At 36.5% G+C, this 144,179-nt stretch overlaps 1 protein-coding gene across 3 annotated transcripts; it reads left to right on the top strand.

Annotated features, from left to right (window-relative positions):
* Positions 1 to 41,148: 41,148 nt before the first annotated feature.
* Positions 41,149 to 112,947, top strand: GABRG2 (gamma-aminobutyric acid type A receptor subunit gamma2). Of its 3 annotated transcripts, none has more exons than XM_029998191.2 (10): positions 41,154 to 41,990; positions 66,236 to 66,384; positions 68,035 to 68,102; positions 69,086 to 69,306; positions 73,693 to 73,775; positions 74,452 to 74,589; positions 105,203 to 105,355; positions 107,417 to 107,622; positions 109,454 to 109,477; positions 110,957 to 112,947. In XM_029998191.2, exons 1-10 carry the CDS (start codon positions 41,884 to 41,886, stop codon positions 111,230 to 111,232), a joined length of 1,425 nt encoding a protein of 474 aa, XP_029854051.1. In that variant the 5' UTR covers positions 41,154 to 41,883; the 3' UTR covers positions 111,233 to 112,947. The 3 variants fall into 3 exon arrangements, with proteins under 3 accessions (XP_029854052.1, XP_029854051.1, XP_029854054.1); XM_029998194.1 differs by lacking the exon at positions 41,154 to 41,990 and adding an exon at positions 42,107 to 42,200; XM_029998192.2 differs by lacking the exon at positions 109,454 to 109,477 and having other exon boundaries at positions 41,149 to 41,990.
* The last annotated feature ends 31,232 nt before the right edge of the window (positions 112,948 to 144,179 follow it).

Genomic DNA, 144,179 nt, shown 5'->3' with positions numbered 1-144,179 from the left:
TTTTACATTATGGACAAAAACAACCAATAAAACCAAGAAACCTGACAGGCTGACTCAAGCAACAAGTTCAGCAGCTTTCCAGTATGCTATATTTCTGGCACTGTCTATGGACAGAAACAAAAATATTCAGCTGACAGTTATGTCAAAAATTTGTCCTGTACATCTCATATTTAGACATTTTGGGTGAAGCCGGACTCCTTTAAAGGGGAGTGGGGTGTGAGGAGAAGTCACCTGCAAAAGTGACAAAAGGAGGACAAAAATGATATGAAAAAAAAGTGCAAATGTAATCACAGCAGGAGTACATGGTAAACTGCAGACTTGTGAAAAGAGTTGTTGATGCAGACTTGGAGTCTTTAAAAGGTTCACTGCTTTTGCCAAGCTAATGGCACAATTATTTTGAGTAAAAGTGTTTCTATAGATATGAAACTTGGAATTTCATTAATCAGCTTATGCTTTTTTGAGAATCAATCAGATAATATGATCTTTGTTCATATGTCTAAAACATAGTGTATTGCACTGCCCTTCACAAGCCAAGCCCAACTCATCTTATTCTTGCAGACATTTCTACTAAATTAAATGAGGAAGAAGAGAAGTTTGGTAGAAATCACACTGCACAAAACACTCTTTTGGCAAAAGGTCTTGTCTGAAATATTCAAAGTTCATAGCTTTATTTCTACCACATTGAAAACTGAAACAACAGCCAGTCTGATTCAGGCCACTATTTATAAAATGATACAGCAGTGACATTTAGACCTTAAATGTTGTTTATTGTCATGCAGGAAGTGATTATACAGCAAATACCTTGTCTTGACACTGCTTGTGGGAATTGGAAGATTTTGCTTGTCTCAGCTCCTTCCCAATTGAATTCTGTTCTTTATAGAAGAGAAAAGCCTAAAGCCAGTCTCTCTGCAGCCAGGATGCTAGTTGAGGAAAGACACCATTACCTACAGGGTATGCTGGAAAGGATAATATTTTATTTACAGAATGTTAACTGTTGTTGGAACGGTAATCAACAGCTATGTTTTCTCATGATTGTGCAGTTCTAAATGCAAAGTCTGGAGTGACATTTGTGGAAAATAAAACAGTTTTTTCCCCAAACTATGGTGCAAGGTTCTAAAAATCAGTTGTACAAGTGCTTTGAAAATGGGGAGAAATAATTGATACTTGTTGAAGAAGAAGGTAACAAAGGGGGAACCAAAGATAGACTATCAAGTCAAAAGGGCAGACTAGGAAAAGGTCCTTTGCCCAAATGGAGAATAGAATAGCACAAAGGAAACTGTCCTAATAAGTTATTAAAAAATACCCCTTACTTTTCATGCTGCTCAGTAGAAGATGCTAAGATTGTTGTAGGATGAACTGGCAAGTGAGAAGTACATGGTAATTAAGTATTGATGGAAGTTTGTAATTAGTAGATCCCACTCTATATGATTAGTTTGGAAATGAAAGTAAGTCATCTACTGCTTCATTCTAGAATTGAAGTGACCCATTTCAGTGCTAGAATTGGAGAAGTTAATTGTAGCAAATATTAGTTTAATTCGGTCTTTTAAATTAATTTAATAGATGAATTAATTGAACTTACATCTAAGCTATACAAATTTGCTCATTGTAAATTATTTAGCAAATGGTTTATGTACCATAATTACACTGAAGAAAAGGTAAATGTTTAAATTCATCATCTAGACACCTTGGACATATTGACTCTCTAAACAGAATGACACAAAAGTACCCTAATTCTGTTGGAAGTGGCCTTCTCCTAAAATGACTAGCAAGGTAGCTTATGTGCTTTTCAAATTAAGATGATTAAAATTAAACAAATGAATTCTGCTATAAGTCACTCCTTCCATGAACGGAGATTGAAGAATGGAGAGCCTTTCTCTTTGGGAGATCTAGCAACTTGTAAGGCCTAAAACTTGGTATGAATAAACATTAAGGAAGTGCATATTAGTTGTACCACACCCTTGTTCAATGCTAGAAAAATTATACTTCATGACTATCCTTTACTGCATTTCTGACTCAGATCATGAAGAATGTATTATCGCTACTTCTCAAAGACCCAGAGCTGTGGTTGCTGAAAAGCCACATGCTGATGGAATGGTGTAATCTGCCTGGTCTGGATTTAGTCCTTCCTTCACTTTGTCCTCTGATTTATTTATTTAAATATCAGACCATTAGACAGCCAACCAGACCCTCATACACTGTTGTAGCTCAGTCAGTTCTCCGGATTTCAAAGAAAAGTGAAAATAGAATTGGGCCTACTGTGTCTTAGCTGAAAATCACCAGCTGTCTTCAAACTCTGACATTAGCAACATATGCCATTTTTATTTATCACAGCCGCCCTTCTGGAATATGCAAGAACCAAACATTTTGGTACACATTTTGGCCAGGGAGTGAAAAACACCCATGGAAAAAGTTAGTGAACAGAACTGGCTTGTGTTAAATCTGCTTTTTACCTTGCACAGCTCTCTCACTATGCAAATTAGATAGTGATTATCTAAATAATAAGATGCATCACGGGATTCCAAAAGGGGTGGAGAATCTCAATATAAAGCCATACACACTTCTTTTGACAGCCTTCAGCACAGAGACATCAGGTATGACCAGCTTTGTGATGATGTCCATCTGTTAAAATAGCCCCTCGGAGATTATCACAGCTGGATGTGAAACAGCAGTCCCCAGGGAGCTCTTATTTACACCTGTGATTGAAGTGCCCAGCAGTAACATTGTGATGGAAAAATGCTTTTGCCATAACTGCCATCTGTTTCTTTGCCAAGGGTAGTTCCACTGATTCAAATGGCCCCTAAAACTTACCGTACTTCTTTTGTACAGAACATGCAAGTCTTTAGTCACAGCTTGTAGAAATCACTTAACGATAATTCATTAGATTCCAATAGCTATTTATTTTAATAAGCTGTGATTATTTCAAATTTGTTTCAAGGTGACTTTGCTCTATATTAAAAAGAAAGAAAACAAAGAAATACAATAGAAGCCTAACAGTCTCTGCCTATCAACCTGCTACAGGCTGCTGTACCCAGCCAGCCCATTCTTTTATTGGTGACAGCTCGAATTAAAACATGTTCATCTGTTTGTTGAGAACATTTTGTCAGCTTAGATTAAGATTCTGTTTTGTCATCCTTACCCAGGCCAGTAAGTATAGGCATGCATTCAGCTGAAGAGGTGAAATAGGACTGGGATCTGTAGGACTGGAATCCATAAGACTTTATTATAAGCCAAATATTTAATTTAGCCCAGCCATCTTTTCATTGTGTAAATACTCACTGCATACAGATTTGACCTTGCAAAAAAGAGTAGCTTTGCACTTAAATTACTGCATGATAATGTAGTCAGAAAGAGGATGCACTTGTGATCAGCTTCATACGTCACACACTCAAAGGAAAATTGTACCAGCCTTTGCACACACCTGAAGAGCATTAGAACACTTTTTTTCCAGGAATCCAAGTATGGATTTCACTCTGTAAAATCATTTGCAGCAGAAATTTGTACTTTTCTCCAAAACAGAACTTTCCAAACAAAGTTCTCTCAGATAAATATGTACCAAAGCCTTTCATTAACATGGTGAGATCATTCAAATTAGGAAACAAATGCAGAGAAAATTCTCTGTATCCCCTTACCACCTTTTTTTTTTTTTTTCCTTCGTTTATGTATTTTTTTTTTTTTTCTTTTCTCTCTTTCTGTTAGCTCCATTAGGAGGAGCTCTTGCAGTATTTGGCCTAGATGGGATTCTGGTTTATCTAGTAATATTCAAACTAATAATTACCTAGTAGAAAGGGACATACGCAGCTGTAAAAGTCGGAGTGAATACATTTCAAGAAGTGTGACTTCAAGCATACAGCTTTCATTAATATTAACCACAGACAATAGTTTGACCAATAAAAAGCAAACATCCACCATAACAGTACTGCTAATATTTTTGTGTTTCAGGGCATACGCACACCCTCAGACATTCCCACAACATACCAGCCTTAAAGAAGCACCATATATATATTCTGGGAATATAGAAGAATGCTAAATTATGAAATATAGGCAGAGTCACTCATAAGCCATACACTTTGTGTGACCACAGTGAAAAATGTATCTTCACAAAAAAAAAAGGTAATGACACATCCTGGCATTGCAACAAATACTATGATATTGCATCGTCCAGTTTCTGGTATGTTTGCTAACTCTATCGTATTCCTTGATGGCATTGAATTGGCGAAGTTCAATGGACAACAATATAAAGGTGGTTCTGAGAGTTGAAATGGAATTCATCCAACTCTTATCAAACAAAGCACAGGAACATATGCATAAAGACTAATTCCTGCACACACTAACCATAGCACATGGGATCACTACACACTGGATGTAGTGATGGGACAACATTCAGTACCAGAACAAATTATTTCAGTACTACTGACTTCAGCAAATTATTAAGTAATGGGTACTGCTACCCAGCATATCTTCTTATTTGACTTGACAAAATCTGACACTTCATGAAGACGCCCCCCTCCCCCCCCCACCAAAATATTAAGGTTCTGAGCACCTACTGCAAGTTGCTTCAGATGCATAACTGTGTGTAAAGCAAAGGACAAAAAGCTGGAAGCCTAAGTTGCTTTAACAGTCACCTGAGAGATATGTAAATGTCAGAGCACATACTTTAGTGCTATAAAATTACTTAAATTACCTAAGGAAGGAAACGTGAACCTCCTCTTGAGTCCAAACTACAAAATTTCTAGATGCAGCAGAAGTTATTTAAAGATAAATTTGATTTAATCCTTTTAAAATAATTTTCATAAACATTTCAGCTTTCGCAGTGGTGATGTTCAATGGCATACTTATCTCCATGGTGGTTCTTTTTATGTAAACTCTTTTAATGTAAACTTTTATGACTTGAGTCATGCACCATTAGCTTTTTCAGTAAAACAACATTTACTGTACTGTTTGGAGAAAAATAAGATACAACGTATCATAAGCCTGTCCAGTCTGATGAAAATGTCTGGTAAGGTGAACATTTCAGGTAGTACTCAACTTTTCAAAGCTTCTCATTTGAAGAAGCTTACACTTTAAGTTTGTCAGAATAAGGATCAACAGTAAGGAAGAATAGCGTGAAAAAACATTTTCAATGCTGGAAGCTGTTATATAAATCTAACTTCCTGAATTTTGGGGGTTTTTGGTTGTTGTTTTGGGGTTTTGTTTGTTTGGTTTTGTTTTGTTTTTAAGCTGGTACTGTATCCAAGTCTACAGAAAATTTTCAAGGCAATAGTTTAATTTCAGTCTCAGGAACAGGGTTCTCTTTCCACATCCAATACTGAAACAGACCTGAGCTAGATTAGCAGAATGCTAAATAAGTGTGGAAAATTGCAGGTGAAATTTGATTTAGCAGTTCAGTAGCCTTAATGTGTGTGCTTTCCCTAAATAATATCCAATTCATTCACACAACCTAAATTTTTTTCTTTGATAATTCTAGAGGAAGAATTTCTATTATTATTCTTACTTTTCCCTAATTGCAAAGGTATAATTTGAAAAAGAACGAACTCACAACTTATGAATGGACAAATACCTAAAAGCTACATGGTCTAGACATTTTCATCTTAGAAATTATTGGCTTGCACACTGTGCAATACCACCTTGGGACATTGAAATCCTTCTCAGTGTGCAAGGCAGCAAGGTCGGTCTGTTATTCTTGCCAACAGCCCTTCCACACCACCTCAAACGATGCCTCACACTGTTCCTGGGAAACATCTACAGGCTAAGACGGAAAAGGAAAAGTTAGATCAAGTATCTCTCAGCACTTTTCACCCTCTTCAGCTCCTGCCATCTGCTGTATTTTACTAAACCTCCACAGATTTCACAAATTTCAATGATTTCACTCTAAAAGGAATGTGATGGAGGGCAAAATTTGTGTCAACAGCTTGTGCCAATCTCTCATTTTGTTGTTCTTTTTTTCTGATAGATGTATGTGTACATGGTAAATAAGTTGTGGGACTTTTAAAAATATGTATACTTTTTAAAAAAGACATTTTAAACACATATCTTAATCTTCTACAGACTAAAGAAGTAGTGACTTTTACAGCAAGGAAATTCTAAAAAACAAAGTCTGCACTACTGAAGGTCTACTTTCAAAGGCAAGAATGTTCGTATTTTATCTGAAATATCTATAAACAATTCTGCAGAATACACATGAAAAGTTTTAAAAACAATAAAACTAAATCTTTTTTAAAGGGCTTCAGTTTTTAGGCTACCAAGGACAAATAAAGAATGAGTTAAATTATAGCTCTCCTACTGAATTAATTTACTCTTGTTGGTTCATAGCAAATTTTTAATGAAGTTTTAACATAAGTTTTGTTGTCTAGTATACATAAAAACCAACAATATTAATTACTTTCAGATGCCCCATTCATTTTAAAAACTCCAAATACATTGGCTAGACATAAATTATTCATGTAATTCAATAATCCGAACATCATTTCTTGCATGACAAGTTATGAAGAATGGGAATTGCCTAGGTGCTATTTCTCTCCTTGACTCAGTACTATTCCTTTGAAAATCCAGGGTAATTTTATGCTTGATAATATTTTTCAGAGCCACCATTTTCATTAATTAAATAAATGTTTCACAAAGACAAGTCTAATGAGAGATCATATCTTATGAGACAAGTTAAAAGAATAGCCCAGTCATTTCTGTAATCAGGACTCTTCCCTAATTAGATTTATATATAGTATATGTAGTGCCATTGTCAAACATCAAGTACTATGGAAGTAAAAGGTCCAGTTATAGGAGCATTAGAATAATTGTAATGTTTTATCAAAACCCCTCCAAAATGAAGAGGACAGTGTTACACTGCTGCTTCTTGACAATTAAAAGCTTTTCACAGAGAATGATAAAGAACAGTATCCTGAGAACCTCCACAGAGGCTTAGAAGAAAACAGTTTAGCAACTTACTAGAAATATTAGGACAATTCAATGACTGTCTCAAAGAGCAAAGGTGAAGACAGTTACACATGATCTTCCCAAACTTAATTCAAAATAAGTTTACATAACAATGCTTCATATTTCATAGGTTCTGAGTCAGAAATGCTTGAAGACAAACTAACAGTGGCATGATACTACCCTGCAAGTTCATCAGTAGTCATAGCATGTTAGGAAACCATCCTTGTGTAATTGTTAACCATTTTGTGAAGTAAATTAAGGATATTTAGCCATGACATTTTTCTCTACAATAGTTTTCATACCTCAGAGTTGATTTGGTAAAATTTAAAAATGAACATTTGACAGATAAATCTGCCTCCAAGTATGAAAGAATTTGAAAAAACATGCAAATATGAAAATATGAGTTTAGACAGAGGCATGAGATCCCCAAGCGGTCTGCCTGAAGAAGCAATTGTGCAAATAAGATCACACCCAACAAAATACCAGGAAGGTGACAGTAGAAAGGTAGGTGTCAGTGTTTTGTATTCAAATCATGATATTTATTGCTGAAAGATTCCCCCCCAAAGACATTGAGAGCCATATAATAGAGCATTTGTTTGTTCAAACATGCAGATTAGAGGCTGACATCACAGTGCAGGATGTGATGACTGATCTCTTGGTCCCAATTGACAGATTATGGAAAAGGTGACTGTAAAGTGGAAACAGAGACAAGTAGCTTGTATTTGGTGAAACAGGGAAGAAAAAGCAGATCAAGAAATGTACAAGGTAATGAAAGCAATTTGTGAGGCAAATTACTTTTTAGGGTGGTGGCCTGGATAACTCAACTGAGTGTTTTAGGTGAAAGAAAAAGTAGATTACAGCAACCAGATACCAGCAAAAGAGAGTGGAGAAGAGCCTTACCGATTGCATAGATAAGAAAAGCCTATGTCGCATATCTTTGTTCACAATAATCATCATGATAACCTAGATATGAAGGCCTAGATACAAGTCTGAGCAAAAAAAGTGATGCACAGGAGACAAATGAAAGAGCTGTAGTCTTTGAGAAAGGAGGTAGCAAAAGGGAAGGCATGTATGGTTTTGCCTAAAGAGGAGATGGATTCATCTGTGAGGACAAGTCAGAAAAACATGTCATGATTTTACATTGAGCAGGTGGAATCATGTCACACTGTCATTCTAGAGGTGGGTTGAAATGTTTGTGCTTGCAAATAAGAACCCCCAGAAATATGGCATGAAGCTAGAAAAATAAAATAGCAAAAGTTTGGGGAAATATGAAAAAGATCCTAAGGAAATGAGTGACAGCATGTTAAAAGTCAAGAAAACATGACAGTAACAAATAGCATGAAAAATTTTTATTACAAGGAAACATAGAAGTAAATAAAAGAAATGTTTTGCTCTGTCACACTCCTACACCAATCTAGTAGGATGCTTACTTATGCTGACTATAAGAGAAGTTGCTTCCTACTAATCGGCTTAATTTTTTCACGCTCTTTTTATTATTACTGAATGACATTAATTCCAAGCCAGATCATCTAACTTCTGCAAAAATCTAATCAAAGGATTTGACCTGAAGTTCTTTTATGATATCAAATGTTTTATGCTGTTGGTTTATGGTAAATAGCGATGTAAAATATATCATCAGCCCCTGTGTGTACATTGGCAGTATGAGAATTTACTCCAGTAGATGTACGTATGAGCTACTTACATCTATACAAGATGAGCAGACTTGCTCATGATAAACACACAGAAACCTTCAAACTAATTATTTTGAAACATTTCATTAATCCTAAACATTTATGAGAAATAAGTGCCTGATTATTCTATTGAGTGTTTTTCTTCAAGTGCAAGAGAAGGGACATTGCCTAAGGGACATTCATGGCAAATTAAATGGTAAGGGCTTGCAGTGATAGGCCAGGCTTTCAAGAAAAAAACCCAGATATGTTCACCCACATGGATATTCACAGAGGGTATTAATATATACTCATATTTTGTGATTTCACATTCCCGAAAAAACAGCAAAACCATCCTATATGACTACCTTAGCGTTTGATAGAAAGGTTTCCAGAATATTGTTAATGCTGTAGGTCAAACATATCCCTGATAAAATTTCCTTCATTATTTCAATGGGATATTCCAGAAGGCCAAACTGACATAAGTGGAAAGAGGTGATTAGTCGAATGAAATGAGAACTGAAAAACTGAGTTTCATGAATGTCTGTTTGAACACTTGATCCCTTGAAAAATATTTTGACATCCTGAGAGTTCTTTTTTTACTATAAAAATCATGTCGATAAATTCAATTGCCAGGCTAAGTTAAAATAAAAGAGAACCTGATAATACTCCAAGAAAAGTTTATGAACAGCTGAATCCCATTTCAGCAAAAATCTGGAAAGGCTTAGATACAAATATCTAAAACCATGCAGAAACTTGAAATCTCTTAGAAGTCCCATTTGTTATAACCTTAAAGCTAGCTTATTTGAACTGGATTCCAAATGCTGAACTCAGTCTTGAAAATGAATATAGACTTCAGACATTGAGATGTTTTTGTAAAAAGTGTTAACTGTTATAGTGACTAGACATAATACTTCATAAATCTAAAAGAGATGAATGGGATCAGATCGGATTCAGCTGGTGAGTTGCTTCTTCAATGGCCACTATGATCACTGGACATGAGTGATGGATCAGTATGAATACTCTGACCCTGGCTATATTACTTTTTATTTCCCCCATCCTAAACTTGACCCTGGTGGCAACATGTAAACTTTTAGAAAGTGTAATTCCATGACACTGGCCAGCTTGTACACACACTAGATTTAAAACAGCATGGTAGAAAATGGGTTGGTCTTTTATAAAAAAAATCTTACCGCAGAGTCTAGTAGTGACTATATGTATCCAGAAAAAGAAAGCAGTTACGGTACAGCCACAGGCAGAAAGTAGTCAAAAAGGAAAATAGGCACAGCTCTATGCATTTTGAAGACAATCATGATTAAAACACATATGGGATCCAAGTTTTCAATATTTATTTTTTCCAATCCTACATATAGGGACATAATTTACAAATTTCAAAAAAGATTATTCATCAAAAGGTAAATTCTCTAAGTTTTCTTTTTCTTTTCTCTCAGATTCTCTTTAGAAGGGTGGTCATTTTGTGCTGTACAGCAAATTATTTTTAGTTTTCTATTAAAGTTATGATACAGAAGATATCATGTACTTTATAGAAATTATTTAAAAACAGACATTTGAATCTAAAATAGTTACTAGAAATAAGCCAGTTTAACTATGTGAATGCATAAAAAGGCCTAATATTTAATCAAACATTCCTAAAACTGTTTATAATTGGAATATTCCTGTTCCAGTTGTTTTCAAATATCATTCCAATACATACATCATTAATTTTTGAAGTTTCTTCCTTCTACCTTGCACAGGTAAGCACTTGGCAAGCCACTTGGCTACAGAACTTCCTTCACGTTGAATCTACTTAATTATTGCAGCATTGCTGGGTAATGCTACTGTTTACAGCCTTATAACAATTTTAAAGATTTAAATATTCTCTTTCATGAGGCCTCAGAACACCCTGCTAAGATGGATACTATCAAGTCCACTTTACAGATGACTAAACTAAAGCAGAGAGAGTTCACTGTTTTATTAAATCTAACCAATGAGTTTAAGTTGGAGCTAAACCTGAACTCAGTGATCTTAATCCCACACCTCCACTGCCAACCACTCTTCCAGGAAATACATAACAGTAATGCAGCTCAACATTTCTTGTAGTGCTATTTCACATATTTGAATACAATCACATACATTTCCTTCAAATGTCCTACTTCAGAGCTTGTTGCAATGAAAAGCCTACTCCATTAAACATATCTTGGCGAGATACCTACTCTCAATTAAGTTATACTTGAAAGCAAGTGCAAAAATACGAATGGGAGCAGAAAGGGTGTTGATTTAAATGGAAGTTTCATGCATGGTGTTTACATCAAGAGTGACAGCAAAATTACTGAGCGACTTCGACGTTCATACATTTGGATAGCTTCAGGGTAGTCAGTATAACAGAAACAGTGCTTGTGATAGACAGTTTGTATGCAGACATTGGAGTTCAAGTGATTCTTAAATCAACAGCAGACCTGTTTTTTTCTGTAATTAATTTTTTTTTTTTTTGAGGAGAGTAAAATGGATTTATGATATAATACATTTTACAAAAGTCTGGAAAAATTGATAAAACTACAAATCACTATTCTTATGGTCAGATCATAATATATTTCAAACAAAACATGGTAAATCAATCACCTATGAAACTCAGAAGTAAAATTTCCTTTATTTTTTGTTAAATTGTGCTGCTAAATCCTTAAAGCAATATCACAAGTCTAATTTGCATTGATTTGCATGATATTTTTCCATTTCCCATGTCTTTAGCAAATATGTTTGGCTATTTTGTTTTCAAACCAGCAGCTACAGAATTCTCCAAGATTATTTTTCTTTTTAAGCATTCTTTGATTTACTATATTAATGCTAAAACTTGGCTATTTTACTTTTTAAAGATTTATAATCATAAGCTTAAAGAGAAAATTATTTAAAAAGAATTACAGAGGGAGTTGTTATCCATTGTTACCTAACTGGATATTCCTTGCTGAGCAAAGGACTTGGTATAAAAAAGTATCCTGAATTTAAGTATTGAGAATCACTTACCCTCTTGCCTGATCAAAAAAGGCTGCCTAATCTTCTTGTCTCGAGCTCACCTGCATTATTTTGAAACCACGCAGGTGTCCTGGGTGTAGATGTCAAGGGTTTGGCAGCAGGGGTGCCCTCTGGGAGAAGAGGCCAGGCCTGCCCTGTGCTGGACACAGCCAATTCCAGCCAGTTCCGCCCGGCTCCAGCAGACCCCGTGGGACACAGCTGAGCCAATCGGCAGAGCTCCAGCGGGCCCTCCAGGTACCAGAGCAGTGGCAGGAAGTCTTTTAATTTTTTTGTCTTTCTCACTATCTAAATCTACTTTAATTGGCAATAAATTAATTTTCCCCAAGTGGAGTCTGCTTTGCCTGTGGTAGTAACAGGTAAGCAGTCTCTCTGTCTTTATCTTGACCTATGAACTTCTCTGTCCTATTTCACAACCCCACCCCCCCCCCATCCAGTTGATGATGGGGAGCGCGTGAGCAGTTGGGTGGACACATGGCTGCTAGCCGAGGTCAACCCACCACAGCGAGTCAGACTTTCTACTGCTCGATTGCACGTAAAGGCTGTGGCTAGACATCCTAGCATGGCCACGCAATGTGTTGTTATTCAGTCATTGCATCATTTTTATTTGGTCTTTTTTAATTCTGTCAATGAGTGTAAACTACTGGTCACAATGAGGAATGCTTTAACTGTTACCGTAAGTTTAACAAACAATAAAGAATGAGACTTTTTAGGAGGTCTAAATAATTCTACTTGCTTGCTATGGATCAAAGGAGTAGCCTTCATTTGGCCCTCATCTCACAAGTGCAAGGAACACTAAGCATTCAGATATACTCTGAGTGCCTCCATATGAAGTCTGAGGAGCAAGAGAAGTCATAGTAGATTAGAAACAGTAGGAAAAACAAGGATGTTAGAGACATTCAAAAGAGAGTATTTGGGGAAATTTTTCATGGATCTTCAATAGATGAAACAAAGCTGTTCTAGCTTTCATATCAGATTAGGTTTCAACATAAAAAATACATACGACAAACCAAGATAACAAGCACAGAATTACCTCTGAAAATATGTAATGAAGATTTTTCATTTTTAAAATGTGAGAATGCACTTACGACTTCTACTAATTCAATCAGTTTTTTCCTGCAGTAGTAGCTTCAAGGAAACAATTTTGCCATAACATTGATCACACAGTCTTGCTTTTCAAAGTGGTAGGTATTAACTATTTTCTGCATACTACCTATATTTTTCCCCCAAAAAACCTTTTGCCACAAAGGATAGAGAGAAAGCAGTCATAAGACCTATCTCTTAGAGCTACAGTCAAACTTCTTATATAACACAGAACTGATTGATTTCAACCATCTGCATAAGGTTTTTCAACTAATACATGAACTATGATGTCCATATGTCTTCTGAATGCATGTGCTATCAGGCTTTTTAACATGCAAATCTACTGCTATGATAATGACCATGACTTCTGTTCAACAGGCTGGCTACTCCTCAAGTAGCCCTGGGTAGCCTCAGGTCCACAGAAAAACGTTACTTGCTCACACTGTGCTAGTTTCTCAGAATAACAGTTTTAAAAGCTACCAATACCATACTTTGCAAACTAATGCCAAAGAAACAGTAATTCTGCTACCAATTTTTTTCAGAGATACGCTACTACTGAACCTTCTTTCATCAAGTCACAGTAAACTAGGTGCTTATCTTTAGAAAGAAAATTAAAGAGATTTTTGAGATACTAGTGAAGGTTAAAACATCACTTTCTAAATAAACCAGTCCAGATCAAAAGTACTAGCTGCACTCTGTATGAAGGGAGAGAAGAGACCTGTATGCTACCTAAAAAGTAATAAACTACAAAGAAAACATGTCAAAAAACCCCTTTTTACTGTAGGCTCCTATAGTTTTTCCATCATACTACTACTAACAAACATCATAGAATGACAACTGAAATTTGAACACATGCTTCCTTTCAACAGCTTCTAGCCAAGTTCACCAGCGCCCCCCATTACATTCACAGCACTTACCCCCCTCTCTCTCTCTCCTTTTAGCAACTAAACCCACACGTGTGTTTACTAACCAGTTTGTTCTGGTTATAGACTCTGATGGTTCACCAAAGTGTCCACACCTGAGCACGCCCTATCTTTCACTGAGGATACAGTCAACAAATTGCAGACACGTTCTCCTGATTAGAGACTACTACTTAGAAGAGAGCCTCTGTGTTTCCCACAAGTATTTCTATAAATCAGAACTCTACAGAAATTGGTTTCATTGCAAATTACCAGAGGCTGCATTTCAAAGGTATTTAGGAGCCTGAACATAGATATATATTTAGTGCACTTTCTGAAGCACTTTCCCCACCTGCTGCATCATCAATTAAGTTATCAGCAAAATCAAGGACTGAAGAGTAGCTAACTGCAAACAAGTGATACTAATGAAAGGTCCTTTTCAAGACCTTAGAAGCAAAGAGCTCATATTTATTTTATATTGACCTTATAATTCAACAAGGTGGCACAGATCCTCCATGACCTGAGCAAATTTAATTTCTGAGACATTGAAAGGAAAGCAGTAGTTACAGCATAAGTGAAAAGATGTCAATTTCTCTACTTCTCCTTTTGGTCAATTCTATTCCTCTTCTTCATGTTTTGAATCTGAATATCCTATCCCCTCTAATGATAGTTTGCCTAAGGATCTTTCCTTATTTTTCTTCTTTAATCAAATCTACGTGCTAGAGATTAAAATGGATTTCAGTTGGTCAAATTCAAGATAGCCTTAAATGTAGAAAAAAGAACTCTACTGATTTCACCATAGTTTTCTTCGCTTATAGCACTTCGGCATTTGGCTCTCAGTAATTTTTCAGGGTAAAACACACATAGAGAAAGGCCATATTACCACACCAAACTCAAAATCTCTGTTGTCTCTGTTTTAAGAGAGAATAAGATGAAATGGCTGCTATTAGCTTTGATAGCATCAGCAGCCTCATGGCACATGGCTGGAAACTTCCAGAGATAATCTAAGAAGTTAAACTTTCCACTGGTGAGAGAACATAAGGAGCAATCTGAGGACAGAGTTCATTCTGGTATTTGGTGAATACCACTACTGCTGTTTCTTTACTGTTTCCACATTAGCACCAAATAAATAAATAAATAACTGTAAATAGAGTGAAACCTATGTACTTCTGAAGTAAATTAAGAAATGGCCTCCTGGGAAATGTGGTAAGGGCAAATCCTGATATAACTAAGAGCAAATATTCAAACTTGCCTTGGCATAGAATCTTCAATAAATTTTATTTCAGCAGGTAAGGGGCAAATTGAAAGTGGAAGGCTTAAAACTTATTTTCAGCACAGCGGATCCAGTGCTGTGTCTCCTCATTTGTGGTATTTTTATTACAAGCCTGTCAATGGACTCAGATGCAGAAAAAAGTCCACTCTAAGAAGAAAGTTATGCCCAATGTGTTTGTGTCCAGAATAACGTTTCTCTCTTCCATGTGACTAGCATAGCAACAACAACTAAACAATGAATTTATCCCATACTGTTCATGACTGGAACTGACCATGAACTGAAATTGTAGACTTTAAAGAATAACTTTTCAAGGCAAAATATATTCTTCCTCTAATACTTAATCATTTATCCCTCCTTGAAGTTCTTTATTATTAAACATTAATTCTTAAATCAAATCCTTAACCATAAAAATACATTTCTTGGATGTTTTTCAGTCTTACTGAACTTTTTCCTACCTTTGGATCATTTCCATGTTAAGTGGCAGGTAAAAGTATTTTTTCCCCCAAGTCTTTTGATTAAGTTCAGTGAATAATTTCATTCAAAGTATCCCAGAGGAGCACTTATGCAAGTTATCTTATAAACATGTACTATTTAGTTATTGATACTTGTAACTTTTAGTCTCTATATTATAAGAAATACCTAGAAAAGGTAAGAAAAATTCCAAAGCACAAGCAGTCACCGGACAAAAGCAATTCGTCAGGAAGTGACCTTTAATATTCAGCAATAATCCCCCCTCAAAGGAAGGTAAACTTCAATTTAAAAGTTAAAGAAAAATGGATTAAAATTCCAAGAATTGTCTCATTGCATGCATGGCTTTATTCTATCAAGAACAAGTTTTGCCAAAGGAGTGAATGAATCAGGCAGACACAGAAATCAAAATAATCTTTTGGATGTCTATTATTTAGTAGTGTGGAATGTTCTCTCGTCAAGGTCACCTAACTGTTGTATATTATTGCTGAAGGGGAACATTAATTAAAATCACTGATGATGAATACTGCATCTTTTGATGTTAATAACTGAAACTAAATGCTTGTTAGATTTTCCAGAAGTCAATCACAGCTTTAAATTAAATATCACACTAAATACCCCAAACTGGCACACAGTGCTTTACTAAGACCGGTACTAGAATACAAATTCAACAGAATGGTAGATTAATACATAATTCTGAGCAGAAATTTTTTACTTGTTTTTCTTTCTTCATTTGGATAACTATTTCTTTTTTCTTTTCTTTTATATGATAGATTCATCATCATTATCAAAATTTGCCATTAATCACATATCTAATGAATGGTATGTCCCTGTTACCCTTGGGCACAATACTGTCATGTGGGTTGTGATATTGCTGTGGAACACCATACAGTTTCCATTTATGCCCCCTGCCCTTAGAAAAATTAATTTTAGAGCCAGCACATTTTTTCCTCTTATCTCTTTTTATTAGAGTCAAAGTTGCAGGATTCTTCTTCTGGTTACTTGTATTTTTTTTGCTAAGATATGAGACATTCAGTGGAGTTCCTCTAAACTCAACTATTCCACTTTTCATTCAGTACTCTACTGTGATAAGTGCAGGATTTAATTTTCTGGAGCATAAGCAGGTTTCTTGCACTTACTGCCATATGTGGAAGCCCAACAACAGTACCAGGGAATGACAACCACACTGAACTAAGCAACATGCTCTAACATAACTAAAACCACAAGGCTTGAATACTACAAAGATTTAGAGGTTGCGTCTGTTCCCACTAGTAATATGTAGCGTCTTTCTCTCATGCTAAGACTGCTTCACTCCAGTTTTGCTGTTTAGACCTCAGACGAAAAGGCCAGCAGTTAGGTTATTAGTTTATGCCTTGAGGAGCCTGATTTCAATTACATTCTCTGCTGTTGACTTCCTGGTGACTGAAGGCAAGACACTGGCCCCAAATATCCAGTATTGGTCTGTTGACTAGCTCCTATTGATTTCAACAGATGAATATATTATTAGATGATAATATCTCTGTAAACATGGAGCTAAGCTTAAAAATGTCCTCTTTTTCCTCTGATAGACAGTACATCCCATCTGCACATACAATTTATTAGAGTAGTGGAGCCCCAGTGAATGTTGCAGGTAGTTACTTTCCCAGTTGGTTTTTTTTTCCATGTTATGTTAGTACCTGGGACCTAAAGTAAAATCTTAATCCCAAGTCCAAAGCAGTGAAAGAGCATAACAAAAGACAGATTCTGCTTTAACAGGGAGATATCATGCCCTGAAATGCTTTTACTAAGCTTTAAGAGCTTTATGCACCTCAAGTTCTTAGATTTCGTAAGTAACTTCCAGTGTATCACTTTGTTCATTGAGGTTATTATGCAGTGAAATAAAAGCAGGGTCTATTTCTAATTTCCTTTCCTCCCCAGTCCTAAATACTGGCTCTAAATCAGTCAGGCTCACCTTCTTCATTAATGTGCTTTATCTCTTAGCTATTCAGCCTCCCTTCTTATTTTGTTAGCTGCTATTTTTGTTTGGTTTATCCTGATAATACAATTTTAGTCTTTTACATTTTTTCCCTCTCCTTCCTCTCAATGAGAAAAAAGAAGTGTCATTTACCCAGTGGTATCAAAGAGCAAACAGTTAAGAGAAATTACCTGCAATTTAAAGAACAGAATAATTAATTACCTAACTCTACATTTGTCTTCCTTGTACATTCCCTCCCAAGTTCAAGCAAGATTGAAGATCATCTGAGTGCAGTACAGCTGGGAAACTACTCACGCAACAGGGGCATCGGTGAGAGAGAGAACAGCTATATAGGATATGACAAAATTACACTTTCTGTGGGCTGGACCTGCTTCAGAGCATTTTGAAAATAATTTCTATTTCTGTTTCAAAACCCCTCGTTAAAGAAAATCTCAGCTAGGAAACCTCACTAATGTTCATTATTGTACAGTGGGGGTTTTGAGAAAGTACTCAGGACTAAACTCTGAAGCAAAGTTAATGAGTTTTCCAATTCCTTCCATAGCTGTGCTCAATTCTTAAAAGTTTATCCCTAGTCCAGGATTTCAATTTTCAGCTACATAGAATTTCCAAACTGCCACCTTTTACTACACCACTGTATCAGACCTCTGGTGTCTGTGACAATTAATAGTGCCAGTCCAATTCTTAGAAGTTAAAAAAACCTTTTTCAACAACAAGAGTTGAGAAATTAAAGAAAACAGGGGGGAAGCTGAGGGGAGGCAAAAATAAAGTCAGTTGTCAGACAGAGACTCTTTGTTCCCTCCATCCTTCTCATAGTCACCTGGACCACTGTTTGGGATACTGTAATTGTCCCTGTACAGAAGCATGTTTTCCTTATTGAACTGCATACTGATCTTGTCAATGTCTGCTGAATGATATGCTATTGAATTTTGTACCAGCCAGGCCCAGCTCAACTGTTTTCCTTACTCTCAGCTAGAGGTCTCCTAATGACTCAGAAGACGTTGTGCATTCAACCTGTCCTGTCTTGCCATCTACCAGAACTCAAACTACCCCCATGAATTCCTGGCCAAGGACAGGACAAAGCAACAAGGACTTGTCAAATCTCGTCATTTACTCGCTCACTCATAGGAAGAAAGATAGTAAGACAGGACGACATCAAATTGTTCATAAACAGAAATTTGACAGAAACAAATGAGTATGATTTTCAATAAATTATCTAAGCCCTCAGATAAGTCACTGACCATCTGGGCACTTGGCAACTCATGAAACTATTTGGTGAAGCTGTAGATTGAAATATTACATTCTCTCTCTCTTTCGCTAACCAACAGCTTACAAATCCCGTCACAACAAATGTAATAATGACTCCTATCCTCTTCACCTTCTTAAATTCATTTTTTTAATAGTACTTTTCAGCAATCCACAGTGACACGTTGTAGGTGGGCTAGTAGCTCAGAATAACTTTTACATACCTTCTGATTTCATGAAGCATTTGAAATAGAAGCCTGTAGGAGGGAAAACCCTTTGCTGATACATTATTTGCAGGTCATGCTGTATATGCCCCTATATAACTGCAAGATGACAATGTTAACAGTGCTAAAATTAGGGATAACATTTAAAAAAAAAAATCTGCATAAGAGGTTTAGCAGTTTCAGTTTTCCAGAATATCATGTGCTTGACAGTTGATACTAAGAATAGAGCAGATAATTTTAAACATAATCTAAAATTGAATTTGAGCTACAAAAAGAACAATCAAGTAACATACTGCTGTAGACATTTGAACAATAATACTATATTAGCAGCCAACAGAACAGAATTTTTAATATCTATCTATTTCTCTAATTTTTAAAAGAACTGATGACGTTAGATATTGACTAGTCAGTTCTGAAGAGATAGACTTAATAAAGCACTTAGAATTGATAGAAATTTTCTTTGATGAGTATGACAGCACTTATCATTTTGGAAATTCCTTCCATCATTTTTGGAGTTTTCCAAAAGCTTGTGTTGAAACACATTATTAAAAATAAAATTAAATTGTCTTTAAGGAAAAAAGCAACAAAGGTTGAGTAAGCAACAGAAAAACAAATGTATTGTAACAGATGTATAAATGGGAGTAAAGATGTGCAGACTAATAGATAATTTAGGATTTTGTGATGTAAAAGAAAAATCTCATTAATAAGCAGAATACATCACTTGTTTTCTTAAATTCATGAAATTTTATGTATTTATAGCATTGTATACTTCTTTTCTTTCAATTCTTAATCAGGCTGGCTGAATTGCTCTCTTGTGTGCAAGCCTTTGACCTAGTAAAGCCGGAATTCCTTCCTACGGTACTTCTGGGCGAGGAGAGCTCCACCCACAGACCGCTAGTCCTCTGCTTGCCTGCTTGACAGTCTGACTACTGCCTCCTAACAGTGAAGCATTTCACTCATCTTCCCTGAAGCACTCACAGTCCGATATGTGGTCAACTCTTTGGCCACCACCTGCAGATATTGGGAGTTAGTACTGCTGTCATGACCACGATTGTCTTTGTAACATGTGACTGGTATGTTAGATATCAAGAAAAGGGGCAACAAATGACATTGAAGTCAAACTCCTGCTAGTGCAAACAAGGCCAGAATGTTACTCCACATGTTCCATTGTGGTTTGGGTTTTTTTAATAGGAAGTACCTCACATAAGCCTGACTACTATTTTAATACAAATACTGAATGACAGAAACAAACTTAAGTTTACGAATGTTGCAAATGTTATTGCTACAGGCATGAACATTTAGGATTTTGAATTCTGAAAATCTATTACAAACAGCTTCCAAGTATTTTTGTAGGTAGGTTATCCTCATATGATAGCAATCAGTTCTCAAATTGACTTGAGAATTTGAAATAACTTCCTTGTATAAAACCAGAAATTCCAGCCTTTCCAGCAAGGAACAAAATAGACATCTAGAAAACAGGAATATAGTGCTCAAAGTTCATAAAATGGATACAGATAAGGCTGTGAATATGGTTCCCTGCTAACAAAATATGTCTCTGGTTTCCTCCTCCATCTATGGTTAAGTCTCACCTGTCAAACTAATAAAGAGAATCTATCACTGTAGCAGCTAAAGCCCTTTATTTGCAGAAAGTAAAATTCAACACTTGTGCATCAAAGGAAAACGAATAAATCCGTGCTTGAAAAGTCCTTCATAAACTGAGTTGCTGCCATTTCTTACACATACCTATCACTAAGGGGATTAAGAGACCATATATTTTGTGTTTAATGAAAATTAGTTATATCATGATTTATTAAAGATGTCATGATATCAAATACCTCTTGTGTTTTCCCAGTATCTTCAATCCTATTGAACAAGAAGGGTAACAAGATAGACTTTCCTTACATTGAATGGCATTTAGATATAGTGTGAATAACAATTGAGTGGGAGGCCTGAGTGAAAAGAATGCTTCCACTTGCTGACATGAGGCTTATAGAATAATTTTTAAAAATTGAGATACTGCCTGATGTCACAGTGATGGTTGACAACTCCAAAAGAAACCGATAGTACCAATTGAATCAGCATATTCACCTTCCTTTCTTCCCATTTTACTAGCAAAAATAATTATTCACAGTTACTGTCAGGATTGCATCTGGGAGCAAAATAATTCCTCACTATCAAATAAAAACATGAAGAAAGATATACTACAAGTGATGGAAACATTTAAGAAGCAGGTAGAGAAGGAAGAAAACTCCAGACCAATTGTCTTACACCTGGCATAGATGCGCCAAGTACAGAACTTCTGTCATTACGTCTTGATTTGTATTCTTCACGGAAAACAGAAAATTATGTGCTTGTCGTGAAGAACAGCTCATTTAATCATCAAGATTACTTGTAAGTGTCACTTCATAATGCTACCAAACTGATAGAGGAAGTGATGATTTGATTATAAGTGGCAAATCTGCATACAGGATCTCCTGTTATGACATCATAGTTTTATTAAGAGGATCCAGCTTGATTTTGAGCTAAAGAGAGAACCACTGTGACCCTATGCACAAGAGGGAAACACAAATGGTTGACGTAAGATTTGTCTAGCACTTAGAAGCCTAATCTGATTTAAATTCTTGCTAGATAATTTATCTGTATTACAATAGTGCTCACAGCTGAGAGCAGAACTGACACACGTAGTTTGTGCATACAGTCTGTGGCAGAAGAGGTAGCACCCAAGTTATCTATCTACTTGTATATTATCTCCTTCATCTGTTAGTCTTGGATCAAGCCTAGAAGTAGAACATCTTTGTTCCTATTTGTTAATATAACAAACTGGTATTTACCAGATACTTTCACAGAAGGTAGGTATTCAAGTTCTATTAATTTTTCTATTTTTATCTGATTCAGGCTGGGAATTAGAAACAAAGAGACTGATGGCAACACTAAAGATCTGTTCTTCCTCAGTTTAGTAATTGTTTAAAAGAATACACAAAAATCAATAACATCAGACAGGGGAAATGGTGAGTGAGGACCTTACTCCATGTTACCCCAAAACACACTGGTTAGAAGGCTTTTGTAGGTTCTGTAGGTTGAGATTCTCTTATGTGGTAGAAGGAATTGAAGCCAGCTGTTACACAATGCTGGATAAATCACAGTTTTAAACATCTTTTTTTTTTTTTTTTTCCCTGAAGAGAGAGGAAGGGTCTTCTCTGGGCTTTTGGCAATTTGTGAATCTAACTCTTTGTTGCCTTTGCTATTGCTTCAAGTGTTTGATAATTTAAAAAAAAACAAAAACAAAAACAAAAAAAACCCCATTCAGGTTATATGAAGATGTTATTTGGACTAATTCAAATTTTCTTTTCTGTTAGATAGCTGAACTGAAACCATCACTGATTTATCTAGTTTTAGTAATAAAACCTGTATACAAAGCAGTTCTCCATTCATTGCTGAAAAAAAATGAACAAGTTTAAAAGAGTATAAGCATAATCTGAAAGTAGGATAGATGAACAGGAAAAAAAAATACTGTAAATGATTTAATAGATGAATGTTTTATATCGACTCCCATGTTCCTTTGTATTCGTTGTGAATGTTTCATGTTAATATTGATTTAAAGTTGGCTCATGAAGTATTCTGATGCCTATAATTCCTACCAATAGTTTGTTTTTCTTCTTGAAGCATATTACTTGTCATGAAAATTGCTGTAGCCTATTTCTATTCCCAATGCACATAAACTACAAGTTTATTTGTATTACCAAAATGTATTAGCTGTGATTCATCTAGGGTACTTTGAAATGTTTTGAAACTTTCTATTCTTACCCTCCTGCATAATATCAGCCATTTGCATTACAATTTTTAATGGTACTCATGCAAGAATGGTAAGTAATCATGGGGAAAAATCGCCTTATTGCTAGGATCCATTATACTAGCCCAAAATGAAAAATCCTTGTAGTTAATCCATGTCATCTTTGTTCTCATTATTGAACCTTATTTTCAAAATAGTGGAAAAGAACTTATTTCTAATGAAACTGAATTAATACCAAGGGAAAATAAAAAAGATGAGAGTGAAAATGAAGCTAAAAGGCAGGTAGGAATTTAAAAGTAAAATGTTACCAGTGTTATGCTAACAATATCCAAGAATATACAAAGTTTAAGTACATTACTCTCACTTTCCTTGCTCATAGTAGACAGCATAATCATCAACTAATACATACATAGCTATGCATACTTACTGTCATTGTGTTTACAAACCCTTTACCCTATCATAAATATATTTACCGCTGTATGATTTACCTTGAGTCAGTGCAAGCCTACAGGAAAAGAAAAAACTAGTTGATTTGGCACCACAGTGTCCTAGTTTCAGCTGGGATAGAGTTAACTGTCTTCCTAGTAGCTGGTACGGTGCTATGTTTTGAGTTCAGTATGAGAAGAATGTTGATAACACACTGATGTTTTCAGTTGTTGCTCAGTAGTGTTTAGTCTAAAGTCAAGGATTTTTCAGCTTCTCATGCCCAGCCAGCGAGAAAGCTGGAGGGGCACAAGAAGTTGGGAGGGGACACAGCCAGGGCAGCTGACCCAAACTGGCCAACGGGGTATTCCAGACCGTGTGACGTCCCGTCTAGTATAGGAACTGGGAGGTGGGGGCGGGGAATCGCCGCTCAGGGACTAGCTGGGTGTTGGTCAGCGGGTGGTGAGCAATTGCACTGTGCATCATTTGTACATTCCAATCCTTTCATTATTGCTGTTGTCATTTCATTAGTGTTATCATTATCATTATTAGTTTCTTCTTTTCTGTTCTATTAAACTGTTCTTATCTCAACCCGTGGGTTTTGCTTCTTTTTCCCGATTTTCTCCCCCATCCCACTGGGTGGGGGGGGGGAGTGAGTGAGTGGCTGTGTGGTGCTTAGTTGCTGGCTGGGGTTAAACCACGACACAGAGATATTCCTGATTCTAGCAGCTACTTGATGTATATGCACAGCAAAAAGTTTGAAAAGTTTCCAGAAACATAGGAACAGAAAATACTCAGTACAGAAAACCTTCATGGTGTCCTTTTACCTACTTTTATTTCACCAGTTTAGTTGTAATGTCCGCTCAATCAAGGGGAATAAACTTAATTAAAATTAAAGAATAGAGTGTATGGTTCCTAAATTATAAGACAGTTTATAAAAGATCATTGGCTATTATTTTTGTATCATGATATGAATGGTCTATTACAACAAAGCACTCTTCTCAAAAAGCAAGATACAACTACAATAGCTAACACAATTTAAGCAGTTACTGTATGGATGATAACTGACCATTTAAAGGCCTTTTTCTACGCAGATCCAATTCTAGGTTCAGTAATATAATGGTAGACTCTTCACCTTGCCTTGAGGCTTGTTTATTGTATTTCCACAAGAGTTTCTCTCCCTCTGATAGGATTAACATACATTGCCGGTTCAGCAGAGCCTGAAAGGAGTTTATTGGAACATTTCTATCAAAAGCAGTTATATTTAACAGATAGTGTTATTTACAGTTGGTTCAATTGCTATGGAAAAATTATCAGTTGACTCTTGACTTCGTTTTTTCCTCTCTACCACTACACTAAATGAGAATTATTTTGCAACAAAATAAAATTGTCCTCCCTGGAAATGAGCCATTTACATTGTTGTGGCCTTCTAGGAGGTAAGCATCTGTACATAAAAGAATAGTTGAATATATATATTTGTCTTGATCATGATATATTTCTCCTTCTAATGTTATAAAACTTCATCAAGAATAAAATAAAATAAATATGGCACGAAGACTAATAAATCAGGTCAGATGTGAAAATACATTTAAGCCCTATACTAATTCATTATGGACAGATGTATTTATAGATTCATCTGGAATTTGATGAAATTTGATCACTCATTTGGTGGACATACTTCTGGAATTGGTACAAGCATTTCTCAGCTAAGCTAAGACAAGTTAATAATCACATGGAAAAAAACCCATCACTTCCTTTAATCTACTCTGAGGCATCACTGATAAAGAGATATTTTGATGCTGAAGAGGCCAGTATTGTCCAAGAAATTGAGGGTGAGTACAGAAAGAAAAACTCCCAAAAAGCTGCAGAGAGAAAAAAACCCCTTTGGTTGAGTCTAGGCAGTGAATTGTGTACTTTTAAAGGTTCATTTCCTGAGGTCTTTCTTCCTATTATGCCTCTGATGCAATATAAATCCCCTCAAAATTAATGGTGTGCTTGATTTTATCTGGGTAGCTATTTTTTACAATTCTTATCTGGTCTTCAAACAACAGAATATTCACAGCAAGATTTAGGAAGAAATTCAGAATTTATTGCAGGAATATAATCCAAGGCTAGAAAAGTCATTGAATGCTTGTGAAAGTATAGCTCTTAAATTGAATTTACCAGCAGTACTCTGTCAGTGAGTAGGCAAGTAGGCCAACAAAATGTCTACAGAAAGGTTATGGAGACTGTGAAAGACGTCTAAAAACTGCTTGAAAATCTGAAAAATCCTGCCATTACTGTGTTAAAGCTTACAAACACTAGAGGTTCACCTGAAGTGAGGATCTGATGATAGTCTGGTCTTCTGATCTGAGTATAGCTCAGCTCTATTTTATAATGTACTTTATTTTAGTCCTTAATGTATCTATTAAGTGAACCAATGAACTATGCTTCATCTAGATAAACTCCTTTGTCTATGTTTTGTCTGAATCATGCTCTCATCAACATTTGCCTATGCTTTTAAACAAATATTGCTGGCATAAATGGAAGCAAATCCAGAGCTAACAATTTCTGATTTTTTTTTCCTGCTATAAACAAAGCTTCTAAAAGTAGAGAGACAGTTTCTTCAGGCAGCTAAATCTGTTAACGATAAGCCACATTCAGAGCACTCTTTAAAATTATGTTATCTTAGAGAAATTATGTAATTTAATTATCCATTATCTATTTGAAAAGAATTCTTTGAAGATATACAATAAGAACATGATATTAAACTTAATTACAAAAACAAAATATAAAATGACATAAACAAATCATTTACGCATTCATTCTCATTGCACAGATGAACATGACCAACCATAGTTGCTCACAGGAGAACTTTGATTCCCATGACATTTTGCCTAGCATTTGTAAATGACATATACTTTAAATGGCAAAGACATCAGAAGGTAAAGGAAAACAGCTGTCTATAATGTAGGGGAGCATTACTTTCTTCAAAGCTATGAATATAATGAAACTATCTGATTTTCCATATGAAATAGGCACAGTCAAAAAGAGGTTTATGGCTATATTCTGAACAGCTGCTCAGGTCTAATCTAATTGGAAAGATGCACTGTAGCCAAACTAAATGGCTCAATGAAATGTGTTTAATATTTGTATTAAAATTTGCTTTAGACAGGAATAGAGAGATAGCATGTCTTAAATGAATAAGTAAGAAAAGTTTCTTAGCTAATAAATTAGTGAAGAACATCTGACTTCAATATTAAATTTTACCATCTAAAGATGTAACTCCTACTGTGCTTTGGGCCTTAATGGATTCACTAAAATGCTCAATCTTTGGTAGGTAAATGCATATATTAGAAATTCTTTTTCATTTTACCCTTTCTTCACCCTCTGTTCTTATTTATATCTTCAGTGTATTTGTCCAGACTCAGAAAAGGATTCAAGGACCTGAAGCGAACTTTCATTTTAGGAGTAGGCACCTACATTTTGATGTGTGACTCTTGACAGCAGTCATTCAGCTTCCGTGTGACCTTGACGGGGCCCAGATGCTGTCAGCGAGAGATTCCTGATGCTCCTGATTCTGCTTTTACCCCCACTACCTGTTTTGACCATGCTGATCAGTTCTGTACCTAGTCTTCCTAAACATCACCAGAAGTAGTACATTTTATGTTCTGCTCCCAGTCTCATCCTAGCTAATCAGGCTGGTGAAGGTTTTTGGAGCATATATAATGAAAAGCGTTTTGACAAATTTCAGATATGGCTGATTTCTTTTAAACCAAGCAGACCTGCATTTTTCATTAAAAAACAGCTTTAAAACATGTATTTCTGTTGCAGGTTCAAGGCCCTCTTCTGCCTAAATAGATTCAAATCTATATTGCATACCTCCAAAGAGCATATCCTAACCAGCTGCCTAAAAGCTAAGTACTTCAAAATACTTCAATGTTTTGGATTGTGACTTTCTCAGGCATGATACAATGATTAACCACTATCTCAGACTATTTTCAGAATCGTTGCATCTCTGGTACTACTCTTTAAATTTTAAACATGACCTACATTCTTTAATCTTATATGTATAACTGTGTTTTAATATGATGCCAGTGACAATTTAACAGTCACCTGAGGATATGTTCAGTTTCCATTTTACATAATGACACAAAAAAAGCACTTTTGTCTAGTCCCAGCCACTATGTTGAATAACCTTTCACTGTGCAGAATCTGCAAGTGAGTCTACTCTGTTTTTCTTTTCACACAAGAAAATAAGAAGTGTTGTCTGAATTCAGCTGGAAGTTTCTTGGCAATGTTACAAAATTTTGGGTAGTAACTGAGCTCCAAAATAGAGTTAGATATCGGAGAAATCAAGCATGAAGTGTGGTAGACAGCTTCAAGCCAGAAACTAGAGACACTCCTCTTTCCTTTGGAGACACATTGTGGCAGAGTGTCTCTGATGGATATTACTGTGAATTTAATTTGAAAATGAATCGTGCAGATCTGATCATGTAAAATAATAAATATTTTCTTTTAAATAGATGCAAAAGTCTTAAAAAGCCACAAAAACCAGATACTCATAATTATTGTAGGTATCCTTGCAACTCCAATTTAACTAATTAACCAGTTTCATGTTGAAATCGGTACTATTTAGCAGTGTGATTTTCAGTTTTCATATCCATACAAGGCAGAGAGAATAACTACCATTTATTAAGGCTATCTATTTACTTCATTACTGTAGATGAGCTTGGATAAGAGAGCATCAACAGACGTTTCTACTATTAAAAAGGTTGCTATTTACCTTTTTAGTTTCCCTCCTACCACTTTATGTAATATAATATCTAAAAATGCTAACTTGGGCCATCTGTTCTTATTCCTATTTCCAGCACACTTTTTTTTTTTGCTGTTTCATTCCCCTGGTTTAACTCATTTTAGCAGTACTGGAGCTCATACTGTGACATTTTGCTACAGGGAAAATCCATGTTTATTTCCATACAATTTAATAGACCAAATCAAACAACGAATATGCAAATTCTGGAAATAGCAAGACTTTTGAAAAAGAGAGCTGTGGAGAAAAAAGAAAACTGTCTACTTATAAACACAGAAGCAAAATGTTAGAGAGCAGCTGTAATGAATGTTACGACGCAGAACAAGTATTATAATTAGCCTCTAGATACTACAAAGGAATATACGAGACACTGCCCAGATCAACAAATAGAATAAAGAAAATATGATTTAATTACACTAAAAAATTAATGGGGACAGAACTAGAACTCTGTGAAGTTTGACAGGTTAATAGTTTATTCACTGCCAAAGGGAGAAGTGACGAGAAATATTTATATATGTGGATGGCCTTTCAAGCAAGAAAAAAGGAGAATTTTCTATTTCAACATTTTGCTTTCTATGTTGGTGAGAAGGACAAGAATAAGTGGCAAAAAACATGGACTAAGCTTGGCTGGCATTACCTTTGGGTCCTGATGCCAAGAATTTCCCAGCTGCTTAAGCAAATTTCTGTCCGTACTTTGAAGCAGTGTAAAAGAACCAGGATTGGGAACATGATCTGACAGGACACATCTGAAAATTCAGTCAAACCATCCATAAACAAAATGGAAGGAAGTAACTAAGCAAACATCTTGTTATGTATAAATAACTCTGGGTCCTTGTGCAGTCATTTGTCTGTTTAAAAAAGCCTAATTTATTTGTTTTCCCAGAATTTCCTCTCACAGATGCTGCAAAGAGTTTTTTTTCTCCTCTTTCTTTCTGCAGGATTGTGACTGCAATGTCCATTAGGGAGGATTATTTTGAGAAATAGTCTCCCCATCTGTTGTCTCTTTTAAACAGTGTTAAACAGTATTTTTCCTCCGTGGAAAAACTGTCCACATATTACATTACTGCTGTGCCGGAGCAGCCTGGAATGAACACCTAGGAAATGCAACTGAGCGCAGCAGTCTCAAAGAACAATGTTTGTTTAACTGAAAGTAAGAATGGTTTTACATTCACATAGAAAATTACACTTATAAAAACAAAGAGTGCATCTATTAATGCACTGTAACCTGTGGCTTAAATCCCTTCAGATCTCAACAATGCACTCTGCCTGCAAGAAATGCCACTTTTTGTTCTCTTCTCTGGTGAAGCCTGAGTGGAGAAGAGTAGGAGCTGGCAGCGTAGAAGCACAGCAGTGCTCTTTCTCACCCTTCAGAGAGAAATTGTCCAAGAAGCCCTGGAGTAGCTGCATGTTTCCCTGCCTGGGTACTTCAAAGCCAAACTCTGGGCAGTTGGGTGATCTTATCTATTTCAAGAGTGGAAAGAAAGAAATTTCACATATAGAAAGCTATTTCAGGGCCAGTAGGTTAATAAGCTTTAAAACAAGTTAAAATTTCTGAATTTTTGATTTCCCATATCTCCACTGCGGTCCGTGAAATTTCAGTTTTGAATCTAAACTTGTGAGCTTTGCCACATCTCTCCTTTTTCCTAGAAACATTTTCATAGACCCTGATGAATAATACATAAATAAGTAAATGTTTTGCTGGTGGTTATGCGAACATTCAACCTCAGAGCTGAGGCACCTCTGAAAAACCCAACAATTTCCTTTCCTTTTGAATTCTAGTTTAAATAATGGTGTAGGTGCCTACTGCTAAACATCGAGATGAAAAAGCAGCATGTTAGCCTTTATTCCTGGATTCACTCTGACCTCACTGTTGTTGACATCATCTGACAAAGATGAAAGGGTACATTAGTTTCTTGGCTTGTTCTTTGGGAAAAGTATGAAAAATTAAATCAGTATTTGGTGAATGAAAAAGATCAAAGTTTCAGGAAAATAAATCTTGGTTTATAGCTTCTGAGACACTATTCTAAAGAAAGAGGAGTGTGTAACATTTAACCAACAATTTAAAAGTACGTGAAAGCCTCTTGCTAATGATTTCTTGCAGTATCAGTTCATTAGTGGATTCACTACTGTGTCAGAGAATGGTACACTTCATCTTCAAGTGGATAAATTTTTGGATTCTCCCATTTTAATTTCTACCTAGTTCTATGTATCTGACTGTGACAGTAGATACAGGGATATTCAAAATGAAGCTTTCTCACAGTAGTTGGTTTAATTCCATTCTCCTTTTTCTTGCCTTTTTTTTAAATTAATATATACATTAATATTCATTTTAGTCCAAGCCCCTGGAATAATAGCACAGACATCTCAGGGCCTTCAGATTTCAAACTAGGCAATACCGCCTAATCATGATTATTACATGATCAATTTTAATAATAGCACAATTGTTTAATAATTACAATTGCTAAGAATACTCAGTATCCTAACCTGACTAGACATTATAGTGTTTTGTAAGTTTAAATTTATTTGAACTTACGTATTTTTTCTGTTATTTTTGCTTTAAAATGGAGTTTAATTTACTGAAGTTCTAATGGGATTGTGTTTAAACATGAACTCATTAGTTCATTAGCCTTTACTGTAAGAGAACTGGGGAACTAAACTAGCTTCCTTTGAAAATAAAGGCAGTTGACAAATTTTTATTTATTTATTTATTTATTTTTTTACCATGAGAAGGTACACAAAGCACCTAGCACACAAAGCAGACACTAATAAATTAAAAAAATAAAATATACCCCTGGGAAGCTGCCAGTGATGGTATTTTACAATTAATTTTACTATTTTATTTTTTTTTAATGTAAAAGAAATATTAATTATAGCTATTCTCAGTCTGGCTCAGCTAGCAGGTTTACATTTTTTTGTTAATAAAATTCTGTACTAGAGGAGACTGGATGCACCACCATCAAGTTTGTGGACGACACTGAACTGGGATGTGCTGTCAATGTGCTTGAGGGCAGGGCTGCCATTCAGAGAGGCTTCACCAGGCTGAAGGAATGGGCCAACAGGAATAGCACGAGATTCAGCTAGAAGAGATACAAAGTACTGCGTATGGGGTGGACTAATCCCCCACCAAGATAAGGGCCGGGGACTGACTGGCAGGGAAGCAGGAAGAAATGGGATTACCGTGTCCTGGCAGTGACGAAGGCAAACAGTAAGGCGATCATCATTCACCTTTACCTGGCTCTCACCAGACCACATCTGGAGCATTGTGTTCTTTTGGGGGACCCCAATACAAGAAAGTTGGTGATAAACTTGAGTGAGTCCCCAGAGGGCCACGAAAGTGGCTGCACACAGAGCAGCTCCCCAGGGACCCCGGGGAGGGGGCTCAGAGGCAGTGCCAGAGAAAAGGGTCATTCATCAAAGTGGGGTGAAAAATAATTCACTATGAGCATAATTAAGGATCGGAATGAACTGCCCAGAGAGGTTGTGAAGGCTCTATCCTTGAAGCTGGCCAGGCCAGGCAAAATTTGGTTTAAATTCAGTCAGTGCTGACACTGCTTTTGAGTAGGAGGCTGGATGAGAGACCTCGTGCAGTCCCTTTCTGCCTATTGTCTGATTCTATGAGTACACCCCAACAATGTACCCAGGCCTCAGGTTTCACCCTGACAATAAGTTACATTTTTCTCTGACAGATTTTTAGGGAGATTTTTTTGTGTTCTCAGTCCTAGTTCTGAGAGCTTTATAGTGCTGAAAAGAGTCAAATACTAAATTCCTACAATTTCTGTACTTCCTGTCACTGTATGGCCTCAAAGCAGCTCCTGAAGCCTTATTTCATCTGAGAAAAAAAACTGTGGTAGCCAGTTAAGGACAAGATGTGAGTATAAGCCTTCACAGTATGGGAAGTATTTCCTTCAGTATACACTTGACTTACTAAGTGGTGTATATGGATGATACAGAACTACATCACTTTATTTTCCCTTGATGAGTCACTGTTTAAAATATATTAGGAAGTTCCTATTTTGGGGCATTAGGATTCCTGAAAACTTAAAACCATAGAGAAACATTGAAACAGAAATCTGTTAACATAGGTAAACGCTAGGATCTAGTCTGCAACTGAGATCATCACACAATTTACATCTCAGTGGAGAAGGGATGATTCAGATCTCTTTTTTTTTTTTTTTTGTTACTATATGGTCCATGTCATTTATAGGTGCAAAAGAGGACACTCTAAGAGAATGATGCTATTCTTCAATGTTTACAAAACAAACACACAAAAAAGACAAGCAGACAAACAGGAAAGAGGAATAAAAGCCTTAAAGGTCTCTTGCAGTCCCAGCAATTTGAAGAGATTTTCAATGCAGTTACAGTTCTGAGGATGTTGTAAGCAATACAAGACAATATAACATGAAAAGTAATAAGGTTCAGGTTTTTCTTAGGAATATTTTCCAGAAAGTCATTACTTAGCAGTGGACTTCCATGTCAGAAAACTGAACTTGAGAGACAGAGATGAAAAGAGGCTATAAACTTTACATAACATCCTCGGAAATCACCTTTTTTTCCTTCATTTTCTTTTGATCTTGTAAGCAATACTCCTAATTTCCCATTACTTTTTCTCCATTTGCTTTTTAACTCATATGCCTGATTTCTCATTACCTTTAACAGGTGTGGTTTTCCTCATATTTTTCTCTCATCTAAATCATGAAAAATGGATGTCTTTATTTTTGTGGTATCAGATGTTTCCATTGCCCTTTAACCTATTAAATGAATGAATTTACATCAGTTCTCACAAATAAAAAGATATGTAGGAGACTGCCTTTTTACTTTTGTGTTCAAAAGCTTAACTGAACAGTTCTCTGTTGATTTCCAGCCCATTATTTAACTTATACATAGCACTTATCTATCACTCATAGAAAGCAACATTGAAGGGACCTCATATGCATATTTGACCTCAGCAAACTTTTCCAGTGCTCTGGGATTCCTACCATAGGAAATTTTTTTCCGAGTTATCCAAAAATAATTAATCTAAGAAGCTGTGATAAAACTCTCTCATCCTACAAAACAGAAATAGCAGCTATTCCCTGCCTCATTCCACCAGTACATGTTTGAAAACTTGGCATTATTCCTCTCAGACTAAACTGCATAAACTGCATTTTTTCACTTTTCCTTTGAAAACATTTTTCAAGACTACTGGTCAGTCTTTCTGAATGTTCTGAAATTCATCATATTTTTTCAACTCCAATTCTATTTTTTCAAGGTTTAACCCTACTCCCTACCATGCCCAACTCCCTCCTGCCTTTTGCTTGGCATCCTTACTGAATATAGTAAGGATATTATTCATACTATCATCCAGATCATTAATTAATATGTTTAGTAATAAAAAGTCCAGAATAAAGACCTGCTGAATCCTACTCAGTACCCACCTGCATTTTAAAAGCAAACCATTGCAAATAACTGAGAAAAATTTCTAGAACTAGATCATATATCCCTAGTTTGCTCATTACAATATCATACGCAATATCAAAAGCCCAGAGTCAAAATTGCCTGCTAGCACACATGGACTGTTATCAGGTATCATTTCCAATGTGTATTTGCATCCACTGTATGGAATGTGATCCTTCAAAATGCTGAAAGTTTGTTTATAGAGATCAAAAGATCTCTTACCCTGAACAGAAAACACAATCACACTTTGTGACTTCTTTTTCAGCATTATATAAAGGCAAAAACATGAACCAAAAATAAGCCAACCTTATAACTCAAATGTAGACGTGAAAATCAGATGTTGAATACTGTATTGATAACTATTTATACTGTCGGGTATCCTTACTCTTGCATAATTAATATAACACTTTATCACAGATTTTTTCTGTTTTTTCTTCTTTCTTAAAAGGAGAGAACGGACTGCTTCCTTTCTGCAGGAAAAATCATTCTTTATGGCCTACTACTTCCATTAATGTTTTGAAGGAAGATATCAAAAACCATTTGTAATGATTATACAGAATGGACATAACAATCTCTTGGCAAGGCGGCCTGTAAGACTTTTACAGCACAGGCTGCACAGACCTCAGTACTCTGGATCCATTCTTGATGCAGGCATTCCCGCTCCACTCAACCTGCAGAAAAACATGTTTGTGCCCAAATGTGTTCTTACACAAATGGCAGGAAGTTTTTCCTCACATTTGCTTGGGGAGGAGATGCTGCCTTGCTGATGGAAATAGACTTCGAATATTGGAGTCACAGGAAATAACGATACATCAAAATAGATCTTAAGATTATGTAAACTGTCTAAAGGAAATACCGAATCTGGCATAGAAATGCAGAGCTTTTTGCTCTATGTTAGTGAACACTAAGTAAAATGTCAAACCTACATTGTATGTCAAATCAGATTTTCTATACAAAAGGGATGACAACCACAGAAAAAGTCAATGAGGCTGAGTCTGATAAAAAGAGTGGCATGCTCTGAATGTTTGCAAAAATACAGATATTGGAGACCAGTATTTTAAAATACTCACTGATGAACAAAGTCAGGTTTTTTTGTTGCTAAATCTCAACTTTTTACTTTTAGATCTCACTTTCCTGGTATGAGAGAAAATTAGAAACAGCAATAATATCTTTACTGAGGGAATAGTGATTACAACTGTGCAAACTGACATTCTGAGGTTGAACCGTTTTCTGTCGAGTAGTGGCCTTTTCTTGCATTAATGAAAAAAAAGGCTGCACCTCCTTGTGCAAAGTAAGACCTGGACTTAGATAACCATGATGCCATAGACAGCAGTTAAACATGCTCTTAATGCTCATCAAAGTTAGTGAGACTTGAGCTTGGGCTTTATTCTAAGCATGTATTTCAAGCTGCTTCCTGTCAGAAATTTGCAGACTTTAATCTTTTGAAAAATATAGATATTTGTGGAAAACCTGGTAAAATACTTCCTTCTGAAGGAAGTGATCACTCTTAAGATAGCCAAGGTCGGGTTTTTTTGTGCAGAATCCAGGTATCTGGTGTTGATGTTGTTCTTGTTGCGTTATAGATTGGGGAAAACTAATAAACGTGTGAACCGTGTTTTTGTGGTCTATGAGAATTTTCATTCTTCAACTGGGAATAAAAATACTATTGTAGATGTGCACAGTTTAAATGAACAGAGTTAGCATCCTCAAGAGTGCTATTTTTTTTGAAAGAGTAAACAAGAAAAATTCTTAAATTCTTAAATTTTAAAATTTTAAATTAAAAATTCACACTCTCTAAAGAAAATTAAAATATTTAATTGAACAACTAAAGAAAAAATGCAGGACTATTTCTCACTTTATCCCTCACCTACAGCTTAATATAAAATAGCGTGATAGTGAATGTTTTTAATATAATGGCAAACTGGCCATTAGCAGTCTGAAATAACCCGGGTGTTGATAGCGCTCTGTTATATATACAGTGCTTTAGAACATTAACAAATCATTTATGGAACACATTAATCCTGCCCATTGTGAGTATACACAGATGAAAATATATTTGCAAGCATATTGATCCATCAAATATACTGTTTCTTAGATGATTTCAATAACACCTATTTGGTTTCATTCCAATACACATGTATTCAAATACCAGAACATAGTTATTGAAAAGTACCACTTTAAAATTACTTCCTCAAATTTCTAATGTGTCTTTCCCTTTGGTATTCAGTGTTACTTCTGTACACATTGTATTTCTTCCTCCCTCATTGCTAAATAGAGAATATATGCAGTTACAAGTTTACTTAATGCCATGCAGGTACTGAAAGATAACTTCCAAGGGAAGTATGCAAGTAGGTTGAATGGCCGCTGATCAAAATCATACTTGAAACAATTGCCACTGAAAGTACGTATTATGTGAATCTGGTTTCCTCATTCCTCCATGGAAAGATTCTGGCGTCATCCCAGAAGTGCCAACAGCACTGCCTGTCTGCTATCCCTCACTCCTCACTCTCAGGAGTGAGAGGAGGACAGCTCTAGCATTCTCCTTTCCCCTTCAGTTTGGTGCTTGACTACAGGAGGCAGAGAATGCCTTCCTGTGATGATTTCAGAAGCCATTGGTCTTAAACTTAGAGACTTAGCACAAGGTATGGCGAGAAAGCTATAGTTTGAACACAGGCTTTTGACCTAAGCTCTTTATACAGTATAAACACACTCAAAATACTGGGTGCAAAAAAACCCTGCTAAAGACTAATATATATGAATATATATTAATATATGGCTCCTGAAAATCATGCTTTTTTGAAACTCTTGTGGAGGAGTGACTTTTCTTAGGCATTAAAAAACTATTCAGAAAACAACCATTATTGTGTTCCTCAGAAAGTATCTTAGTATGGTGATTTCTTCACAAAAGAATTTAGTGTAATGCAACTGGGTCCTCTCGGTTATATTACAGGATAAGAAAGCTTTCTCATGTCAATGGCAGGGAGATGGGGAATGCAGTTTGCTGAAAGAGTTTTATGATAAGAGAATCTTAGATGTTTACAGCATGAAGTAGCATTTGTTAAGTCTGTTGCTGGCAGGAGCTTGTAAATCTAAGTACAGTGAGAGAGCTCTTAGCCAAAAACTTGTTTTCTTTACTGTTTTAGCACAAGATCAAAGCATATAAACAAACACAGTATTTTGGGTTTGTGGTTTGGTTGTATTTAGGCTAACAGCATCTTTTCTTGGAAGTCAAATACTCAGGAAGTGATTGCTTGGAATAAAAACCTGATGAAACAGTTTAAATAAAAATCTTTCTGGAAAAATGTTCACTTTGCATAAAAACCTGAAATACCACTGGATACATATTTTAGGAAGGAATTTCCATTTTTTTTATTGCCAAGCTCCAAAATAATTACTTAAAAAATAATTTCCCAAGCAGCACAAGATTTTGGCTTTTTAAAAAATGCAGTAGGTTTAATCCTCTAAGAAGTTGGCTTCAGCTTGATGGCTTTCTTGAAAGAATTATTATTTTTGCCTTTTTAGTCTTATTTTTTCTTTTATTCTGACAGCTCAAGTGAATCATCTTAATTCCAATAAATAGCACCGGAACAATGTTTAAATGATACTTTTTCAGTTAAATAATAAAATCTGTCTGGAGTCCTACTTTGCCAATCTATAATATCCATATTCTACACAATGATATGCAATCTGTATTTACCAGGGAAAAGTAGCGGTCAGATTCAATATTAAGAAGTGACTATTTTTAGTTATAGAACAATAAATAATTAGATTTAAGTTACATTTGCCAAAATAGATAGATCTGGTTTTGGACACATAATGCACTATAGGTTTGAGTTCATCTACTTACTACTGATATGAATGTATAAATTTGTACAGTTGCAATAATGTACAGTTAGACTTGATTAAAAAAACTCTTTGAAAGGCCCAGATTTCATGTCCATTAAGAAGTCAATAATCATCTCCAAACTATGATTTTAGTCTGAAGCTAAGGAGTGTACTTTCTATTCAGTCCACATCCATACCACTCCTTCACAAAATATCTGTATTTTGTGCACATGAATTAAAAGATAACTAGACGTCTAGGTGTTCTAAATGAAACGTCCACCCACAGTCCCTTGACTTGGCAGTAAGTAGTCAGACCTGGCAGCTCCTGCTCTAGTACAGAATTTTCTTTATCAGTGAGATAATAACTAATAAGCTAATAGGAAAACACACACACCCTCCCATACACAATCACAAATGCATATGTACATCAATAAATATACAAAAACATGAGCTACCTTTCTTCTACGAGTTTTGCAAGATTCATTTTTAGTTGTTTCCATTTTTTAATATACATTTATAACCCTATTGATGTGCAGAAAATGTATTAGAAGATAGGCCAAGGGAAAAGTGAGAGATTATATCAAATCCTAGAATTCCATCTAAGAAATGTTTTATATTGGATCCTATTTTCCTCAGGAATTCAGTATTAATATATTTCCCCAGGGCTAGAATATGCTAGGAGGATCTTGGAGGAAACCAAAATGTTATCAATGTTATTGCTACTACTATAAAATATATATTTATATATAGGTTTAAACAAGCTGTTTTTAAAATATGTGGATTCATGCAGTTCAAAAAGCTTTTTTTAATAACTAGGATATTTATTTCTGGATAAAAAAATTTGAAACATTTAATGTATTTTTCTAAACATCAAAACATTAATTGATATGTAATTAACAGTCTCCTAAATCATCACTAGCCAATTTAGCTACCTAGATGTTTCCTTCTTTTGCCTTTAAGAAACCACCCTCAATATGACCCATAAAACCCAGTTACCTCTTACCCAAACCATATGTCATTTGAAAGATAGTGAAATGAGTGTTTTATTTTTGTTTGGTTTTTTTGTCTAAAGCAACACAAGCAACTACAAGCTGAAACAGAAAGAACTTCCAGGTACAAACTTATGATAAAAGAAAAAAAAAGTAATCTTTTTTGTGGATAACTTGGCAATATATTGACACTGACAATGTCCTTTTTTTTACTTTATCCATCTTTTGTAATACTTCTTTTTTTGCATTTGCGTTTTCACATATATCTTTTGTCGCCTTTGTTAATGTATGATGTAGTATTTGATACACAGGAAAAAATAATTTTAGAGTAAGGAGGAGCCGTGTTTTCTTTGGGCATAAAGATATAGACACCTAGGGAAATCAGTGGGAGCTGAGAACCTCCTTGTAAATGGACAAGCTGTCTGCCCAAGTATAGTAAGGTCCTCTTGTGAATATTATTCTGGTCTGATATAGAATGCATGTTTTTGGAACAATCACTTCTGTGTTTAATTATTCTTCATAAGACATCTTTTCCATAAAAAAAACTTCAAGAAGTCATTTGTTGTGAAGATACCACATTTGTGCTCAGGGGCAGATTACTATGTGGGATTGGTTTATCACACAAAAGGTGTCAGGAAAACATTTCACACCAGGCAGTGTCCTCATGTAAATTTGGTCCTTTGTGATAATTTATTATGATGGAATTCTAAAACATCACTGTCTGATCTGAGCTTGTGGGCACAAAAAGCAGAACCCTGTGCTTCAAAGACAACATGTGTTCAAATAGAAAACAGCCTATTAGATTTTTGTTTTCTGTAGCAGTTATATCTGCTACAAATAAACAATTTTTTTCCCAGCAAAGGTTATCAGAGATTATAATATTGAAATGCATTAAGGATAAAACCTGGTTTTGCTTTCTTTTCCTTGAGGCCAAGGTTGCAAAGAACTGCAAGGACAATTTTGCATTTGAAATTACTTACAGCCAAAATTGCTACTGCTTGATTATTGGTGGATAAGTTTTAGGTATCGTGGTCAAGTATTTTGATCTCCAAATGTTGTTAGCTCTGATATCTACTGTCTAAGAGCACTGAAAAACCTGACTTGGCCTTTGTGTGCTCCAGTGACTGTATCAGAGGCCGAAGACCCTAAATCCCACTACCTAAGTTGGTGCCTAAATGTCAATTGCACAGACCTGAAAATAAAATCAAAGCAGATGCATCTGAGATGAAAAATTGATCATAAAATGATGGTGCAAGTTTTAATATGCAGAACAATCTACACAATCTTCAGCGTATGCTTGTCCATCAAAACCCATTGATATCCAATGAACAAGGTGAATAGAAGGTACAACTAATAAAATATCTCCAGGAATAATATTATCAATGGGCTATGTCTCCATACATCTTAATGAAATCTAAGCAGTCAAGGGTTAGTATTGCAGTATCTAACTCTTTTGGGCATACCCTCTATGTGTTGGGAAGCCTGGAAAAAAACTCTTAAGATTTGACACCAGCAGGTTTTTTTTCTGTTGCAGACTCCTTGCCTCTCTCAACAAGAATAATGAGCTGAACTGCTGGAGTGAAACTGCATAACAATTTTGTAGGAAGTCCAGGAATGACTTTCAGACAAGAAGGATGTGAAACATTTTGCTATGGGACAAATTTCAGTAAATAAAGTGCAGTGTAAATCTGGTATTTCCTATGTCACAGCAGACATAGTTGCTGTAGCTAAGACAATAACTATTTGCACAGTTCAAATTCTTAGCTATCAACAATTTTGATTCCTCATCAAAATATACAAAGCATTGTTAACCTTCAAAGGAATGTTTTGATAACTGATGAGAGAGATTACAGCAATAAAATCACAAAAGTGTCATGTTCCCAGGTAATGAAGTGAACCACAAGCAAATGTCGATATTTGAATATGCATACATACATATATATATATATACACACACTGGGGGGGGGGGAGAGAACATTTGGAATATTTTATAGCTTTTTATCTCTGAAGTGGCTGTATTTCACAAGTTGGTGAATTGACTTAATTAAGAATAGGACCATTGACTGGAAATACTAATAACCAGGTCCATCACTTGTTATTTTGTTTGGAAACACTGATAAAAATACAGTGACAGTGTTAGATATGGGCTCAAATTATCACAGAACTATACAGGGTCCAAGATGTATTTCATTCAACTAGTAACATTGATCTATCGCTTATTGTTGTAGTTAAATATATAGTGTTTGGAAATGAAAAAAAAAATGGTTTGAAAGCTGAAGGCTGGATCTATGTTTTTTTGAGAATCTGGGACAGCAACTACTGTAACTATTTTTGATGGATAAATTTAATTCTGCATTGGACATTGGAAATTACCAAATTGGCCTGGGTATTGGCAGGTTTGAGCAGGATCCAAGTGTCAAATTTGGTTCAGACTAGACTCAGTCCAGAGGGAAATTTTGATGCTTTTATTCTATTAGGAGCATTTCACGTTCTCTCCATTTAAGTGTTCTTTAGACGAATTGTTTCTTTATTTCTCCCTTGGGTTTTATAAAGGTGGGCTTTGAACTGAAACAGTGTCAGGTCACATCTTCCACATGTCCCTGATGATTATGTTTGCACATCAGTCTCCCAGTTTATAAACAGCATTGGGGAGGCTTGATGCTGTCTATATTTACTTTGGTTTTAGGCAGAAAAAAATGGGGAGATAAAAAATTTGTTATTGTATGTCATGATCCAAGTAGCTATTTTAGACTGAGGTGCTCTTACTTTGGGAAATTGTGAGATTCTCTCAATTTTTTACTTCACTAGTAGCTACTAAACTGCATTTTTTGACAATGGAACTTGGGATTCTGGTTCCAAAATTTGGCAAGGTCCAGCTTTTATAGCCATCTAGTGTTTCCCCTCTGGCCAGGAAGCGTTTCCTGTGTCTGTGTAGCTGGATTTTATTAGGGGGAGGGGAGGTAAAAAATCTTGCATATTTCCCCTAATCCTATCACACACTAAATCACCTCATTCATACTGACTCCACCAATGCTGCTTTCCCCATTTCCTGAGTAACTTAGCAACAACCATCCCTCCCTTTTCCACTCCCCCATCCATCCTTTCATTTTTTTTCCCTTTGCAATCACGATTTCCAGGCTGTTTAGAAAAATGAGGATGCTCAGCAGCATAGGGCAAGCTTTTCCTTCCAGGCTCCCTTTTTATGCCTGCCAAATCCTTCTCGCCTTCAAAATGAAAATCCAGGCTGCCTGCATATGTGTAATCAAAGGTTAAAAAGCACCCCGGCTGGCACCACGCATGTGTTAATCTGTGCTGCAGCAGAGTGCATCATTTCCACTTTGACCTCAGAGTTAATCTGCATTCAGGCAGAAGCTCCATTGCTTTATTCTTTCTTTTCTTTTTTTTTTTTTTTTTCCTGTCTCTCGTTTACTCTTTCTATTGCTTTATTGGATTTTGTTGCATGTGTGTGAGTGCTTCTGTAAATGTGTGCATGTGTATGTGTTTCTTCTTTCCTCGACTGTTTTTAGTCTGTGAGTGTCTGTGGTTTTCATTTTTTTTTCTTTTCCTCCCAATTATATTATTCCCCTAGATTTGGAAGCTGCTGCCTGCTGCCTGAGCTGACGTTTTCTGATTATATCTGCAAAGGGCTTGTGCAGATCTAATTTCTGTCCCCCTGCATATTAATTCCCGCAGCTGGGCGCAATGTATCAACCCACTGACGGGACCTGGTAGGGAGGGGGGGAGAACCACTACCAAAAAAAAATTAAAGACGGGGACGGATCCATCTGCAACCAAGAGGAAAGGGGGAAAAAACTGGGGGGGGGGGGGGGGGGGGGGAGAGAAAAAGAGATGATTCCTCCAAATCCAACAAGCCTGGGGAGCACTGCATTCTTGAATCCTGCATTTTCTCTCAAAATGATGGTGTGGGCACTTCTGTTCCTCTCTCTCATCCAGTGGTAAGATGTGCTTTCTGATTCTGTTGCGGGGGGGGGGGGGGGGGGGGGAGGGAGGGCTGGGGGGTGAAGAATCTGTTTGCAAATTTGCAGAGCTGGGGTGAGAATGCCGGAGGTTTGGATAGTGACATTACATTCATCTATCTCCTAGCAGCTGAGCTCTTACAATGTTTTATTTCTCTTACAATTGTCGCTCGGAAATGGACAGGGAGGGTAAGCAGCGGGTGCGTGTGATGGTGGTACATGCCGGGTGTTCAATAGAATTTGATGCCATATTACTGAAGCCTTTTATCTCGGAATTATTGTTTGCTACGGTGCGTGGAGTTCTAATACAGCTGTGTTTTGTGGGTAGAACGTGAGTGCGTTCATGCTTGTTTTCCCCGAAGCAGCCCCATCATGGCTGTGCCTGGGCTGCGGGCTCCGCAGCCCGGTCCGTTCGCTCGCTCCGCCAGGAGCCGGGGCGCGGATTTAGGACCAAGGACAGAGATGCGGATCTCCGCACAGCCCGCCCGAGCAGGCAGCGACGGGCTGCCCGCATCTCCCAGCTACTCGAACGCTTTCCGTGCTGAAGGAACAAGCGGTGGGACGTAATAGCGGTCGCCCATCGTACGAGACGAATGTTTACAATAGCGTTTACCGCCCCACACTGACATATGTACTGTTTGAAGCCAACCTGTGCACGCTGCATATGTGAATCGTATACATAAATGTGAAGAGGTAAAAATCTTAGCGGCAGAGGAGGAAGGAGTTTCTACGTGGATGAGTAGAAAGTGGAGGGGGGGAGTGAGTATTGCTGCAGTGCCAAGCGTTACGCTGAAGCAGGCATTCTTGCAAAAATTCGTGGACTATGCATTTAACAGGTTAGAGGAGAAAGTAGCACCGCATTGCAAAGTACCTGGCCTTTCAAGTGGTAATAGACTTTTCCTCGCAGCTGCATAAGCCATGTTGTCATTGATACACTAGAGAAGTTAGTGCCCACTCTCTTTTCTACTATTAATGCTGTATTCATACAGGCTCCTCATTCAAAGTTACCTTCTTTCTTCTCCCCTCCTTTTACCTGGACACTACCACACTAAAAACTGGGTTCTTTCTTTTTGCTTTTTTATTTGTTTGTTTAAGAAAAATCAGACTTTGTAGCTGCTGTGGTAGGATTTTAGTTCTAAGCAAAATAAAAGGCCACCATTATTGGCCAGGGAAATTAAAAGTTGCTGAGTTTGAGAGTAACTTTCTTCACACAAAAAGGACTTTGTGAGGAATTCCTGTGAAAAGAAACTTAAAATGGTTGAAAATGGAGTAGGAAGCGAAATAAAACTTGTGAGCCTACCACGAGGGATACTTTGTTATCGGGGGTAAGACAGGTGTAATGTATCTCTGATTCTTACAGAATCCTTTATGGCTACTATGTGAATACAGCAATAGAAAATGAGCTTTTACAGGATTTCATGAACACAGGGTCTCAGATTATTTTGACATAAAACTTCCGCTAAAATAATCCCAGATATTTAACACACTTCCTTCTTTTCACTCATCTTTCAGAACAACGCAGCCTGAAAGGAATTTTGCCAAAATTATTTCATAAGCTTTACAAGAAACTCTTCATAATGCAAATTGAAGTTTTATCTCAGCAAAAGGTTCTGTTTTCTGTTCATAGCCATCTGACAGCCAAGATGGTTTCCTCTGACAGCTTCCTGACCTCATAATTGTAAAGAATAAATAATAGACAGAGAAACAATATTAAAAAGCTACAAGTAAAGGGGAAAACTATCATTAGTACTTTAGAAAAATATCTTAAATGAGTCAACATGCAAATATGATTTTAATTCTAATAATCAGGACACTTTTTTCCTTCTGTTGTGGAAGAAACCTTACTATTAGTTTTGGAAACTCATGGACCAAGACAGAGTTACAAAAGTTGAACTTAGATACTGTTTATTTATAGCCAGGATGAAAGTTTTTCTTCGTTAAAAACACATCAAACACTTCAGAAGGAGGGGAATATCATTGTATTATGTGTTGCTTGTCTAGGACACTGAAATTCTGAAAGGCCAATGCAACTGAACACTAACGTATGTGCTCCATGTTACACATGTGAATCAATGTGTTGACATCAGTCAGAATACACACAAAAGTTCAAGTATTTGCAGAATCTGATCAAAGTAATTGAACACATAAAAATCGATTACCGATATTGTGCAGAAGTTTTTCCCCTATTAATAAAAAAAACCCCAACCTATATAAATTAATTGTTGCACAATTGTTGATATTTAGAAGATTAGAGAAAGAAGAGGAAAGTTAAGGCATCATTCAGGCATTAAGGGAAGTAGCTAAAATTCTGGCATTGACTTCAGCAAACCATGATTTGAGTGAGTTCAGAACAAATGCCATATTACAGCACTGCAGTATTTTACCTTTACCATAATTTTATGTATTACTTTTATTACATGCACGGAGTACATCCCTACAATTGTGCACATTAAAGTTTTAGGAAATTTTTTCTTCCAATTTGTTTCTTGACATTCATAACTGTAGTGCAAACTTGCATAAAGTTCCCCCATCATCTGAGACTGGGGCAACAGCATTGTGCAGTCCATCATATTGACTGAAGCTGTGTTTCAGTGAAAATCAGTCAAACCAATCTCCAGACTTCTGAAAATTGTGCATCAAAATCTTGGGGTATAGGAACACATGAAATATGTAAATAAAATAGTTTAATATTTGCGCACCTCAATATGGGGTTTGATTGGAACTAATTATTTGATTACACTTATTGAACATATAATAGGTAATTAACATGTTACATGTTATAGAGCTCACTGACCAGGAAAGTTTCAAATAGATTTAAAGCTATACTCTGCACACCATTTACATATAGGTTATATTAGTAATTTTTGCATAGTCCTTAGCTTTAACACATTGTCAGCAAAAATCACATGAACACAGTGCAAAGTAATGTCCAGGTGTGAAATGTTGGACACTAGCTACTTTTATTTTTTCACTCTTTAGTGCCCAAGTAGTGTCGTGGCAATGTTTCTATGCTGCAGCTAGATACCTAAAACTGAAAACTGTCAAGACTGATCAGAAAAAAGCATAAACAAAGCAATCATTTTAGCACCAAAGTGTTTTGTTGCATATGTGAATAGATGTATTTTTACTAGTAAATTACTGAACATTGGAGTAAATAAAATTGTTTTGTTTTTGTAAAGCACTAGCAGTGTCAGTTGGGCTCTTGCACTGTGTGATAACTGATATAATAACAACAATTAAAAGGGGCATGAATATCCTTGAGTTGAACAGTTATTTAGAATTACTGTACAGGTTGCTAACATCAGTCTGGTATTAATCCTGCAGCTGTAATTATTCGTACACTAGCTTCCAATACTTTCACACAGTGTATAGCATTAATACTAAGTCAGAGGTCCCATTGAAGTCACTTGGATCGTTACTGGAATAAGATGTTGCTCAGTAAGAGACAATTTCTCAACTAACAAGGAATAGTTGCTTTTAAAGAAGTGTCATGACAGAAGATGTGAATCTAGGTGCTGTTATATGATGACTTTATCCTTGTCTATAATACTACGAAATTGAATATTTAGTCCTGACTGGCCTATATACTACAGTGTTTGTTTCAGCAGAACTAAGGCTGTATGGACACAGGACCTGCACTCTTCTTGAACATTTCAGGGGTAGCAAGGAGAGTGAGACTGCCTTTGAGTTTTTCATAGCCATGCTGCATTCCTGACTGCTATCAGCTGTAATGCTGGAATACAAACCTGGAACAATTATTGTAATAAAAAGACTACCAAACCCACTGATCTACAGTAGATTTGAACAGTTAAGTAAAATTCTTACTCTCTCATTATTAATAACTTGATAGGGCAAAAAAAGATTACAGACACTGTTTCCCTACTTGCAAGTATATAATGATTTGGAGATGTGAATTAAGCCCTTTAACTAAGTTCTGCTTTAGTGACTATACCACCTAACCATAACCTGCGTGCCAAAATTGAGGTATTCCATAGTACTCTAATGAAAATGCAAAGTGATGGCAGAAAGTCTTTCAGAAAGTTCAAATCCTCGAAAATCTGAGAAGTGAAACTTGTTACTAAAAACATATAGAAACTAACTACAGTAAAAATAGCTTAGGAAATGAATCTACTCTTTTAATGTAGTATTTCCCATATGATTCAAATTATATGTCTTCTTCATGGCCATGCAAATCATGCTTTTGGGTCTTAGTTTAAACTGTTCTTGATTAGTGCTGATCTGGAAAAAATATCCTGTTGATTTGGATTGTGGTCACATTGTTTTCCTCTTTATGCTACGTTTGCTCCGTTGGCATATGTCAAGAAATTCTGTAATAGTTGCACAAAAATTTAAAAGGGAAGAACAGTCTGATAGGAGTGAACAGATGAAGGGAAAAGCAGCAAATATCTGGTCAAAGGAAACTCATTCCAAGTCTCAGTCCCAGTACAATTAAATTCTTACATACTTAAGTAATGACCATCACTTTCTCCAACAAGTACTGAACTGTGAATTGAAAGCATGAAGTATCAAAGGGTTAGATAAAGCATTAGACACAGGTGAGCACTAACAGATGCACATTCTTATAGGAAGGTTGGTTTTTTTTCATATTCTGCCTCTTATGCCTGCTTAGAGTATATCTGTACTGGCCAGTACAGTACCTTGTAGAGATACGTTCAAGTAAGCTCCAAAGCAGAGTCAGTTTTAAGGTCAACACCTCTGACTGGCACTGTCCTGCAATGTGGAGAGGCACTAGCTCATGTGAAGGTAGCTCAGTGCCCTGTAGCCTTTTCCTTGTTATGTTCAGCCACTCTAGCTATAAAAGTTCTGTATATTCCTAGATACAAAGATTCTGTTAAGGTGATCATTTGATTTTTTTTTTTTTTTTAAATGTTCAACAGAATAACAAGAGCATACAGTGGTTCTCTGCTTCATTGGTACAGTCTGAACTGCTGCTTTACAAACTAGAGCATACAGTGGTTCTCTGCTTCATTGGTACAGTCTGAACTGCTGCTTTACAAACTATTGTACCTGCAGCCCCACTCACAGTCTTATACAGAAAAAGAGGTAGATTATGTGAGAATGGCAGTGAAGAATACAATGCTAGCTGGGGGCTTGCTTAGTGTGAATTCAGGCTTAGAAAATAAACACATTAAAAAAATGGTTGACATAGGGATGTTAGAACTGAAGGGGTTTTTTTAATTTTCATGCTTTATAGCCTACCTAGTATTGTACTTTTTAAATGGACATTTATTGCAATATAAATTCCCTTTAACACAGATGGTAAGGTTTGATTGCCCGTTTTCCCAGTTATGTCTGCTAAGAAATCAACACCCTATCCTATACCTAATGCTGAAAATCTCAGCAGTTTTAGGAATCTCCTCACACGATGGGCCTAGTTTTAGCCTCTCAGTAATCCTTGACCCACTGAAGTCAGTCTGTTGCTAAGGGAAAACCCAGGACCTATACAGTATAAATTCTTACAGGTAGTTATGTGTTCATAAGTAGGAACTGAGAAATAACCCAAAGTTAAATTATAACTCGATAAGAATCTTCAGGAAGTGTTTCTTACACTGCATAATGCTTTTACTTTTTGCAGAAAGCTCTCAACCTACATTCCCACTATCTGATTTATAATACCTCTAACCACTTTTTTTCTTCATTCCTTCTTTTTTGTTCTGTATGGCAGATCAGCTTAAACTTTACACTCCACTTCAGCCCATAGACTGTAATGTAAATTGATCTTAATTGGCACATTGTTTTTGTCTTGGCCCTCTGGACATAAAGGAATTTCTCCATTCAAGTAAAGAGCTTGCTTTCTGTGAATCAAAGTTCTGAACAAGAACTAGGGAGACTTTGTGGCAGTAAAAGAGGAAGAAACATGTTTGTTTATCTCTTTTTAGAAAAGATATGACAACTGATGATAGAAATAGATGTCCAGGTAACTTCATTGGAAGTAGAGGTATGCTTCTGGGCTCAAAGGTGGAGGCTGTTTACTTAGAACAAGATACAGTCAAAATATGATGAATGAAAAGACTGCAGAAAGTACCAGGAAAGAATCCTAAACTGCAGGAAAAGAAGTCCATCACCATAGTCAGGTAACCATAATTATTATTAGGCAAGGAAGAGCCTATTTCATGGAATGAGACTAAAATCAAACTTGTTGAGCACTGATGAAATTAGGGACTACAGTTGCCCCTAGTGAATACATCCAAAGCAGGAAAAACAGGGTGAAGAGCTATTTTAGCTGAAGGAGAGATGAGAGAGGAACCACATAAAGGGTCCATTCTAAATGCACTAATTTTTTTAGACTTGAGACTCAAGATGATGAGTGACTTCTGGTGACTTAAAACGTAACATTCATTGCATGCTTCCTTGCATGATACTGGGTTATGGCCCAAATTATCATGATGTTAATAAAAAGCATACCACGAGAGTCTGAATTCACCTAGTGTGTACACCTATAGAGGCGTATTGTCTTTACAGGCATTTTATTTAGGTGAGCTCCTGGCTCAGAAGAGCTCTGGTGCAGCAAGTATGAGCTTTGCTGTTGTTTGAATTGGGTCCAGTTTTCTATTTGTGATGACCAGAAGTAACCTGCTGGTTTGATTTTTCCAATTAAAAAGAAATTCATCTTTGCACTAAGCCAGAAGGTGGAGAAAACAGCATTTAATTTTATCTTTGGAAACAAGAAAATAATATTACTTGCTTTTAAACTTGTCATATGAAGTGGTTAGAAATTCATTTATATCAGAATGTGTAAGCATCTCCTTCAATGTGAGAAATTTACAAAAAAACTATCTTCTTTTTTTTTTCTTCGCATCCATATGAAAAAAGATGGGAAGAGGGAGATAGTGGGTACATGTTTTCACAAGTCCCAGCACCTGCCAACTGGCTGAGACAAACTGAGGTAAAAGAGGGATAAAGGTGGTCGGTTGAAGAAAGTTATTGAAAGAACAGTGAGGATTACATCTAGTGTGATTCTGTGGTATTTGTATAGTTGTGACAGGAAATTAATATGCGAGTCTTGTCAGACCGAATACCCAATATTCAGTCTGACACACGGTGATATCCTCTTATTTATATAACTGGGTAATATTTTTAACACAACTACTGTCAAAACCAGGAGGCTTTAACACTGCTGAAAACCACCAGTGACTGCTAAAGCAGAACAGAAATATAGCAAACACCTTCCCATGTAAATGACTACCTCAGCTGCATAATGTTTTTTCATGTGATGTCCTAAGCAACATGGAAAAAGTTGACTACAGAAGCATTAAAGGGCATAGAGCAGCCAGTGAAATTATCATTGGCTGCCTGAAAACTTATGCAAATGGTTTACTTTCTAATAAGTGAGGTACTGTAGAGCCCAAAGGTTTATCTAGATTCAAAAAGATGAAAAATACTTCGAAGTCCATTAAACTCAATGGTAACATTTCATTGCAGGAAATCTCTAGCTGCATGTTTCTGGAAGCAGAGGGTTTTTACCAGGGAAGCATCATTATATTCTTGCCCTGATCTTTTGCTCTTAGCTTCTGCTATTGGCATCTGCCAGATGCAGAATACATGGCACAAGATATAGCTGATGTGACCCAGAGTAATCGTTACATTATGATTACTGCAAAATGATAGCAGGTAATGGACCTTCAGTAATTTAGACAAGAATCTCAATGCAACAAATGGTTATCATTAAGGAAGAAAATCACTAATGTGTAAGTCAGATCTTCTTATCTACAGGATCAGGTCTATTTTTTCAGATTTAGTGGAAGGACATTTTCACACATATTCAGTAAAGTACAACACAATGCGTAGGCCTAGCTGTGAAATCTGCCCATTGTATAAGAAACTAAATATTACTCTTACAAGACAGAACTTTCATCTGTTTGCAGACAGCCAGCAAAATATTAAAGAAATAGCATTTTTACAAAACCTAAGCCAACATATACAGATTATTACCAGAAATAAAACATCAATATATGGGAAAAAAAAATATTTAAAAGAAATGAAGGATAATAATGAGCATTTGGAAGGAATGGAATGAGAAGAAGATATCTACTTTTCACGCTTGCATTAGCTCTTTCCAAATGATGCAGGTAATCATGTATGAAATTGTATTTTTTACTGAATGTCATCTTGGAAGTTGGTGTGAACCCTTGAGATGAAAGGCTAGCTTTTTTCTGAGCTATTTGTCATCTTAAGCTTTCTCAATGGTCCATGTTCTACAGAAAAATACCTATGGTTCTATACATTGATGAGAAACGCATCTTAAAGAGGATCTCATGCATACCCAAAAAAACTTTCTGACAGAATTCCCTGGAAAACAGTGAGTGATATGAGAAAATGAGTTTTCCTTCAATAGTGATTCAATGTTATATTGTGTAACTCAAATAGCATGTTCTGGTCATATGAAGCTTTTGTTAATCTGTAGTAAGGTATCTTCAGATCTAAACAGAAATCTGCCTGCTGCAACAGATTGAGGATTATCTACTAAATTCCGCTTTCATTTAATTCCCTTAGATTATTTTTCAAGAGCAAGAAAAAAAGATAGAAGGAGAAAGAATGAGAAAGAGAACAATTAAGAAAAATTAATATTGAGATAATGCTAGAAAGCCTTACTAAACTAATCGATGTATTATTCAATATATTATTAAGTGATAATGCACTTCTGGGACCTACTGATCCCTGCATATATTTGATAAAGCTGGTGAAAGTATGACACCAAACCAGAATGAATTATACTCATAACGGTCAGATAAAGAGATCAGTTATCTCTTGGCCATTTCGTGTACATCCTATGAAAGGGTGGTATAAGCTGTACTCTACTTTTCCCCTCCAAAAACTGATGAAGACACAAAAGACTTCACACTGTGGATTAAAACTAAAAAGGCTTCAATCAGGTGTACAGCAGATGCTGATGCAGGCAAGGGAGAACAGTTCATCAAGGAGTCTGTAATCATCTTTCCCCATCTGCTACCCTGAACAATGTCTCTGGTTTCTACTTTTATGGGTCTAAGAGCCGTTCTTCCAAAATTAGGCATTCAAACTTCCTCTGTGTGCAGAAAAGTAATCACCTGACCCCCCAAAATCAATAATATAATTCTATAGGCAGATCATTAGCTCATGCTTATTTGTGGTAATGGCCAATATTTTCAAACCAATTGCAAAACCATTGCCCACATAGATACCACACCAAAGGCAAACAAGCATACATATGTCAGTGAATGAAGAATGCCACCAAATAATTGATATGTAATTAAAATTACAGCCAGCTTGACCTTCTACAGATGAATCACTGATAGCTCTTGGAGTTACTTAATACAGAGAGCAGGGACTTTAACTATGAGCCCAGTGAATAGGAGGCAGAACTGAAGGAGATATGGAAGTGAATTATGAAAGCTGGAATTATACAGCATTTTTAACATAATGACAAGAAGCCTGCTATTACTTCAAATAGAAAACCAGTGCAGGGATTCAGAAAGATGGATTATTATGATCAAATTAACAAAGACAACAAATGCAGGGCAACCTCTTGCATGGAGTGAAGATAGCCTGTGTATATGTTTTGGAAGTTAGAGGGCAGGGAAATGCCACACTCAAATAAGAACACAAGTGAGAAAGCTGGTAGTAGCTCTCAGTTATGCAGTAAAAGGAGGGAGAAGCAGAGAAAGTAACTCCCTTTCTACAATAAGTAACTTTGGTTGGAGGAGTGGTCATGCTGTAAGATGGCTTCTAAAAGAAGATGAGGCGTGTGATCCATGCAATAATATCTACACTGCCAAGAACTGTCTTGGTAGCTGAACTTGAAGACTGAAAAGACACCTTTTGGCTTCTGTATACATAACTGAAATTATGCATTTTGCTCCTACAGCCTCTGAGGACTGTGAACCTAAGTATGTTTGAGTATTACAATTTTGTTTTGTAATATAGTAAAAAAAAAATCACTCTTTTCTTGGAAGGTAAGGATTTGGAAAAGGAGAAGGTTGCCAGCAGTAAAATACTTGGAGGACCTTAAAATACAATCACAAATATTACTGCTCTTTTATTGGCCCAAAATAATTAACTAGTATCAAAGTCTGCATTGTATTGAATAAACATACTGGATATTTGTAAGCTCTTCGGGGCAAGTACAGTCAAAATTACATTAATAGTGGCTTTTTTTCATTTTATTTCCCTGGTTTCTAAAGGAAATGCTAAAAAACCTCGCTAAGCTGATTTAAAGACTTAAAGCATGCACTCAAAATGACTTAAAACCTTAATAAAGCTCTAATGCAACACATGAGATTAAAGTTGCCACAAATCTTTAGGGCCAAATTCTTAACTTTGAAGTCCAGCATGACTAACAAGGCTCTGAACACCACATTTAAGAGGCAACGGTGAGCAACATGAAAATATTCTTCTCTTCCACTGGTTAATGTGATACAGGTCTCTGCCTCCTTGATGTCAAAAGGGTATAAAACTTGTAAAAAAAGGTTTGAGCAACATACTCTAGTGGAAAGTGTCCCCGCTCATGGCAGGGGGGTTGGAACTAGATGATCTTTAAGGTCCCTTCCAACCAAAACAACTCTATGATTCTATGAAAACTAAGATACCTCTATTTCGCCCAGGTGAAGACAGTGTTTCTGTCCTCTCACAACATGCCATCACTGCCTCTAGAGAGAGTTCATTTCTCAGAAATTAAATTAAGCAATTCTAAATTATTTGCTATTAATATCCAACCACTTTTAACCACTTTTATACTCACTTAATACACTTTAACCACTTAATATCCTATCACTTTTATTCTGCCTGTACTTCTTAATAAGGATTATTTCTATAATGAGTTCTAGAATTTACTATTCAGTCATCTAAGGACTAGATGTGTGAAAACAAACCCTATATAGATTTGATTTCAAAAGGGAATAGGAATAATTTTAGCCTTACAGATTTCAAAAAGTGGATTTTATTTTAAGCTTTGAAATAAAATTAATCTTTGGCCAGAAACCAAGAATTTTATCTCACATGGTAACTTTGAAAAAGTTCTGAGCATGTGAAGGCTTTTGGAGTGTATTAGAAAATTGTTTGCAGCTTTAATTATACAATTTGCTAAGGAAGAAGAAAAAAAAAAGAGGAAACATACTATATCTGTAAAATCAATTCTTCTGTTATGGTCCCTAAAGCACTATCTCTTTTAATCTCTCTATAGTAGATAAGCAGCAGAGGTGATTAAATTCAATGCAATATATATTCAGATTAAAAAATGAGAAACGTTTGTTATCTGCAATTGTTACCTGCATATGCAATCTTCTGAGCTCCTCAATAAAATAGTAATGAAAGGATTTAATGAAAAAAACCCCAGAAGTTAATAGTCAAATTATGTCCAATCATAAGTAGTATATATTTTAAATAGGACTTCTCATTTATAGTTTACCTGCAAGAATTCCAAACAACATGTGAAGAATGTATTTCTTTAAAAGAGACATCATGTCTGCAATGACACCTTGGGAAACTGGCTGAGGCAGTTAAACTAGGGTTCAACTCTGCAAGGTTTAAAGCATTCAAACCTTCATCCAGGAAAGCACTTTCACTTGTGTTTAAATGTTTACCAACATGGTTTTCTTCACCAGGATCAGAATACTGAGCAGTTGGCAGCATGAAAAGCATAATCCTGGAAAATCTGACAGATATAAGCTAAAAATGCCAACATTGCTGCAAGTGTATTCCAGTTATGTCCTCTCTTCTAAATTATTTCACTGGTAATGTCTCCTGGAAAACTGTAGGGCTTGGAATAGCATTTGTTCTTTATTTAACAAATTTTTTTGAGGTATGTTTGCCAAATTCCCCAGGGATTCAGGAGGATAAATTGCATATAGAAGTTTTGCTTCAGTGGCTTCCAGTGGAATTTGTTCTCATCAATACCCTGCCAATTATTTCTGCATAAGTCTGTAGCTCATAAAAAGCTGCTGGAGCTGTAGCAAGTAAAAACTGAAGATGAATTTATCCATGTGGGAGATATGCTATGATTAGTAAAAAATCTTTATCCTTCCTTAGCTTCTGCTCATGTTCCATTACTTTCAGGGGTTTGCCATCTTTCCAAGTTTTCAGGTCTCCATCCTCACCTGAGGGTCCCATCTGGCACCTGCTCGAGTCATGAAGACTCTTCCTGTTTTTAAAAAGGTCCTGATTACGCAGTTTGGATAAGATCCACAAAGGATCAACAAAATCTCTGAAGCATCATGGTGCCTTCTCTGTACCCATAGAAAATGGGGTCTGAAACCATCTGGTTTTTGCCAATTAGCTTATTCTTAGTTGCCATGATGCTTTGTGTGGCTGCCCTAAATAACTTCTTGGATCTTGCTTCAGTACTCACAAACAGTACAATCTCCATAAATGACACCACATGGAGCTGGTGCTCACATCTCTTAAATGGAGCTCCCACAGCTGGGAATGGACTAGTTCAAGATGACATAGTAATGTCAGGCGGTAGCAGCTGCCTGTCACTGCTTGGTCTTGTATCAATTCACCTTTAAAGCTTATTGCTGTCATGCCATGGTGGATGCTCCATAGAGCACTGAGAAAGGGCCAAGGAAACCTGCTGAGGATCTGGACATTGTGGCCTGAATATATCAGTGTTTTGGTTTACATCTGAAACAGTCTCTGCAGCACATTTAGTGGATCCTTTGATTTAGCCACAGTATAGAGCTGCAGTAAAGATGAAGAGAAAAAAATATCCTCTTATATAATCTTTTGAACTGAAGGAAACATTTTCACTTCTGTATGTCTTTCTGTACTTTGTATCATTCTCTGTAGCATTTTCTGCACTCTGTATTATTCCATTGCTAAACATATTTTGAAACTTTAGTTACATGAGTCTACATCTCCTAGACCTTAGTGTGGTTTCTCCCCTCCAGGAATATCAGAAATAAATCAGTAACAGTTGTGCCTTATAAACTTGGTTCCCAATGCAGTTTTTCAAAATAATGTTTTTGGAGTATGTTTATGGCTACATCTACTGCTATTTCTGACCCTTGTAGCCAGTTTCTCATGTTAATCAAACCCACTCTTAGCTTCTGCTTGTAGTCATTATTGTTCTGATTCTCGCCCTCTTTTTGAGGTATGAGGCATCCATCCTTCTCTATCCCTGAATACCATCTACTTATTTTATAAGTTTCTAGTAGCTTTCTCTTTAAAAGTTTCTTTCCTTTTACAAAGACAAACTTCTCTGATCAAAATCAGAACGACGACAATTTATAAAATAAAATTCTGCTATATTGATGAGAGATAGTCAAAAAACATATGACAAAATATTTCTGGAGGAAAAAGAAAAGTCTGGGAGATATGTGTTTGTATGTGTGTGAAATAGAAATTACTCCTATTTTCCTGGTGTTTTGACTAGCCTTAATAGTCACATTTAAATACAGGGTATGGGAAGATAGGCTTTGCAGTGATCATTATGCCCAGCCCACTCAAATGTCAAAAATTTCAGAGCTAGGAAGAATTTGCATGTTATGTTCCTTACATTTTACTTATTGGAGACTGATAGAAAGGCCAAAAAGAGAGAAATAAGACACTGAGTGAACCCATACACAGTTTCTTCTCATTAAAATAGAGAGTCACCATATTATTTATTAGTTAGAATCATTAAAACAATTTACTGTTTTTCAGAAAAAGATTTTTAAGTTCTTGCATAAAAAGCTGAATATACTTAATAGTGAGATTTTTCTTTCTGTGGAATAGATACCCAGACTATGTGTTCTCCACCTTTTCCTGCACCCCAGCATTTCTTTCTGAAATTGCATTCCAAAACATTTGTCATAGTGGGGCATAAATAGGAAAGGAAGATGTAGCAGCTTTCCATCAATATTTACCTTGGAAGGAATATTTGTGAATTGTAACAGGTAGCCCTGCAATACAACATTGCCATTGCTAATGACAGGCCATAATCTTCGCACTGAGCGTGCTAGGCCTCAGGACAGAGGCTTGTCAGGTCTGCTGGGTCTGAACTTTTCCTGACCTGCCCACGGCTTTGTTTTACTTGGTTTAGCTGCCACAGCAATTTCTCTAATTGACCAGGCATCTCTGGCTAATTTGTTTGACTTTTTGTATGGTACAACCATAGTTTTATATAGACAATAGTAACAAGCAGTGGCTCTACGAAGAATGAGTTATTTACATAGTTATGTAGTGCGGAGAAATACAAGCCTAGTGCGACAGCAGGGGCCTTGAGAAGTGCACACAGGACGCAGCATAGAGGGGTACAGGCATAGGGTGACATATATGCCACTGAATAACTCTGCCGAGGTGCTTATTACAGCAGAGGTGCTAATGATCCTTATCCAGAAGCTTAGGGTGTTCGTATGCCTCACAGAATTAAGGAGACCCTGACATGAAGCCAACCCAATAGTACCAAGCACCAAGGAAAGTCCATCAGAATTCCACAACAAAAGCAACTCAGGCCATTTCACCAAAATAAATAAATTCCATAGGGGAATTTCAGGCACACTTGTTGACAATTTTCCTACTCATCTGACACAGAGACATTAGCTTGCCACTTATATTCTTAATGTATCACACAACTACCCTGTTATCAGAGCTAAATTCCACATCCACCCCTGCACAGTCTGTTTTATGAGCATGAGTGCAAACAGCGTCTTGCATGATATAAGTTGGTTTATGTGGGAACACATGGGTTACTATTGGTTACCATGCATTAAAAATGAAGTTAAATGAGAAGCATTGTTTAAAAAAAACCAACAAAAATCAGTTTAATTTTCACCATTTGCTTACACTCATTTTGTGAATGAGTTAGCTTCAAGATGAGTTAATTAAAGACATGTGTATCAAGCAGCTATTTTCTGTTCATTCAGGTCTTTCTTCAAGACACATTTCTATCTAATAAACAGTTCAGTAATGAAACCTCTATTATCTGAAAGTAGTGAGAATTAAGAATATATTCAGAATAAACCTATAGCGGTTATAAATTTATTTTTGACTGGCTCCCTAATCATTCAGGGTTTACCTGACCCACTTGGTTTACAAAAGATATGGGCTATAAGGTTGCTGACAAGTGCGATGGAAGCATGATTCCCAGCAATGCAATGTCATTTCCTAAGGGATGGTTAGTGATTGTTCTTCCTCCATAATGAGATGGTTTACCTTCATGTCTAGTCTTCACAAAACACAAATAATAAGGCACATTTATGTGCCTATTTATCGTGTAAAAATGGTTTACGCTTACATGTAGAGATGATATAACTTGGCTTATCATAACAAGTAGGACACTAGCCCTTTAACTAGGGTAAGCATTCAATGTTCCTGACTCCCAGCCCAACACTGGGAACACCACATTATAGTGTTTTGCTGTGTACTGAGACATAGAAGACAAAAATGAAAACATTCCCTGACAGATTTAATTCTAATGAGCATTTATATTCAGTTTAAATTGAATTTTAAAGCTCACATCTGTAGACAAAAAAAAGGTGTTCTAAATCTCAAAAAAATGCTCAGGAGGATTACTCAATAAGCAAAACTGCTGACATTTCTAGCACCTCACATGTTTGTTTTTAAACATTGACAGATAGTGATGTGAAGATGACTACATCATGAATTATTGATTCCAGAAGTGACTTCCTTCTGGGTGAAATTACCATGCTGACAAAATATAGAAAAAAGTTGTGCAAGTATTCTGAAAAGCCATGAATATGAGTACCTCATAGGGTATTACAGAACAAGAATCTTTATTCTTTCATTTTTCAAAACTAATTGAGCAATAGGATTGGGGGTTTTGAGCTAATGTTGTTTAAATAGATGCCCGGAGGGCATCCATGTTTTCCTAATCTTACTCACTGAGAACAGAATTAAGCTTTTTGCTCCTCTTGTTAATTTATAGTGAGATTTTAGAACAATCTTTTCTAAAAGCAATGTACCTTATTGGGGAAGAGAAATTACATATAATAGGAACAGATGACAATTACATACAATAAAACACAGCCAGAAAAAATAAAGAGAGTTCACACTAAAAAAGACCTAGTCAGATCATGTTTCAGTAACGGCCATTAACTTCACTCCTCCTCTGGAGCTCTCTCAGCTATAGCAGAAATCTACAGGAGCTGAGTAATAGCAACAGGCAAAAATCATGCTCCAAGTGCCTTAGACTTCACATGCAGAGATGCATAGAACAGTTTTAAAAGAAACAAAAAAAGATGAGAGAAGGGGATAAAAGGGGAGGGGAGAGGAAGGTAAACTAAAAAATAACCTTCTTAGGTTTACATAACTCCAAGGTTACACCTTTTACAATTAGATATTGCTAGCTAATTTCAAATAAAGTAGAAGATCAACTCAAGCTAACCCTATGATGCAGAAGAATATCTGAACCTATTTCTCTCTTTTCTGTTTGTTTCCATCTAATGCTTTTCTTCACTTGCCACTAAAATTAGTAGCCATAAACGCAGTAAAGAGATAGGTGAATAGATTATATACATTCCAGTAAATAAAATGTAAGAAAACATATTCATACAAAATTCCAGCTCAGAAAAATTTGAATCTTAATCATCTTAAGTTATGGAGGCTTATCTGAATCATCTGATCACATCTTAGACTCCTCCAGAGTTCTCATAAGTATAAATGCTGCACTTCAAGCTCAGACTGTTCAAAATGAATGATGTGTGCTTGTTTCTATAATTATCTCTCTTGTTTCTTACTGGCTATACAAGTTTCTTTCATCCCTCTACATTTTGCTGCCTTCCCTGGGGGTACCATATATTTCGTTTCCTTGTCCACAAGTTTTATATTGTGGTGTAATTCAGTTTTGGTCAATTACATTGGCCTGTTCTGATAGATCTGAAAATGGAAATCCTTTATCAACTTATTTAACCAATGTGCCTCAACTTTCTGCTGGAGAAACTGATTCTAGAGTGGGTGCTACATTTCAGCTTTTGGTTCTTTGCCAGGACTGCTAACACAGGTCCCTGTTTCTGGTAATTTTGGTGAAGACTGGCCATGAGCCCATTTTGTTGGTACAAGGAATATTTAAAAAGGGACAATAATCCTCATGCTCACTTACAACTTGAATCCAATCAGTTGTGCAATGCAAAAATTGCACTGCAATTTTTCAGTACAGTGAACTAGAAAACAGACTCTCAATAAATGCACTCCAAAGGGCTTTTTAAAAAAGGGTTTTCACAAACTTACAGGAAGGAAACAAAACTTAAACCAAGTTAAATTTTTCATTTTTAACCTTTCTGTGTGAACACTTGCTGTAGCCACATTCAGCTGAATCTGCAAATATGGAAAGTAGATGCTTTAGCTATAACTATGAAGGGCTAAAATTTATAATGTGATAAGGTGCAGTAGCTAATGTGAGTGTGTGTCTTTGGGAAGGTGTAGAATGACTGTAAGATAAACCAGCCTGCTATGATTGACAGTTTTATAATGACTAATACAAAAACATCATTACCATGTAATATTTTATAAGTCTGTGAAGAGGTTTAAGAATTGGACTGCTTTACTCAAAATGGCTGACAAGTACCAGTGAGGATACTGTGAGCTGCTGAATAACTAGAAGGCGGCCTGTAAAATCCACAGCACGATACTTAGGTGCTGTATTGCCAGGTATCATCTAATTCAGTGGAAAACAGTGTAAATGTTCACAGGAATCTGGCCAGCCTTTAAATCTCAATGTAGGCACAGTTTTCAGAAATGACTGTGTGATTGCTGGCAATCAGGGCCTTCATGTACTGTGAAGTTGACTGAAAAGTCATCTGCTGGGAGTACTCATCTGTGCTACTCTAGTGATTTCTGGGTCTTGAGTAATCATTTTGAGACTTGTGTGCTCAGTCCCTACTTAATCTTAGTGTTTCAGCTGTAGCAATTTATTTATGAGAATTGTAGTATTATTTTCATAATTTTTTTCTTGTACACTTCAGTACCTCTGTGACTTAGGAATGACAGAAAAACTCAGCTTTGTTTGTATTTAAGCAGTGATCATTTCATGACAAGTTTTTAAATACTTTACACGAATTGAATTGTTCATGGAATGATAGCTGTAGCAGTAGCAGTTGTTTAGGAAAGAAACTGTCTTCTACAGGTGACCTACCTAAAATCCAACCTACCCAAGCCATTAAGTAGAGGTGAAAGCTATTTTCTCTCTCCTTGTGAACTTCCTCACCCTCCCTCGCTACAAGACTACATCAAGTAGCCAAAATACAGCTAGTACTCCCTAGTGGCCAAATCTGAAACAAGTTCTTCTGGAAACACTGTGATTCTGGTATTTCAGGCTCTTCTAGAGCAAAGCTCCACCGAGGCACCAGAATTGCAGTCTCACCAGCACCAGAGCTCTAGGTGGAGGGAGCAGGACAACAGGAGACTTTCTTTGTGATTTCTTAGCCCAAATCTCTCAACACAGTCTCCCGTTTCCTTTTATGGAACTTCTGATAACTGACCGGATCTCCTCTTTTCCTCTCTAAGCAAAGCATTGTTCTGAGTTTCCGTCTCTGATGTGGGAATTGATTTGGGAAGAGATTAATCTTCACATTACATGATTTGCAATCCTGAGGAAAGTGAAGGTTGGGTATTGTGATGAGCATTTAGTAATAAAAGAGAAAATAGATACGGTTTTTATGGCAAAGATAGGAGCACGGTCCTGGGCACAAGTCTTAGGATTTAAACAATGTAAATGGACAGAATAGAAACCTGAACAGGGAGAGAGAATTCAGCATAAAGCTTTGTGAAAACATTTTCTACTGCAATTAACATAGCTTTACTTAAAAAATGATTGGCAGTTAACAAGAGAGAATATAGATACAGTTAGTTTTCCACTGTAATCTCCTGCAAATATGCTATTCTCTATATACTCATATGTCACATCCGCAAACAGCATCTCTGTATCCACAGTGGGAACTTGGAATATGTCCTTCCCTCACAGTGACCATATTACCATCTTGAACAATGTATGACCTATAGATTAGGGTAATTTTTTATGCACATCAGAGAATTAATTTAGCGTGACTATTCATTAAGTTAAACAGTGGTGTTGTTAGGTAAAATAGCAAGCCTTGTTCCAGTCCTTCACTGAGAGGTAGAAAATACTGGTGCTTTAAGTGGAAGAGTCACTGTATGTGTGAATAGTTTATTAAATCTTTGTTGTAGGCTCTGTAGCTTCTATAGCCTACTTGGTATAAAAGATTAAATTGGTCAGATTTTTTTGACATATAAACTTAAGTTTTTAATTAGAGGTAAACTAATTAGTTGTTGGCTATTCAGCACTGCTACAGTTCTTTTTCTTTAGGCACTTTGTGGCTACTCTGATTCTGCTTGTAAACAGCAATGCAATAGCAGGCAGATTCCAGCAGGGATAATTGATTCTTGTGTGAAGTTTCTTAATAGAACACTTGGACATAGTTAAAATTCATTTTCTGTATTTAGAAAAGTTAAAGGACAGAGCCACAGCAGGTATAAATTGGCATATCTTATTTAAAGTCACTAGAATTATAGAGATTTTGACCAGTTAAATATATGACCTCACCTCTGCATGTTGCAAGACTGAGCAGTCATGGCAGGTTTTTGCATCAGGGAAGAGTATAATTTCCCTTCTACTGCTTGTAACAAGTTGTGAAAATCATGTTCCTGTGGATTAGGAAATATTTACCTTATTCCAAAGGGATATCCTTTGTGAGTTATTGCTCACTAATGAAATAAGATGTGCCCAATCTGTCCCTCAGTTTAGACTGAAAAATTATTGCTGCTGTCTGTGATTTTAAATAATGTATAGTGTATCTTTACGAACATATGGTAGTGTCTTGCCAAGAAATGCTATGTATGATTCTTCTGGAAGTTACATTAGAGTGTCTCTGATATAGAGATGTCACGGAACAGCAGAGAGCATCAGAAGTTATAATGCTGACTTTATGTTAGCAATTAACTAAAACCCAGTAGTTTTGAAATAGATAATCCACCCTTTATTTTGAATTTTGAACTAAAGAATTTAAGCCAAAGGGCTTGAAAGGATAATAATGTAAGACAGCTAAACACCATTAATATAAGTATTTGTTAAATTTTACTAAAGTGATGATCACTTTTATGTAGGTATCAATCTTACTTCCATCGAAATGAAAGCAAAAAAGAAATCATACTGAATCTATTAAAAAGAGGAATGGATTCCCAAAATGTAATATAGACTTGTGTGATTATGGACTGCTAAGAGAATAGCGTATCAGCACATCAACAAAACCTTTGACTAATGGGCTTTGCTGTGTCTTCTGGATAAGGTTCAGAAAAGAAGACAGAAAAAAAATATCTTCCTAACGCATCAGTGATTTCTCAGCAGAGATATCCTCTGGGACTGATTGAACTAATCTGCTACTATTCCAACATATTTCCAGTATAGAAATAATGGCTTTAGTACTAAGGGGTCTGTAAAAGAGGTTATGCCAATGAAATAGAGCATCTTTTCATTAGTTCTTTATCCCTTGGTTGGTGAACCCAGTTCTACCTGCAGTAGGTACCTCTGCCCACAGAGGTTACACTTGCTGCATGAATGATTAAATGTTGCCCAGATGGTATTGCAAAAAACTTACTGATGATGTGCACTAGCAAAGATCTGGAGAATCCAGTCCTGAACATTTAGCTTGTGTAATCTCAGTTTGTGCTAAAGTTACACCTCACCAATGAGCACTTGAAAGAGCTATCTAAGTGTTATATATCAAGTAACAACTTCTTTAATGCAGAATTAGGATTAGTATGTATATTTTATAGTGAGGTAAATAAGAAACATGAGTTAAAACTTTTTAGCCCCTGCCATGGTAAAAACCTCATTGGCAGAATGAGGTTTGTATGTAATTGTAGTGTACCAGTTCATAGATCTTTGCACATTTTATTAAAAAAATTAAAAAAATATGGCTCAATCTTGCCCCCACAAATATTCCTGTAGTCCAAATTAATGCACTTTCTGATCTAAATTAATAAATGCTTATTAGAATGTAGTGATTTCTGCCCTCTATCTAATTTGCAAATATGTATTTCAAGTAATTTGACACATACAATGAGCCCCTCTGAATGTTAGGCACACTCATGGTTATATATATATATATATATATATGCACGTAAGTAATTGTAATCATAGCTATCTCACACATGCTTAGCTGGCAAACTGAGCAGGGATTGGATCAGGTGACCTCCAAAAGCACCTTCTAACTTTAATTACTCTATGACTTGAAGTTTCAAGTTTGGGTTCTCACCCTCTTAAGACATCTCTCTTCCAAATAGGAAAACAGGATTTATGTAGAGCAGTCTTGCACCAACTTGTGATGGCATTAGTGTCAGAAGAGGAAATATCTCAAACAGTGAGATTTTTGTTTCAGTGTCTGAAATATTAACTTTCAAAAAATTATACTGTTATCTGCAAATAGGTAAATACGTGTCTCTCTGCATACCTATATTGCTAGATTTGAAAACTTCTAGCAGTCATAAAAATAGAAACAGATTTTAATATGCATTTGGGTACAATCTGGGCTTTATCGAATTTGTTCTGGATGTTAAAAGCACTTGCAAAATTTAGGCCATGTCATCAGGAGGACTGATCTGAAAGTCTTACAGAGATGAAGAGGACTTCGTCATTATAACCTTCATTAGTATTAATGGCATTACACAACTAAAGCCCTGCTTATCTGGATAGAGATGCACCTCTGATTGTTCTGGCTGGTATGCAGTTTTACACAGACAGACATTTAGACAATTGGATACCCATGCTAACTTATGATCCACTTGGAATTCAGATAAAAGCTGGAATTCAGTGGCCTTTTTCCCTAGTTACACTGGCTGCGTTCCCTCTCCTCTCTCTCACACTAATCTCATAAAGCATTTGCTCTTTTTTGAGATCTGGAGTGCCAAAATGGCTTGAAATGGCAGATGAGCAAACAAATAGCTATTTCTTTCCTACAAATAATTACGAAAAGGAATGGAAATTTTAGTGACTAGGGGCTGCTGTTCAATAAGGTTGTTCTAGATTTGAGACAAATCCCAGGCAAACATACTTTTTCATCTTCTAATGTTGCACTGTCCAGTACACCAGACTCTACTAACCAGCTGTTTGACTTTTGAAGCTTTCTCATCACATTAATATTCAGGAACACATTGCCTTTGTGAAAGAATGCATTTGATTCACTTTTTCTTTTCCATTCAGAAAAACTATTCTTTTTGGAGAACAGATATTTAATTGGTTATAAAACAGGAGTATGGCTTTTTATACACAAATTTAGGTTTTTTTCATTCACTCTGCACAGACTGAAAACATATAATCTTGTGCCTTCTCTCTGCAAAGACTTTATTTAGAAGGATTTCATTTCCCTTCCTCCAGGAGGGAGAACCTTGCTTCAGTTATGTTCCTTTGAATTACAATTAGATCTTTGAACTCCAGACAGCTGAATAAACAAATTTCCCCCACCAATTTAATTATCCTGGCCTGTTTGTCAGTACCAGCAGAATACTATGTAGCACATTGCCAATTAAGACTCTGCTTTTGATTGCCAGTAAAACACTACAGGTTAAGGCCTCTGTAGCCAAAGGGAGGAGGTTGGGTTGCCTATTCTTTATCTCAGAAGCTGAAGCTCCCAGATGAGTATCCCTGGCGCAGAGTGGGTTAGGTGGAGGCTGCAGTCAGTGGTACTCAGTACATGTAATGAAGGCACAGATTAACGTAGCTTCACTAGCAGCTTCCAAGCCCAATTCAATGCAATGCAAGACTGGCTCTTTTGTGCATGTTATGCATTCCTAGTTGCTACAGCCCTATGCACAGTGTCAGGCTGCTTCAAATTTCACTGTATCTTCAGCACCTCCTGGGAAGCAGAGAAGCATAGATGTGCTGTGGCTCTTTCCTGTTCGGCTGTGCCCATAGGGAAGAAAGAAGCTAAAGCCTCTTTTGTAGTTAAGTTGTATTTGTGCAGTTGGCTTACAGCTCCCAAATGCCCAACACGGGAAAGCCTTCAGGCCATCCGCTCTGCGTAGGTATAAGCAGGATGCAGCAGGATAGCACTATAGGGAGGAGTGGGCAAGACCTCAGCTGAGCGAAGATCTGTCTTAACAGAACAGCTCTCTGAGACTCTGGGACTGGTCATCCCTTCACTATTGCCCCCATCACCATGGTCAGCTGTGTCTGCTTTCAATCTTGTGTGCCAAGCATGAGTTCCAGCCCCCATAAGAATCTACTTCTCTGTGCTCTTTCCCACTTCTGTACAGATTCTGGCTGAAACAGGAAAATAATTAAATTTCCTGCTTTTGACCCATTCGTATCCAAACTCCCCCCACTGGCTTAAGACATTTGTAGTATCATCAAGATTTTTCATAACCAGCAGTGTTCAAACTTTGTCACAGAAGCAGGTCAGGAAAGAAGGGCACTGGCATATTATGCAAAAAACTTACAGTTGCCTAGCACCATTCAGCTGATTACCACTGACATTCTGAAATGAAAATATCTGATGATGTCATATTCTAAAGTAGTTTCTGTGTTCTCCTCTAAAACTGGAGGCAGAGATTTTAAGAAAACAAAACATACATTAAGGCTAGTCTACACATTTCTGACTCCTAACTTGCCTTTTTTACTGTGGTAAGCAGGTTGAATTATACTAGATCTGCTGTCATATTGCTCAGTAGCAGAAAAAAATGGTCGTCAGACTTTTTATCATCTCTGGATTCTGGTTAGTAAAAGTGAAAATGAAAACCATTGGCAAAAATTTGTGCTGAACTTTCCAAGTGCACAATAAGCTCAAGTTCATCAGAGTGGAGAAAAGCTGTGTGACAGTTTGTTTGAATGAATCAAATTATTGGTCTTGTCAGTAATGTGTTGCATCAAATTGTTCTCTCAAAGAGAAGTAATGCAACAATACTGTGTACATACTGAGTGACATTTTGGTGGAGAGTTGCATAAGCTAAGTGACAATTAGATTTGTTTCATAACAGGTCCCACCTGAGTCAGTGAGAGAAAAAATAGGCATGCCAAAGGTGATAAGCACTGATGTTCCTTCAAATAGACAGAATATGATCTCAACTGTACTAAAAGGAAATGTTGCTAAAGTGAACTGTAACCTCAACTGTTATGCGACATCTTTATTGTAAGTCTCCTTTTAGAAAGCAGGCAATTTTTCAATGTTTTGTACAGTACTATTAAAACCTGAATTATCTGTGTATTGTCTCTGAAGACGCTGCCTACAAATTCATATTTTTCAGGGCTTTCCATTTCTTCATTTTTATTTCTTTAACAGTTCTACCCAAAAAGGAGATGATGATTATGAAGATTACACTTCAAATAAGACTTGGGTTTTGACTCCCAAAGTCCATGAGAGTGATGTCACTCTTATTTTAAATGGTTTGCTGGAAGGATATGACAACAAGCTGAGACCTGACATAGGAGGTATGTTGGTTTCCTTTTTAGACCACTTTTGATTAAGCAGTGAAGAGAAAGAACTTTCATACCTTATTACACTACACAGGAAGCAGAATCCATTCAGAGTAGTTATGAAAACAAAATAAAATGTAGTAAACCATCAGTGGCAGAAAGTAGTCATGATTTTGGAAGCTGACATAAATTAAGATTGCTAAATCCATCCTGAGACATCTAATAAGACTGTTGTGATTTGCTGAATTAGGCTGCTTGTAATGATGCACCTGCATAGGATGTTTGGAATTTAACTTTTGGGGTATGAGAAAGCAAGTTTTTATCTTCTTTGTGTATCTAAGTGAGAGTGTTAGAGAATCACAAATAATACATTGGAAAGGAAGGCCAAAATGAGGATAGCACAGCCTGATCATTGCATGATGTGATGGACACAGACAGAGCCTCTAACAGCAGCAGGTCTGCACTGACTGATGTGGCACGGGCCCTCACTTGCACAGCAGGGCAAGAAGCGACCGGGGAATGGAGCACAGAGGAAGAGATTCACAAAAGATAACTGCAGTCAAGTAAGGCCAACCTCCCTAGATTTCCCCCACAGCCAATATAAGTATATAGACCCAAGCTTGGAGTCATAATGGAAGTCTTATTTGACTGAATCACCTTTTGCAGGAATCTTCCTCTCCACTGATTACTGAGGGAGCTCAAAGAAATAAATCTTCCTGAGTTGCTGACTCCCTGAGTCAGTTTGAGAAGGCCCCATGTGGGCACAGAACAGGCAGACAATACCTCTGTAGAAGAGGATACAGCAGTAATAAGATTATAGAAAAACGCAAAGAGAATTCATGGATGAGGCAAGCAGAGAGCAGCAAGGTTAATGAAGGAAGCTGTTTCTAACAAGTTTATAGAGGCTTATAAACTAAGGAATTTTTCACAGTGAGGGATAACATGAGTATTTAACCTTCAATGTATGTATATAGTGTAAATTAGCAGAGGAATTTGTCTTATTCTCCCAGTCCAAGACTTTAGAGAACAGAAAGGAATTAAGCATTCATAAAAGCATCTGGGGAGAAAAAAAAAAATCATGTTTTAATCAAGGTGTATAAGAATAATAAAGCTACAATAGAGTAATTTCAAAATAAATTAATCTAACAACTGTTTTTCATTCCTATTTTAAAGCCTTGAGTATTACTTTTACTTTGGGCTCATGAAATTGTTACTTACAGCATTCTCTGCAGGCAACAGCAGTCATGTTGCATTTGGCATTATAATGTAAAATGGGTGATGCAAGACATCATAAGAAGGATAAGTTTGCTTTCACTGACAGTGTTTTGTCAGATGTATTGCTATCACCTGACACAAAATATACATACTCTCAGTCAGATATTACTCATTTTAAGGTAACAAAACTGTTTTCAGTATTTGTTCTCATAGCATAAGTGAACTTGTTCTGATAGAATAAACAATACAGGAATTTGTCTCAAAGTGTCTCCAACTAATTTCAAACTGGAGATATCGCTGCAAATTTATACCTATTGTCTATGCACATTTAAATGTGAGGCAACCATAGCCATACAAGAGAGGTGCTATAATAATCTTTTGGCTGTGTTTGACTTTCATGTAGTTGATTTTGACCTTCACTCATGTTACTGATTCTTGTTTCTCTTACAGTTAAACCGACAGTAATTCACACTGACATGTACGTAAATAGCATTGGGCCTGTGAATGCTATCAATATGGTAGGTAAATGATTGCCAATTTTCCTACAATGTTCACTTTGTTACAAAGCCTCCATCATTTTTGACATTACAAAGCTTCCATTAGTTTTAATGTTGTGTTATACCTATATTATTTTAAAAATCTCATTATTATTATGGATGTGAGGACTGTATGAGCTATGAATCTCTACAAGACAGGGAAACTGAGCTCTATGCTGAAAAAAAAGTAATAATAACACTTTTAACATATCCTCACACTTTTAAGTGCTCTACTTTCAAGTGATTTGTGACAGTTTAACTCCTATAAAACTGAACTTCCAGATTGCTACAAAATAAGGAAAACTGTTCACCAGTGATATTACCACTCTCGCCATGAAGAGATAAAAAGAAAAAAGCCTAGATCCTCTCTCCTCTCCTCTTTCCAAAGTTCCTATAGAAAAATTTAATTATATCTTCATACAGCTGAGGAAAAGTGGTCTAGCCTTAGCACAATGTCTACTTCATTCTTGTAGTTGTCATGTGTAGAAAGAAATCTCAGATTGCTCTTTTCCATTCAATAATTCCCTTTACGGCTTCTTGCTGCCCATTGGTGCCAGGGAAAGTGAGACTTCACCCCTTCTAATATTAACTGGGGGGCACAGGCAATAAAGGCAGCCAAGTCAGCTCAAATTTTTCCTGTCCTAGATCCAAGGGAATAAGTATTTGTTCTCTGACCTGATCAGGCATGGTTTGAGGTGTGGGAACACAAAATTAGAAAGGTGCATATACCACTCAATTGCATCTTAGTTTCACCTGTCAGTGGGAAAATAACAGAATAAATTTTTTTAAACAATAATCTTTAGTAAGCCATGCCTTCAAAAATTGACAAAAAATTGTTTTTATCAGCTCTAGTATCATCTTCTGTATTTCACATTTTTTTCATATGAAATTAAGGAAAGCATATCAGGAGTTATGTGAAATGCTGAGTGCTATGTTTTCATCAGTATCTCTGGTTAACACAACAGGAATATACAATTGATATATTTTTCGCCCAAACGTGGTATGACAGACGTCTGAAGTTCAACAGCACTATAAAAGTGCTCAGATTAAACAGCAACATGGTTGGGAAGATCTGGATACCAGATACATTTTTCCGAAATTCCAAGAAAGCAGATGCTCATTGGATAACAACTCCTAATAGGATGCTCAGGATCTGGAATGATGGCAGAGTGCTGTACACATTGAGGTATTTATACCTGACTTTAATTTCAGTTTCTCTAGGAAAAGCCAAAGAGAAAGGTCCTGTGAATCCAGGTAATTTGACATTAACCTGAAGGAAAAAACATTGGGGTTTGCTATTTACTTATGCATACAACCCTGAAAAAGGGAAATATTTAGAAGATATTACTTGCATGTGATTTATTTTATATTGGCACAGTAAAGAGTTTTTTTTCTTCCTATAGATTGTACTGTCTTGCTCCACAATAGTCACGTTCCTATACTAAAATTAATACAAGCATTGTTATAGTAATTCATCTTCATTTTCAGGTATGTTTTATTGTTTGCCACTGGTTTGGTCCATATTGCCTTTTACCTTTTTATTGGGTTAAGCTGATGAAGTCAAAATATCCTTGAATTAAGTAGATGGTATAAAAGGTATGATATACATCAAAGATCTCTTACTCTGAATTGATTACAATTGAGCTAGATGAAGCTCCACCCTGCAAAAGCATTTCATTCCTCAAATATCTTATGAAAATAAGGTTTATCATTTCAGAGTTGGTCATTTAAGGTTTAATCCAAAACCTACAGATACGCCCTGTTCCACTAAAATTTTCATAAATCTGAATTTGATACGCTCATTTCCAGATTTCTCAGTCATTTGTATATCTTTTCTTTTGAGACAGATTACCTTTAAAAAACACCTTTTCAATAATTAAGTTATGCGTATGCCTACATTTAAGTGTAACATATACATATGCAATATGTAACAACTCAAATATCATATTCCCAATGTCCATAAGATACTTCATAAATGTGAAAATCCGAAGTGCATCTTTTTTTTTACTTTTTCTTACATGTGAAATAATATTTGGTTCTACGTAAAACGCAGATAAAGACAGAATTTTTTCAAGAGAACTTATAATTTAAAATGAGAGTACAGAATCAAAGATGTTAGACATAAGACCATCTGAGTTTTAGACTGCATTTTTTTCAAAGTATTTTTTCCGCTTCTGTTTTATTGGGTGCCAAAAATAAAGTTTTGAAGAAAAGCACACTCATTATAATCTTAATGAATAGATCTGAAGCTTTGGTTAAGACAACCTTTAAATGTTGAAACTGTCTGAATTACAAAAAGGAGTTTTATTTCATAGTTATTTTACATTCATTACACATTGCATCGCCAGAAGAGATAAGAGAATGATCGGAATTGAAATCCAGTGCAAATCAAAGTCAGTCTGATAAAGAAGATCCCAGGTCCACCTTTGAAATGTTAAATTTGGACTTAGCTGCACTACCGTCTCTTTGGATTTTGTTACCTTTCTCTTCAAACTCCTCAGTTTCTCTCACTAGAAAGAGATATGTCTGGTAGAACTTAGAAACAGTTATCTGTTATTAACGTATACTTAGTTGTTCTAGTGAATCACAGCAAGCACCAGTAAGGATTCAACCTGGATTAATCCAGAAGTGAAATGTGGTAGTGTCATCACAGATCTGGGATTCTGTCCTAAAGAGAAGAGAGCTCCTGAAGAGCTGGTTGATTTTCTGAATCACCTCCCCCCAAGCTCAAGAACAGTCCGTCTTGACCAGCAGCAAATCAAGCAAAGTTAGCAGGCAGTCTGCATGGATCAACACAAAGCTCCTGACAAAACTCAAATGTGAAAAGAAAATGTACTGGAGGTGGAAGCACAGACGGGTGACTCAGGAGGAATAGAGAGATGCTGTCTGAGCACTCAGGGACAGGGTTAGAAAAGCTGAAGTTCATCTGGAGTTGAATCTGACTAGGGACATGAAAACAAGAAGGGTTTCTACACATACATCCTCAGCGAAAGGAAGACTAGGGAAAATGTGGGCACACTGCTGAATGGGAATGGGGACCTTGTCACAAAGGACACCAAAAAGGCCAAGGTACAAAATGCCTTCTTTGCCTCAGTCTTTCCTGGTAAAACCCTGCCTTCAGCAATCCCAGGTCCCTGAGACCAGTAGGAAAGTGGAGCAAGTAAGATTTACCTTAGGTGGAGGAGGATCAGGTATGGGCTAAGTAAGCGGACACTGACATGGATTGAATATGCGTGAACTGCCAGGCTCAAAGGGTTGGGGTCAGTGGCATGAAGGCCAACTTGGAAAGCAGTCAGTAGTGATGTATTTCCCAGTTTTGTACTAGGCCCATACAGTTTAACATCTTCATTAATGACCTGGACAAGGGGACAGAGTGCACCCTCAGCATGTCTGCAGATAATACAAAACTGGGAGGAGTGACTGGTATATCATGGAGTTCTGCTACCACTCAGAGGGACTGCAACATGCTGGAGAAATGGGCCAACAGGAATCTCCTGGAGTTGAACAAAGGAAAACGTCATCCTGAACCAGGGGAGGAATAGCCCATGCAGCAGTACAGGGTGGGGGCTGACCAGCTGAAAAGCACCTTGCAGAAAAAGACCTGGGGATCCCGGTGGGCATTCACCATGAGCCAGCAAAGTGCCCTTGAAGCAAAGGCAAACAGCACCCTGGACTGCATTAGGAAGACCGTTGCCAGCAGGTGATGGAGATGATCCTTCTCCTCCACCCAGCACTAGTGAGACACATCTGGAGTGCTGGGTCCAGTGTTAGGCTCCCCAGTACTAGAGGGATATGAGCTTACTGGAGCAAGTGCAGTGAAGGCCCGCTAAAATGATGAAGGGCTGGGAGCATCTGATGTGCAGGGAGAGGCTGAGGGAGCTGGGACCATTCCGCCTAGAGAAGAAAAGGCTCGGGGGATCTTATCAACGTGTTTAATGTGGGTGGGGGTAAAGGCAGCAGGGGATTGCAGGGGTAAAGAAGGCAGAGACATAATCTTCTCAGTGGTATCCAGTGATAGGACAGGAGGCAATGGGCACAAACTGAAGTACAGAAAATTCTGTTTAAACATAAGAAGAAACTTTTTTACAGTGAGAATGGTCAAACAGTGGAACAGGTTGCCCAGAAAACTCCATGCTTGGAGATTTTTGAAGCCTGGATTGTACTTTGTGCAGGGGAATGAAAGCTACTCAATTCCACAATAGAAAACAAATAAAAAACAGCAGTAAAACTGAGCCTATCCCAAATAGTGTTAAATGTATTCACCAGAGAAAAGGCAATACCGAAGAAAGAACTTAATCATTTTTTGATCCACATTATGATTATCTTGAAATGAAACTGATGATGGAAATGAGAAGAGAAAGAAAGGGCAATAATATTAGCACACAGAATCAGCTCTCCTGTGTCACAAACAGAGCTTCCCTTAGTTTCAAAAGAAATTAGATTTGTTGCTAAATCCTTAATGCAGAAAAGTTTCCTTTTGACTTCATTGACTTGGTGGCTAGTGGTCACAGTATCCCTCTGCATCCCACAGTATGAGACTCAGGGAGTCATCCGAATGCAGCACCTACATGCAGGAGCCAGGAGACAAACCCAGCTCACAGGGTTGCTCATCTGGACACCCAGAAATCAGCAAAGACCAGAAACCTACGGTTTTCCTAGAGACTCACTGAACAAACAAATGTCACTCTGCTCCTTTTTTTTTTTTTCTCCTTTTACTTTTCCCCCTCTCTCACCCCACCTAATCCCTCCTTTCCAAAGTCCAAGTATCATGCAGCTCATGGCAGGGCTGGGGCTATGTATAGGCTAGCAACAGTTAAGGGACTGAATGAAAAATGGTAGAGTTTTTGGCAGGCACATCAGAGGATACATCTCATCTAATTTTGGATTTCTAAAAGTACATGTGTCTACCTGATCTATAGTACCTACACCACCTGAGTTATCACGGCGACTCTCCTGATATTCTGTGGAGAGAAACACCTTTCCGTACATTCTTCTTCTGATTTAATTTAAATGTCTTATTTTGAAATGAAATTAAGAGCACCTTTCCAGTAGCTATGAAGGTAGTCTACATGGCTGTCTTGGATGCAGATGTCTAAATTTGGACTCACATCCATCATTTCTGAAATAGAATTTTTGTCACGTAAAATGCATTTCCCTAGTGCATTATGGCATGTTGTGACACAGAGATTTGTCACTGCTCATGAGATGACCTCTATATCTACTTATGGATTTGCCAGTCCTGAGTAATGCTGCCGTTTCAGATGCATAGGAACATAACTTTGATAACTTATTCTATTACACAGTGCAGAAAGTAGATGATTAGCGTCTATGTAGCCAAAAAAGAAACACTGCTTATCAGTAACCATGATGCCTTCCTATGCTTGGAATATCCAAAGTAATACATACATACCAACAGTTTACTTTTGCTTTATATATATATATAAATAAAGTTACTTGCATATTTCATAGTCAGGTTCCATATTATTAAGAATCTCATTTTGCTTGCCATGATGTAGCTTTCAGGACAAACTTCTCAAGTGCGTTCTGTATATCCTGATCTATTTCTTCTCAGGCTGACAATTGATGCTGAGTGTCAGCTACAGTTACACAACTTCCCAATGGATGCCCATTCCTGCCCCCTGGAATTTTCAAGCTGTAAGTAATATGCTTAGAAATATCCCTTTTCTGACCCACACTGAACACCACTTATAAAATTATCATGTTCTTAACAAGACATAGTCCAAAGGTTTTCAGTTTTATTTTGACCTTATTTTCAAGTACGTGAGTCAGATATGTTCACAAATATAATTGAGGAATGCTATATAAAAAATGATACAATTTCTGGGTCCTATGTGATTAATTTATGCCTATATCTTAGCATGACAGTAGAAATTTTTACTTTCAGCATCAAGGTCTCATGACCTGATACTTTCTCTCTGCGCATGGATGTTTTACTATTGCAATAGTTGGAGTCAAGAGTTTGGTATTTTGCAGTCGGATCAAGGTGTGAATTCCTGGTCCAGCTGCAGACTTTTTGGCCATAATTGAAGGATGGGTAAAATTGCATCCCATTGGGTCCACAAAAGTAGAAAACTGATTTTTGAAAAATTTATCTCAAGTGCTATTTTAATTTATAATAAATAAAATAAAATGTGACATTAAGTAAAAGGCACTACTAAGTAACTTGAGAAAAACATATCTATAATTTACTTGCAATATGCTTCTCCAGTTTTCTCCAGAAACAGAAAATAGTATTTTTACTCCCCAAAGTACACTAAAATTCTAGCAATGACTGTGAAACAAAGCATTCTGTATTTTCCATTGCAATAAGATGGCTACCCGAGAGAAGAGATCATTTACCAATGGAAGCGCAGCTCAGTGGAGGTGGGAGACACCAGGTCCTGGAGACTTTACCAGTTCTCCTTTACAGGATTAAGAAATACAACTGAGGTGGTGAAGACTACTTCAGGTAAGACAACTGATCTGTTTACCCTCAGATTCACTTAGGATTTTATTAACAGAAAGAAAAAAAGAAAGATATCTCTGTTTAGAACTTAGCATTGGCACTTCACTGAACAATTACAGGCTTTTAAATACCTATGGAACCATCCAGGCTTTAGTATTTCTGAAGAAGAACTTACAGGAAGAAAAATAAATTGTTGTCTCCTGTCCATTCTTGTCCTCCAAGAAATACCTAGAACTGTCAGGAGAAAGTCACTACTACAAGGGGTGGGTGGGCGGGCAAGGGAACTTCCTATCCTGCTTCAGTGTAGAAAACAGCACAGCTGAGCCAATAAATGATAATCTGATACTGATTTGAATATTTTACAATCCCATTCCAACTTCCAGAAGCAGAAAGTAGGCCTGTACAGAAATGAAATTTGAAGTCTCAACCTCTTTACTACAGCAGCTCCAAGTTTATTTTGTTCCTTAAAACAGGGCATATTCAACTCTCATTAAAAAGAACAGCCTTACAAATCAGAGTCTCAGATGATTTTCCTGCATATTTCTATCTCCTTGGAAACAAGTAATGGAATTTAAAATGATAGATGAGGAACTACTCAGCGTTTAATAAAAATAGCAATTTTAGCCCTACTAACTAAGCAGGAAAATACATTCTTCTAGACATATATATTGTTTTATTTCTCAGTGGAAAGAAAATCAGTGAATACGAGAAAGGATGTAAAGAGGAATTGCATATTAATATTCTTGTATGTGCATGATATCCCTTGTCTTTGATTTCTTACTTTCAAAAAGAACAGTGAAATGAAGGCAGTTTTTCTTTTCAAGTTGCTTTTAATTTTTACCTTATTTTATTGTTCTGGCAAATATATTGATTTAAATTCAGACATCTGTGTTAAATCTGACCTCAGAAATATCGCCATCCATTTTCTTTCTAAAAGGTCAGCATTGCTGTTATACTAAAAAGGAGAGTGAGATACGCTAGTGTTGAGAGAAGCCTGCAGTGCATTACACTGGAGTGCAAACAAAGAGGTTGAGAATTAATTCAAGTTCCAACTCCTGAATCACTGGACATTAAGCACCAATGACATGTTTAGTCTCATGAGCAGGGCAAAAATGGAATGAAGCCTCCCAGCTGTAGCCACATTTGCCTTATGGCATCTTCTGCCATTTTAGCTGAGGAAGATATTTAGTCAGGTATTCAAGAAAGCATTTGACCTTTCTCTTTTTCCCAGGAAAATAAAAATAAAGATGCAAAAGAGGACAAGAGAGCAGCGTGTGTGTGAGCCATAGCTGCTAATAACCACCATTATACATGACATGGTGGAATTGCTCTCAAAGCAAAAATATAAACAGCAGCAGTACATCTCACCTCAGACTGCCCCCGTAACAGACAAAGCACAAAAGGCAGCAGTGTGCCCAAGCATGGTCTAAGGTCCCATCCTGCCTAGGTTGAAAACTAACTTTATTTCAGTCTTAGTTTGAGTTTCTTTTATTTGCTCTTTTTCTTTCCTTTTCCGCTTGAGTCATTCGCCAATAAACTTTTTTTGGCCAGAGATAGAAAGTAATAAAATCTTAACATGCTACAAGCTTCAGATCCACTGATTCAGTGCATCTTGCACTGGTGAATCAAAAGCACGCTCTAATGTTCTGCTAATGTGAAGAAAGTACATACTGGGAGACAAACAGTAAAACACAGAAAGCAAAATATACTAATACACTTTCCCATGCAAAGAAAACCTTTTTTTTTTTTTTCAGGGGATGGCCATTCAAGCTTGTAGTACTCACCTGGAGTACTACCATAATGTTGCATCAGCAGTTTTTAATATGACGACACACACCAGCCCTTTTAATTTAGTTAAAAAAAAAAAAAAGTAATTAGCAGCTAGCATCCACTTTAAAGCAGCAAAGAGTCACTCTAGTCATCACTTGATTCCTAAGAAGAAATGTTCGTGAAAGCTACTCAGCCTGCTGAGCTGCTTTCAAAGACCAGCTGAGTATAAAAATTTGGGGAAAAGTCCTGTGTATGTATTTCTGCTGCTGCAGTTATCTTATGTTTGATTTTCCTTGCTCCTCTTGCTTTTATAACCACAGATATCCAAGAAAATTAGATTTGATTTTGGTCTAGGTGCAGTATCTAAATAATTAGAAGGTAGGAAAAAACCCCCAACAACAACAAAATAGGGATTATCATTAATCTGGTCTATCTCCTACAAATATTTTGCTAAAGCTGGCAGAGCCTGAAGAGTGTTCATTGCTTACATAAGTGCCTTATTAGCATGCTGGGAGCTACATTAAGTCCAATATTTCTCAGCCAGACCCATACTCTACCTATAATTACTCTCTTACAAGCACACATTTTCAATAGAGTTTCCCCAAAAGAAAAGAAAAATATTCCAAGCTTATACATTTATTAGCAACCTATGCGCAGCCTGACTACACAAGTTAGGTATTTGAATGCCCATATAGCCAAAATAAGTCTTGAGACTTTATGCAACTAACTGCAGTGTTGTATATAATAGAATTTAGATACAAACTAATGACAGTACCACTGCCAATGCTTCAGTGGGGATATGAGCTGAGGTACAGTGGAGGAGGCAATGGAAAGATTAATGAGATGTTAGGGAGGTGACTATACTACACTTCCAAGAACTCTTCCCCAAAACTAAATTTATATGACGACAGAAACCAGAGAAACCTAAACACAAGACGGGGAAATTAGAGAATATGAGATTGAACAGTTACAGAACAGAAGGAGCCTGGGAGTAGTGTTAAGGCATTTGAAACTGGAGTAAACTTTCCATATCTGCATTTACTCCATTTCAAAACAAACTCTTGTTTCCAGCTTCATGCCTCCCAGTGACTAACACTTTCTAGTCCCTGAGGGCTATGCTTGCTTGGTGACTGGAGCAGAGAAGAGAATCAGAAAGGATGGCTGAGACTTGGTCATTACAAACTCCGTTACCTCTATTCTGTCATGCCATAGCTGAACATTTGAGATCTGGCCTGGGTTATGGGCAGAGAAGGACAAGGATTGTTTGAGTGCAAGCTTCATAAGGACTGACAGACTTGCTGAAGTGACTACATTTATCTGCTGCTCTTCCTTTGCATGTGCTGCAGAAATATAAGATTAACTGAAAGGGCCAGATGTCGGAATTCTGTCCCTGATCAGTTAGCAAATCCCCATAACAGCAGAAAAAAGCAACTGGAATATTACAAACCATCCTGTCTGTTTCTCTTATCTGAAGTGAGTCATCCTGAATTGTCAGCTTGTTTCTCTCCAAACTGAACATTCACATGTGACTCCAATTTTCTTCAAAAGTCACAGACCAAGCAGTAAGAAATGACTTAGCTAATAGAATCCATTAATAGCAGGCACTGTTAAGAAAAGTTAACTCTCAACCTTCTGTCCTGTGAACTTTTCATTAAAATGACTAAATAGTCTGTACATTTAATAATATATTACCTGTATGTATTTTCTGCTTTTTCACTACAACCTATGCTGTGTAATCAGCAGTGGTTTAGTTCAGATTATTTGCAATAAAGTGCACGTTAGGACATAATAGCATATGAGTTATATAAACCACTCCAGTTGACCTCACATACTTATAAACTGAGATGGGTTTAAGATTTATTGTATTATTGAAGTATGTCCATAATCACTGCTCAAACAGTGCATATTTTGGTCATTTATTAAGAAACTACCATTTCTTTTGCGTGACCTTTTTGCTCACAGTGTAAGGCCCCATCCACTGAATGGTGGTGAGATTCTCCAATAAAAAAGGATGAACTAATGGAAAAGTCTAGAGAATAAAAATTCACCAACTTCTGAAATTTGGATGGACACTGCCATGAGTAGTCCTTACAAAGAAAGCATCAGATTTACAAAACCCTACTTCAAACCTAATGCTGAGCTTGCATAGTAAAGCCAGTTGCTTTACTGACATGTTCAGAGTTCATATTACGCTTACCATGTCTTTAGTTATTTAAGGGTGTATGATTTATCAGACATACGGTCTATACATGGGATAAATGTAAAACTAGCTGGCAAATGTGTCAGAAAGTGGACGCTTAGAATAAAAAGAGTTGTATATCATAAAAAGAGAGAGAGTTGTATCATACAATAACCAGCAATAATAAACAGAAGAAAACTAAAAAATGACTGCTCTAGCACAGGACGTACTTTTCCATCCTCCATATTCTCATTTAGTATTGCACAATACATTTGATTTAAATGAATGTCAGTTGTTCTTTTTTGCTTTAAAAACTATTCTATATCTAATTTCTGACCTTTAATATTCACTGTGGATTAAAAATAAGAAACCAATTAGGTGAGAAAACAGTCCAGCAGGTCCACCACTTGTGAATCATATCAGCAAATGCTGCTGTTCTTCACTTTTTGGATGTCAAAATGAAAATATTATAAAGCTTAGCTAGAATCACATTATAGAACAAAAGGTGTCTATTGCTTAGGAGGGATTTCAAGGAAGTTTTTCTAGAGAACCCTCTCAATTCAGATTTGACTAGCGAGAAAGATAAACTTGAATTTTTCGTATTGTTACTGCAATGCAACAAGTGATACAAAAGTGTAAGATTTGCAAAATATAATGCACAAGTGGATGACACTGATCAGGGACATGTTGCACTTTGGGAACAGGAAAATAGGAAAATTCCAAAATTGGTAATTAGTTACTTTGAATAAAGAGGGAAAGATTGTAGGAAGGAAATAATCAAATGCACAAATATAAAAAGTTGAGTAGTTATGAAAAAAAATTCTGGGGGCTGTAGTAGTCCACAAACACACAAGGATAGAGAATGTGGTACTATTACAAAAAACCACCTTTTCTAGGAGGCATTACTCAGAGTGTTGTGTGTAAACTTGGAAGAAATAGTCACTGTTCTACTCTGTGAAAAACTGATGTCAAATGGTTGCTGCATTCTGCTTGATTAAAAAAAAAAAGGTTCGCTTTTAAGGGCAACATTTTAAGAAAGACAGGGGAGTGAAGAAGAGTGTGATAAGTAATTGGTTTAGACAATATGACCTATGGAAATATTTGGAAGTATGGAACTAGTCTGGAAGAAAATATAATTGGTGATCAAAGGAGTAAAACAAACATATTGCTTTTAAACATAACAATAATCAGCACTGGCACATACTATTTAGGGAGATTGTAGAAACCCTTAAATCAGAGGTTTTATGAAATCATACCTCAGACCAGGAGGAAAGGACGACCTTATATCTTGAAATTCTTTTCATCAATAGGTTTCTATGAATTTCATAAAATTACTACACAAACTGAATTTCTACTTACTATTCCAGTGTTTTTGAACGTACAAAATACTGTACTATGCAAAACAGTTTGTGAATGTGTAATTACTCAGGACAGATGGAGCTTCTGGTATTCCCAGTTCATTTCTGTGACTGGGTAGTTCCTTTTTTAGACCAGACATTGTCTATTGCTTATTCACAGAGCCCATCCTGAATTTTTAATTAGATACAAAGGCATTATAAGACTAATCAATAAATAGCAGTTCAACAAGCTGCACAGGATCCATGAGACTGGTAAGCCAATATCTGTAAATTCCTTTTTATTTTCTTCTTGTTCTCTGTTTTACAGAGCTAATTGGAGCTGTGCAGTAGAGAGAGTGTATTGCTCATAATTGATAAACAGTGTCAAATTGGTAATTAAATATTTATCTTGCTATTCTTCTATTAAGCCACAGAAAAAGATCTGGGTCTGGTTTCTGTTTTGTCAGGAAAATGTGGTCAAGGCTATTATTTTGTGGAAGAGAAGGTATTTGCGGACTTTATACTTTATTTTAATGCTGTATTGTAATGAATTGAACTGTGGCAGGCATGCAGTCCTCAGAGTTTTCACGGTGCTCAAAAAACCCAGGAGTCTTCTCCCTATGCTTTTTTATTAAGTCAAAATATGATATGACAGGTACATATCATATTTGAAGATCTGTGTTGGGAAATAGGCCTAACATTAAGCAATGGCCATAGGTGGATTGCCACTGTGCCTAGAAATCCCTGACAGCCCCAGACACAGCTCTAGGTTCTAGTATGGGTTGACTATAGCATATGGCATTGTCAGGGAGATCCCTCTGGGAATTGAAAACATTCCCTGTCTGAAGATTTTGACCTAGTGAATAGGTACAAGATACCAGTACCTGCATTTTGCTTTTGACAGAATTTAAACATACTTTGTATCCACTTTGCAGAGGAGCAAATGATGACATAAGCTTTAAGTCAGAAAACCCAGCCTACTATTAAATTGTTCTGTGTATCTTTATTGTTCTCTTTATGGTTTAAGAGGATATTTATCTCAATATTCTTGTTTTTTGAAAGGCTATATTATTACCTTAAACATACTTGCTGAAAGAATACTGTTTCTCTAGGACAGTGGAACATTTAAAGCAGTAGGCAGACACAATGGACTGAAAGGCCTATTTTCATGTTTGCTGCTTCAAAGGAAATCCTCAGCTCTAAGCTAATATCCTTAAGATAACTCTAAAATATCTTAATAGCTATATCTTAAGATTCTACTTCTAATATAAGTACTCATCACCTGTCCAGAAAGAGAGCACCAGAGAATATTTTTGCTTATAAATTATTCTTTTTTCTTTTCCATTTAAACTCTCCCTTATTTTAACTCACATGAACTACTGTTTAACATTACTGTACCCAACATATAATGATTTGAAAGAAAACACAGAGGAGTGGAGTTATTTAACTTTCATATACCACCATCATGAAGGGTTACAGACAATTATGTGAGCAGAAGGAGGGATTTTTGTTAAGGTGGTAGCTTACAACAGTTTGATATTGCTTTCAGGGAATAAAACTAGTCTAAGGTAACTATTCCCGCATATTTTTTTGAAGGATAATGAATAACAAACATTTATCAAAAATTAATAACAAGCTTTTCTCAAGCAATCCAGATGCTCATATCTGTTCAGTTATTCACCAAACCATAGCAATTAATGCATTTTTGCTAAAATTATAACTGTTGAAAAGTTTGTTCATTGAAAATAATTAGTCTGTGTTTCAGGATCATGTCTTCAAAGACTAAAGATGTAGTACAATTCACTCCCTCCCATGCCTGTTGTATACTCCACATTTTCTCATCCAAGTTGATTAATTGTGTGGCACGTGAGTATTTATAGATGAATTCACATGACTGCATAAATGAACTAATTCCATAAGCAGGCTTTTTGGTTCCTCCCTGTCATGCAGACATCCAGGATCTATATACATGCACTTTTTCAGAACTGCAAAATCAGAACACCTTAGAACCATTTATCCTTGTATAATCCCTGTGAGGCAGACAAGATGACAGGGACGAGCTGAAGGCTTCCTGAGAAACTGGACAGGAAGCTGCAGACAAGAGGGACAGAGGCCTCTCCTGCAATGGCTGGGAAGGACTCGAGTCAATTGCATTTGGGTCTCTTCTGTACTGACTGCTTCAGTCCTTGGCAACATCCCAAAAGACCTCAGAAAATCTGCGCAGTTGCCTTCCCACCTTCTTTATTCATCCAAACACCTCTCTGTTCGTCATCTGGTCTGTAGTTGTTTTTGAAATCACTATGGACCCATTCCTGTGACAGCAGAACAATGGGAAATTCCGTGCTACCTTAATAGTGTAGGCTGAGGAACAGGGAATTTAATAACAGATGACATATCCAACAAGAAAGACTGTGGATCCAAGTTAGACATATAATTAATAGCTAGGTTTGGCCTGTTTTTCTGCTACATGCTCAGTTATGACCACAATAAAAAGGATCTTTCCAGTTTATGTGGCAAGTGTAGTTGCACCCATGTGAAATACATTTCCATAATGTTGCTAGCTGCCGTAAGACTCCTTGGAAAGGGTTTGATGGTAAGCAGTGAGAACCGCCAAGCCACAGCAGTAGCGATGGAGCTGTGACTGAGGATTGAAGGGCCATCACTGGTTTGGTGTTAATGCAAAAAAGCATCCAGAGCACAAAGACTCCTCAACTTTCCTATCGCTTTTGCAGTGATGGGCTAGATCTTCGTGGTTTAATGGGCAGGAAAAATGCCCACTATTCCTGTGGAATGAATATGTTTAAAATTCTTACAGATTGAAAGAATCTGACTTTTCTGTTCAGGTTTTATCTGTATAGCTTCAGGTTTAGGCCTTCAAGTTCACCTGCTTCTAACTAATCATATAAAGAGTTGAAGAGCTCTTTGATGATTATTTTTTATCTTTTGAGAGGGGTTAAAGGCTTTCTTAAAATTCCAGTGACAGTAATTCAGTCCTTTTTTACTCTCAGTTTTTCCTAGACTCAATGTCAACTGAGTCACCCCAGCAAAGTAAAATCATGACTGTCCCTGAAGAAAAGGGTTGTTGGGGCCTGAAACCTCTTTCAACCCACCCCAGCGTGACTTCCCAATTGAACAAAGACTCTTGAGGGTCAAGTTTATTTTTCTGAGTTTGTCTTTCTGAAGGTTTGCCATATCTGAAAGCACGGCTTGCTACAGTTTAAACTGAGCTTTAGAAATGTCAAGTAAGGATAAAAAGGATTAATACACAAGTAACCACAGAATGAGGGATAATGTGGAATCTTACAAGCATTTCCACTGAACCTAATGCAGGGCAATTGCAAAAGCGCAGATGTTAAAGGCAAGATTGGTTTTGTAATAAATACAATTTTGTGGATATAACAGAACAATGGCTATAAGACATAATATTTGTTCATTTAATAGCAAGAAAATAATTAGATCTTTTAGGAAATTGAAATTCTTTAAAAATAAAGAAAAAACATAATTTTGAATGTTTTTAATTTTATGATAAAAATCAGGAAATTAACAAAGTGAGTCTGTCTTAAAACCTTTCCTGCATTAACTAAGCATACAAATTTTTGTGATGCCTCTAAAGCCCCTATGAATGTATTTTCATAAGTACTGATGACTTTGAGACACAAAGCATATTAACATCCCAACTCCCTTTTTTAATTCCTGGTCGGTAATGAAATCATCATACCCCATCCACTGATTGACTTTCACAGAAACTGTTGCAATATCACAAGAGAAAATCACTGTAATTCCAGTCTGCAACGGGAGCTAGGTCCTATAATGAATTGTGGTGAGAAATCTTTGGTTCAAAAGGATTAGAGACAATGGCTTAGTAGTTAAAGAACAATGTATATTCACAGTTATTTTAGCATTAAAATAACTCTGAATACTAAGCAATTTTTAGAATAGTTTTCTTCATAGTGAATAAATATGTTTAAATTATTGATTTAAATAAATAAATGTTTTATTGTGCTGTTTAAATAATTAAACTTCAAGCAATCTTGTGATAAATTGGAAGGTTCTTGAGCACTTCAGCCTTTCAGCTGTAGAGTCACAAGGTAATCTCTGTAACCTGTAAATTGATCAGCATAGCACTGATGGTTGACTTCTTCACTGATGTTTCACTTCTAGACCCTTTTTGTGTTAAAAAAATATGTTTGTAGTACAATGATTTTAAAATAATTTCTTTCACATTTTTTTCCCTTGGTCTTATGTTTCTCATCATCTTCCTGCGCTTTCAGTGGAGAAAAACAAATTCATTAATGATGTTTGAAGGTGATGACAGCTTAACGTTCATGAAGTGTAGGAATAGTTCATTTGAAATAAGTTTGGATTAGCCTGGGGCACGTATATGTCCTAAGTAATAAACATATGCCTCTAAGGCTGTTCTTACACAGTTAAATCCCTTCAGTTTGGAAGTGCAATTTCTAGCTTCTCAATCTCATGTCATTACATAGCATTTTTAGTAACCTACTTATCTAAGATGCTGTTTTGTTGGGGGAGGTTGTCACTGTGTTTGAATAGATATAATTGAAAGGCTGAGTGGAAGTAAGACATAGAAGTCTGCATAACAAGAGTATCTGAGTCAGGCAGCATTGACGGGAGCTAATAATACTCAAATCCAGCCAAATATCCCATGTAAAAAGCAAATTAAACTAACTTAACACCATGAAGTTTAAAGACACCTTCCCAGTGAGCTTTAATTTTCAATTTTTTGTATCAAATAAAGGAGAAACAGGAGAAACAAAAAGAAAACAGACTAGGGTGTTAAATGAAAATATGTACACTATGTACAAACTTCTAAAACTCTCTGCAGTGCCTTGTTGTTATAAAATGTTCCACTTACATTTTTAGATATTTTATCTACAATTTCATATAACCATCCTATAACGTTGACAACACATTCTCACAGAAGAATATAGTGGCATAATGTTAAGCATGGTAATAATGGTCAAATATTTGTCATTATAATTTTATGTTTCACAAACATTAACTAGCTCATTTTTATTGTTAAAACAAATTCTTAATTGTAAATAGCGTGTGTTTTAACATTGCCTTTTTAAACCAGGCATAATTGTCCTCATTTTGATATACATTATAGAAGCTATAAATACGCCACTTATCTCAAAAAGTGATGCAGTCTATTAAGTGAGTTCTTTGCTACTCTCGAGAAGACTGCATAATTAAGGCTAAAGAGCTGCAGGATAAAATTTATGTAATAATACTTTCTTGTATCATGCTCTACATAAGAGAATCTTGAAATATTTTTCAAGATTTAATGTATAAAGTGCCCCAACACCCTTTGTGTGTCTTAATGTTAGTGACTAGAAATGATCACGAAACTAGTCAACAAACTGCTATTTGCTCTTTCTTGTATATAGGTCTAACAATTGAGAAAATTGTGAAAAAACTTGACTATCACAAATAATGTGGTTTTGTTGATTGTAGCTCAATTTCTTCTCTTTTAATCTTGAGAATGTGAGCTTGAAGAGGAAGTAGAGTCATACTGTGTAGGTAACAGTCAGTCATCCAAGGTTGCTTCTGTTCTGTGAGCATATAGGTTAAGAAAACCCCAAACAATTCTCTTCACTTGCCCCACTCCAAAAACCCTAAAGTGAGTTCACACCCTGTCCATTCAAATTACAGATAGCAATAACTATTTGACTTGACTTAACATCCCTCCTCTAGTTATGCAAAATCAAAAAACCATATAGTCATAAAGAACTGGTAGTGATTTCTTAGGTTATTTTCTGCTGTTATCCAGTAACATTTATTTAAAAACAAAATAAAACAAGTTTGAATATTTCCAACCACCCTTGTAGTTCACCAAAAGTTCCTTTCTCATATCACTGTAGCAAATTACTGGTCTGGAACAGAGCTATTAGATTGCTCCAGTTGCAAAATCATCAAGTGAAACAGCAATGTCTTGGAACTGCATATCTTAACTTTGGTTGTACAAGTGCAAAAGCAATAACCAGGGCAATTCATAACAGCATACTATCACTCCAGCTATGTTTGCTCTCATGCTAAGGATCTGAGCTATGAAATAAGAGCTCTTGAATAACTCTCACCATTTGTTGCCATCCTGGGAAAAGCAAGAATATTATTGAATATGAAGAAAAGAAATTACTTTTCTTTTTCCTATTATTATTATTTTTTAAATAATAATTGTCAAAACCTGTATGACTAGATTTAGCAATACTGCAGAAAAAAAGAATTAGACTTTCAAGTATAGGTATAGAAAATCTATGATATCTTTCAGTTCTGAGAGAGACACTGTATCTCTGTTGACAAGAAAAGCAAAGAATTTCACCTGGAGAATTTATTATTAGCAAATAGTGCAAATATTAAAAATCCATTATGGCTCTGTAAGTCAGAGAAGAAAAGCGAAAGAGGAAAAGATCAACCCTCTGAATACTGGAATATGGAAACATGACATTTCTCTGAACTCATGAACTGGTTCATTTTATGTGCCAAGAGCAAATCCCACCAGTGCCGCAGAGAGGAAAGGTACCACGGTATCCTCCCACAGGAGGTATGGCAATTTGTGTTAGAACATAGTCCAGTTGGTCACGGTAGCATTATTTCAGGGCTTTGTAATGACTAGGACTGTTGATGTCGAACTTCCTACCAGCCAGCTGATCTAGGATAATGCAGCTGGCATGTCATTAGATGTGGTAGTGCCTATTCTGTGCTGGAGGGTGAATCATTTTATACTTGCAATCATTACCTCAGGTTATGTTCTGAAACAAGTCAATATAAAAGCAACCACAAGCAGACATTTCCCTGCTAAGTTTGCCAGCTTTGGTGCCCACCTCTTCTTCATTAGGTAGCTTTAGAATTAACCGTACCCCCTAAACATAATGCGCTGATGAGGTTGATGAGTTGGGAGGAAAAAAATCTCTACTTCTTATCTATTTCTCTCTGGCCCACCTCATTCCTAGTGCCATGTCCTTAAAAGTTTAAAACAGATTTTTGTTTCTTGGTGTGATAAGAGATTTTTTCTAGGGAGAATTAAGTAAGAGAAATGAATAGTTCTGTGAGCAGAAGGGCTGATTTCTTATAGATTTGCATCTCATGGCAGAATTCCCTGCTGTCTAATGAACATGTAAATGCCAATTTAAGCTTTTTCAGCAGCTGAAGCAGTCCTCACAGGTGTTCTCTAAGTCATTTCTCTGCAGTCTAACAAGAATCAAATTCATGCCTTAACCTTTCTTGGGAGGAAGAGTGTATGATATTGTGGAAAGCAGTAGGGTAGCATTATATGACAGTCCATCAAATCCCTCCACCTGTCTTTTTGACACTTTGCAACTTCTGTCTTAATAGTTATAATTGATCAGTATTTTCAGAATTATAAATGAGGAGGGCCTGAGATAATATAACCTTGATTTCTCTTACAGGAACAGGATAAAAAGCAATATGCTTCTCTAAGTTTTAACAAAATCTTAAACAGTACCAGTTTTGAGGCTTATAAAAAAATGCTATTCATTATTTTTTTAATTTTTAATTACATTTCACAAGCAATTATAATTCCAACCTCCGGATGGGACTCAAGCTCTACGAGCCAAATATCCTAGTGCGAATATTGGGAATTAAACTGAAATCAGTAAACAACTGAAATAATCTGAGAAGTGTTCAGCCTGATATTTGTAGGTTGAAGAATGGCAATTATTTGATGCACAGTTCAGATAAACAGTTTGGATTTGGTGTCTGGAATTAAAGAGATAGTAATTTTCTAATATATACTGAACTTTTGTATGAAGATTCTCTAGCAGACTTGAGAGCAACAATTTTAAATAGAAATGTTCTTAAAATAATATTTGACTCTAGCACATCTGAAAATGAGGAAATTCAGCCCAAGCTAAAGTTCTTTATATAGAGAGCCTACACTTCAGACTAGGTTGGTTACATGAAGGAGCTTTATTTCATCTGTACTAGTTAAAATCAAAGACAAATGTGTGATAATTGTTAATATGCCTATCTGAATGCAGTGCCACAGGTAGTACCTGTGCACAGAACTTAAAATACAATATAAAAATAAATTTAAATGAAAAAGTAGCCTTTCAGAAAAGGGCAACGAGGAATATTATTTTTGATATGGCAAAGTTCTAATTCTATAATTCACTTACTTGGGGAATGCAAACTTGGGGGATACAAATTCTTTTTTTTCTAGATATAATTTCCATGATAGTGGAATTTTAATCCAAGATCAGGGTTGCTAGCTCATGGTAATACAACGAAACAAGTAAATTGTTTCATGCTTGGAGAACTTGTTTACACCTGTGTTCTTATTTTCAAACATTCACTTTGCTTAATAAGGTGTTCACACAGACTTGTTTGTTAGGATCAAGAAACAGGGAGGAAACTACACCAATAAAACAAGTATTTTTCAAAAACTACCATCAGTCATCTTCTTTTGAACTTATTCTACTTCTGGAAATAATAAAATGTTTAAAATTCATCTGGCTGGGAACTGTTGGGATGCAATTTGAGAACACTGCTGTCATTTCCACAGTAAAAACTGAAAGTCATGACAAAAAACCAAACCTCTGACTTCTCTTTGTCACTCTACTGAAGTATTTCAAATGCTCTCTTGGCTCTGGCTACTCTTTCTCTCCCACCTGCCGTATATGCATATGAACAGCAAAGTGCTTGCTAGGGAACGGGGCCAGCAGAGCTGAACCAGAAGGGAGGCCTGCTGCTGGGCACAGTGCCCTGGAGGAGGAGTGCTGCATTTGCCTGGTGGGAATGTTGGTTTCTTGAAGGAAACTGGATGGCATTTCCATTTCCACATTCCTTCTAGGAAACTCATGAGCCCCTTCAAAGCAAATATTGTTTTGTTGGGTGTAAGAAGTTACTGCTTGCCATTTCATTGCTTTGCCTCTTGGGTTCTGAGTATCCTTCTCTCTTATGGCATCTGAGGTAACATCATGACTGACTTGGTCTCATAGAGAATCTCTGTAACAAGCTACAGCTGCAAGAGATGAATGACCACTGCATCATTTCTGCACCCAACCTATCATCTCAACCCTTAAGTCTTTTATGATAACAACCTCCACAGAAAGATAAATGCAAAAAGCATCGGATGACTCTTTTGAGCATATTAACCTTTTCTGGTGCCTAGCACCAGTTGCAGCCTTATCTCTCTGTGGAGTTACAAACACAGCAGCTAACTTCTAAAAAACAGTGTAGGAGACCTTACCAAGATCTAGCTTCCAGTGACCTCACATTACATCACCGATGTGTAAAGTACACTCCAGCCTACGTGGTAAAGCTCAATCCACAGTTCCCTCATCACAGTCCTGTGGGACTCCAAATGCATCCTTCTCTGTATGCCACACAGTGTTTCAGATCCAGAATTGCCAGTTCATTTTTAAAAGCTTTCCAGGGCATAACACTTTCAAATGTTAAAAGAGGAAAGCCTTAAAAAGGCATAACCCATGGGATTCACAGTGTTATAACCTCACTTTTAAGGAAAGATTAAAAGGTTGCACTTCCTGGCCTGAAAACATACAATGTGATGGTATTCACACTGCGACGTGTAATGGAGGCTCCCAGGGGAACCTGTTTTGTAGTAGCTGTGAACTTTATCCTGAATATGTCTATCTGAGAAATAAATAGTTCTTCAAAGGTGTCCTCTTGAAAAGGGCAAGCCATTTAAATACCTTGTAGGATTTGGACTAGGGTGATTACATACACCTAGAAGCTCTACCTTTATTCCTGTGAAGCTGGTAACTGAAACTTCAAGATGGTATCCGTAGTCTTTAAAGAATTTTTTTACATCCTAGGCTTGATCTGTTTGACTTCAAATGGCAATACTAGTTATAAATTATTCATGATTCATAGCTGTCTCTTCTGAGACATGATCTTCAAACTAAGCATCCTCTTCATCTCTGTTCTTCCCTTCAGGCCTGTTGCATGCAGGCCTGTGGCCTGTCTTACTCTTGCTCTTGGTATTCAGTATCATTTTAGAACATCATCTCATTGTTTGCCATTTTTCATAGTTTGTCTCTCTCTCTTTCTCTCTCACTATCTCTGACACCTTCTACTTTTTAAACTCTACATTTATTTACTATTTTAAACATAACCTAGTTCCTTCGGCTTCAGTGCCATTATTTCTTTTTGTTCTCTGATTTTAAAAATCATTTTTCCCCCTTCTAATAGCTACAGAGATTTTGGGTTTGACACTGTTTTTTCTTTCCTCCAATGATTTTACTTTCTACCTCACGTCAATAATATCCTCCTAGAAAGCTCAAGAGGTTAAAAAGACACCCAAACACATTTGCGATCTCCTTTCTTAGCATATAAATAACTGCTCTATTAGAGCTAGTTTTTTCCATTTCATTTCCTCACCCATCACACCTTAGCCTATTTTGCAACACCTGCTTTTGCCAGTGGATGTTTCTGCTGTTATATGTTAGCTGTGATTGTGAACAAGATTAATTTGCACATTGCTGAAGGTTTGCACCTGGCTTCTGCAAGACAAAATGCTTAAGAAACCAGAAAAAATATGGAATCTGCACACAGAGTGGGCATTGTCCTCAGGCAAACCAGTAGCAGGAGAATGAGGATACTGTTTACTTCTCAAACAGTCCACAATAGCATTTTCTAGAGGAACGTCTCAAGTTGGAAAACAAATACACTTGTGATATTTTTATTTAAAATTGTTCTAAGAAGTTATAAAACCCCACAAGTATGATTCAGAATAACTTATTTTTAATATTCATAGAAGTGAACTCTGAAGCACACTTTTCCAGGTAATTTGGCAATCTCTTACTTAAGAATATGGAACAAAATGTCTCCAAAATACTTCCACATTTCTCTTTGGAAAAATACAGGTTTTAGAGGTAAATGGCTTGCCTAGATGTTACAGTTTTAAAGTATGGCTCTAATAAATTTTAGATGCTTACAAAAGAAAAGTTACTCTCAAACAAGTGAACCAACATACAGCTCTGGATTCTTCTCATGAACATCATTCTAAACTTTTGTGTGTAGGATTTATGATATTTTAAAAGCTTTTTTTTTTTTTTTGAAAAAGAAAAAGGGCTCACTTTCCTAGTATACAAACAGACCACACATTTCTACATTCAGATAGTGAGATACCACAGTAATCACTATTATAATAATAATTAATAAACAAAGAAATAAAAAATAAAAACGACTGATGAATATTAAAACTTCACAAACAGTTACCAAAAATGTATTATTCTTCTCCCTTCTTCCTTTTGCCTTATCTATGATAAAGATACACAGACATGTTCAAGACTCATTCAAACAGCAACTCCTGATGTAACCAATTTACATGTTCATCTGCTAAGGCAGATAAATACTAAGATATGCACTGCAATTCCTACACGAGTACTAGTAAATCTTAAACAAGAAGTTAGCGTTAGAACTCACTTTAACAAGGTGTGCGAACATCCTCTCTTCCTACCTGTGTATCTGAGTAAACAACAGGTTTCTGAAGAACTTAATATGTCAACAGGTAGAAGTGGAAAGCTGATCGGGAGGATTCCCTGCAGAATTCTGAAACCTTTTCAACATTGAAAGCCTTTATGATAAAACCATAAATTTTTAAACAACAGAATTACCTTTTGCTACATAATTTAAGTCAATATTCAACAGACGCAAATAATGGAAGTTTAAAATGCACTTATGTATTGCAGCCAGCTGTGTCCGTCATTGATAAAAGAAACAGAAAATTGTGGACTGTCTCTCTCAGTGGCATAATCACTACCTGGTCTATGCACTTACTTTTTAATTAACTAGTAAATGAATTATTTGGTTACCCTTCAACTACTTAGGGGTATCCTGTGAGAATCAGCAGTATCAGGAAGTTCAGAATTACTATAATCATTCAAGAACCCATATCATTTAGTGGTTAGCCAGATTCTGAATATAGGCAAGTTTTTCAGTGGAAGGTGCAGGGATCCAATCCTAAATAACAAGAAAATAATCTAACTCTTGTGCATATATCACCTTTAATATTGTTATTTTTTTGTAAACGCCAGTGCATGAGGGTTTTTATTCTTTTCCAAAAGTCTATTTTCTGAATTTTCTTATCATCTATAGGTGTCACCTTGTTTCCATGGTGTACAAAAACTTTTTCAAAGCATAGAGCCTGCTTTTTTCTGGCAGAAACAAGACAAGACATGAACATGAAAAAACTGAATGAAATTTGGTTTTTTCTTTGTATTTTAGGAAAGAAGTGTTTGGAAAAAAATGCAGAAAGTTTCAGACCAATCCTTATAGCACTGATTACGAGCTCTGATTTTAAATAGGAGCATTTGTGCGTTCATTTTATTTTGCTTCTTTGTACGACCATGCCTACATTGGTACTTTGTAGTATCACCAGAAACAGAATAATAATAAAACATTTTCTAGTTTTCTTTTGTGTGAGAAGCCAAAGAAAAATTATTACCTTATAAGTATAAATATAACTCATAAATATTATATAATTACATTAAATATTATTTTTCTCTTTTTCAACCACTGCCATTAAATATTTCCATGTAAGTTTAGAGCAGAATCTGCCAGATGTTGCTGAAGCACATAGCGTGCACATGTTCCAAAGAACATCCATGGGAGGAAAGATGAGTTGAGAGAAGAGAAATAGCTGTCCTACAGCTCTACAGCTGTTCAGTGAGAGAGCTGGGACTAGACCTGAGATATCTTGCCTGCTGTTTCAGTGTCCTAACCAATAATCCACACTGCTTCTTTGAGATATTTTTGGGCTATGTTGTTTTCCGACAAGCCAATTTACTTTTTACTATGTATCTTTGTTGGGTTCTTGTGCTCAACATCATCTTCTCTTATTACTGAGCTGCCCTAGCTCTCTGAAGCCCATGACATTTCATAGCTGATCACACTGAGCTCTGAAGAAAGTTGGGTTTGATCTGTACTACTTTTGCTCCTTGATGTTTTGCCTTCCAGGATGCCATGCCCGGGCGAGTTTTAGTCTTTTCTTGGTTACTTAGATGGTTTCCTGGGGGTTTAAAACTAAATATTTGCTGATTAAATCTTCTAAAATATTTAAAGGAAGCCAAAAATAAATGGAATTGAAATCCTAAAATAATAATAATAATAATAATAAAAAAATAGTGCTGGAAGTTGAACAATAAAGCATGTTGTATTCCTCCCAGCATCACTTGGGCTTTTTATTTATGGTGCTGTCTTTCCAGTAATCTCCCTGTGCATTCAGTGGAAGCGAGATGCTGGTGTTCAAGTGGTACTTTCTTGTAGAAATATTTCTTCTGCTGGGGGGTTCAGACAGAATGAATCTGTGAAATCTGTAGCTCCCCTGCAGAACATTGCCTCCATGCAGTCATGCTTCTCTCCTCTGGAGAGGAAGTAGAGGAAAACATCAAGTTTTATTGTGGCCTCAGGTTATGTAATACTGTCTCCTGGGTCTGAAAATAACTGGACACATCAAGATCAAAGATTAAATGTACTGTATCCTCAAATTCCTCTTCTCTCAGAACGAAAGGCTTTCAGAAGAATTCCAGAATGACCTTTGCCATGCAAGACAATTTATAAAGATGTGAAAGCAAATCTGAGAAGTTGTGTTTTATGAACTGCATTAGTCCTGTGCATTTCAGCAACCAGGACATGCACAAAGCTCTTTAAACAGTACTAATTTCAAGGGAGTTCTCTAACATGTCTGTAAATCTGTTGTTATTTAGACCAAAAATATTAAATACTTTATTTTCTTCTATTGTGGTGTTCAGCAAATAGGCCTGTATCTAATTTTCAACCACTTCTGAAATTTTAGGAAGCCTACAGTAGAGTACATAGACGGCACGTGGGTCTCTTGTTCAGCCAGTATGGGAGCAGTTCTGTCCACAGACTCATCCACTGACCACAAACAGAGCCCTAATGTCTAATATCAGATTAGCTGAGATGACACCATGAAAGGAATTGGTCCACCTAAGATCTGACTCCCTTTGGGAGTTGTCTATTCCTTTTGATTGACCATTTGCTTTTAACTTTGTTATTTCAGGTACTTAATGTTAGCAGTTTTTAACCTAGGCCTCAAAGTACCACCTTTAACTTCATTCCCATTTTTACATCTTACATTTATCTTATTACCCCTGGAGCTGCCCACGCTCCCTTTTCATACAAATCCTTTGCACAGTTGTCTAGGAAGTCCAAATATGTAGACCAATGATACAGCACAAATGTTGTGCTTTACCACCCCTGTAAAACAAAACCAGCCACCATTTTGTGCTTTTTTTCCTTGATGCAAACTGCTGAAAATTTCAATATGATAAAATTTACATAGCTTTGACAATTCTTATTTCATGCCATTTCATAATCCTGATAGTGTGTTTGATCTAAAGTACCAGGGATGTGGCATGCTTCATGCTTTGAAGTACGGAAACAAACCAGTTATTTCCAGTTCTCCCTGTATGTAAGAGCAGGCAGGGTTGGATGTTGCCAGGAAGTGGGAACACCATCTGGATACCTTAAAATTAATGAAATACAATAAAAAATATTTCCTATTTGTTTATGTTGGTGATTTCACTGTATCTCCAAACCTTTATTATTAAAATAATAATAAATCAAATATTCAAAATTAATCAAGTCATTGCTTTAAACATGCACAGAGCCCTTAGGTATACGTGCATAATTTTTTTGAAGCAGACAGCTTTTCCTTAGGTATTCAGAAAACAACCAGACATCCAAAAGAGCCAAGGACACAGGATGCCTAAGTGTGTCAGGCACAGCAAGATTTCTAACAGAACAGCACCCCAACTGGTTGTGTTGCCTGGAAATTGTGACTCTACTTTCTCACGTTACTTGAGATTTCACATTTTTTCATCTCTGTTCCAATTTTCTATCACAGTAAGTCAAACAGGTTATTCAGAAACCTAACCACTCCTAACCATTCAGAGATGAGACACTGAGCTTTCATCCAGGGTTGACGCTTCCTAGGCAGGAGGGGAGTGGGAAAGGGAGCAGAAGGTTCTATAATTTGCAGATTATTTACACACTGGAGCATCATGGTTCACTCACAGCAGTTGCAACCTATTACATCATGCTGCTGCCACATCTGAACACTAATCCTGCACACTAAAAATCCTCCTGTATTTGCTAATGCCAGTGTAGCAGCTTAGCTGCCTTCAAAACAAATAAAAAGGATCAGTTGTTTGTAATTATGTCCCAAACTGGAAAAAAAATCATATGTAAATATATAGGGCCAATAACATTCATTTTCCCTTCCAACTTCTAGTATTCACAGATGGAACCTTAGAAACAAACACACCTAAGTTCACCTTCAATCCCTCAATACATTTCCACATACTGACATTTTTCAGCAACAAAAAATTCTTAGGGTGAATCTTGTCTCTGTGAATTCAAAGGGAAGGTGGGAACAACAGTAATAGATTTTAATTACTGTCTAGTGTCATTACATTCTTTCCTCCTATAATTAGAAACTAATGAGAAGTGGAACACATTCTGTCAAATGAACTGAGAAAACAGCACTTCAAGTGGAATGAGTGGCCAAGGACCAAACAAAATCCAGAACTGTCGGGCAGAAAGTCATGTCATACATAAAGAAATTTCATTTGCTTGGATGGCTGTAATGATTCATCTCATTTTGCAGGAGTTTCATCAGCTGGGGTTGTCATTTCACACAAACATAAACTAACTCCAGTTCTCTTCTCCCTGCTCCCGCAGGAAATCAAGGTGTTTGATGTCAGGCACATTCGCACACAGACATCCACGTTACTCTTTAAAGACAGAAAAAAAAGAGAAATCTCCTCCCATCCCCCGCCCTCCTCCCTGCTGTGCAATGTAGTTAGGATTCATCCTTTGGAATGTAAATTGAAAACCAGGCTTGCAGCTATCTGAATCCCAGAGATAATCTTATATAAATGGACTATAGTGCAAGCTTTGTCAAAGTCTTAATATTGTTTTACCTCATTACATAATCAAGCTATAATCGCAGCTTAGAAATGGATATTTAAAGTTGGGGTGAAATCACCTAGTACAGTTGCTGGGCTGTATCAGCAATGACCGTGAATCACCCCATTCTTTATATAATGCCCAGACAGAGCAAGTGCCAACAGTCAGGTAGTGAACAGCACCGCTCCCAAGTGCTTCAAGTTTGTTGCAAGCAAATATCTACAATGTCATGGCAGATTTTCTTTCCTTATTTGCCCTAAAGGGTAAACATTCACTGTATTTTATTTCACGTCATGACTTCCCTATGACACAATAGTGGTATTTTGCTGCTAAACCTCAGAGGGAAAGAGACTGTCAAGCACTTTTGAAAAGGAAGAGACTTAATTATTTTTTGAAACTGTCTGGCCCTTATGCAGTCTAAAAATGAGTCAATGAAAGAATAAAAATGGTGAAGGACAGAAACAATGAAAAGGGCATTTGGCAGAGGATAAGATAATGCAAAGGTCTCATGGTCAGATATCTGGGGACAGTGTTCTTTCTGATTTTGCCTTTTCCCCAGACTTTTCATTTCTGGCTGTGGGCACCAATAAATCTCATAAATATCAGCTTATGATCAGCACTGTGATCAAATTTCTGTCCTATCTTTATGAAAATTCACTCATGTGCCCAGTGATCAAATACTTCAGCCGAAATTATTTTCCTTTGATATATGTAAAATCATATTGCACCGGAGGACCTAATATCATCTCTTCATGTGACAAATTCCCAATTTTAGAAGTACAGTTTTATTAGTACTGAACCAGACAGTTTTAAGAACTTTCTGATATGTTGGAAGAAGAAAAAAACATCAAAAATAGGTCATTTTAAGTTTTATACAAGAGAATAATTTGAATGGGTTAAATCTGAATCCTCATAGAAAACTGTGTGTTTAGAAAAAATATTATGTTTTCCTCATACCACCATAACTGTGCAAGACATCTCACTGAACCGCATTTTCAGGCTGACTCACTACCCTCACCAAGACAGTAAATGCCAGCAGAATTCCAAATATAGGCCCTGTCAAGGCAAGAAAAGAGATGGGGACAAAATCCAAATGAAGATGCATCAGGACAAATACACCAATCTTAAACTATTTACATGATTTTTCATCCTAGATTAGAGCTGCAGTGTAAAATGTAGTTCACAGTCTGACACTGGCCTGATTTGAGAGAGAAAGGTCTGACTCCAGTGTCCCATTCTCCCCTTTTCCTGCCTTCTCTGGGGGCAGTCATCTGCATCCAGCCACTGCTGAGCAGAGCAGAGCATACACCAGAGCTCTGGTACCATCACCTATTTTGACATGAAAGAGAAAAGCCTTTGTCCGTATTTTACCATTCCTTTTTTTTTTTTTTTTTTTTTTTTTAATTTTATTTCTCCACTTGGAGCAGTTTTTGGGTAACCCTGCTGCTCTCCAGTGTGCCAGAAGTAGAAGAAGGGCGCACAATATGAAGGAAATCGGCTGTTTTACAGGCAACGCCCCACAAGCTTACCAACCAGTTATTATTTACTATTACAGAATATCTGCATAAAAATGGCACCAAGCCTGACTCTTTTTTAAAGAAGAAGGATGCATTTAGGATCCTTTTGGTCCAATTTGCTATTATTTTTATAGTCAGTACTGGTCCAGTATGTTGGCATTTTAAGAGCTAGAAAGAATTAGAAGCTCATATGGATTTGGTAGGATTTGGGTACGTAGCTCCAGCCCAGAAATGTAAGGCACTGAAATAATACACAGCAAGATGCAATAATGCCAGCTCTAGAAAAATAACAGATGTTTTTCACATGTTCTGGAAATCTGAGTATTGCAGACTTAGACAATAAACCTTTTGGGTCTAGGATCATCTTGTTTTACGTGTGGGTACATCATGAAACAAACTGGTCAATGATTAAAGCCTTTCAGTTCTGTCAAAATATTTGAGACATTTTTAAAACCTTTTGTTTTTCAAATTCTTCATGAGCATTTTATTTTTTTTTAAATACAACTCATTCAGAGTGAGACTTTACTTAAAGTACTGACAACAAGGAACTTACAGCAAAGCTCATACCTTAAAGGAGTTATTTATAGAAATCATATGTTACTATTTTAATGGTATTTCCATGTACCACTACTAAAACCAAGAAAACACATCTTTTCCATTAAACTACGATTTACCTGTTCATTCTTTTAAAAAAACCAAACAACATTGCTAGCTATGATCTCTGCCTAACAGAAAATGAGACTGTTGACCATGTTAACAGTAAAAGAGAGAGCGAACAAGGATGTATCTATTAGTTATTTATGAGGAAAAGAAGATAAATTCTGCTGCCACAGTTGTTCTTCATTAACAATTTATGCAGTTAGTACTCATTACTTGTAGCACAAAGGTGATGTTACTTTGGTAATATTTCTATCATACAAGAGTTGGTTTAGTTCTTACAAGTGCTCCTCTATTAACAGAGCCATAGAAGTCAGTTATGCCATTTGAGTGTTTGTATAAACACTCAATGAGGAGAAAAATTAGAAATTGTGAAGAATTGGTTTTCCACTGGCAGACTTGCAATCATTTCTCCTTTCTATTCTGAGCGGACAGTGCCCTCCTGTGGAACGATTTTTTTTTAATTTGCTTTTTTCCTATGTATACTTCATCCAGAAAGATGAACTGGATAGGGTTTCCCGTATCTACACAAGTTATTTATTTATGTACTTGTTTATATTAGTTAATTTTGAGGAAAGGGTCCGTTTCTATCTATATTTTTATATGATTCTCTAAAAAAAAAAAAAATCTTTTAAAAGTTCTTGCTCTTTTCTGTTTGGTTTCTGTGTAAAATTAGGAGAGAAAAACCCACTGGAAATCTGGACAGCTGGTGCATGTCTGGGTCTGTATGAACCATGTGGCAGCTATTGGCTGAGCTAACAAAACTGTGCCTATTATTTACCATATAAACAGTGACCTACATTAATCCTAGTTGCTAGTCATTTGATCACTCCTTAAAGAACAAATGATGGCCTGAAATTTTGGGAGAGTTTGGCTCATGCATTACTATTCTCCTGTCTTGTCTTTTTTTTTCTCAGCAGTTTCACAAATCCATCTAGTAGAAGAAAACTTCAAGTTTTAAAAAGATATAATAACAATACTTGGTAGCATTTTTCTGCCAATTATTGATTCATCATCAATATTCTCCTATATAATTTATTTTCTCCACGGATTTTTACATTTTAGGCATAAGAAGCACTAAATTATAAACGTTATCCAAATTAATAAAATACACATTGATTTTCATACTACTAAACACTGGCAAAAATATTTGAGGTAACCAAATACTCAAGGAAAATCCTGTTCAGACCCTGAGATAGAACACCTCCAGTTCCTGGGGGAGAAGAGCTCCACAATGAAGCTCCCTGACACCATGGAGTCAGCATGAGGTGAGGAGCTCATGTGCTGTATACTTTCAGCACACAGAGAAATTCTGGAGATTTTAGGTAGTGGACTGCATAATGGAACAAATAAAGTTTGAGAAGAACAGAGCCACCTCTACCATCCATCTGGTTTTGCTGTGCCCTTCAGTGGTGTGTAGCTTTGTAAGAAACAGAGATAGCATGGGGCTAGTCAGAATAGTCTTCTTAAAAACTCTCAAAAAACTTCTTATGTCTATGGACACATGCCTATGCACACATTGGTTGTTTCCCAAAACTTTTAACTTAGCCATGAAAGATTTTCACAGAAATGCCAACATGTAAAAAGGCCAGCCCTTCACCCAATTAATTTCCCTGTTAAAAACTCCATATATTTAACAGAAATGAAACACTGAATTTTCTCCACTCCAAAACTGTCTATGAGAATGAACTGAAATGACACATACAAATAACTTGACCAGATGGCCAACATATTATTTTTGAAGCTCTTCTGCAGTTCTTTTAATAATTTAAATCCAGCAGCCTTTTAAACAACAGAAAACAGAATCTTATAATAGTAAGCGTGAGACAATCTCAGCTATAAGTATTGCTACCTGAACTATAATTAAGACACCAATTTCCTGTGATGTTAGAAAGCTGTTCTTTTCTCTAGCATTTGTACTAGCTTCCAAATCACTTCTGAGTACAAATTAGAGGCTTGTTTCCGCTCCTCCCCCCCTTGCACTTTGCACAGTCACTTAAACATGCATAAAGAGAGTACTAATGGGTATAATTTCCCATTCACTTCGCACAGGTATAAACGATTCCACAACTGGGAAGCAATGAAGGATCACACCCACTGTGCTGATTAAATCAGTTAAGTACAGTGTACATTCCCCCTGGCTATGCTTCCTGGCACCACTAATTCCTTCTATTGAACCTTTGGGACTTAGGCCAGGACGTATGCACAGATGGTTCCTCAAATCAGGAAGTCACTTCCCCTACCGTCTAACAGAGCCTGAATCCTGGTATTCAAATTACTATATCACACAAGTGTATGGTAGGAGGAGCTTCCCAATTTCCAAAGTTCACATAGATTGCTTTGAGTCTGTGTAAATTAGGATGGCACAGGACTGTTAGAAATAAAGCCTTTTGTAAGGGCTTACTAAGGACGTGGTCACTGGATACTGATGGTATGCATCTCCTTTTCAAAATACCTTGTACTCTAGAAGTGACTTAAGGCCCATGCACTTTCTCTTTGTGCACCAGGGATTATTGCCAGCTTCCCATTCAGAGTAGCAGTATGAAGATGATGTGGCTCGAGTCAGAAGCCTGCGCTGCTTCTCATGATCTTCCCAACATAATTGGCAGGAATATGCATTTAGTAGAAAACATGATATGAGTATTTATATGTGAGGATAAACATGACCTGGATAGCATTTTCCCAAGCGACGGCATTCTGGTTTAAATATATGTCACTGAAGAAACTAATTAACTGGTTATCATATCTTCAGATGAAGAAAACTATGTCTATCTATATATACAAATGTAGATGAATACAGAAGAATAGGAGAAATACATATATTCATATGGAGAGAGGGAGATGAGGTCTAAATATATTAAGGATGACTTATTATGCTTTTCAACATAATAAGATTACTTTTTCCAGGGAAATTTTGTATTTCTTTAAAAATTGAAAATTATCTAGGTATTATTTTCTAGACATATGTAATAGTTATATATATCTTAGAATGGGTGGCAGGACCGTAAGGTCACTGGTAAAAGGCTAAGTAATCCAAAATCTTCTAATTAGGGTGCCAAATGTTAAGTACTTAAGTATGTTTTCTTACAAAGATACTGCCAGGTTGCATTATCATTCATTTCTAGAAAAATCCAAAAGTATTTTAGCCCTCCAAACAGCAATCTGGCAGTCTGAGAAGCTTTCTTGCGCAGTACACAATACTGGATAAACAAGAGCCAGAGCTCAAGGAAAGAGGATGAAGTAATAATGAAAAGATTATCAATTTGCCAAGTGAGGGCTAACGAATGACACTGTGCTAAGGATCAAGTCTGGCCATTTTTTACTAAAATAATGTCTTAGTTTGACAGCTTCATGCCGGCATCACACCAGGAGTGAAAAATCACTTCGGGCACAGAGATAATCTAAAAATAACAGAGAGTATTTAAGCTGGTCCCAGCTGAAGAGCAGGGAAGTCCATGAATAGAGTCAGAAAAAACAAATGTGGACAAAAACAGGGCTGGGGCAAGATTCCATCATGAAAGGTGTGACTAAAGCAAAGTATTGTCAAGTCCACGTTCCGCAGAGGACTTAATGCATTTTACATTTTGGATGTACATGTTATGACAACTGATACTAGGTCCTAAATTGCACATCTTTGATCTTGCATTAATTTGTATGCTTAGAGTACTTAATCAAAATCTCAGAAGGCCTGCTGTTATATCATTCCAACGTCACTTACATAAACTAGGCAATACCAGCAAGATGCTCCTCTGGAGCACCCCACCACTTAGGCCTGTTTTCCTTAACACTTCATTTACAATTATTCATATTACTTCAAGGCTAGAAAAGATATTCAATACATTACAGAATTATTGGCTTGCCCTCTCTTGGCATTTCCTAATTTACATTTGTTATTCTCACTCTTGCCTTGAAAAAAATCATCAGTACATCCCACTTCCCAAAATCACAACCAAGCAAGGTAAAAAAATAAACAAAACACCTCTCTGTGGTATTAACATTGTTCCTTTCTTTAGTAAGATTCTCTGAAATAGTAGAATTTACTCTACAACGCAACAGTACCTGCACCAGCAGGCTTTCAGATTAGAAAGCAACAAGTAATATAAAAGAATTTATGCATCCTTGAACGATTCTTCAGACTGGTCAACTCCACACTGCCTGCCAAGTTATAGTTGACACCGAAGTTTTTACTTCCTCTGATTTAACTTCTCCATTAGTAGAAACCTTAAAGCCCATATAAAGTATATATGGTTTCTTATTTCCCTGAGCTTTCAGTAAAATGTTTCCAATTCTAAAAGGCAGGAGAAATAAGATCTGCCAGGATAATTCTGTGGACTTTGTCTATAAATATCAGGAGCTGATACAGTGTTCCCTATGGGTATCATTCTGGAGTGGTTTGGATTTTTTTTACACATAAATTCATTAGGAAAGAAAGTCTTTGCATAAAGAAAAGTGCAATAACATTTGTGAGGGTTCAGTAAAATCTGGAACAATTACATCACTTTTTAACTTTTTGGAACACCTTAGCAGAGATATGCTATTTCTAAACATAATTGGTTAAGAAGTCCAGTATTAAAAAAAAAAAAAGCAGAGGGAATTGTGTTCAATTAGATATAAAACACTTCCCTGTGGACTGTCTCCAGTTTGTGTAGCAAATGCTCCGTGACAGGACACTGCTGCTGCTCTATGGAAATGAACTGTCCTCTGAAGTGCATCTTTGAGATGACAGAGAATTCAAAGTAATGTTTCATTGCTGCTGAATGGACCAAGACCTTTACAAGTTAGTTAGTATTTTAAAAGCTCTTATGCATTACATTTTAAACAAAAAATATTTTTATTTTAACATAATGCATAAAATAATGTAAAAATATTATTGTAACAGCTTACTGTGTAAAAACCACTTCTTGTGTTAAAGGAAAAATCCAAACAAGTCTCCATGGAGACCCCAGACGTTCACCACCAAGCTTTCTAGAAAAACCACGCTAAAATAATATATGTGGAAATGGTCTATAAAATGGAAGGACTGAGGCTACTATCTCTATATACACATATATGTATATTCATATGTTATCCACACCACCTTTCAGTTTGGTTCGCATACACTGTTATTGAACAAGGACAATACATGAAGTCTTTGCAGTATGCCTTGGTCTAGGTCACCTGGATTTATCTGTTTGTTTTCTCAGCATAGGTGCTGAGGTTTGGATTTGACTCTAATACCTGTAAGAAAGTGCTGGCTTGTGTACTAGATTTTGATATTTTCTGTTCTTTGAATAAAAGAACCTACAAGGCAAGAGTGCTAGAACTACCAAAACAGTTGGGCAAAAAGACCTGTCCAAGTACAGGACAAAAACCAGGGAGAAAGTAGTTACCTAGGATCTGATATATCTGTTCAGCTACTCCAAAGGAGTCAATAGCAGTTGCAGCTTCCGAAAAAGCAGCAATAACAGAAGGAAAACATCTGATTTTTTAATTTCAATTCTGAGCTAGTCTTTTTTACCTTTTCGTGTTTTCATTTATGTTCGGCTTTATATTTCACCTCTTTCATCTAGTAAATTTTTGTCTCATTAAAGTAAAATAATAACACTGAGCATGAAAACAGCCTTCTCCTTAAAACTGTTTGCATGGAAGTAATACAGCTACTGCTTAAAGTAATCTCTATCATAGTATAGCTGGAAAAAAAGCCCAATTTTGAAATACCAATGCTATTAATAGCATATATGAAGGTAAATGAATAAAAAAGTTAATTCCCAAAATTGACAAAATAATCACTTCTCGGGAAGTTAATACATGATCCAGAGAGACGAAGAATGAGTCATACTGTAATTTTATGGCTTGAGTTTTACAGGAAACACCTGAACAGTGGTGGTTTTTTTGATTTTGGGTTTGTTTTGGTATATGAAGGACATACACATATAATGCAAACTTCTCTGTGAATTAAGAGGATAATCAGACTGTAGTTTTTAAAATTGGTTGCTTAGATTCAGCTATATCTCCTTGTAAACCGTACATATAATTTGTTTTTTAAGTTTTTAGTTTAATTATAACATAATATAATTAAATTAAAACCAGTTAATCCCTGGGATATGGGCATTCACATTGCAGAAAATAACATAACAAAGAAGCACCACCTGAAAAATGGTCTCTGAAGTTTCTTCTGTGACCAGGCTCAAAGGGATTATTTGGGGTGAAATTAAAATTTTAATTATGCCTGAAAACAGAGAACTCGATGTTAACTAAAGGTACCGATCTAAGCAGAATACATATTAGCCACAGAGTCTCTTTGATAACACTGGAAAACTATCTCACTCTAAATTTGCAAATCCTATTCTGTTTCAGTTTGAGACTTCTCTGGACTGCATTTCACTGAATTGCAATGAAGTTTTTTGTAGCCTGGGGTTCTGTAGTTCTTCTGCAATCAAGATTTCCCAGGAGTGCTGTAATCTGAAGTAAAGATGAGAACTAGGTTTTTTCAGTTTAGAAAAAACACATCAAAAACTGTAGCCTTGCTGTATTCCTGAATCCAGATGGAATTTACTTAATAGTTTGAGAGGGGAAGAAAACCTGGAAAAAGAATCAGAAAACTGTTGAATGGGAACGATGTGTTATGCACACCAGAGTAACATATAGCCTGGCTTTGGGGGGCACTTAGGAGATGTGGGTTCAAATCCTTTTAGAGGAGATAATGCAACAGAAGATCTGCAGACAAATAAAAAAATTAATTATTGACACAGCCTAGCCCTGAAGAATAGTTAAGAACATAAATAATTTAGAGAGTACATCTGAAAGCATGCATTATTTGCGAGCAGAGCTGAGAGCATTCTAACAGGGACAGCATGGTGACTGGAGATTCACTGGACCACCACCACTCGCTCAGTTGCTGTAAGAGGACTATACCAAGCATTTGCAAGTTATGAGCAATGACGGGTAGAAAAAAGCCTGCTGTGCTATGCAAGGGAGTTTACCCTTGAAATCTTAAAGTACAAGTTACCTAAGTGAACCTGCAAGACCATTTACTTTCATAGTGTGGAAAATCCACTAATTCTTGAGCTATACCAGTGTTGAAGAAGAGGTATGCATATATTTGCCATCAGTGTATCTAGTGAATCAGTTTAATATATATAACCCAGACATAAATAGGAAAACCTTAGCTATTATATAGAAATTTTATGTTGGGTTTTTAACATATTATTCCATCTCAGTATGCTTTTATTTTACAGGAGACTATGTAGTCATGTCTGTTTACTTTAACCTGAGCAGGAGAATGGGTTATTTCACTATTCAGACCTACATTCCCTGCACACTTATTGTTGTGTTGTCCTGGGTCTCTTTCTGGATTAATAAGGATGCAGTTCCAGCCAGAACATCACTGGGTGAGTTGTTTTTTTCTTCCTGCTTTTATTCAAGTGTTATGATGTTTAATTGACACCTCTGTGGATCACCAGTTTGTAAATGTCAGAGGAGAGAAAATTTCACGAGCTCTCCTAGTTTAAAGGGATGTAGTAATTTCCAAGGAATAACACAGCCTAAACCATCTTAGCATCTCCTCCTTTTTACTATGTCAGAACTTAACTCTGAGTATTGTAGATTGCCTACAATAAAAACTTTTGCATCTTTTCTGGTGACAGCAGTATTTTTTTATAAACATCAAGAATGGGGAACATTGCTGGATTACAGGCAGGAATGCACTAGTTTTATTCACTCTACTTCCATATCACAGTGACTAGCAATACAAATGAAATAACTACCAAGAGTAAATCAATCTTTCTGGCTGCCTGTGTGCCATAGTGGTAAAAAGGGGAGAATGTAGCACCCCGACTTCTACTTTAGGGACCAACAATCAAATGTAGCCTTCAGGCCACAAAATCAACTGAATTTCGTGGGATCTAAAATCCTATACGTGAAAATGTGACACACAATTAATAGGAATTAGCAATTTCTACACATTTAGCAACTGTTCCACAAATAAACCAAAAGAGAGACCAAATCAACCTTGCTTGTGCAAAAGAGCTGTAGTTGTAAGAATTAGCAAAGTAGAAGCATTCAACTAGAGAAAGTTAAACACATTTTCTATTTCTGCATTAAATTCACACAAGTGACAAAGATTTTAGTTTTTCCTTCTGCATTTTCATTTCTTTACAGAACTACAGCACAGAGCACTGGAATGCAAAATGAGGGACAGCATTTTCATTCCAGAACTCCCTTGAAAGAAACACAGGAATAGAGGACCAGTGGATCCCATGACAGAAAGTTATAAGGATTTTATTGCCTTTTCCACATCCTCTCTAAAAAGAGATTATAAAATCTGCTTTAAAGAAGGATAAAATTAATAAAGGCACTCAGCTGTTATTTTAAAGTTTACTTAGATACACAAAACAGACCAGTCCCTCTGTTGAGGATTAGTCTATTTGTACCACTAAGGAGGTAAAATCAGTGGTATGAAATCTGCCATATAAAATGTGATGGATTTTAACTGTTCTGATGCATTTTTAATGTTCTTCACATCATAGTACAGGGGATAATGTTCTGAAAGGAGAAGGGACGGTGAGGCATGTCACAGTTCTTCTCAGTTATAGACTACAGTCACTTATGAAGGCCAGAAGAGATACTGCTCTGGCACAGAGAGAAATCTGACTTCACAGAACTACAATTACAAGGAGCCCTGACAGACATTCCCTTCCAGCTTTATATGCAAGAAATCACTTAAATAACAAGCAGCAGATAATTTGTGTGGGGTTAGCCTATTTTGCATACAATTACAATGCATTTAGACAAGAGAAAGGAAACAGTTTTATTTCTTTATGTAGCACATACAAACCTACACACATTTTGTCCTGAAGTTCCTGCTGGATTACATGCTTGCTTAAGAATTTTCATGAATTTCTACCTCATATAATGGCTGCAAGTATGTCTCTTACTTGCAGGGTATCATTACCCTGCAATTAAAAATAAGCAAAACATATCTCAACAGCACAAAAAGTTTGAGATTGGTCTTGAGGTTACTCTGAAGAATGGAATAAAATGATTTTTATTCTCCACCATGATTTTCTCACTCTGACACAAGTTCTCCTCTCCCTACCTCTGTTTAAGGGTTTGAGCACACAAACCCTAAAACTAAGTTTCTCAATTAAAAATAAATAAAGGCCCCCTAGATATAAACTACGAAACTAAAAAACTAAATTAAATTTCTTAGAATCAGAATCCATCTAACCAAAGTATTCTGCAGAGCAGCACTTGCAGTGCAAAAATGTATCATACCCCATGTTAATCCTCAAAGCTCTCATTGAATCCACATCTGGGATGTGCTGTTTAATATCTCTGCTATATGTTTGAACTCCAGGCATACTTCAAAACCAGTCAGAGAGAGATAAATGGCAAAATCAGTTTGTTTCTTGAAGTAATAATATTTCTGTTGTTTTCTATCTATCTGCCAGGTATTACAACTGTCCTGACAATGACCACCCTAAGTACAATTGCTCGTAAATCTCTCCCCAAAGTCTCCTATGTGACAGCAATGGATCTTTTTGTGTCAGTCTGCTTTATTTTTGTTTTCTCTGCACTGGTGGAATACGGAACTTTGCACTACTTTGTCAGCAACAGAAAGCCAAGCAAGGATAAAGACAAAAAGAAGAAAAATCCAGTATGTATCTTTTTACCAGCAAGGTCTAAAATTCAATTAGGTTTTCTGAGAGAGCATTTAAATCCTTCTTTATGCTTGTACTTTATTTTCAGACTTTGCTATTACATATATACTCTTTCTTCATATCAATAGGAATGCAAACATTCACCTTGAGAATGAAAAGCTCATATATTACAGTTGTCTGGATGCCAGAGAAACTAATTTCTTAGAATAAGGTTCCTTTTAACCAAAGTGTTCTGCAAATCACAACTATCACCAAAACCATTATTTATGTTACAGATAGAGCTCTTGCTGTGACCTTTATGGAAGAACTGTCAGTTTCTCTGTCTTAGCTTTAGCAATATTCTCTGCCATTTACTTATGTCCATATTATTGACATGAGACTGTTTTTCTTATTATCAGGACTACTGTTAAACTTTTATATTCAAACTACAGAGTGTGCTTTTTCTAATTTCCCCTTAAGCATCTGTTTCCTTTTCATTGTTTCCTTATCTTCTTTTTCTTGTATTTCTTACCTCCTTTATCTACTTCTCTCCCTTAGAAAGTGATTTGACTAGCAGTTCACAATGTTACTTACGGATGCATGCTACACAATAATAAAAAAGTGTATATAATAACCACAATAAAAAAATCCTGGAAATAACCTCAGTAGGGGTTTGGGGTTTTGCCCAGACAGGGAAAAAGTTTGTTGTTTATTTTGTCCAGGACAGATTTCTCCTTGCTTTTTGCAACTGAGCTGAAAAGTCTGTTGTCTAGCATCTCTGAGGTAAAAAGAATTAGCGTAAAACCCGAGAGGGAAAAAAAGCCTAATCGTCTACAAAAAACCCCAAATATGCCTGTGAAAAATGTGAAGAACAAGTGTTTTACATCAATAGAGAGTATTTTCAAATCCATTTCAGGCATCTAGCAAACAATGAAGTCACTTGGATTTGCTCTGCTAAAATCTTCAAGGACTTTTGAAGATATTCTCTCTTAGTTACAATATACAGCACACAAAAAAAAAAAAAAAAAAAAAGAAAAAGTTATTAAAGAACCTTTTATTAGGCATTATTGCTATATTTTCAACTTTAAAAGCTGCTGAGAAGTAGACTCTAAAAAAGACATCTATAAGACTATAGAGGAAGAATTCTCACCTAACTTTAGGTATGCTAAAGTTGGATTTGATCATAGGACTCTCTTGGTCAAAAGAAAGAAAGGGGCACTTCCAGAAGGTTATGCATCCTGGCCTGTCTTAGGCCAAAATAAAAGGCTGGCTGTGTGCATGTGTGTCTGTCACAGTCAATTAAAGAGCAAATTTAGCTGTCTCACTTAAAAGATGTCCATATAAGGGCAGATTACTTGTTCTTTACATTACTTATTTGTGAGCATTTGGGGACAAACAGAACTATAAATGACTGCCTGGATCCTAATCACAGAATCTAAAAACCTTAAAAGTAGGATGTTCAGGACCCAGCCTGCAGGTAAAAAGAATTTTTTCTAAAAAGTGTTTTTATAAACTGTGAATGGTCTCTTTCAAAACAGTTTAACATAAAAAACTGGAATCCTCTGGGAATATGATAAGATCTAAATGGAGTTTGATATCTTATGTCTTTGACCCAGATGTAGTTACAAAACAGTGACAAGTGAAAAATGTGGGGGGTTTATATTACAGATACTTGTTTAAACTGCTATTATCCCAACCCTTCTATAAATTTAGTTCTTTTTGACTTACTATGTTTTAGAAACATATTTTTAATTTATATTATTTTTGTCTCTTTCTTTCTTTCTTTCTTTCCTTTCTTTAATTTAAAACAAAACCCTCTGATTCTCTTTTCTGTCTACAAAATGAAAGCTTCTTCGGATGTTTTCCTTCAAGGTATAATGTTTTTTGCACTGGAAATTCACTGCATGCGACTGCTGAATTTAACTATTAGAGCTTATATGAGAGTGGTGTTTTGCTGGTTGGTTTTTTTTTTTTAATGAGACATCTGAGCATTCTACTCAAGTTAACTTCCTAATTAAGTAGAATGGTTACATATTTCTAAATAATTTGTAGAGTTGATTCAGCAGCCCAAATACTGATTCACTATGGTTCTGAACTTACCTAAGTTCAAAAGTGACTAACATTATTGGATCACATGAATTAAGAGAGTTTAATGTTAAAACGTTTCTGTTCCTCTATTTCTCAATTTGCCATGGGATCCAATAGCACCAGCTACACCAGAAACCTGCAGTACACCCTTTTAGAACTCAACTCTGATCCCTCCTTTTTAACCTTTGTGACTTCACTCCAAATTATAAAACCAAATCCGTTCTGAAGTTGACCTGAACAAAATTCAATGTCATCATCAATTACTCAAATGCTGTTCCTTATGCAAAAAAGTCAGAGTTTTGAAAGGGTTTAAGATGCATATATATTTTTAATGCTGTCACTGGATCAACACACTTTTAGCAAATTAGCAAATATATCTAGCTATGTTCCACATCTAAAGCTTATCTTCATTCAGAAATGCAGAGATTTCATAAAAAAAAAAGAAACAGGGAAAAAAAAGAAAACACATAGAATAAAAGCCAAGAAATTTACATACTTATGGAATGGAATTGTTGTTATTTTACCCTAATAACTATCAGCAGGAAATTTCAATGCCTGTCATCCTAGCGTTCACCAAGTGCTCAAATGTGTTTTAAATGCTTAATTTGTCCAATTCATTCCAAATATATATGTGTATATGTATGTACAGCTACTATATAAAATTTGGAACATGTTGAACCTTCTATTTGGTGAACATTAGTAGATGGTGAACTGCGTATATTTAAACAGTTGGAGAGTCTTATAGAGATTCTCCTAACCTTATTCAAAAGACCCAGGTTTTGCCTTTTTTCCTGTATGTGTATTTACTTCCGTCAACATGAGCCAGCCCTATATTAAAATCCTGCATTTCCAATTGATTATTTCAGTTCCTTCCATGTGCAATACATAAATTGCTTTCAGACAGCAAGCAGCCACGTAAAATATAAAACACAAAGGAATTTGAAAATACCATCAGTTACATTCCTGAATGTTTCCTTTAACCTCTAATGTTTACTTAGCTTGGCTTTAAAGCTAATTGTCTACAGCTGTTAACTTTATATTGATTTGTGCTGCTTTACTGTAAAGTTAAAGTGTACAATGCAACTGATTTTAGTAAGTTCAAGGTAATACTACCATTAGAACTCCTCAGCAATTTCCCACGTACCCCACGCAGAGCCATCATTCACATGTTGACCATTAGTCTCCATCTCCCTGTTGGTCTGGTGATAATAACAGAGTCTCTCCCTCCTGCCGTCTTTTTCTTTTTCTGCCACTCCACCTTAGGCACCTACAATTGACATCCGGCCTCGATCAGCTACTATTCAAATGAACAATGCTACACACCTCCAAGAAAGGGATGAAGAATATGGGTATGAGTGTCTTGATGGCAAGGACTGTGCCAGTTTTTTTTGCTGCTTTGAGGATTGTCGAACAGGAGCATGGAGGCATGGAAGAATACATATCCGCATTGCCAAAATGGACTCCTATGCCCGCATCTTCTTCCCAACTGCCTTCTGTTTGTTTAACCTGGTGTATTGGGTATCATATCTTTACCTTTAAAAGCAGAAGGAAATCAGTGATATGAGCCTTACTCACTGAATTTCTTAGAGAGATGGTTTCCTAAGTCCACTTGAAGTATCTATAATGAGCTTTATAGTGGTCTGAATTCTTTAGTGCCATAACCCGGTAAATATGAATCATATCATTTGTCCAAAAATTGCCATCAGGTTATTGTGAATTAAATGTCCATTCAACATGCCGAAATAATTTGAAATAAGTGTCATACAAACAGGTAATATACAGCTATACCTGCTGGAATAGAGAGAAAGAGAGCAGACAGGACAAGGGGAGCATGGAAACATCACATAATAGTTGGTACTGGTATTTCAAACAGGAGTGAGAAGAGAATTCCCAGGTAAAGTGCTGTACAGTTTGTTAACATTGGCTATAATTATGCTATAGCTTTATTCTCTGTGGGCTTTTCTTTTTGGAAGAGTCATCTCTCACTTTGAATAGGTATTATTAAGCTAGAAAAGTTAACTTCTACTCCCACCAAGATAAAAATAGACCTTTCCCTTTGCCATCCCTTTAAGAGCACATGTACAATGCTGTAAATATTTCAATACCTTGTAGTACATAAAGTCTAGTGCATGCATCTTTTGGGGGCCAAAATAAATGAAACAAAGGTACCATAAAGTTTTGTCTTTTATTTTGTGTCTCTGGATGTGCTATTGTAATTGAAATGTGGGCGAAATTTTCTTTTTCCTTGAAAAATTACCCCTTTCCCTCATGCATGGAAGATCCAAGCAGACAGCACTTTCATGTAAGACGTTAGAGAAGCCTTAAGGATTCAAATAAATAACATGTAGACAAATCTGTATGGCCAATATAATAGCTCATAAAGTATACTGTATGTGTCTGCTGCAGTTGTATCCTTCATTTTCCACTGATGATGTTGCTATATTTCAACTGAATTTCCAGTAATTATACATTGCAAGATCAGCTTCCAAATTTAATCCATGTGTTTCTGTTGTTCTTTTCCTATGTTGAGCTCTACTTTTTTCCTTACACAAGTGTTCGTGGGGTTTTTTTATTCTTTAATCCTGTCCAGGAAATAGCTTTTATTCTAGTCATTATTTTTACATAAGAGCTTCAAGTTCACTTTGAAACATTAGATTTTGTATTTATATATACACACATACAATTCTCTGCCCATTCATGTCCTTGATCAGCAATAGCTGTTGTCAGCGCTGCTTTTCACTCGGTGAGTACCTTTACTAAAACAAACCTTTACCATGGCTAGCACACAGTTTATAGATAGCCTTGAAAATAAAAGGGAACAAAGGGTGTCTTGGCTACTAAATCAAATGTATGTAGTTTATGTGTATTTAAAACCTTCAACCGACCTGGGTGAATCTTGAAAACCATTTATCCACTGGTTTTCAGAACCTGTATGATGTTCAAGTATGCAACCTTAAGCACATGTAAATATGACTGACCTTTTTTTAATTGTCAGAGATGGAAAATGTCACCTCTAGGAAAGTGGGCTTGCAGATTGAAAAGGGAGATATAAAACTTACCACTACAGAATTATTAATAGCTAAAATGGAGGAAAAGGAAAGTTTTCCAATGTTTGTATAGTTTTGGAAATAAAAATGTATAAAAAAGGAATAACTCTTGATCATCTATTGCTCCTTGTCCAATGTATTTGAAAACATTTTAATAAAGGAATTGCACACACCTGTGGACTTTTTCAATAAAACCGCTGCACTTAATTCCAGTTTTCTTGTGATTAGTTTATTAAAAGTATGCTTCAAGGACTAGACTGCTTGACTATTTTGATTCATCAGCTGCCTAAATATAAGTGATTATAATCCTCATAACCCTCTGCACTGTCTCATTTTGTAGTCAAATGGCTCACCCACAAAACTTTCAAGGATGGAGACTAAATCTTTAAAACCATTTTGAAGATTATCTTTTTTAAAAAAAAAATTTAAAAAAAATCACTTAATTGGAAGTATCTTAATGAAGAGAGATAACCTTTCTTTATCTACTTAAAGTAGATAGAGTGTTTCTACTCCCTGCATGAGTGTCAATCATCTTTCACACAGAAATGTGCTTCAGCTGGTGCTAGACAGATCACTAATTTTTTTTTTTTTTTTTTTTTTCAGGGGTCAGTGATTTAACAGCTCTCTGTTAGTTCCTTGCAGTTAATAAGAGTGGCTGATGTTATACATTTAAGGTTTCAATTTTTACCTGAATCTTTTCCCTGCTACCAAATAGGTTTTATACAGTTCATTATGAATCTCAGCCCAAACCAGCCCTTTAATTCCCTCAGTCTAGGTACATTTCAGCTAACATATTTAGATTTTTTTTTTGTCAAGGTCTGTGAAATTAAGGATTCGGTGACAGTAAGAACTTTACCCTAGTTCAGTCATCAGATTACGTATGCCTACAGAAAGCCTGCAACACTGAAGGATCAGTTGCAATAATGAGGAACAAACAATCAGATCCCTCACACAAGTTGGCCTTCTCCTTCCAGCAAGGGAGGAGTTTCGTTAAAGATTGATATACCCCCATCTCAATAATGCAAGCCCCACAAAATGGAAAAGCATGCCACACTTGCCTTAAGGAGCTGAGTGAACTTTTCTCAGCATATATCACTACACAAAGTAAAGGAAATAAGCCTTTAATGAGTCATTAGCCAACTGCTCTGCTCCTGCCACACTTATCTAGGTGATTTGTCATTCCCTCCTGGGGAAAATGGATGAGGTTCAAAAGGACATTTCATGGACAAACATGTAATTCCCAGTGAGAAAATGACACCAAAGCAGAGTCTAGTGCTAACTAAACAAAAAGTATAGTGATCCTCTGAATAGAGATTATATTAGCTATTCAGCACAGAATCAAAAGCTGACCTTTGTATTGTAAAGCCAGACTGCCACCACAGCAAACTAAATAGCAAGCAAAATAGCATTTGGGTGTGATGGGGGTTATTATTCAGAAGAAAACTGCTCACAAACCTATCTATATAGACATACTCACACAAACATGTTACAAAAAATATTATATTAATATATACATTATACACATTAACTCTCCCAGTTGCATTCTAGAGAATAAACTCACTCCTGATGCAACAGACTTGCTAAAATGTTTTCAAGCTCATCACATTGCAGATAGCTATTACTGCTCTGGGATATGTCTGAGGATGTTCAGATGGTCATTAAGAGTTTTGTCAAGTATACACTAGTGGCACAATTATTTACTCGTTATTTATATTCCAAGAGTATGTAGATGTCCTGACCGAGAAAAGGCATTGCTGTTCCAGGGATTATGTCATATATATATATCATAAAAAGAGAACATCCTCAGAGCATTTATAAATCTTTATACATTTATAACATTTACAAACCCCAATTCATAAATAAAGAGCTGGTATTCAGAGAGATAATGTGACTCAACAATAGTTCTCCTATTTTCAATGTTAGGCAACCACAAAAGACTATATTTTAACTAGGCAGTTTTGAATAATTTGTACAATACAAAATGTTAAAGTTCCTAAAGGTACAGTTCCCAGCACAGATTATATACATACACACACAAAAAAAGCAAGTTGTCTTTTTTTAATCCACTCATTTCTACCTTGTTTCCCCACAGTCACATAAACCCATCTAACATGAATGGACTAGTCAAATATACTATGTGTATCAGTTTCAATGACACAGCTATAGCAGCAGATATTAGCATATACTGGAGGTCCAGATATTTGGACCTCCTTCTTCCTTGTGCCCCCAAAGCTCTTCAGTCTAAAAACACAGGTATAAAAAGGAAAAAGAATACTTATAAAATACCTGAGCAAATGAATAATGTGAGAAATGAAACAAGAAAGCTTTAACTGCACAAATTTTAGTAGATATCATTACTTTACAAGGAACTAAAAAAAAGAATTGGGAAAATATAGTTTTAGATTATCTGCCTTACCACAAAATCTGGGTTTTGTAGGATCATGGTAGAGATGAGCTGTAAATTGGGATTTGAAAGAGGATAAGCAAGGATTTTTTCAGGTTTGCTGAAGTGTTTCTCATGCTACAGAGGAAAGGCAGGACTAAGTAAGGCAGTCTTTGTGGGAGAAGCTGGTAGTTGAGGAATGAAACTAAGGCATGAGGCTGAAGTCAATATTGAGCTGATCTGCTCTATCCAGGCTGCAGCTGAGAATTGAATTAGAGAAGCAAACAAAAGAATTTGCTGAATTATCTAAGAATTATGTATGTTAATGGACTAAAGAGGCACCCCAAAGCACCAAGCTAAGAAGAGGGATTCAGAGGCAATATGATCCATAGAAAATATAATAATTGTCAAGGCCAGAATAAGGAAGGTTGGAGTTCTCTGAATTGAATAGAGCACGCTTAGGGTTCAGGCTTCATCAACATGGATGAAGAACCAGATTTTGGTGATGCTGCGGCAGAAAGTTAATGTTACTTGGAAATGAATAGCTAAGTCCAAGATAAGGACTTAGTGAAAAATAAAGCCTGTTCCTGGGCTTCTGCAGCTGGAAGAATAAAGCCTGTTATTTTAAGCTAAGGAATCCAAGGCAGAATCAAATAGTAAGTATGAACACAAGAAGAAAAGTTAAAATATAAAGGAGCCATCTAAATGAAACTTAATTACAGCCCAGGGGAAAAAGTGACATTTTAAAATGCAAGTGTTGTCTTTCAAACAAAATTTCAGTTGCTTTGCGAAGAGAATTTAATTAAATCTTATGAAAAGCTTCACAGGTAAATCAGTTTATTATACCCATGAGAGATCTATTGTTCCATTTATAAAAATTAAAAGACAATGCACTTTCCCTCCTTATTTAGAAGGATCCTGTAGATGAAAAGATTTAGACTTCCTACTTATACATTACTGTGTTTTACTTTTTAAAGTCAAGATTTACAATGAAAAACGTATCTGTTGAATATGTAAAAGAAAGTTCATGACCTTTAAAAGATTTGAATAACAGACATGAACTAAAAGCTTTGCTTACAAGTCAGCAAACCCATTTGAATAATTCATTCCAGAATACTGAATTAGTTCAGAAAAAACATATTAAAAAGGTTGCCTTTCTTCTAGGAAAAAAAAAGCACATTATGATAAGACTGGATAAAATTTTCTCATTTGGACTTGCATAAAATTCATATTGATTATCAAAGTAAGAAAAGGGAAAATAAGAAATGAGAAAAGATTAATATAGCTTTAATTCAACCAGTATGAAAAACATTAGAAATATTGATCTTTCCACCAGACACATGCTTTTTGACACTGGCATACTGAAGTCTATATCTGATGAGGTTTTATCAGCCATCACACTCTTTAGAATTTTCAGGTGTATACGATAAGCCTAACTACAGATTCAGTCATTTTGCCTCTAGAAGCCTAACCTTAATTTACCTACAGTGAGAAAAAAAAACCAAAAACCACCCCCAAAAAACTCCAAACCAAGACTTCTCATTTCATTCCTAAAAAGAGGCACAAGCACATAGAGTTATCTATCAAGCTAATATATTTACAAGCTGTCTATAAAAATAGTAGATGAGGCTATAAACTGCTTGAAAGTCAGATAGACCTCCTAGAGAGGATTAGCATAGCTGGATACTTCACTGTATTAAGGAAGAAAAAAAAACCAAACCCACATGTAAATTTACCATGCCTTTACTAAAAAAAAAAAAAAAAAAAAGTCTGCATGTTTGTATTCACAAAACAATGCATATTCATAAATTATCAGAATTCTTTTCAGTGTTTCCTTAAGACTAGAAGTGAAAGACTAGAACAACAATTTCAGCAATTCTATAATCTCACAAATCTATTCAGATTTCATAGGTTTTTCTGTTTCTCATTCTTGTTCTACTTATATTAGTGCTCTTTAATCTGCTGCCACAGCGAGATGACTTCTAGCATTTTCCTTTTGCTCTTTCCAATTCCATTGCCCTCACTGAACATTCACCTACATTTTATAGCTTTCCTGCTGATCTAGCAACTCTGGATCTTTCTTGCATGTATAATGCTTCTGTCCCATAAATCACCATCCTCAAAGCTTCACCCAAATTTGTGATTCCATTTCAACTCTGAAAAATTACTGTAATTTGAAACCCATCACTTTTAAAGAAACTACAAGTAAAGTTCTAAAGTTAATGGACACAATACTAGGAAAGTAAAAAGAGATAAGACAGACCTATTGCTAACTTCAAGCTTGCCTTTATTTCACTTGTTTTCAGGATTGCTCTCCTGAGAGCTCTCATTAAGGCCCGGTCTCTCTACACTGAATTGTAGTAGCCTAAAGAGTACCCATATGTTGTGGTTTAACCCAAGTGGGCAACTAAGCACCACGCAGCCACTCACTTACTCCCCCCCCACCCAGTGGGATGGGGGAGAAAATCAGGAAAAGTAGTAAAACTCATGGGTTGAGATAAGAACGGTTTAATAGAACAGAAAAGAAGCAACTAATAATGATAACACTAAGAAAATAGCAGTAATAATAAAAGGATTGGAATACACAAGTGATGCACAATGCAATTGCTCACCACCTGCCAATCGATGCCCAGTTAGTCCCCGAGCAGTGATCCCCCTGCCCCCAGTTTCTATACTACATGTGACGTCACACGGTCTGGAATACCCCGTTGGCCAGTTTGGGTCAGCTGTCCTGGCTGTGTCCCATCCCAACTTCTTGGGCCCCTCCAGCCTTCTTGTTGGCTGGGCATGAGAAGCTGAAAAATCCTTGACATTAGACTAAACATTACTTAGCAAGAACTGAAAACGTCAGTGTGTTATCAACATTCTTCTTATACCTAACTCAAAAACATAGCACTGTACCAGCTGTTAGGAAGACAATTAACTCCATCCCAGCTGAAACCAGGACACCATAGTCACACAATCTGCAAACCCTGACAACATGCAGGTGTGGCATAAATCTCACCAAATCTGTACCCTCCCCATATAGCAGCACTCCTGCTGGTCTCAGGCACCTGAGGATGCTGTCTATGGATGCTGAAGCTCCTCGAATATTTCTGGAAAGCAAAGAGAATGGTCACACTGAAACAGCTCTCATTAATTCCTTCAAACCCCAAGTAACACTTCATGAGCATTTTTTGGCAGCCCTCCCTGGTTCCAGTAGCTTTGCCAGTTTCTTAGGAGTCTTCAGCGGCTCTTTTGGAAAGATACACACTAGTAGCTAGGCATACCCTGGATGGCCCTTGGGAGAGTCTCGATGTCAGAGAATCACAGGTACAGACTATACGGGGACGAGAGAAGATAGTTTACTAAATGTTATAATGTCTGAATCAAAACAAAACATTTGTTCTTTAGCTCAAACACTTGGGATATAGAAGAAATATCAATTCTAAAGAATAAAAACACTCAACAAAATGAAACTGCAAGAGCAGCTTAAGGAACTGTCATCTAGTTATAAAAGTGTTTTTCCTCCCTTTATTTCTACAGATTATTTTGCAAAAGCACCACAGAAAAAAAGAAAAGATCTGTATTAAAACAAACTACAACAAATATCAAGTACAGCTCTAATTTTGACTTGTCAGAATAATTTGTTTACTTTTAAATTTACTGTAGAAACATCCTAACTTAGACTTTGTTACAAAGGTGATTAACAAGGAGTGTGACTGTCTATTTGTTCTGCTCCCCTTTAGGTCCCACGGAGCATTTGGACAGACAGGTCCAAACCACCAAAACAGGTGGTTGCCCTGAGAGAATGCTACGTGGGGAAACATATTAGCTCAAATTACAAATCTATCAAAAATCTGTACAGTAGAAAACAAAACTGTGTCAAAGAAACCACCTTGTAAACTCCTAATACGCATAGAGAGATTTATTTCAAACTACTCTGTATGATCTGCCATAGTTGATCAGAACCTTCTCTATTTGAAGAGTCATCTTGTTCTAGTACATTAGTCTGTGTTTTAATAAAATAACATTTTTAGGCATTAGAGGCCTTTTCTGTCCTTTGGAGCATTTACTTCAAAGAAAAGGTAGGGCAGTTCCTCCTTCCGGCTGTCGTTGACCTCATACCCTATCACTCATGTGCAAAGAAACAAACCCAAGTCCCAAATATATCTGAGAGTAGGAGTGAACAGAACTCTCAAAAAACTCGCGACACTCTTTTAATTAAAATCATAGCTTTCTTCCAAAATTCTCTAAAGAGCCTTCTCACCTGCCCACAAAGGAATTTAGATCATGGAAAAATGATTCTCATTAAGTATGCTCCAGCTTGTGTAAGCAGCTGTGTGTTCCACTATCATATCCTGTCCATTGCCTTATTGGATTATTACTCTAGTGCTGCTGGTGCCTTCTCACTCATGTTTGCTGGTCCAGTGTTCCTAAACCAATGCAGTGACACAAGTTCTGGGCAGCATGTAAAAGCATAATGTGGAAAAAGTAATATGATTAGAATGGTACAGCATCAATGGTAAAGAGTATTCAGTGTTATTATCTAGTAATAGTTATTCGTAAACTGATGTTGGTTTCTACGCATAATTTTAAGAATCATAAGGTTTTGTTAATTACTCTACACCACTCTTGTTTAGCTTCTAGCTGCTCCTTTTAGCAATAGTATCCGCTGGGACCAAAAATAGCCAAGGTGTAAATGGTAGCATACATCTTTCACTGTAATTGCATATTTTAGAGCTATTGTGAAGGGAACAAAAATACAGGATGCCTGCCCAGTAAAATTCAAGTGGTTCGCTCTGCTCAAAATCACGGAAATTTGAGAATCATTTGATCCATTTTTTTCTATGTGATTTTGTCCTTTGCAGGGAATTTAAGTATAAAACACTGATCTTTCTGAGTAGTCTTAAAATCCATCCCAAACCTGAAATAAGATATGCTATGGTAAAATTTCCTAGGGGATGAGCTGGATACAAGCTCATTGTGTAAGCATATAATTTAGTCTCCGGAGTTTATTTTTCCTTCCTATACAAAGAGGAACAACCAATAATGCTGAGCAGTTAATGCAGACACACGGGCCTTGATTATGTAAACAGGTTGAAGTTCACATCCCATGTACATCTGAGATAATTATAGAAATTCTTCTGAAGATTTTGCCAAATAAATGCTAAGCATTATGTCATTGCTCCTTGTATCTTTCCTCCCACTCTCCCTGGCACCTAGACACAGAAGGAGTTAGCCCTCAGTACACTTGAATTCATACCTGGTGCAAAGGAAGAGTACAATGTGAGAAGATACTCCTTTTCAAAGATGCCCTTATTTTACCCAGTCTTTCAGGAAAAAAACCAATGCATAGAACTGAAAAGTGGTATTTGGCAAACTTTTAAAATAGAAAAACTTTAAATTAACTCTGCAATCAACTTTTCTAGGTAAAGAAAGAAAAAAGTATCGGCAGCCAAGCTCCTGTTCTTTATTTGTCTTACTAAAAATCTTAGAAAATTGAGAAGCTAGTAATTTAGAAAACTAAACTTTGTAGACTAAGATCATCATGACCAATCCTATGAGAAGTACACTAGATCCCTACATACTTTTGAGTACTAGTGCAATTAAATAATTCTAGCCTGAATAATTTGTTACAGTTCCAATAAATGGATTGACATTCTGATGCTGCCTAGAAAATGTGTTCAATGAACATTTTGAAACAGAAAGGGAAAGTACCAGTTTTTCAATTTTAGTAACAAAAGTCTTACTAACTTTTAAAGCTCTGTTTAATTCGTAGGTAGCAGGCAAAAAACTAATCAAAATGCTAAACAAAATCATTCATGTTATATATATTGGGTTTGTGTAGCAAGGTTTTGGTAGCAGGGGGGCTACAGGGGTGGCTTCTGTGAGAAGCTGCTAAAAGCTTCCCCCATGTCCGACAGAGCCAATGCCAGCCGGCTCCAAGACAGACCCACTGCTGGCCGAGGCCGAGCCCATCAGCAACAGTGGTAGTGCTGCTGGGATGACATATTTAAGAAGGGGGCGGGGGCGGGAATGCAGTGGACACCAGCAGCAGTCAGAAGAGAGGAGTGAGAACATGTGAGAGAAACAACCCTGCAGACCCCCAGGTCAGTGAAGAAGGAGGGGAGGAGATGCCCCAGGCATCGGAGCAGAGATCCCCCTGCAGCCCATGGAGGAAGACCATGGTGAGGCAGGCTGTCCCCCTGCAGCCCAGGGAGGTCCACGGTGGAGCAGATCTCCACCTGCAGCCCGGGGAGGACCCCACGCCGGAGCAGGTGGGTGCCTGAAGGAGGCTGTGACCCCATGGGAAGCCCGCGCTGGAGCAGGCTCCTGGCAGGACCTGTGACCCCATGGGGGACCCATGCTAGGGCAGTCTGTGCCTGAAGGACTGCACCCCGTGGAAGGGACCTATGCCAGGGAAATTTGTGAAGGACTGTCTCCCATGGGAGGGACCCCAAGCTGGAGCAGAGGAAGAGTGTGAGGAGTCCCCTCCCTGAAGAGGAAGGAGCAGCAGAGACAACGTGTGGTGAATTGACTGTAACCCCCATTCCCCGTCCCACTGTGCTGCTGGGGGGTTGGAGTTAGAAAAAATTGGGAGTGAAGTTGAGCCCAGGAAGAAGGGAGGGGTGGGGGAAAGGTGTTTTAAGATTTAGTTTTTATTTCTCATTACCCTACTCTGGATTGATTGGTAATAAATTAAATTAATTTTCTCCAAGTCAAGTCTATTTTGCCCGTGACAGTAATTGGTGAGTGATCTCTCCCTGTCCTTATCTTGACTCACGAGCCTTTCATTATATTTTCTCTCCCCTGTCCAGCTGAGGAACGGGAGTGATAGAGTGGCTTTGGTGAGCACCTGGCATCCAGCCAGGGTCAACCCACCACAATATAGTAGAACAGAATGCATTTTATTCTAAACAGCAACAGACAGTTTCTAAAGATGCTCAGCAATTATTATCAGTTATTTGGAATAATATGTTTTTCAAAGAATTAAAATACAAAAGGAGTCCTTTTCTTATTATGAAAAAAATGAAAATAATTACATAGGAAATGAAAGTAAAAAGAAAGCAGGCAAAAGAACTGTAACTTGGAGAGTTACCACTTAGTCATCTACGTGAACTTCAGAATTCATATTTTCACATTTTCTCCAGAGCTTTTATAGAGAAAACACTGACAGTTCTTGTCATGTGTTGGAAAACTGGGGAAAAAATGGCCTTTAAACTGATAAAGGACCCAGTCACTTTCTGCTACGTGCCCCTTTCTGTCATTAGCCTACAATCCCACGTGCCCATCTATATGAGCTTCGAGGTACCAAAGAAATCCCTGCTGAGATTTACCACACAAGCACAGAACTGCAGAAGAATGTTGTAACCTGTGGTAGCAAAAATGGCCCCCAAAACTACAGAACGATCTGTTTGTTGTCACTTGTTGCATTTTGTTAGGGATTTTGCTGACTACACCCAAGCTCACAGAGATATATAGACAGCAAAAGAGATACATAGAATAGCACAAAAAAAGAAACATAGGGGACAGTTACAAGGTTCTTTAGAAGTTAATGAGTATTTTTTCCTCTTCTCAGATTGTTGGACATGTACATACAGAATTAAAAAGTTATCAGTTCAGTCATATGTTCTCTCTTTGCCACATTTCCTTATATAAAGCTAAATATTAAGGTGGATAAAAAGGCAACAATATTCATTAGTGTGTGTCTCGCTCATGCCTTTAAAGTGTTTTCTCTGCCACTTAACGTTAAAAATACCATTTGCATATACCATCTGCTTAAGTAATCTTCGGTTTTATCGTACTACATATTTTGCAGTACAAGGAAGTGTTCAGTTTTAGGAGATTCATAAACATTACCCAAATATTCTGTGTGAAATATCATGCTACCTGGATATGTTCTGAGAATAGGTGAAGCATTCCTCTGCATTTTCAAACTGTCTAGCAAACTGCCTAACCCCATTAAGGAGGGAAGCACTATGAACGTTACCTCAAGACAGCAGCAGCCCTACTTGTCTCAAGTGATTTTTGGTTTGGGGTTTTTTTTGGCAGATCGGGGGATGACATATAAAGATACACTGCATTATTCCTTCTCTTTTGAATCTAAGAAGCCCCTTTATCTCACATTAACAAAACCTATAGCCTACGTCCAGGCTCTTTCAGCTTATTTATTACTCTTATAAAATCAATGATCCTAAGTTTTGGCTGCTAGCAGGCAAGTATGATTTCACATGTCAGAACAACACACCCATGGGCAGTGAAAATCCCAGGGTTTAGCCTCTATGACCCCATAATGATTTCCTAATCATTGACTAATATTGTTACATAAAATTAAGATTTTTCTGTTTCAAGAAACAATAGCTAAACCCAGAATCCTCCTCTAAGCAATAAACGCTCAGCTAATAACACAAATTGTACCTTGAATTAACTTGTACAGGCAATCTTCTAAGAAATTCCTTTTGCTACCATAGAAACCAAGGATGCGTACTTTACAGCTGATCTGGAAATTTTTATTCACATCCCCTGAGTTTGCTCATTTTAAGACCAAAATGCATATTTGGAGGCAATGATGAAAAAAAAAAATGTATTTCTGAAAGCTTTTTTTGAAGGATAATAAAAACATGAAATGAATGTAAACCCATTGGACAATAGGAGGATGACTCAGTTCCTATACCTTCTAAGACAAAATGACAAAAGTATCAGGGAGATGGAGCAATTGGAGCAATTCTGGACACCTGCACAGAACTTTCCTCCTATATTCCTATATAGACTCCAAAAAGTGGATAAAAGGGTTCACATTGCCAAGCAATTCTTCCTACCACGAACTTTTCTGATGGTACTCCTCCTGGGGGAAATGCTAAATGCAATGGCCACTTGTTCAAGCCTCTGCTTGCTTCTCTTTTTCCATTCTTTTGTTTGATTCTTTTCCTCCTGGGCCTATTTTATAGACTCTGGATGAAGTGACAAGTCACCTTGAGACACAGCTCTCCTTCCCTATAGATATTAAAATTGCAAGCAAGTGATATCAGAAGGCTTTCAAGGAGCCATTTAAGGTTGCTTAATGTGTAATTAAAAACTAACTTGCTAGCTTCATAAACTGAAAAAAAAAAATCTGTTTTTTTTTTGCCAAACCATCATAAATACACCTTTTTACTGGTGCAGAAATCTTCACTTGACTGATACTGTAAGTCTAGAAGACTGAATACCATGTGAACACTCACATAGTTTCCCAATGCACAAAAATTAGGCTAAAATAAAACAAGGCATGTTACTCTTAGCTGAAAAGGAACCTGATTTCATGATGAGTTGAACAGCATAAAATTCAGATGAGATATAAAGCCACAACAACTAAATGTGAACAATATAAAAATAATTTGCCTTTATATCAGATAACATGAGTAAAAAATAATAGTTTCCAATAAGAGTGTTTTAAAATGTTGATATGAATTTTAAATTCTACTGAAGTTGCCCTTGAAATATCCACTGCTGTCTGTGTGGCATCAAAAAGATGAATATTCATTTGTGCTTATAGGCCAGAGTTAGCAACACACTGAAATATAAACATATCCCCATCCTTCTCACATCACTGAAATTTGCTTAATGTTTGTACTATGCAGATTTCATATTGCTAATAGATGCATTGTTGGGTACATTTAATTTCTCTGAAAACTACAGTATGGTTTTCCTTCTTCAGCATCAGTTCAGGTGAGTGTATGGAGACATACACTGAGTATGCTCTTAGTCTGACTTTCCAAAGGGATTAAGCACATGCACAACTGCATCCCTGAACTGGAGTTATTGTATAACACTTATCAGGCCTAAATTTCAGATTATAGCAAAGTTAACAGTTCCGGTGCAAAAGACAGCATTTTTGAGATTACAACATCTAAATAGACAGAGGAATGCTATCATTACAGAGAAAAGGAAAAGAAAGGATACAGGCAATGTGAAGCCTAAACCAACACCTGTGCAAAGTTTATATCAAAAGATGTAAACTGAACCAGAATCCTTTGAGACCCAATCTATGCCTTAATCACAAATCTATCCTTTCTATGCCATAAAATGAAAAATCTCTCCACCTGCCTGTCAGCCAGTGACAGCATTATAAGAGGATTAAAGATGAAAGGTTTTACAGAGGTTTTTAAACTGCAGATCTTACAGATTCTTTGCTTTCTTTGTCATGAAGATTTTATATTTGTTCTCACTTTGTATTTCAGTTTTCCTAATCTAAAATGAAAGTCATTGAGACTGAAATGTATGTTTTGCTTTTTATGCACCAAAAACACAGCAAAGAAAGCTGTCAGTGAAGATCAAACTGTGAAAAACAACAAACTGCTTAGAGAGAGCAAAGAAAAGGTGTGAAGAGGATTCTTGCATAAGAAATAGAAATAATTAAAAAGAGCAAAAAGAGTATGCAACCAGGCAAACCAGCCTATTATGCAAACATGGAAGTTTTCAGTTTAATTAAAAATATGTGAAAAATCTTGTTATCCCTCACAGAGGAGCAGTTAATATTTTCTGCAAATGCTCCTGAATAAATGAGTGGTTTTTAACAGATTCTGCAGCCTTTGTAATTTTCCCTGGGACTACTCATGGGGTAAAGAATGACACAGTGCGAGTCCTAAAATTATTCACAATGATATCAATTAGGCAGTGTAAGTTCATTTCCCTTTTCTTGGAATCTTAAAGTCATATAGAGCTCTAATAAAGTTTGTGGGAGTGGGAAAGAGGGGTAAACAAAACTTAATTGTGGATAAAAGTGTATTAGGACACCCCACGTCTGAATGTGCAAATCTGGAGAGGAAGTATCTTAAAGGCAACGTGATACAGAGCCTCGTACCTCGACTAATGCCCTTAAAAAATGTGAGATGCTCTCACATAAGTTAGACTGTAACACTGGTCTGTCACAATGCATGGAAACCCAAGAGTTTCCACTTCCACCACAAGTTATACTCTTACCAGACCTGCTGATTAGTGTAATTCAACCCCACATGTACCCTAGGTCAGAATGGAATCATATTAACTCTCACTAATAGTAGAAAACAGATCAGGTTATATCATATGTTCACCAGCCAAAATCCTGATCTGTTTTCTACTCAAAACCACCTTGAAGCTTGGAAGATGCAGTGGAACATTAGCTGTTGTGTACTGTGGCCACACAGTGCAAAAGGTGAGCTCTCGAGCCAACATTTTCTGTTTGTCTACAGTGATTTTAATTGTTTGGTTTCCAAGTTGTAGGTCTTGTTGGTTGCTTCTCCACTTTACAATATGGCTGTTAAAAAACCCTAGGGGTCTTGAGAGATGGCAAGATGATCTGTTCCGATTCTTCTGGATCCCATGGTTCTATTTTCTTAACATACCATAGCTGTTGCCTGAGATTGGATGGAATGTTTCCTCCTATTTCTTCCACTGGGATTTGGAAAAGATGTTGCACTATGGTATTCACCTGTTTGGGGTGACAACCTCCTACAACTGGGAGGAAACCTCACATTACCCACCACTGTCTCAAATACTGTTTCCTTATGCAGAAATATGAAGCATCATTTTGACAGTGACTGTTCCAAAGACCCCAAGATTCTTCTGTGGTTTTGTTTTACATCTTTCTCTCTCTTTATACTTCCACAGTTCCCTGAAGCTTTGACATCAGTTTCTAACATTGCAGACATATTTGCTTCCAGTTTTCTCTTGAACAAAATGTCAGCAGGTCATAACCATTGCTCCATTGTATTGTAATTTAACAGTGCTACATATAGAGTGGTCTGACTCTACATGTCTTTCTGCTCCAGGGTCTCTGGATGAAGTAGTATCCTGAATCGTCATCCTGCACACAGACCACTCTCTAACAGTCTAAGATGCCTTAAGTTTATTATGGGCTAATTTGAATAAAACTAAAAGACCACATATATCTGAAAGTTCTTACCATAGACAGCAATCTGATCTATTATTAGGAATAGAGAAATTTGCAAACCTTTTTCTCACTCCCCAGTTTGGAGGATTAGTGGATTGCTCTTTATCTGCTCCTCCTTTTTGAGCCTCCAACTCTGGTAGCCATTAGGAGTCTAAATTTTGAGTCACTTAAATACAGAAGTCCCCAAGGAAAAATATTACTATAAATATAATTAACAGATTTTTCAGATTATAGTGGGTTATATTGGTATTACATAAGATTAATGATGCAACTAAACGGCATCAGTTGCCACTATAAATTTAAATTAATAAAATAATTTGATAAATTGTTGTTAATTATTGTGTTAATTTTCAACATCCAGTACCAACAAGAAATTGTTGAGTGTTCTAGCAGCAAACTCACACTAAAATATCCATATGGCTTATTCTGGCATCAGGAAACATTCTGCTATTTAACTTCTCTAACTTTCTTGATTAACCTAAAATTCTGTGTGTATTTCACATTAATTGCTTGCTTTGAACTCTTAAATAAGTTAATTTAGTAAATTCACGACAGCTTATTTTTTCCTAGCTTCTCCAATCTTGATGTAGGTAACCTTATCTAAAAATTGCAACAACAACAACAAAGAACATCTCTTTCCTTAAATACACATCATTAAATAAATCTTGTGGTGACGTTATGAATGGAACAGCCATACACAAACATTGTGATGACAATTCATCTAATTGATTTTTCCCTTTTTCTCTCTCAAAACTATTTATGTGTTATCAATTTATTACAAGTTGTAAATTTCAACCTATAAAGAACTCTCAAAATGTATATTGGACTATTCAAGTATTCAGTTCTTGCACTGTGATCATCAAACTCAGATTAGATTGATTCTGTTCCTGATTATGTGATCTGACCTTTGTAAACTATTTCTACTTGTTAAAATCATGTTTTGATTATACAGATCTTAGTAGTATATCAAAATTTGCATTTAATCAGCATTTCCACAAACCAAATCACATTTGCAAAAGAGATTATGAAAAGGCAGTACATAAGAGGCAAATATGGTAGATACAGTATTCTAGTTAAAAGTCAAAATATTTAGAAATAATTTTTCCCCACTACATATTAACTGTATTCATGAAGCTCCAAGTTTCCTTTTTCTGAAAAGGGAAATGTACACCACATAGCCCTATTATTTCACTACTCTGAGGCTAGTGCCTCTTTCACGATAGTAGCTATTATGCCAGAGAAAGGAAGACAGTCAATTGATATTTTACATCCCTCTCTACCCGAAAAAGAAGTTGTTAGTACTTTTCTTAGAAACTTCTGAAATACTAGAAGTTATCTAGACTGCAGAACAGCATATCTCAATACAGAAATACAATACCTTTTAAATTCAGGATTAGGACTTCATTATCCATCCCCAAACTGTAATTCAGGTATTGACTTTCCTAGTCCTTCTATTGTAACAGCTGTTTGGAAACTTAAGAACAAGAGGTATGGCTGTACAGACTGTAAGTAGTCCTGAAACAAAACCCCCCTCAATTTTAACTTTTATTTTTTTAAAGAATAACAAAAAAACATTTCCTAAAAGCCATCAGGGAACCTTTTACAACTTTTGTAACAAAGCTGTTTGTCCAAATCCCAAAGATGAATTTTTTTCGTATGATTATTCAGGTTGAAAGTATGCAAATTGTATTCACAGCCAAATGCAATAGGTAGACACGTATTGTCTATGATCTGTAAATTATTTACAATAGTTTCTTTTACATAATGTGTAATCTTAGACCTTGGTATTTGTGAGGATTAGATATTTTGCATGCATTTTTTTATCTGTTTCAAAGCACTAATGAAAATAAATAAATTAAAAAATGCATTTCAACTGTCTTCAGAACAAAAATTTGTAACGTTTCATTTTGAAAATGTTGATGTTTTTCTGTTTCCTATATATTGTTAGTGTCCTTAAGCCAAGAACAATAGGAAACCATTTTTTTCCCCTCTTGAAGAAATTGTTATCCCAAATTTATTCATGAATTAATTTAGGAAAAGCATCAGATCTCATTCATAGTCTCACTGTAGTCCATTTTGCTCTTAAAATCTGCTAATCTTGAATGAATTGGAAAAAAAAAAAAACCCAACAAATATCAGGGATTGATTTGGAGTGGAGAAGTGCAAGACATGGAATTACTGAGAATTCATAATTCACAGCCTCACAGTAGCAGCATTGACTTACACCAAGATCATAAGGTTACTCAAGGATTTCACTCATCAGTGAAGAAAAGCTTATCCTGGGAAATTTTCCTCTCTGGCTCTCTCTGTCTCTGCCTATCTCTGAAAACTTCATTTTGCCACTGCAGTGGGCTAAATAGGCACTGACTTAGGCTATGTTAATTTCCTGTGCTGCGAACAGTGGCAATTCTTACACAGTTTAGTGTCCTTAGTACAATGGAGATGAGAATCTCAGCAGGTAAGAGGAAATGCAGCGCAAGCCAAAAACGTCTTACAGCCATCATAAGATGAGCCATCAACTCTCATAAGATTGAGTTCACTCTAGAAACAACAGGCTATGATGGGTTATGACTTTTACCAAAACTTATGGTTTAGAAACTTGCTTTCATTTCTGTTGATGTCAGAGCACAATCTTCCCAAAATTTCCAGACGCAAAATGGTCAGATTGCTCAGTCCCCATACAGCCAATCCCATGAAAGTGCATTGAGAGTCTACCATAGGTCTTTCAAAGGCTTATTGCTGAAAACTTAATCAACAATTATACTCCTGTCAGAAGCCTTAGCCTCAGTGAACCAGCATTATGTTTAAATAAAAAACAAATTGTAGGGAGTAGCCAGTTCAGTCTTCTCTCCAAAATATTATCATATCATGTAAGTAAATACAACTGAACACAAATCTACTATGCTTTTCTTCTCCATTTGCAAGCCAAAAATTATACTCAAAACAGTTTTAACCATATTCTCTCCTTAAATCCTACTACAGACAAAACATTTTGCTGACACAAGACATGCCTCTATAGTATTTCTGCTGGCCCAAAGTTGCCTCACACAGTGTGAATATTTCACACTTGAAGGCTACTTTTCACTAGAAAATAGAATAAAGTAGGTCTAGCTGAATTGCAGAGTCTGACTCTTAGACTTCTGAAAGATAATGGAGATACATGGTAAGTGCTGCTGCAGGCAAGTTGGCTTTGTTCGAATTTGCAGTGAGACTGAATCAGCACTATTGTTAGAAAAAGTAGGACTCAAAAGCATAAGACATTTAATTAACTTTCATTCCAAAGGACTGATCCTCCATGTCAGGGTTCATGTAAGTTGGTCCTATAGAAATTGACACTGCCACCATCTGCTCTGTGGATGAACTGCAAACTTCACAGTCCCCACCTTTTGGGAGCAAAAAGTTCAGATACATATAGAAAAGTGGTTTTCAGAAAGCTTTACTCTCTGGCTGTAGTCCAGGAAAATGGCCCTTTGTAATTAACTGTACAAATCCATTAGAGAGGGACTGAAAATCACAAGTTACTGGGTTGTCAGTGACCTAGAAAGGGCAGGTGAGTATTGACAGGTCTGCTGGTGCCTTGCCTGGAACTCACACTATAAAATGGACTGTAGTCAGAAGGACAGGTCACTGCAGTGTTTTTTGGAGACAAAATTAAAATTCTTTTTGCAGATGAAAGCCTAAGAAGACTATGTTCAAACTAGCTAATTTTGTCTTCATTTTTCATAGCTTCTGAGCCCCACAGATTCTACTGCCTTCAGGTTTGAAATTCAGGTTACTAAAAGTGACCAAAAGAAGTTTGGGGCCAAGTGCCCAGTAACAGTTAGGTATTAAAAATTACTACTGTTGCAGGATAGAGGAAAGGGACCTGCTGGAGAAATTATCACTAATAAGCACTGCCAAAAAAAATCTAAAAGATTTCTGAAAAGTTACCTAAAATACTTTTATAATTGAATGGATATGAATGAAAAACTATTGAATGAAAAGAATAGGGTTTGATTTGGGGTGGGGGAGAAAAGAAGCAAATGAAAACATTTAAAGAAAAAAGTTTTAAAATCCCAGAAAATTGGGTTTGAATCATGTTGCCTTAATTAAGTACAATGCCCTTACACATAAGCACAAACACACTAAAGATTATACGCTGTTGACAAGAGAAGGGCTTGTAGACCTAAATGGAAACTAAGCAAAATATACTGCATTAATAAAGACATAGTTTTCTTGTTTGCTTCTCCAGTAGTCAGAACTACTGCAAATAACATAGCAAGTCAGTTTTCTAACTTGTTTTTCAAGTTCTTTTTTTATCCATTTTCCCAGAACTAGCACAAGCAAATGAAACAGAGATTTAAAACCAAGTCCTGTGGAGTATATATTTTCTAACGTTTAATTTTGAGGAGGGAGGCATATTTAGATGTCTCCCTCATTGCACTGCTACTGTTTGAGTATTTTCAATTCATGCATTACTTCAACTTTGACAGCCAAAAATACTGTGGTATCTTTATTGGTTAATATGTATAATATGATTGAAATAACCAGGGAGCTGCTAAAGTCCTGTGTACAGCCCCCATCAGTTAATATTTAAAATAGGGAAACAATAACTAGACATGATTTAGGGTTTAGGAATAAACTATTAGACAACGGGGCTTTGTAAATAGGTAGAATGCTTATGTCAAAAAAGGTAATGGATTGTGGTCTGATCAACAAACCTTGAAGAACTGCTTGGAACCACCAAGACAGAGTAAGAAGTAGGTAAAAGGTAATTCCTACAGGGGGAGATCACAACCACTAACTCATTGACCACCTACTCAAATGATACCCCCTACTCAAAAGAAGAAAATGGAGGAAGAGGACAGAGTCTGCGTGCTAATTTACATGAAGGGCGAAGGAGAAAGAACCAGTCATTAAGGGAAATAATAATGAATATATATTAGTTAAATACATAAATGTGGGAATTTTTGAGACAAAGGTGTGCTGTCTTGAGACAGGCACCCATTCATGCGCATCAATGAAATTAATTTCAAAATACCTTCAATCTGTGTGTTATTGGCTTGCACACTGGGTAAATGAACTCTGTTTGAGGGTCAACAGTATGACCCCCAAATGATACTAAGTTCAACTCCTTGACCAAAACTGACAATTTTACTAGAGCTACCTTCTCAAAAAGTGTAGTTTGCTGCTCCTGGACCTCTTCCTACCAGTTTCCTTGCCCAGTTACTTCTGCTCTGTTTTTGAAGTCTCCTAAGAAAACAAAAAATAAGAAAAAGATACCAGCTTCCCCACTCCAAGCCTTCATCTTTTATTACTTTTCCTGACACATGAAAAGATTTTATCCTCTTGAAGGTGACAAACTATACAAGCCAGTCTAATTCTCAAAAGGTGTTTTCAAAGAGATTCATTAAATCCAGAAATAAATAGAGAGAAAGTGGCAGCTGTGTTGGAGAAAACATAAATTCTGAAACCCCTCTAAGAGAAAGCATTCACTAAAGCAGTAACTGAATTCTAGAAAGAGGTATCCATTCTCAAACTTTTTTTTTTTTTGGACATTATCCATTAGACTTTCATTCCCTTCCATGTTTGCCAGGTTCCTGTTCTTCTGTGTGCCCCAGACCTATTTTTCAACCCCCTTGTCAGGGATTTAGTTCCTTTGATGTGCCTGGCTTGTTTTCAGTCCAGACGACTCCACAGAAAGGCATTTTCCCAAGCTGTTAGACTTCATTATCATAAAAGATAGCTTTTTGCTAGCCTACTTATACATCTTCCCACATAGTGCCAGGATGACCGTACCTGGTAGAATATATGGATAGACAGATGTAGCTGCCAACTTCAGAGCAGTTATGTTTGCACTAAAATTCACTTACTGGCAAACAGACGTATCAGGAAGAAAGCCTAAGCATCTTTACTGCCATTGCCTCATAAATATCACTATCCATCTGGGAGAAAAAAGGTCTTTGGGAATCCTAATTGTCTACATTCAACCATCTACACCTTCATACAGTATATAACCTGTTCAGTAGCATGCATCTGAGAACTTTAGGTGTTTGAATAAAGATGTATTTTCATAACTCTTTCTGTAAAGTTATCCTCTGATATTAGATTACTTCTGCTGACAGATACCAAACCTCTGTTAAAGTTTATTGGAAACATGCCTCCTTTAAGACACAGAGAATGCATTTCATTATTTTGATAAAGAATAAAGCAAAGCAGGAAAATGCCCCAATGTCTTTCCACTCATTTGGGCTGACCAGAACAATGACAACAAAATCAACATTAGAGTCATAACATAATAAAAAAAGTAAGGGAAGAAGGGATTCCTTTAAGTTGTATAGTCTATTCTCCTGCCCCAAAGCAGGCTCAGCTATGCCTAGCTACGTACTTCCAAAAAATTTTTATCTAATTTGTTCTTAAAGACTGGCAGCAATGGAGAATCCAGAGACACTGCATTTCCATGCTTTACTTTTTTGGTCTTAAAAAAGAATTCTTTTATCAAATCTGAAACTCCACTACCATATTTTAAGCCCATAACTCCTTGTGACTTTGGAGAATTTGTCATCTTAATCTTTGGGTTGAAAAAATTCCCTACTCTTTCATTTAGTCACTCCCAATTGCAGGGGTGAGGTTTTTAGTTTTTGGTTTTCTTGAGGTCTAACAGCTCTCCTAGATCTCTGCACTTGCTCTGTATCTTCCCTGATGGACAGCAGCTAAACGTGGATAGGGTCCTCCAACTGAGAGACTGAGAGCTAGCTATAATACAGGCTGCCTGGAGACCAACTCTTTCCCCATCCCTAATCACAGGTCAAATTCCAAATCAGTTCTCAGAGCTTCAAGAGAATAGAGAAAAAGAATAGTAGGAGTAGTAGAAAGGAAAGAAGAAGAAGAAAAAAAGTTACTTTCCTAACTAGCAAGAGCAAATGAGTGACTTCTGCTTGTCTCCCTTCTTATCAAGGAAAAAGGCTTGATCACTGGCAGCGGTTTGGCTGGCTGTCTCTCTTTCCTCCTGGCAGAGCATTTCCTATAACTGTATCTAGTGCCTAACGACGGCAACAAAAATTTGCTAGCAGCCACCCCAGCCTAATGTGGGGTTTGAAGTCCTCTAGCAAATTTTAATTTGATGTTTTCTGTTTTCCTGCTGAACAAGCATAGTTAGCCAATATTGAACGTGTAAATTCTTAACCATTTTCTTAAGAGCTGTTATGAACTATATAGTCAGTTACTTTTTCCTCTTTTCATTCTCAAGCTACCTGTGATTTCCTTTATCAATTGGAACGTTCGATCCTATCCGTTAGCGAATAATTCTGAGTCCATGAATCTCATTTAGAGTAGCTATAATGAGTGTTTCATGTTCAAAAATATGTGTGAGGTGTTAATAAAGTAATGCAATGTCATTTTTAAAATTTCTGATTAGGTGCTTCATATAAATAACCAATACTTCTTAAGATTAGAGCATTCTCTTTGCTGCAAATTACATTTCAATTGCAAATGTTTCTGTGGAGTTTTGGCTTAGCATTTAAATCTAATCAGTATACATTAAGTAAGTTTCCTATCCTGATCATTAGAAAAAAAGGTAACAGAAAAAAGAAACAGTAGGTAAGCATTAAAAATATGAGAAAGTATTTCTGGTTTTGTTTCTCTTTCAAGGTAAGTTCCCAGTTCTTATTCAGGAACACAAAATGGTTAAAATCCAACAGTTCATTTCCAAATGTTTAGTTAGCTTACTGGGAGTGCTACAATGGCTCACTCCCAGGTAAGACAATGCCCTGAATCTCCTTACAGGAACTGCATTCATGTTTTGGGGCAAAGTTCTGGGCATTCTCTGTTAACATAAAGGAACAGTGAAACAGGGAGTATTGTGGAAATTCCCAGTTGCTAATACCTGCTCAGTCACTGCCTTCAGTACTGACTCATCTCTGCCACTGATGACTTCTGTTCCTGAGATAGATAAAAGTAATATATCATGGGTACTGGCATAAAGCCAAGTAGATCCTATCATTAGTAGCATGTTCAGCTAAGGAAAAACTATTAAAAAAAGGAAAAAAGAGGAGCTTCCTGTTCCTGGAAAGGTGATAACTATTGTACTAATGTAGCTTTTCCAGTTAAGAATGTATTTCTTTAAATTGAGGTAGTAACATCAGTGTAAACCCTAATCCCAGACAGAACTGTTTATTATAACATCATATGATTTATTCCCCTTTGTCGTCTTGTTATTCATAGCTGCTGGTTTTTATGCTTTTACTGTAGTGGTGCAACAGCCTCCCACTAAAATGATTGACTTTTATGTGTTTTCTTGCCTATAGATGCTCATGGATCTGATTTCTATCTTAGCTTGCAGAAACAGCAAGGCATTACCTCTAAATCATTAAATTACTTATTTCTCCTACCTATGTAATGTATCTTACTAAGAGACTCCAATCCCTTTATCACAGTACTCTCTTTAGGTTGCGGTTTCGGGTTTTTTGTTATTTTCTCAGTCAGAAACTTCCACTTGAAACCCAGCTGTATAGCAGCCCCATAGCATTCGAACCGCACATCACTGAGTTCTATTTATCCTCTTCGCTTGCTCTGCTTTTCCCTTATACTCTGTAGTTTATGAATCAGCTCAAGTTTTGAAAATGAGGAAGAAATGAGTTTCTATGTATTTCAGAATAATCTTCAGTGCTGTGCTGTGAAAATACTAGACTTTTTCTGCCACTGTTACCGATACCCATTATGAAAAGAATATAGCAAACCTATTTGTTCACCATCAAATATTTACTCTGACACAAAGTTGGTAAGTTTCTAAATCTCTTTGTACATAAGAGGGTCCCAGTAGAGCAGCATTAGCATAAACCTTACAAACCTATAAAATTAACAGTCAAGAAATATTTTATAACAACATTAAACTTTATTGGCATGTCTAGGTACTACTATCTTCTTTTATGAAGAAAACACATGTTCTCTGGAACTGTTTTACAATTAAATAGATGCGTGCTGGTATTAAAGGACTTTTAGGAAAGCTGCCCTAAATAATGTCTGCAGGATCCAAAACACAATAAACCTTTAGTTACAAGATCTGGAATGCAAAACCCTTAAATATAAAGATATTTTTCTGTGACTTATTCTGACATTTCTCTTGGATCAAATCAAAGCATAATACTTAAGTGTTTTCATGTACTGTCCCCTATTTAATATAAATTAGGATAGAAAATTTATCATGGATTAGTGCTTCTTATACATAAGTAGATTTTGTCCAAATCTACTTAAGATTCTACATTCAGTTCACATCAAGACTCCTTCAATATTCTTTGTGTGTGTGTTTACTTCTGAGCTGCCTTGAACAATCTAGCCCATGTGACCCAATAAGCCACTACCGCATTGCTTAGAATCCCATGTTTTTCCTGTGTCATTTGGGAAAATAATATTAGGAAAGTAGTTATTCCATTTTATTTTTGTTATTGTAGTCTATAAAACTTTATAATTCCTCAGTACCATCACTTCTAGCTCACCATTTCTACCTGTGTTTCTTTCTGTGTGCTTTGCTGAACTTTGGGAAGAGTATTTGCTGAACATTGGGAAAAAGAACAGTTCTTTCAAAGTACATATAAATAAATAATTAATGCTGCTTTAACAGCTAGTAGAGGTTGAACTCTACTTGTAGAAACGTTCTTCTACTTTTCCTTTTTTTTCTCAACTTCATTACAGAGCTGCAACTTTGAGCTCCAGCTTTTACCCATATGACAAATGATGGTTTCCTTCATAGCTGCAGTTCAGTCTGTTCCATAACCACACCAGCAACTTGGACTGTAATAGCAAGTAGAAGTAAATTCTTCATATTTCTAATTAGGAACAAACAACTCTTCTGTGACACAAAGAAATATCGTGTTTGGAAAATAGATCAGTAAAATTCAAATGCCAGAATTCTCTTGCATTTTACGAATCACAACCCGTAAACATAGCATTTTGTTGAAACCGTGTGGTGCCATTCTTCCATAAAATAAGGAAGAAAATATGCAAGAAAAAGCTGTGCAAGTAAAGAGAGATCTACCTTATGTCGGGCAGGAGCCAATGTTTATTTTTAATGAAAACTGAAAGACACTTTTTACAAACAACTATCATTCTATAACAACTATCATTCTATGGCTAAGTCCTTGAAGGTGTCTTTGACCGTTTTAGGAGTAGGCTATATAAAAAGCAGAAAATGAGCCAGAAAGGCGATAAATTTCACAAGGCAACAGCAACCCTACTGATTTCAGGTGATCACCTGATTTGCACCTCAGTAGACTATTTAGTAATGTAAGGGTGTTTCTGGACTGCTGTGAAATGGCATCCTCTCTGAGGCATTCTTTGTGAGGATGTACGATTTGTTTAGTTTTATGCTGCTTATTCAACATGATTTATTTAATGAAACCTTTAATCTTAATAACTAGCCAAGTATTTGGAGTTTTGAACTTTTTTTCTAAATGAAAGGAATCTATTTCCAGTGTTTAAAAATGCAGTATCAAGTCCAACAACATTTCTTGCTTGTTTTTCTTTAGATGGTGCATAACAGAAAACAGGTCTGTTACCATCCCAGTGCCATACCTGAGGGACTGTTAAAGACTGTGTAATTGCTAGACCTAGCAGAATTACATATGATGTGGTATTTTAGTATCTCCCTTATTTGTCCTGTTTGTAAAAGAAATATTTGAGAATTTACAGGAGGCCCATGACTTTTTCTGTATGACCTGATCTTACCCTTTATAACTCTTACCAATCATAAATCACTGTTTCTATCTTTAAACTCATCCTCTTATATGTTCCCAATGGAAAAGAAGGTCATAGAGATCTACACTTACCAGTCTGCTAAGTTACACCTGAGAAGTTTGGATTCTGTTTTCAGGTGTCTGTCTTAAGTGCAGTGGGATTCCTTGGCAATCTAAGCAGATGTCACTCCCAAAAGCTGCAGCATGGCTTGCGCGCTGTCAGGCTCTGAATGTCATCATAACTCCCCTAATTACTGCTAGCAAAAGTCAAGGTAATAGCACTTATTTCCATTCAGGATCCCCAGAAAGACCTGCACAATGTAGCTACCTGCATAGCTGTTGTGGTTTAACCCCGGCTGGCAACCAAGCACCACGGAGCCACTCATTCACTCCCCCTCAGTGGGTCTGGGGAGAGAATCAGAAGGGTAAAAGTGAGAAAACTCATGGGCTGAGATAAAGACAGTTTAATAGGTAAAGCAAGCAAGCAAGCTTCCTTGCAAGCAAAGCAAAGCAAGGAATTCATTCACCACTCCCCATTGGCAGGCAGGTGTTCAGCCATCTCCAGGAAAGCAGGGCTCCATCACACGTAACTTGGGAAGACAAATGCCATCACTCAAAACATCCCCCCCTTCTTTCTCCTTCCCCCAGCTTTATATGCTGAGCATGACGTCATATAGTCTGGAATATCCCTTGGGTCAGTTGGGGTCAGCTGTCCCAGCTGTGTCCCCCCCAACTTCTTGTGTCCCGCCAGCTTACTCGCTGGTGGGGTGGGGTGGGGTGGAAAGCAGAAAAGGCCTTGACTCTGTGTGAGCACTGCTCATCATGAAAACATCTCAGCATTATCAACACTGTTTTCATCACAAATCCAAAACACAGCTCCATACCAGCTACAGTGAAGAAAATTAACTCTACCCCAGCCAAAGCCAATACAATAATCCACCCTGTTTCTGATCCATAACAGGCAGCGCTGCCAGAACACAATTTCAGCTGGTAAGAAAGCAATTCACTAAGAGAAGCAACACAGAGTTATCCTACACTTCCTTAGCTGTTTTCTGAGCGTCCATAACAAAGCCATTGTGATTATGAAGAGATAATATCTGGACGTTTTATGGGGTTACAAAATATCTCATGATGTAACAACATGAAAATTAGTTGCAGCTCTCAGATATCAGTGATACCCTGAGTTAGACTATCCGGGTGCTCACTGCAGAAACAGCCACTTGAAAGTCCTTTTAGAAAGAGTATGATATGCAAATTCACGTTCAGATGCATCAGTCACAGATAATTAATTTGATGTTGTTTTTCTCTGACTAAACTGTTTGGGGCAACTGAACTAGAGGCTGTGGTTGCCTGGGAGAAATCTGGTTGGCAACAAGGCTACCAATTGCAAACGCAATTATAAAACACATTAAAACATCAAGACATTGCATCTTTATCCTCCTATACTTTGTGCTGTCTGTAAAAAGAGTACCTTCTTAATCTGTATTTGGACTGATGAGGAAGAAAATTCTGGAAACAACGGTCTTTGATACTGATCTTGTAATAGTTTTACACCTCTGTTAATTACATTAGAATAACCTAAGAGGTAATGTGCATTACAATCTATGAGAACATCTGTACACTACCGTCTATAATCCATCTGGAAGTCAGAGCAACCTAGATAAGCACAATAAATTTCAAATTACAGAGAAACTATTACAAAGTTTGCTGACCTTCATAGTCATAAATCCTGCTTGGTCAGGACCATGCCTATTTTGTAATATATCTGTCACATGAAAACTCTACTGTGCAGTTTTAGGCCATTTATATCCCAGCCCATTACTTCGGTAAATAATTTTTAGAATTTTACTCTAGACAAACATAAGATCATCTTATTTTTAAAATAAAATACAACTGAAAATGCAGTTCCTCTTTGCAAAAGAGTAAGGATCTGTCTGTATAAGTATATATACACCACTTATAATTATTATAACTCCCTAACAGAACTGCTATCACTACCAGATAACGTGTATCTTTTCTTCCTCAGCTACCTTATGGAGTGGTGTAGTTTTGTTTTATTTTTGACATTTCAAGCTTTAGGGCTTAAGGCTTTTTTTTTTTTTTTTTTTTTAATCTTCTGTGAACAAATAAAAGCTTCAGTCACTTTTCTAGCACCTTACAATAACGCAACTTAAAAGATGATGTTTATGTTATATTTTCTAGTTTAGCTTATACATCCATTATTTTTAGTTCTGTGATGGTACAGATGGAATGGAGTTGGTCTAAATCTATGCCTTGTGTGGTGCCCATAGCCATCACAAATTGGAAAGTAACCTTCTGTAAGTCTTACTTGTAAGACTCATCTGTGTTATAAGTAGGTTAAATTTGAACATTTCAAAATCAAATAAAAGAAATATTAAAACCCATTCCCATTTAAGAAAAGAAGTAAAACAGAATCATACTAGCACACAAGAAAACTACTTAAAAACTTATTTTAACTTTATTTCTTTAAAAGTCTTTCACTAAATCTGAAGGCCAGTGCTACAGTCAGCACATTTTGATTTGATTGCAGAGCCAAGTTCTCATTTTCTCAGTAATGGGACTGAACTTTGTCACTATAAAAATCTTCCTTTGGTGCTTACAGTTTTTTGTCTGCTTAAAGGAATATTTCTTGTAGTATACTTGTGCCCAAGATAATTACTAAAGAGGAAATGTTTTATAAAAATGTTGAAGCCCTCCTGCCCACCATATTTCACACTAAATTAAAAAAATCTATTTGTTTAAAACTGATAGATGCTTTAGAATATTTTGATGCATACATTTTTTTCTCATCTACCCATATGTAGCCCAAATATTGATAAAGCATGTACAGATGGCTGCATACTTCCAGCTGTGAGACTTCTTAAAATTAAAGTTATTTCATAATGTGCACAGGAGAATGCAGATAACTGTTGCTCACAGATTATGCTATTCATAACAGGACAGTACAGTTCTTGCTGGTGTGTTTTTCTCATCTATACATAGTTTATATTTTCAAATGTACTTGCTGCTATCAATGTTGTGTTTCAGTATTTGACTATTTAGGTGAGTCATTAGTCATTCCACCCTGCACTCCTACTTACATGCAAAGCAGAGTTCACCTTATTCTCTGTCAAGAACTTCCAGATAAAAACATGTATCTACCATCAAATGACAGAACGTATGTACATAAAAAAATACGGTCAATCTCTTATTTGGGAACCCAGCTTCACACAGGCATGATGTTGGCATCCACATACTATTTATTAACTTATGAAGTCAACTTCATTCATTTCTGGGCTGCTCTTTATGTCAAGCAACTTACTTTACCACACGTAACAAGCTACCATAAATGATACAGACCAGGAAATAAAAACAAAAAATTGAGAGGATTTGCTATAGTCTTCCTCAAATCTAACAACTATGAGATATTTGCAACAGTTCAAATGCAAACTGGCAAGTGACTCATAGTACTCCTAAAAAAAAAACCCAAAACCAAAAAAACCCACCCCAAACCAAACACCAAAACATTGTGAAGAAACCATTGCAAACTGTGGGCCTGGGAAAATAGTTAGTTTTATAAACCTAGCCTTTCACAGTGGTGAAATAAATATGCTAGTTCATGAGTTATGCTCTGCTATTCATCATCCTAAGTATACTCTTAGCATACTTCTGCATTTGTATCAAAAGCAAGATTGATTACTTAATCACTGCATCCATTAATGCCAATACCACCTTGGTCAGTCCTCACACACACCCGGACACTTTGATTCCAGCAGATAACTTCCCCAAGCATTAAGAATGAACAGTGAGTTTTTCACGCCCACCCGGATTTCTGTGGGTTCTCTGACATTTTTACCAGGAAAAAGCAAAACCAAAAAAACCCCCATGGGCAACAATTGTTACCACTCAAGACAGGAAAAAAAGGCAATTAAACACATCCTAAGGGTTACCTGAAACGAAAACTAATTCTGTGGATATACTGGAAGCTGTAAACAGTAGTCTGTCTTGTAAAAAGGAATTTTGGGCAGCTTTCTCAGCTTATTCAAATATTCAGTATTGGCAGGCAGATATGAGTACACCTGGTACAGGTACACCTGAAGCAGTACACGTTGGAAGCCGGTGAATGCCCATTTTGTAGTCATTGCATCACAAAACAGCTAGGAAAAATTTGCAAACAGGCACTAAAAGCAAGTCAAGATTGTAACTTTTGGACATCTTCAAAAGAGAAAATCGAGTCGGTTTTCAGAAAAGAAATAATAATAATAAAAAACCTTACCCCAAACCCGCTCCCCTGCATAAGCTACTAAAGTTTTAAATGCATTGCTGGCTCTTCAAAGGGCCTCCAGTGATAATAAGCTACAGCTGTAGAGTTAAGTCACTAGCACTCCATCTGCATCTGAAAATTTGAATTTGTTTGGGAGCAAACACAGGCAGAGTTGAAAGGTCTAGTTTTGAATTTGCCCAGTTGAGGGGAATTGTCACAGACTATCAGAGTGCTTCCTTGAAAAACAAACTGTAGGCTCCTACAGAGAAGAGAAGGTATTCAGAAGGCCTTAAGTCAATTTTCTTGCCGTTGTGTGAGAAACTGTACAAAAAGGTCATAAACTGTGAACATAGTGAGACTGTTAATATCCTGAATTAAATAGCCAGTTGAAAAGGTCAAGGTTAGAGTGAAAGGAGAGCCACAAATATGTAATGAAGGTTTGCCTCATAGGAAGGAACTTATGGCTTAGAAATAGTAGCTATCCCTCCTCTGTTGCCCATTCTTATGACTCTTCAGAATTACCCAAGACATCAAACTATGTATTTTTCAAAGAGACTGTGGAGAAATGAAGTCAATACTGATTCATGTCTGCTTCAGTGCATCTCAGGAGTACAAACTGAGCTGCCTGTGATTTAACTTTGCAATCCAAGCTACAGTATTTCTAAAGTAAAAAATGCAGAGCATAGACATTTGCTAAAAGAATATGCTGGAATACTATAGCAAGGAAAGAATTCTGGACAATTATGAAAGGCCTTTATTCTTGATTCCAAAGACAAGAATATACCATTAATTACTTAGCAATATCTTATTGTGCATTCTGCACTGAGTAATAGATCAGTGAGTATTTAAATGTACCTATTTAAAGGAATTTTCATGGCGTTAAATTTTCTTTTTGTAAAAGACTAAGATGTTTTCAGACACATATTAATTGAAATACTATTAATAAGACAGTGAATTTCAAAGTAGAATGAATCTCAGATTAGCAGGTGCTGATACGTGGTCTCAGATTGCTGCTTAAACACTCATTAGAACATGACTGCTTTCAGGAGCTGAATTTTTGCGATGAATAACAGCTATTTATAGACACCGAGCTATATTTGCCAGTTTAGGAGACAGGAACCAGCAGGGGGTAAACACAGCAACAGTAATAGCAGTGGTAACAGAATAAATACTGGAAGAAGTGCCAGTCATCCTGTTAGAGCAATCTAAAGACTGTGTTACAATCCTCAAAAAAAGATACCCTATTCAGTGTGTATGCCTGGCTCCCTTCTCAAAGGCAACACAGGTATCCAAACCTTAATCAAATACATCTCCTGACAGAGTAATTCCATTGAGTTAAAAATCTGGCCTTGTGTTTTTTTAATTTGAACAGTTTAACAAAACTACCGGGATCTGTAGTCCTCACTCTAGGTAAGACCTTGCCTTTGTGTACATTGTTTTAGTGCCTATGTCTGAAGCATTATGTTTAGCCTTCCGGATACAAAAAAATTTCTACCTGTAGTTGACCCTGCAAGGCAGTGTTTCAGCAAAGCATCGTTCACTCATAACCTTTTATTTATTTCTACACTATAACTCTTCCTCAACAGCTTGCTCTAAACTTAGGACATATTCAGTATATATATTGCTGAGCTCAAAACCTATTGAAAAGCACACCAACATAGATCGCACTAGGGTTCTTTGTAACTATTAGGTGAAAATAAGACAGTTTTGGGTTTTTTTTCTGGTTGCCTAAAATTAAATCTGAATAACTGGCAATCATCTTTCCTGAAAAAGTTGATCAGTATGTAACATATTTCGCACATGCACAAAGGCATTTGAACCATTACTTTTTCTTGTAGATATTGGAACCTGGTTTTGAGCAGGCACAAGATGATAGGTAAGATTTCTGCGTTCTCATACTTGTAGAGCTTCAGAAAGGAGGCAGCTTTCCCTACCTTCCTAATGCTATGTGCTGGATATTGAAGTAAGAATACTTGTGTGAACTTAGCTGGATAACTTCACATCTCCTTTATAAGCACATTCATTGTGTTGGGGTTTGTTTTTTTAAAATAAAATAATAATTTTTAAAAATCACCTTTTTGTTTGGAAAAGAATTTTAAGGTAAAATATAGAAAAACCACTGTTATGACAAAACCCAGAAAGTTAATATGGGGAATATATCAGTAAAACCAACAGCTGTAACAGGTACGATTT

This window comes from Aquila chrysaetos, chromosome 22, assembly GCF_900496995.4.
Source record: "Aquila chrysaetos chrysaetos chromosome 22, bAquChr1.4, whole genome shotgun sequence".
NCBI lineage: Eukaryota > Metazoa > Chordata > Aves > Accipitriformes > Accipitridae > Aquila > Aquila chrysaetos.
This window is presented reverse-complemented; position numbering and strand designations above follow the sequence as displayed.

Excerpts from the sequence above, each read along its gene's own strand:
- GABRG2 (XM_029998191.2), top strand. The coding sequence starts at position 41,884 with ATGATTCCTCCAAATCCAACAAGCCTGGGGAGCACTGCATTCTTGAAT. Across the intron at positions 41,991-66,235 it reads TTCCTCTCTCTCATCCAGTG|TTCTACCCAAAAAGGAGATG; the intron begins GTAAGATGTGCT and ends TTTCTTTAACAG. Across the intron at positions 105,356-107,416 it reads TCCAGCCAGAACATCACTGG|GTATTACAACTGTCCTGACA; the intron begins GTGAGTTGTTTT and ends TCTATCTGCCAG.